Source organism: Microcaecilia unicolor, chromosome 12, assembly GCF_901765095.1.
Source record: "Microcaecilia unicolor chromosome 12, aMicUni1.1, whole genome shotgun sequence".
Classification (NCBI taxonomy): Eukaryota; Metazoa; Chordata; class Amphibia; order Gymnophiona; family Siphonopidae; genus Microcaecilia; species Microcaecilia unicolor.
Window position 1 is genome coordinate 43,410,785 of NC_044042.1, and position 121,593 is coordinate 43,532,377.

The following is a 121,593-nucleotide window of genomic DNA, read 5'->3' on the forward strand; positions in this document are numbered from 1 at the left end:
CACAGATCCAGCAGACTGCTAAAACCTTTCTTTTCTTTCTCTATAATAACACTAAAATCCATCTCTTCGTTTCTGAGCACACTACCAAAAGCCCAAATCTACATTCTTATCATCTCATGCTTAGATTACTGCAACTTGCTTCTCACAAGTCTCCCACTAAACCATCTCCCTCCCTTTCAATCTGTTAAAAATTCTGCTGCCCGACTTATATTCCACCAGTGTCATTATGTTCACATTAGCTTTCTCTTCAAGTGACTTCATTGGCTCCCTATCCATTTCCGCATATAGTTCAAACTCCTCTTACTGACTTACAAGTGCATTCACTCTGTAACTCCCCAGTACCTCTCCACTCATGATCTCTCCCTACATTCCTCCCTGAGAACTCCATTTATCGGGTAAATCTCTCTTATCTATATCCTTCTCCTCCACTGCTAACTCCAGACTCTGTTCCTCTTATTATGCTGCATCATATGCCTAGAATAGACTTCCTGAGTCAGTAAGTCAAGCTCCAGCTCTGGCTGTCTTCAAATCTAGGCTAAAAGCCCACTTTTTTGAGGCTGCTTTGCCTTCCTAAATCCTATTCACTTGTTTGTTTGTTTATTTATTTATTTATTGCATTTGTATCCCACATTTTCCCACCTTTTTACAGGCTCAATGTGGCTTACAATACATCATGAATGGTGGAAATATATTAGAAAATAAATAGACATTTAGTGCTACAAAAGAATCTTGAGTAACATGATAATGATAAGACATGATAGTAATATAACAAGCAAATATTATAAGACTGATCTGAGTATTTGTGGAGGAGTGGTGTATGTTCACATTTGTTGATCTTTGTGGTATGTCTTATTAAAGAGATGGGTCTTCAGTAGTTTGCGGAAGTTGGTTAGTTCGAAAATCAATTTTAAGTTGCGTGGTAGTGCGTTCCATAACTGTGTGCTCAAGTAGGTAAAGTTTGATGCATGTATTAGTTTATATTTTAGACCTTTGCAGTTGGGGAAGTGCAGATTAAGGAATGTGCGGGATGATCTTTTAGCATTACAGGGTGGTAAGTCTATCAGGTCTGACATGTAGGCTGGTGCTTCTCCACGAATGATTTTGTGAACTAGAGAGCATATTTTGAACGTGATGCGTTCTTTAAGTGGGAGCCAGTGTAGCTTTTCTCGTAGGAGCTTAGCGCTTTCATATTTTGTTTTACCGAATATAAGTCTGGCTGCAGTGTTCTGGGCTGTTTGAAGTACCAATGTCTGTTTTATCATTCCTACCACAATTTGTCTTGAATAGATTGTAAGTTCTGTCAAGCAGGGACTGTCTCTTACATGTTTAGTGTAGTGCTATAGAAATGATAAGAAGTAGCAGTAACAGTAAAGTACACACTAGAACAGTTGGAATGCCCAGGACCCGCCCAAGCCCCTCCCACATGAACATCCCTATTGCAGTTATGTGTTAGACAATTTATGTGCTTACTTTACAGAAAAGGGTCATAGCTTATACTCATAACTGTAAATTAGTACAAATTAATGTTTGTTAAGACCAATTATTAATAGCTATTCCCAGTTAAGCAATTACATTCCATGTGCAAGTGGTAATATTCTATAACTCTGCTCAGCATTTATAGAACTATGGGGTAAGAGTATCTGGAAACAGAGTCTACCAGCTGGATGAGGTCTGCACTCTGTTATCCCATGTTCCAGGAGGCAGGAAATGGGGTTTGACCAGGTTATGGTTTCTTGCGGGCACAAATGAAAAAGTGGCCATAATAATTTGCCAGAGATATGGGAACTGGATTAGTGTGAGGCTGGGTGATCAGCTGCAGGAGCTCATAACCTGATTCAGGTATTGCTTTCTCCAGAAACTCTTTGTGCAAAGGAAAAACAGAGAATTTGTTCTGGCCGACCGTGTAAACACTAGAACCTAGTACTCCCCCCGTTACTAAATACCCTCCTGGTTTCAGCAATGATGAGATATTTTTCAGAACACAACAGAAAGAGTCCTTGTCCGTGCAAGCAGCTTGCAAACACAGAAATGAGAGCAGGCAATCTGCTGCTGGCAGCACCAGGGGTTCCAGTGGGTTGCTCTTGGTGACATCACACTTGAGAACATGTTTGACTGTTGCTCTTACTTTGGCTTCCTTCTCAGTCCACTTATTCCTACGAAAGAAAAGAATCTTTATTCAAATCATCTTCATGCCAGATTAGGGAATTAATGCGAATAGCTGATGCAGGCAAATTGCAGGCAGACACTGGGTAAATAACAAAGATATCTTACTACAACTTTGCAATACAGGGAGTGGCCCTCATAATGTTGGCATTGAACCAAACTGCTGGTTTTTTGTGGTGCAGGAGGTTTGTACTGATGACTATCCATCTTATTTTCAAAGGAGATCGCCGACCATCATCCGACACAAATCGGGAGATGGCCGGCCATCTCCTGAAGCCAGCCAAATCGGTATAATCGAAAGCCGATTTTGGCTGCCCCAAACTGCAGTCCATCACGGGGATGAATAAAGTTCACAGGGGCGTGTCAGAGGTGTAGTGAAGGCGTGACTGGGGCATGTTTATTGGCCGAGGAGAGATGGTCGTCCTTGGCCGATAATGGAAAAAAGAAGGGTGTCCCTGGCTATTTCTTTTTACATTTTTTAGAAGTGCCCCCTAGGGTGCCCGGTTGGTGTCCTGGCATGTGAGGGGGACCAGTGCACTACAAATGCTGGCTCCTCCCATGACCAAATGCATTAGATTTGGCCGGGTTTGAGATGGCCAGCCTCGGATTCCATTATGGGCGAAAACCGAAGCTGGCCATCTCAAACCCGGCCATCTCTGACATTTGGGTGGCCCCAACCGTATTATCGAAACGAAAGATGGCTGGCCATCTCATTTCGAAAATACGGTCGGCCCATTTGGAGATGGGTGCCCTTAGAGATGGGCGTCCCCGATCAAAAATGCCCCTCAATATCTATCTAAAAAAAAACTTAGAGGGGCAACTGAGAGGGCAAAAACTGTACAACAGGCATGTATGCTGTTCAAACGTCCCATCCTGGACGCCCAGGCCAAACATATTCCGCAAATTAGAAAAGAAAGACGAAAGTCCAAGAGACAGCCGGCGTGGTTGAAAAGTGAGGTGAAGGAAGCTATTAGGGCTAAAAGAAACACCTTCAGAAAATGGAAGAAGGAACCGTCTGAAAATAACAAGAAGCAGCATAAGGAGTGTGAAAGCAAATGCAAGGCGCAGATAAAGAAGGCCAAAAGGGATTACGAAAAAAAGATAGCATTAGAGGCAAAAAAAACATAGTAAATTTTTTTTTCAATATATCAAAAGCAGGAAGCCGGAAAAAAAATCGGTTGGGCCGCTGTATGACTGAGGGGTAAAAGGGGCGATCAAGGAAGACAAAGATGTAGTGGAGAAATTAAATGAATTCTTTGCTTCGGTCTTCACCGAGGAAGATTTGGGTGGGATACCGGTGTCGGATATGGTATTTCAAGCGGACAAGTCAGAGAAACTTACTGAATTCACAGTAAACCTGGATGACGTAATGGGGCAATTCAGCAAACTGAAGAGTAGTAAATCTCCTGGACCGGATGGTAGTCATCCTAGAGTACTGATAGAATTGAAAAATGAGCTGGCAGAGCTACAGTTAGTGATATGCAACTTATCCTTAAAATCGAGCGTGGTACCGGAAAATTGGAGGGTGGCTAATGTAACGCCGATTTTTAAAAAAGGTTCAAGGGGAGATCTGGGAAATTATAGACCGGTGAGTCTGACGTCAGTGCCGTGGAAAATGGTAGAGGCTATTATGAAAAACAAAATTACAGAGCACATCCAAGGATATGGATTACTGAGACCAAGTCAGCACGGCTTTTGTGTAGGGGAAATCTTGCCTGACCAATTTACTTCAATTCTTTGAAGGAGTAAACAAACATGTGGACAAACGGGAGCCGGTTGATATTGTGTATCTGGATTTTCAAAAGGCGTTTGACAAGGTACCTCATGAAAGGCTACAGAGGAAATTGGAGGGTCATGGGATAGGAGGAAATGTCCTATTGTGGATTAAATACTGGTTGAAGGATAGGAAACAGAGAGTGGGGTTAAATGGGCAGTATTCACAATAGAGAAGGGTAGTTAGTGGGGTTCCTCAGGGGTTTGTGCTAGGACCGCTGCTTTTTAATATATCTATAAATGATTTAGAGATGGGAGTAACTAGCGACAGGATTGTGAACAATTACAGAAGGACCTTACGAGACTGGGCGGCTAAATGGCAGATGATGTTTAATGTGAACAAGTGCAAGGTGATGCATGTGGGAAAAAAGAACCCGAATTATAGCTACGTCATGCAAGGAGTTACGGACCAAGAAAGGGATCTGGGTGTCGTCGTTGATAATACACTGAAACCTTCTGCTCAGTGTGCTGCTGCGGCTAGGAAAGCGAATAGAATGTTGGGTATTACTAGGAAAGGTATGGAAAACAGGTGTGAGGATGTTATAATGCTGTTGTATCGCTCCATGGTGCAACCGCACCTTGAGTATTGTGTTCAATTCTGGTCGCCGCATCTCAAGAAAGATATAGTAGAACTGGAAAAGGTGCAGCGAAGGGCGACTAAAATGATAGCGGGGATGGGACGACTTCCCTATGAAGAAAGACTAAGGAGGCTAGGACTTTTCAGCCTGGAGAAGAGACGGCTGAGGGGAGACATGATAGAGGTATATAAAATAATGAGTGGAATGGAACAGGTGGATGTGAAGCGTCTGTTCACGCTTTCCAAAAATACTAGGACTAGGGGGCATGCGATGAAACTACAGTGTAGTAAATTTAAAGAAAATCGGAGAAACTCTTTCTTCACCCAACGCATAATTAAACTCTGGAATTCGTTGCTGGAGAATGTGGTGAAGGCGGTTAGCTTAGCAGAGTTTAAAAAGGGGTTAGATGGTTTCCTAAATGACAAGTCCATAAACCACTACTAAATGGACTTGGGAAAAATCCACAATTCCAGGAATAACATGTATAGAATGTTTGTACATTTGGGAAGCTTGCCAGGTGCCCTTGGCCTGCATTGGCCGCTGTCGTGGACAAGATGCTGGGCTCAATGAACCCTTGGTCTTTTTCCAGTGTGGCATTACTTATGTACTTATGTACATATGAAGAAAGGCTAAAGAGATTAGGGCTCTTCAGCTTGGAAAAGAGCTGAGGGGGAATATGATTGAAGTCTATAAAATCCTGAGTGGTGTTGAATGGGTAAAAGTAAATCGATTGTTCACTCTTTCAAAAAGTACAAAGACCAGAGGACACTCAATGAATTTGAATGGATATGCTTTTAAAACAAATAGGAGGAAATATTTGTTCACTCAAAGAATAGTTAAGCTCTGGAACTCACTGCTGGAGGATGTGGTAAGAGCAGTTAGCATATTTGGGTTTAAAAACAATTTGGACAAGTTCCTGGAGGAAAAGTCCATAGTCTGCTATTGAGATGGACAAGGGGGAAGCCACTGCTTGCTCTGGGATTGGTAGCATGGAATGTTGCTACTAATTGGGTTTTTGCCAGGTACTTGTGACCTGGATTGGCCACTGTTGGAAGCAGGATACTGGGCTAGATGGACCATTGGTCTGAGTAAGTATGGTTATTCTTATGTTCTTATGTCCTGAGTAACCATGGCTTTGGTCTTCTTAATAGTAAGAGCTACCTCATTCATTGAAACCCAATTCATAATAACCAAAAACTGTCAAATAGAAAAGCATGCTGTGGTCCATGTGTAGTATGCATAGATATATATTTACAAAATTATGCATAGAGGGGCATAATCGAACGGAAACGCCTATCTCCATGGGCGTTTATCTCCGAGAACGGGTCCGTGAAGGGGCGGGCCGAACCGTATTTTCGAAAAAATGGACGTTTTTGAGCTGGGTGTTTGTTTTTTTTAGCGATAATGGAAACTAAAAACGCCCAGCTCAAAAATGTCCTAATCCGAGCCATTTGGCCATGGGAGGGGCCAGGATTCGTAGTACACTGGCCCCCCTGATATGCCAGGACACCAACTGGGCACCCTACGTCAGTGCGGTGGACTTCAGAAAAAGCTCCCACATGCATAGCTCCCTTACCAAGGGTGCTGAACACCCAACCCCCCTCCTCCAAAACCCACAAATGTACAACACTACCATAGCTCTTAGGGGTGAAGGGGGCACCTTCATGTGGGTACAGTGGGTTTTGGAGGCCTCCCATTTACCAGCACAAGTGTTACAGGTGTGGGGGGGGGGGAGGGATGGGCCTGGGGCCACCTGGCTGAAGTGCACTGCGGTACCCACTAAAAGTGCTCCAGGGACCTGCATACACGCAGGCCTCTAGGACTGGTTGCTGCTGTATAAGTACATAAGTACATAAGTAGTGCCATACTGGGAAAGACCAAAGGTCCATCTAGCCCAGCATCCTGTCACCGACAGTGGCCAATCCAGGTCAAGGGCACCTGGCACGCTCCCCAAACGTAAAAACATTCCAGACAAGTTATACCTAAAAATGAGGAATTTTTCCAGTCCATTTAATAGCGGTCTATGGACTTGTCCTTTAGGAATCTATCTAACCCCTTTTTAAACTCCGTCAAGCTAACCGCCCGTACCACGTTCTCCGGCAATGAATTCTAGAGTCTAATTACATGTTGGGTGAAGAAAAATTTTCTCCGATTCGTTTTAAATTTACCACACTGTAGCTTCAACTCATGCCCTCTAGTCCTAGTATTTTTGGATAGCGTGAACAGTCGCTTCACATCCACCCGATCCATTCCACTCATTATTTTATACACTTCTATCATATCTCCCCTCAGCCGTCTCTTCTCCAAGCTGAAAAGCCCTAGCCTTCTCAGCCTCTCTTCATAGGAAAGTCGTCCCATCCCCACTATCATTTTCGTCGCCCTTCGCTGTACCTTTTCCAATTCTACTATATCTTTTTTGAGATACGGAGACCAGTACTGAACACAATACTCCTTGGCACACCAGTACTGAACACAATAACCTTGGCACACCAGTTGACACCTGAAGACTAATCTCTACGAAAACGTCCTTTATTGGAATAACCGCCTCTACTCACAGTTAACTGCAGATCAGAGGTTGTGCCCCACTGGCAACGAGTCTCCCTGGTATTGAGATGAGCAGTAGGTCAGAACTGGCAGAATGCTGTACAATGCCCTCATTCAGCCACATTCAAGGGAAGAACTAAGTTGTCTAACGTGGCTAACACAGGAAAGGGAACTAAAACTGGCTTACAAAAATGGCCACTACCGCATGGACTACAACAGGAAACACAACATGGCACACTCTGACCTAGTAGGCAGGGGGAAAAGCACCATGGGAGAAGAGCCTACCAACTACCAACATTGTGAGACTGTAACACAAGCTAATGAAATCACGGAGCCAATACCCTACACCCACCACAATGCAATGCTGATGTGACCCTGTACTGCACCCGAGAGCCACTTCTGACCCAGGGAAAGGCTGTGACAGGATCGAACACATTCTGCTGTCATGGAGTTGGGTACGGCATTTGAGGCTGGCATACAGGCTGGGAAAAAAGTTTTTAAAGTGGGTTTTTTTGGGTGGGAGGGGGTTAGTGACCACTGGGGGAGTCCGGGGAGGTCATCCCCGATTCCCTCCAGTGGTCATCTGGGCAGTTGGGGCACTTTTTGGGGACTTGTTCATGAAAAAAAAGGGTCCAAAAAAAGTGACCCAAAATCACGGTAAAAACGCCTTTTTGTTTTCGATTATCAGCTAAAGACGCCCATCTCTCCTCGGCTGATAACCACGCCCCAGTTCCGCCTCCACCACGCCTCCGACACGCCCCCGTCAACTTTATTCGTTTCCGTGATGGAGTGCAGTTGGAAACGCCCAAAATTGGCTTTTGATTATACCGATTTGGGCGCCTTTGCGAGACAAACGTCTATCTCCCGATTTAGGTCGCACTATAGACGTTTTTCTCTTTCGAAAATAAGCTGGATAGCCTCCCCAGTCCCTGTACTGGGAATCCTTATACTCAATCTGGGTAAAGCTATACCTGAACAGGTCATACAGAATGCATTAAAAAAATATCTATCTATCTATCTATCTATCTATCTATCTATCTATCTATCTATCTATCTATCTATCTATCTATCTATCTATCTATCTATCTATCTATCTATCGGAGGTGCAAATTTATATGTGCTTATTTCTAGCATTAAATACTGCTTCAAGTACAGAAGGGGTTTTTAAAATTGTTCTTGTACTGTGTGTTTCTCAGGATGCTAATGAATTGTGTTGCATATCTACATGTCTCCATACCTGTCGCCTTCCAGCTCACATGCAAGTTTCACCTCTGTACTCCAGTCAAATGCCCCTGGCTCCTCCTTCAGCCATGCCTCCAACTCCTGCCGATTTTGGTCTGAGTAATCAGTGGCAATGATTTCTCTGAAGGACTCACAGGCTGAGAGGAATGTGTAGATGGAGGCACCAGAGCCAATATCTATCAGGATGTCCCCCTGTACACCATCTGGTTTAGAAAAATTAAAATAGAAAGTTCTACAAAAGAGTTTTGAATCAAGGCCGCTGAAAGACTGAACCGGGCCTGGGGTGGGGCCACTGCCACCCCCCAAGTTGCCGATTGCTGCCACCCCCACATCGCTGTCACTGCTGCCCCCCCCCAATCGCTGCCACCCCCCCCCCCCCCATCACTGCTGCTGCTGCAATATCTTGGCTGGCAGGGATCCCAGGCCCCGCCAGCAGAGGACATCTTCTTCCTCCAGTGCTGACTGCCTGCCCCTGCAGCTGCTTTTCCTCAGGACATGCTCGGTTTCAGAAGAGCAGCGCTGGAGGAAGCTCCAGGTCCTCCCCTGCCTCCAAGGGGAGGCCTGACGCTGGAGTTTTCTCTCTCCTGCTTCTGTCAGTACGCGATCACTTGGGTCCCGTCAGAAGCAGGAGAGAGAGAGAGAGAGAGAGAGAGAGACTCTGGCACCAGGCCCCTCTTGGGGGCCCGGACCCAGGGAATTCCCCCCCCCCCCCCCGCCCCCCTCTCTTCAGTCTTCTTTTGAAAACATTCCCTAAAACTCACTGAGGATGTTATGGTTAGTTTTAGAGTGGTTTTGGACCTGTAGGCTATATGAAAGTTAGATTAAATTAGGCTGCACTTCATAGCTGTTCAAACTAGGTCTGAACTGTATTTTTAAAATAATTAAATTGTCAGCATTATTGATCCAAGTTGCTGTACCAAAGAGCACTACAATGTGGAGCTTGACTGTTACTCTAGGTGATATAATGGGACAGAAGAATCATGATGCATTAGGTGATCTGGGTACATCCAAGGACAAGACAACCTAAGCCCAATTATGCCTGCCCATGAAGGTGGTCAGAGGGTAGATCTGCAGAGACTCTGCTTTAACGGATCTATCAGAGAATGGGTTGTGTATGCTTAAACTGACTAGGTCTTTGCACCAATCCCCATGACTTAATCCACATTAAGCTGGACCAATCATGGAATGCTAAGCTCCATTACTTCCATTTTATCCTGTCAACAGTCAATGACAAGACATACCATTAATGACTAAGGAAGCAAATCCTATATAACATGGAATTTCCTGGGTATTAGCCAGAATAAGAGAGAGAGAGAGAGAGAGAGAGAGAGAGAGAGAGAGAGAGAGAGAAGTTTGGAGAGTGAGTGAGTTGGAGTATGTGAAAGAACATAATAACATAGTAACATTGTAATATAATAAGTGATGGCCAGGGGCGTAGCTACGGGTGGGCCTGATTGGGCCCAGGCCCACCCAATTTCAGCTCAGGCCCGCCCAAGCGTGCACACACTGCAGCAGAAACGGCACCCACTCTGGCTCAGCTGATCTCTCCAGACTCGCAGCGGCGAACTGGCAGGCGGCGGTAGTAAAAGCATAAAGTAGCCAGGCTCCTCGACTCCGTTCTTCGCTTCCCTGCCCTCTCTGCGTCCCGGCCACCCGCCCGAAAGGAAATGACATCAGAGGAATCCTCTGATGTCATTTCCTTTCGGGCGGGCGGCCGGGACGCAGAGAGGGCAGGGAAGCGAAGAACGGAGTCAAGGAGCCTGGCTGCTTTATGCTTTTACTACCACCAGTTCGCCGCTGCGACTAGAGATGGAGGGAAGGAACTGGAAGCCATTTAGAAAATCTCTGTCTACTCCCCCGCGCGGCCGTCGCCATTCACTCAAATCACAGCAAGCAAACCTGTGAGCTGCTGCCTGCATCCACGTTGTCGTTCTTTATTGTTGGTAAGCAGAGGGTGGTGAGCAGAGGGAAGGATGGGACTGGGAGGGGTGGGGAGCAGAGGGAAAGAGCAGAAGATGGATGGGACTGGGAGGGGTGGTGAGCAGAGGGAAGGAGCAGGAAATGGATGGGACTGGGAGGGGTGGTGAGCAGAGGGAAGGAGCAGGAAATAGATGGGACTGGGAGGGGTGGTGAGCAGAGGGAAGGAGCAGGAGATGGATGGGACTGGGAGGGTGGTGAGTACAGAGTATGGGGAATGGGGGACTAATGAAGTGGGTGAAAGATGGGGGAGGAATTTAGGAGACTGGGTAAGGGAGAGACAGAGGGGGGAATGGGAGTGCTGGAGAGGGAATGAGAGGGAGATGGTCAAAGGGGAGAGAGGAGCATCGATGGACATGGAGGGGAGGACAGGGCCCAGGGAGAGAGGAGAAATTGCTGGACATGGAAAGGAGGGCAGGGGAGAGAGGAGGGTTGCTGGACATGGGTGGACGGAGGGGAGGGCAGGGAGAGAATTGTTGGACATGGATGGAGGGGAAGGAAGGAAAGACAGGAAGGAGGTGCACATGGATGGAGGGTAGAAAGAAGAAATTCTGGACATGGATGTAGGGGAGGGAAGACAGAGGAAGGAGATGCACATTGATGGAGGGGAAGGGAGAGAGAAGAAATGCTGACATGGATGGAGGGGAGGGAAGAGAGAGGAAAGAGATGATATGAGGGAAAAGGAAGAGAGGAGGAAAAACTGCACATGGATGGGGAAAACAGGCAGAAGCTGGATCCACTGGACAGTCAAGTCTGCGGAGGACCCAGCTTTTACTTACAGATGTAGAGCAAGAAATGAAGAAGAAAGGAGGAAAATAAAGAAATAAATGGAAAGGAAGCCCTGGAAACAGAGTTAAGAGGACAGATAGCAGCAGAATCAGATACTGGGCCAGCATGATCAGAAAAATAAAGTCATCAGATAACAAAGGTAGAAAAAAAATCATTTTATTTTCATTATAGTGTTGGAATATGTCCACTTTGAGAATCAGGTGCTCAACATTAAACGTTTATATTTATTCACTTATTTGTGGCATTTTATCCCACATTAAACATGAATTAGATTGGAACCTGGGATCATTTTTTTTTTCCTGGAGAGAGTAATGCATTGCCTCCTCCCCCCCCCCAGGCTCTCTCCCCGGCTATAGCCAGCTCTGCAATTTGGAGGGGAGGTGGGGGGGGGGGGGGGGGCGCAGAGGTGGACCGGGGAGAGAGCCTGTTGTTAAACATTTACCAGCAAACCATGGTCTAGTGCCCACCCATCCAACCTGTTGGCCCACCCAAAAATTGACTTCTGGCTACGCCACTGAGTGATGGCAGATAGATTTGAATAGCCTGGAGTGGGCTTTTGGATGGTCTCCAACCCAGCAGAGGGACTAGAAAGATGTGCCATTGAGAACAATGTCTCACCAAAGGGGGGAGGAAGGATCTCTTCCTGCAAAGAGGTGATAAACTTCTATTCAAATTAAGCTAACATCAGAAATGTTGCTACAGTGAAATTCTGTTTTTAAATCAGGTTCTTTTTAGAGCAGTACTGGCCTAACAGCAGGTAGCATAATGTCTAAGTCCATTCAAGCAAACAGAGGATAAGTTAAAATAAATATGTGGTATTGACTCTGTGTGGAAACATCACACATAACATCTTGCTGAGATAAAGAGATAGCAAGTTTCTCATATTTCTTTAATCAGAACTTAATTAAATTTGTCAATTAATCTATATAACTATTAATTTGAGCTAAATAAAAGCCATATTTTAATTCCCCCCCAAAAGTTGAATTCACTGTGAACAACTCTTGCTTATATAAGTCTTAACATTAAGGGGGTATACAGGTACCGCCTAATAAGGTATAAACAAATCTTCTAACAATTAGTGGAAAATGCGGGCAACGAAAGATCAATTTTGAGAGGATCTGTTCTGTAAATAACCTTTTTTTAGTGCTGTAGCACTGGATGCAGGACAGCAAACAGAAAAGACGAAGCTGAACACACACACACACACACACACACACACACGAGATAAAGAGCACAATGTTATGGTTCAGTTTAAAACACAGTAAGTCTTAGAAGCAGGAAGTGAATTCTGTATACTAAAAACAGCACATTGCAGAATATTTTAAATCATTGGTTAGGAATTTTTATGTAGAATCATTCACAGATGGATGTGAATCATTGAGAGATGTAGGGAGGAAATAGGAACAATATTTATCCCCATAGGTGGTAGGTGGCCCAACTGTTTGGGGAGGCTAAAGGGGGTGGGGTTAGGGGTGGGGTCAGGGGTAGAGCTTAAATCCATAATTGTCTGATAACACGCAGAAAAAATAAATAAATAAAAATAAAAGTCACAATTAATACCTTTAATTAAATTTAGATATTAGATATGTATCATATGTCAAAGAATAAAGTGGTTGCTCAAAGCATATTCTAACCACAATCGCTCAACTGCAAAACACTATGCACAACTTTGTCCAAAAACACACTCAGAACCTTACTGTATCATAAATATTACACTGGGCAGACCTAATACACCAATATACCACCCATATGGAAAATGCAGACCGTCAACAAAATGAAACAAGGGATCATATCATCACAGTTCTCATGTAGAGCCACAAAACACCCTAATTCATGTTTAATGTGGGATAAAATGCCATAAATAAGTAAATAAATAAACTTTTAATGTTGAGCAGCTGATTCTCAAAGTGGACATATTCCAAACACTATAATGAAAATAAAATGATCTTTTCTACCTTTGTTGTCTGGTGACTTTTTCTGATCATGCTGGCCCAGTATCCGTTCTGCTGCTACCTGTCCTCAGTGCAGGTCAGGAAGTCATCCTCCTTAAATATCTCCCTGGCAACTCAGGACACCTCCAGCCAACCCCCCTGCTTTCCCAGCAGTAAGGTAAACCAATTTCTACAACTGCTAGAGGGCTTCACTGCAGCTCCTGCTGTGAGGATGGAGGTAAATCAACAATTTAATCCCCTCAGAGCAGCTGGACTCCACAGCTGATCCATTATGCTGCAGCAGGGGGCAGGCTTAGCCTCTCCAAGCCTCTTATACCGGGCGCCTATGTTTATCCCTCACTGGCAAGAAGGAAAGCTTGAAATCAGCTTGCTGGTTGGTTTTGACTGCCTTACACTCTATGAGTGAGCAGCTTAGGGGCCCTTTTACTAAGCCGCATAGAGGAGCATAATTGAACACGAACGCCCATCTCCATGGGCGTCTATGTCCGAGAACGGGTAAGTGAAGGGGCGGGGCAGACCGTATTTTCGAAAGAAATGGGCGCCCATCTTTTTTTTCGATAATACGGTTTGTGCTGGGCAAATACATCGGATTTGTGCGGATTTGAGCTGGGTGGTTTCGTTTTTCAACGATAATGGGAACCAAAAGCGCCCAGCTCAAAAACGAACAAATCCAAGGCATTGGGTTATGGAAGGGGCCAGGATTCATAGTGCACTGGTCCCCCTCACATGCCAGGACACCAACCGGGCACCCTAGGGGGCACTTGTAACAATTAAAAAAAAAGTAAAATACCTCCCAAGTCCATAGCTCCCTTCCTTTGGGTGCTGAGCCCCTCAAATCTCCCCCAAAACCCACTGCCCACAAATATACACCATTACCATAGCCCTTATAACTGAAGGGGGGCACCTACATGTGGGTACAGTGGGTTTTGGGAGCGGTTTGGAGGGCTCCCATTTACCACCACAAGTGGAACAGGTGGGGGGGGGGGATGGGCCTGGGTCCACCTGGCTGATGTCCACTGCACCCACTAACAACTGCTCCAGGGACCTGCATACTGCTGTGATGGAGCTGGGTATGACATTTGAGGCTGGCATACAGGTTGGAAAAAAAGTTGTTAAAGTTGTTTTTTTTTTAATGGAAGGGGGTTAGTGACCACTGGGGGAGTCAGGGGTGGTCATCCCCAATTCCTTCTTGTGGTCATCTGGGCAGTTGGGGCACTTTTTGGGGGCTTGTTCATGAGAAAAAAGGGTCCAGAAAAAGTGACCCAACTTCTCGCTAAAAACGCATTTCTTTTTTCCAATATCGGCCGAAGGCGCCCATCTCTCCTCGGCCGATAAACATGCCCCAGTCCCACCTTCACCATGCCTCCGACATGCTCCCGTCAACTCTGCCCGTTTTTGCGACAGATTGCAGTTGAAGATGCCCAAAATCGGCTTTCGATTATACCGATTTGGGCGCCTTTGTGTGATGGGCGCCCGTCTCCTGATTTGGGTCAAAATATGGGCGCCCATCACTTTCAAAAATAAGGCTGATAAGCATCTACGCGTGGTCAACGCATTCCAATTTGGAGCTACTGTCCGGCTACCGCGTGGCCCTTGCGGTAATTTCATTTTTGATGCGTGTCCTCTATGAACGTCCGCAAGTTATTTTTTTATTTTCTGATGTGCATAGCGGACACACATCAAGTGACTTTCTATGCTTGTAGGTCATTACTACCTGGTTAACGTGTGACACCTTACCGCTGTAAGTCAATGGCTGGCGGTAAGGTCTCAGACCCAAAATGGACGCGTGCCAATTTTGACTTTGCCACACGTCCGTTTTCGGCAAAAATTTTAAAAAAGCATTTTTTACAAGCGCTGAAAAATGAATTTGCGCGCACCCAAAACCCGCACCTACACTAGCGCAGGCCATTTTTAAGCACACCTTAGTAAAAGGACCCCATAGTAATTTGAAGCAATGTAAAGAGACATTGACTACTAGCATTCAAAAGCTGGCAGAGCTGATAGAGTTGTTACTCTGATGTTCTGTCTGGGAACCCAGAAAAATGATTTGGAAAGTAAATTAGAGACAATGATCAAGGCCTTTGTTACCTTTGAAGAAGAGAATACACACTTAAGACATAAAGCAAACAAGGTCCCTATTCTCTTAGAAGGATTTCTTTTTAATTAAAAGAGAATAATAGGCATTCCATTGAACATTTGACATTACTTAGGAATACTGGCAGAGGTGAAGTATCCACTGTTGATGGTCTCTGTGAGGAAGATGTTCATTCAGTTGCAGAATTGTGTGATTGGAATAAGCCGGGATGTATAGGCTTATAGAATGAATATGAATGCAGTGGCATTCCAGTTTCAATGCCAGAGGAGAAGGGTAGTGTAGGAACACTGACCCTTTCTGGTAAAAGTACAGAGTCTTTTACTTTGGTTACGGAATTCAAAAATGCATGGGACAAACACAAAGGAATCCTATTTAGAAGGAACGGATCCAAAGAAGTTTAGCAGAGATTAGGTGGCAACGCCGGTAATTAGGAAACAAAGCCAGTCCTGGGCAGACTTCTATGATCTGTGCTCTGATCGTGGCTAGACATATTCAGCTTCAAAAGTTGGAGAACAAGGCCAGTGTTGGACAAACTTCTATGGTCTTTGCCCTGATCTTGGCTGAATAGACTTGGAGGGTCTGGGGTGGAGCTTTTCAGGGGCTTTGATGACAACTTCAGAAATTTTAGAACAAGGACAGTGCTGGGCAGACTTCCACGGTCTATGCCCTGAAAATGGCAAGGACAAATTAAGATCAGGTATACACATATGAAGTATCACATACCTTATGTAATGAGTTTATCTTGTTGGGCAGACTGGATGGACCATACCGGTCTTTATCTGCCATCATCTACTATGTTACTATGTTCTTGTCCTCCCACAAAGGTAAGCAGGGATAGAAAGAATACCTCTGCTCACGCACAAGTAGGGAAAGGACCAAAGAGAGAATGCCTGGAGAATTCTTGAGAGGTTTGGGGAAGCTGAGAGAGAACAGGTGAAAAAGAGGAAAGGAACAGTGATTTCCCCTAGGGAGACTTGCCAGCTTATTTCCGAAAGAGAAGGATGCCCATCTTTTGACACAAATCGGGAGATGGGCGTTCTTCTCCCGCGGGCGCCCAAATCGGTATAATCGAAAGCTGATTTTGGGCGCCCCCAACTGCAGTCCATCGCGGGGACGAACAAAGTTCACGGGGGCGTGTTGGAGGCGTAGCAAAGGCGGGACTGGGGCGTGTTTATTGGCCGAGGAGAGATGGGCGTCCTCGGCCGATAATGGAAAAAAGAGGGGCGTCCCTGGCGAGAATTTGGTCCGTTTTATTTGGTCCCTTGTTTTTTAGGTCCAAGTCATAAAAAAGTGCCCGCATTGCCCAGAGGACCACCGGAGGGAATCAGGGATGACCTCCCCTGACTCCCCCAGTGGTCACTAACCCCCTCCCACCCTAAAAAAACAACTTTTAAAACTTTTTTTGCAAGCCTCTATGCCAGCCTCAAATGTCATTCTCAGGTCCATCGCAGCAGTATGCAGGTCCCTGGAGCAGTTTTACTGGGTGCAGTACACCTCAGGCAGGTGGACCCAGGCCCCCCTACCTGTTACACTTGTGGTGGAAAATGAGAGCCCTTCAAAACCCACCAGAAACCCACTGTACCCACATGTGGGTGCCCCCCTTCACCCCTTAGGGCTATGGTAGTGGTGTATAGTTGTGGATAGTGGGTTTCGGGGGACTCAGCACTGAAGGTAAGGGAGCTATGTACCTGGGAGCAATTTGTGAAGTCCACTGCAGTGCCCCCTAGGGTGCCCTGGCATGTGAGGGGGACCAGTGCACTACGAATCCTGGCCCCTCCCACGACCAAATGCCTTGGAGTTATTCATTTTTGAGATGGACGCCCTCGGTTTCCATTATGGCTGAAAACCGAGGGCGCCCATCTCTACAGCCAGCGATCTCATCATTTGACCCAAATGTTGAGATTTGGGCGCCCCCAACCGTATTATCGAAATGAAAGATGGATGCCCATCTCATTTCAAAAATACGATTGGCCCCGCCCCTTCGCAGTGCCGTCCTCGGAGAAGGGCGCCCTTAGAGATGGGCATCCCAGATTGAAAATGCCCCTCTTGATTGCAGAAGTGACGATGGTGAACTAGAGACCAAAGGTAACTATTTCCAGTGCTAAGTGTAGACAGAATGAAGGGAATCAAACAGAATCTGTCTTTGCTGATATGTTTCACAAGACAGATCTGAATGATATTGCAGTGATTTCAAAAGGCCTCCATATAGCAAGCTCAAGATAAATATGGATTTTGTGATTGTGTAAAAGAGTTCTTTTGCCTGCACGCAGCTAAATATACTGGGGCCAATATTCAGACCAAGGGAGGGAGTTGGGCTGCCTCCTGTGGTCAGCGCTGAGCAGTGGCGTAGCAAGGGCAGGGCGGTGGTCCACCCCGGGTGCATGCCGCTGGGGGGGGGGGGGGTGTAGGCTCTGCTGGTTCCCTGCTCCCTCTGCCCTGGAACATTCCTGTTCCGGGGCAAAGGGAGCAGGGAACCAGCGGAACCGACAACCCCCAGTGGTGTGCACAAGGCAGGCAAGAATGCACTCGGGGGGGGGGGAGGGGGACTTGGGTGATGCGCCGAGGGGGGGGGGTTGATGCGCCGAGGGGGGGTCATGCTGCACTCGGGGGGGGGGGGTGCACAATGGCGAACCACCCCAGGTGGCAGCCGCCTTCGCTACGCCACTGGTGCTGAGTCTGGATATTCAATGCTGGGCTGTTTCTGATGACCAGCATTGAATATCCAGTTTATTTTGGGCTGGTTTCAACTTGACAGGCTAAGTCAATATTCAGCACTGTCCAGTTGAGTTGGAACCAGCCAAAGATATATCTACTGTTGACGTGGCCACATTTGGCCACCAACCTTAGCCAGCGAAGCACTGAAAATCAGCGGATAGCCAGTTATATCACGTGGTATAACCAGCTATCTACTAAGCACAAACCAGAAATATTCAACAGGCGACAGCTGGCTATTTCCTGCTGAATATTGCTGGATAGCCGGCTAAATGCCATTTAACTGGCCAGGTGCCATACCTAGCCAGTTAAATGGTTTTGAATATCGGGTGAATTGTATATACGTATATTTTTTGCAGTTAGGAATGTAGGTTAATAATAGAATAGTTAATGTCTTTCAGGAAAATTATGTAACAAGAAAATGGACATTGCATCTCATTATTAAGCTAATATCCTAATGTGACTTGTGGTCATACATCGCAAGTCATGTTAGGGCCAAAAAGCATGGTACAATAACTCCAGCTAAAAGCTGTGGTTATTTTACTGACCAATCTGCGACCTGATGCTCCCGGGCTGCAGATCTGGGTCCCCCTCCAATGTCCGTATTCCTCCCCAGGCCTGCCCATTCCCCTTGTGCCTTCTGATAGCTTCTAATTGGTGGTCCAGGGAGGTCTGAGGGGAGGGTCATTCCAGGGGGTCTTCTGACCAGGGGTTTTCGGGCAGGAGCGATACCCAATTGCTCTTGCCCACTCTAGATACCATGTCCAATGACGCCTCTAGCAGAAGTCTTGTGGCATAGTAAAAGGACCCCATTATGATTTATTGGGGTTTAAATTTATTCCATACTTGTATGAACATAATACCAGGTAGAAGTCTATATCTATTAACTTATTTATAGCATTGCTTCAAATTTCAGTTTATAAGCAATATCTTTTTATTCTATTAAGACTGAATTTATTTTAATTAAAGTTTCTTTCTTTTAAAAGATGTCTTTTTTCATTTCTTTAGAAGAAGTGATAACACATTCAAGTGATTTTTCTTTTAATTTTAGAACAAAGGTAAACAGCAACAGACAGTTTTAAACATCGTGAGACATGCTTTGTGTTTTATTTATTTATTTATTATCTCATTTGTACCCCACAGTTTCCCAACAATGTCAGGCTCAATGTGGCTTACAGTGCACCACAGAGGCAAGTGCCAATGTAGCAAAATGAAACTAATACAGCAAATCTACAAGTGATAATGGGGAAGAATAGGAATGGATGGGGATAGAGGGCAAGCTGGTAGGGAAGGGAATATGTCCAAATGTCTTTAGTTTGGTGTGCGTCCAGCAGTGGAGTCGCTGGGAGAACCAGCAGGGTAGGCATTTCTGAATAACATGGTCTTCAGTGATTTCCGGAATGTTGGATGATCTGCAATGGTTCTGATGGACCTTGGTAAAGAGTTGTAAGTGATCTAACTGCCTTGCAAACTGGAATTTATTTAACAAATTGATAACATTGGCTAACTATTTCAGCCACATAAATTTCTCCACTAGAGAAGGTATTTTAGTATAGTAAAAAAATAAACTACAGATGAGTTGATGTGACCTTCATTATCCTTTCTGTAATTGGTTGTGAGTATGACACTTTATAAAGGATTCCATCATGACTTATTCCTGTTTTTTTAAATGCAGTTTATCATAGTCAATGTTTGTTATTTACTATACTTTCATCTTTAAGACTTCTATTTAAGGAATGTCCATATTCTTTGAGTATTTGAATTATGTATCCTTTCCTCATTCTAAGTTAAATACATTGTTGAACATACTGATCATTGTACACATGGCCCCAAATTCTATGTAGCGCAGTCTAAGTTGCGCGTTCAAAACTGTGCTTATTCTGTTTTGCACACGCAACTTAATTGGCTTAACAAGCCAATCAGTGCCGATAATTGCCACTTAACAGGAAATTATTGCCATTAAATGGCTGTAATTAGAATTTATGCGCACAACTTTCTAAGCATGGTCTATAAAGTGATGCAAGTAAATTCTAAGACACGGATCTGAAAAGGGGGCATGGACATGGGAGGGGCATGGACAGGTTGTGGGTGTTCCTAGAATTTATGTGCAGTGTTATAGAATTTGCCCGTTCTACCCGTAACCTAGGCATCAACATTTACTCCAGGTTTTAGTTGGCGTAAATGGCCGCAACTAAATACAGGCACATGAAATGGGTGGTGAACGTATTCTATAAACTATGCCTAAATCAGGGGCGTAGCCAGACTTCGGCAGGAGGGGGATCCAGAGCCCAAGGTGAGGGGGCACATTTTAGCCCCCCCAGGCGCCGCCGACCCCCCGCCATTGCCGACCCCGCCGCAGCCACTACCACCAACTTTGCCCCCCCCCTGCCGATGACCCTCTCAACCCCCCTCCCGCCGCCAACCCGACATCGCCTACCTTTGCTGGCGGGGGACCCCAACCCCCGCCAGCCAAGGTTCTCTTGTTCTCAGAAAAGGCTTCCTTTTCTAACGTCCTGCACGAAACGTACAGGACGTCAGAAACAGATGGAAGCCTTTTGCGAGAAGAAGTGGATCTCAGCTGATGGGGGTTGGGGTCCCCCGCCAGCAAAGGCAGGCGACGGCGACAGCGGGTTGACGGCGGGAGGGAGGTCGAGAGGGTCGTTGGCAGGGGGTCCAGGGCCAAATCTACGGGGGCCCAGGCCCCCCTGGCCCCATGTAGCTACGCACTGGCCTAAATGTAGGCGTATTCTATAAACTGCACATAATTTCAGGTGAAATTTATAGAATACGCCTAGGCGTATTATCTTCGGCACTGATTTTTTAGGCGTCATAAATAGAATCTAGTCCATGATGGGCTAGATTCTATATAGGTTGCCCAAAAGATTGCCATTGAAAAAGTGCTATTCTATAAGCCACGCTTAAGCATGGTTTATAGAATAGCTCTTATGCCCGGGAATCGTGCCTAACTTTATTTATTTAATTATTTATGGTTCATTTCTACCCCACATTTTCCCACAAATGCAGGCACAATGTGGCTTACATTAATTATAAAAGAAGAGAAGTACAATACATGAATTTTACAGAAGAATGAACCGAGCAAACCGATCAAATTGTTATTTAACCACGTGCATACAAAAAGGATTCATCAAAGACAATCAGCTTCTTTTCAGAGAAAGTTGTTTGTGACCCCTGAGGCAGGTGCTTTGGCACCGAAACACAGACCGTGTTGGGTCCTTGATATGAATATTCTGAATAAACTGCTCTTTGATATTATCTCCCTATTGGTTTGTACATTTGTCAGCCTCTACTTTTGCTGTTTTGTTTTGAAGAGACAGTGTAAGGCATAAGCAAAGATGGAACATACTATCCTAGTCTTCCCTTCCTCATTCCTTTCTTCATCATAACCATCCCCATTTCCTTATCTATCTTCATTACTCCTTCCCATGTTAATTAACATATACTTAAAGCATTCTATGATTATGTTACATTATAGTTCTTAATATTCTTCTTAATGAATCTAATAATTGTAATTCTGTTAGCTATGTAAGCCGCATTGTTCCTGCTTCTGTGGGAAAGTGCGGGGTACAAATGTAATAATAAATAAATAAATAAATAAATAAACATAGAGGTGTCCTTTTACCAAGCTGCGGGAAAAAGGGCCCTGCGCTAGCAGCGGGGGCCATTTTTCCCATGTGCCAGGGCCCTTTTTACTGCAGAGGGTAAAAGGATCCCAGGCACACATGGCCATGCTTTAAGAGAATTCTTACCGCATGGCCATGCGACTGCAGCCCTTACTGCCACCCACTTAGGCGGTGATAAGGGCTTCTGCACTAAGCCAGCGGTAACCGGTCAGAACGTGGTGATGCCCGATTACTGCCAGGTTATGCTGTACAAGCCATTTCTGGGGGGTTTCTTTTTCCCTCAGAATTGGCACACACTTGGCGTGGGACTACCGCCGGTGGCCGCATTGGCCAGGCGGTAGTCCTGACAGAGCGAGTGGTAAGCCCACGTTGGGCTTACAACCGCTCTGTAAAAGGGCCCCATAGATAGGTAAGAGAGTAAGAGGAGTTAGAAAATAAGGTGACTAACTTAAAGAAAGTTGCAGATGAGGTCAGAGAGATGATTAAATGTTATTTCAGCTAGGGTAGGAGTAGATAAATGTGTCATATGACTAATCTGGTACTAGGAGACATCCCTAGCTGAAAGTTCCTATAAGATCTGCTGGACGTAGAAACGTCCCTGAGTGTTTTCACCCATGTCAGGAGTTGCTAGAGGATGTATCAATTCAAATCCTGAATAAACTCTTCATTAGTAAAGTATTTTTCTAGGAAAAACTTCAATGCAGCCCAGAATATAGCTAAAAAACTAACATAAATTATTCTAACATCCTAATTTTCAAGTACAGCTTTTCACTTTAGTATTGCTCTGCCCTGGCCCAATGTCCATGTAAAAATGCCACCAGTACTGACATTTGCATTTAAAAATGAAACTGAGTGTGCACACATACACAAATATATATAGTTCCTTCGAGCAGGGACTGCCCTTCTTTATTAAACTGTACAGCACTGCGTAACCCTAGTAGCGCTCTAGAAATGTTAAGTAGTAGTAGTAGTAGTAGTAGTAGTAGAATCTTTAACTGAAACACTTCTAATCTTGCAAAGGTAAGAGATAGAACGACCCACCTGAGGTGAATGTTTTAAACAAATTCTTTAGGATGAACTGCAGGTAGCCATCAGAAAAGAAAAGCCCTATTCCATCACCATGGTATGCCTCCAGATAGTCCTTGGGATTAAAATGCTCCTGGTAATTTGTAGTGGTGTTGAAGTCTGATTCCATTTTGTCCTTTCAGAGTCTGTTGAAACGCTGTACCTCTGCTCTTCAGCCTGCCTCTCTTTATAATGAGAACATTTAAATATCCAGCAGCCCTTCCGCTACAGTTTAGTCAAATGTGGGGCATTCAGATAGCTTATGACACATGTCAACGTAAACATGGATTGCAGACATCTGACTTTAATTTGTGGGCTGTCAACTGGAGGCAGTGGCAAATCGTATACCTGTGTTGACTCTAAATCAAGGCCATTAATATGACTTTTCTTAGTTATAAAAATTTCCTAAAACCTTCCAATTCTCATTCATATGACATTCTGGTCCTGATTTTCTAACAGGATGCATATGTGGGTTCCAAAAGGGCCTCTGTTAATCCATTTTATACAGACAATGTAAGTGTTTATTAGCCTTTATAAAATTGGGTCCCAGATATTGTCCCTAGAAATGGCTATATGATACCATATGTTAGAACGTGTCATATGTACTTATCCACCGTGGAGGAATATTATAAAAAGGTCATATCTGTATAAATATGAAGAGAGAGAGAGAGAGAGAGAGAGAGTTGGAATGGGCAAATAGGGAGTCAGAGGTCAGATGCTAGACAAGGAGGGGAGAGAGTAGGGAAGGTGCTAAGACTTGAAGATGGGGCTGATGCTGGGGTTGGGGGCTAAAGCAGAGGATAAGCATAGGAAAAGGCAGGGGGCTGAAAATGGCAGATGCTGGGGATATGGGTGGGAGAAGAGGGCTAGGTTGGGAGAAGGGGACTAGGAAGAGGCAAGAAGGGAAATGATCTATGGGTGTCTCTAATGTTTAGCGCACCCACAATTTTTGCATGCGCTAAAAAAGTGAGCGCGCCTTAGTAAAAGATGCCCCAAATCCTAGGTGATGCAATTCACTCTTCCCTTGGCTCTAGCCACTGTTGTTTTAACAGCAAGTCAAGTCTACTTAAGCAAGATTGTCTTGAATGCAAGAAAAGATTCTCTTCTCAGCTAGAAAGGTCAAAGTTCATTGGTACATGGGGTCCTAGGCACCATAAATCTCCCAAGCTTGTGCCTGCAATGTTTTCTCTGGCTATACAAACAGTTTTTTTCAGAGAGGCTCAGAACATAGTTATTTTGATGGGGCACCAGTGCAGACGCACTAATCCGTCCTTGCAACTCCTCAGAGTACCTGTCTGATTACACATAGGACAGGAACAGTGTCTCTGAATAGCTGTTACTCCAAGTCTTCACTGTCCTGATCAGAAGTCCGAGTCCATCCAACCAGATGCGTAGTCAGGTTGAGGGGCAGGAGGAGCAGAGAATGGACTGCCGACGGCACTGGCGCATATTTTAAAAGCTACAGGTCGTGTGAAAAATCCATTTGGGGGAGCGGCTGCTCCCCTGGTGACCCACCTAGCTACATCTCTGCATCCAACCAACCTGCTCAGTGGTCCAGCTGCTTCCTTCTTCAGTGCACAATTGGTTCTAACTGGTACAGACACAGTGTTGCCTCCCAAGATTGACCCATGACTAGGAACCTCATTCATCTCAGGTCCACACAGTAAACAAAGACGGTATTCAGACAAGCAGTGTCCTTGATTGCACAGCACATAATCCATAAAAACAAGGCAAAGGAATTTTGAGAAACCATGACAGTATGGCTCAGGGCTCAGAGCATGGTTCAGAGCATAAGCTTATTTATTTATCCCACATTTTCCCACATATTTGCAGGCTCAATGTGGCTTACAAAGACCTGTTATGGCATCACCATTTCAGAGTACAAAAAATACAATTGGTGTTGCAAAGATAGCAAGGCTAACAAGTCGATCTAATCAAGCAATTATGGAGATAAGACAATCAGAATAAGAGAGGATGTGGTGATGTGTTGTGGATTAGTTATGAGTTCTCGTGGTAGGCTTTGTTGATTTTCAATGATTTGCGAAAGTTAGTTATTACGTTAATCGTTTTCAAGTGATTTGGCAGTGCATTCCACAACTGTGTGCTCATGTAGGAAAAGCTGGATGCATGTGTCAGTCTGTATTTCAATCCTTTGCAGTTGGGGAAATGTAGATTAAGAAATGTACGGGAAGATCTTTTAGCATTTCTGGGTGGAAGGTCCATGAGGTCAAGCATGTATGATGGGACGTCTCCGTGAATAATTTTATGAACAATCGTGCATATTTTGAACGCGATACGTTCTTTCAGTGGGAGCCAGTGTAATTTCTCTCTTAGGGGTTTTGCACTTTCACATTTTGTTTTTCCAAATATAAGTCTGGCTGCGGTATTTTGGGCAGTTTGCAGTTTTTTGATGATCTGTTCTTTACAGCCAGCGTAAAGTGCATTGCAGTAGTCCAGGTGACTTAGTACCATTGACTGTACCAAGTTTCGAAAAATGGCCCTTGGGAAGAAAGGTTTTATTCTTTTGAGTTTCCACATGGAGTGGAACATTTTCTTAGTTGTATTCTTCATGTGGTTTTCAAGTGTGAGAAATCGATCAATGGTAACTCCAAGAATTTTCAGAGTGTTTGAGACTGGGAGAGAAAAGTATGGAGTGGTTATGGTGGAAAATTTACTTGTGTTATGTTGTGAGGTGAATATAAGACATTGTGTTTTTTCTGCATTGAGTTTTAACTGAAATGCATCCGCCCAGGAGTGCAAGATTTGGAAGCTTTGGTTAATCTCGTTGATGATTTCCTTTAGATCGCGTTTGAACGGGATGTAGATTGTGACATCATCTGCATATATGTATGGATTGAGGTTTTGGTTGTCTAGAAGCTTGGCTAGGGGTATCATCATTAGGTTAAAGAAGGTAGGTGAAAGGGAGGATCCTTGGGGAACTCCACATTCAGGTGACCATGGGGCTGATGTTGCCGCTTTGGTTGTTACTTGGTATGATCTTGTTGTCAGGAATCCTCTAAATCAGTTAAGAACGTTGCCTCCAATTCCAAAGTATTCCAGGATGTGTAATAGTATTTCATGATTAACCATATCGAAGGCACTGGACATATCAAATTGCAAAAGAAGTATACTGTTGCCAGTTGCAATTATTTGTTTAAATTTATTCGTTAGAGTTACTATTACTGTTTCGCTCGAAATCCTGATTGAGATTCATGCAGAATTGAGTGTTTGTTTAGGTGGTTAGTGAGCTATTTTGTCACTGCGCCTTCCATGAGTTTGGTTATCAGCGGGATTGATGCTACTGGTCGATAGTTGGTTAGGTCACTTGCAGTTTTCTTTGCGTCTTTGGGTAAAGGCGTGAGTAAGATATTTCCTTTATCTTTTGGGAAGAGACCATTTTATAGCATGTAGTTCAGGTGCCTTGTGAGGTCTGTTATGAATTGTTGAGGGGCCAACCTTATAAGATTGCTAGGGTAGATGTCTAATTTGCATTGCAATTTGGCGTATCTTTTAAGAAATTGGGAGATGCTATCGATCAATAGTATGTCAAAGTTGGTCCATGATCGGTCTGCTGGATATTCCCCAGGTATTGGGTCTAGACATTCAAGGAGGTTTTCGTAATCATTTGAGTTGATGGGTATTATGAGTCGTAATTTTGTAATTTTTTTTTTAAAGTACTTCACCAGGCTGTTTGCTGATGGAGTGTCTGTGCTGTTAGAGGTGACCGGAGCAGTATTTAGTAATTTGTTTATGAGTTGGAAGAGTTTATGTGTGTCTTTGTAGTCTGGTCCAATTTTAGTTTTATAATATAGTCTTTTAGTCTGTCTGATGGTATATTTGTATTTTTTTTTGTAGTTGTTTCCAGTCATTGAGTGCGGAGTCATCTTTTTTCTTATTCCATGCTCTTTCTAATCTTCTGACTTGTGTATTTAATTCTTTCAATTCTTCATTAAACCATGGTATTGAGTTTTTTCTGTGTGAGGTTCTGGTTTGTTGTGGTGCTATTTTGTCTAGTATGGTTCTGCATCTGTTATCCCAATTATGAAGAAACTGGGGTGAGTCTGTAGGTGCTGACCATCCGTTGTTATAAAATTTTGCCAGAATATTAGCAGGTCTATTTTTCCTCTCGTGGTGTAGGCCTCAGGCCTACAAAGGTGACCTAGGAAACACTCCTACAAAGTAAGAGGGTCTTTTTACTAAGCCGTAGTAGTGTTTTTAGCTTGCGGTAGAAATCAGCTGGTGGTAAACGCTAAGATGCCCATTATATTCCTATGCAGGTTTACCATATGTCCTGTTTTATCCAGACATGTCCTTGTTTTGAGGACATGGCCGAGCATCCGGGTGGGTTTTGCCAGCCTGCCCATTTGTCCAGATTTGCGGACGAATGGGCAGGCTGGCAAGCGGATGGGCAGGTGGGCGTTCTATCCTCCCCTCTCTTCCTTTACTTTAGTGAAGTGACCTCTTTGGGGCGGGAAAGAGCCCTCTCTTTCCTGCCAGGCATGTGGCGCCGCTTCAAAATGGCTGCCGAGAGTTCAAGTGGCAGCCTTGCGAGACTACTGTAGAAGTCTTACAAGGTCACTGCTTGAACTCTTGGCAGCCATTTGGAATCAGTGCCAGGAGCAAAAGAAGTCTACAGTCATGCTGGGCAGGAAAGAAGGGGCTATTTCCTGCTCTGAAGAGGCCACTAGACCATTAGGGCCTACAATATGGTATAGGAGGGGAGGGGTAGTGAATTTAGTCATGTGGGTGGAGGGAGACTGAAAAATTGGGGAGGGGATATACATGGGGGAGAGAGTGGGAATCTGGCTTTCTTTGGGGGGTCAAAATCACAGGGGTGGGGTGGGATGTGACAGGGGGCAGGGTGGGGTGTCACAGTAAGGTGGGTCAGGGTGTCACAGGGGGTGGGGTGCTACAGGGGCGGGGCATGTGTCCTCTTTTTCCTTAGGGAAATTATCGTAACCCTATTCCATTAGGCATCTTGGCGTTTACTGCCAGCTGATTTCTACCATGAGCTAAAAATGCTACTGTGGCTTAAAGACCCCCTAACGGCATAAAGTTAGAACAGAAAACAGGATGTCTTAACTTTATGCTCTAAAGTTGTCACTGATCTGTATATTGGCTGGTGCCCGGTTAAATTCTGGTTGACCACTGATAGCCAGATATTCAATGGCAGGAGCTGCATGCCCTGGCATTGAATATTCGTGGCCCCTCCCAAACAACATCGCTGCTCAGCTCCGCTCTGCCCCGCCCCCCACTGGGCAGTACCCCCCAACATCCTCCCCAGCAGTAGCCCAATCCTAATCCCACCTCTCAGTAGGATAGGACCCTCCCCCAGGGCCTACCTGACCTCCCTGTTGGTCCAGCAGGGTGTCGGGGGCAGCAGCGAATTCCCCTCGCTCCTGCCCTTAGCAGCAGCTTCTTGAAAATGGCTGCCTCGACCTCTCACGGCAGTCTTGCGGTACTGCAAGTACAGTGAGAGGTCACGGAAGGGGAGATGCTGGTATGGATAGGACCTTGAGCTGCACTGTGGAAGAGGAGGGGTACATGGTTGAAGATTTGCCTAGGACAGGGTATCACTTATCTTTAGGCTGGCCCTGCTCTTATGCACTTATAGGGCACGTCTTCTTCCCCTTCAAATGTCTTCATCAAAACCCCTTTGTGAAAATTCCATTATGTTGATCAATATCCCGTTCATGACACATACAACACCAGCAATTCATTTAATTTAATTTAAGCACATATATATCTCTAGGCAAGCTATTTCTATGTCGTGAGCAACCATCATATGCAATTTAAAACCAAACAGGAGGTGTATTAGAGCATTGATTTTATCCAGGACTTTTTATAGCTTCACTTTCCTTCAGGCTGTTTTCTCTTCCCGGACATCCTATATTTTCATGATATACATGCTTACCCCCAGATAAGCTGTTGTCCCTGGGGCCATTTACCAAGCAGATCCAATGCCAGAGTCACAAGATCGGGTCTCAGAGAGGAGAGAATACAAACCTCTGCCATGAAGGAAGAGCTATGAAGGAATAGCATCCAGAGGGAGAGACAGTGCCATATTTTGTTTTGGAAATGACAGAGGTTTTCATTCTGTCCCTTTGTCTTCATTGGCCCCCCAAAAAGACAACAGATGTCAGGGCTTGAAGATTTGTTCCCTTTCATCATTGCACAAGTCCCATATTGTTCCCTAAAATAAGTTTTTTTAACATTGATTCGATGAAAGGAACATAAGTATATTTTGTGCAATGTAAAGGGATTATAAAAAAGTGGCCGGCAGTAAATTTAGTGTGTGGGATTTCCCTACGCTCTGACCACTTTTTAGTGTAGTTTTAAAATAGCTGAATTTCTATTTCTGCCATTAATGGCCATACACTAATTTTCGATTTAGCGGGTGGCCATTACCGACTGAGCCCTTACTGTCACATATTTAGAAGGTGGTAAGGGCTCGGTAATCGGGCAGCACATGGCAATGTGCTCACGCTACCCGATTACTGCTGGGCATGCCTACTCCTCGCCCCCTGTGCTAGAAAATAACATTTATTTTCTAGTGCGGGAAATGGTGCGCGACAAAAGCAGAACTATCGCAGAGTGCCAGGGTATGCCTAGCAGTAGCACTGTTTGCCGCTCACTACCCATGTGATAACCCTACCGCACCTTTGTTAAAGGGCCCCTTAGAATCCAAAAGCAGGAATTAGAGTTGAAAGCCTTTTTTTTTTTTTGTTTGCCTGGTGGTGGAGAGTGGGCTAGGGCTGGATTTCGATTAAAATCTTTAACTGTGATTAATTACGTAATTAAAGGTATGTTATCAAGTCGCATAAACCTCCATTGCCCAGTGTGACAAGGAGCTGCAGTGGGGAAAAAAAACAAATAAATAACATAGCCTATCACGATAATAAATTTTAATCAAAATGCAGCCCTGCAAACTCCAAAGAATAAAAAGTCATGAAAAATTATGAATTAAAGAATCTAAAATAGCATGCAGAAAAAAAATAGGGTACCAGCTTACTGTTAATGACATCACTGTGACATAAACTTTTGTCTGGGGAGCAATGTTGGAGGCCTATCACAAGGTCCATCCAATGCTGCAAACAATTACCAAACTCAAGGAAACGCAGCAGATAATTTGGGACAGCCTGCCACAAGGACCGATCGACAAGGCTGCTAAGAACTTCCCAAAGCGACTGAAGGCCTGTATTAAAACAATACAACCCATATATGGCAGATAAAATTGATATAACCTTGATGGTGAGTGAAGCTGAGGACTCTCCAAAGAAGGAGATGTTCCTCCACAAATGTGTGTTTAGGGAAGAAGGAGCCAGGTGTTTCATGCAATTTGTTTGATGTTGCAGGGATCACATGTAAGGGATAAGAGAATGGCCAACGAGCACAAAGTGTGCACATGTATTGGGACAGGAGAGGATGGTGGGAATAAAGAAAATAACTTTTTATGTATAATGAATAAAGCAGGAAATTCCATTTTAGGTACAAAAGTAAGAATAAGAGGAATCACATGTTTTAGAAGAAATGGAACTTATAACAGTATATAAGTACAGAATGAGAAAGCCATGCTCCATAGAGAACAATCACTTTTGTACTGACTTAGAGAAATACCAATAAAGATTTTGCTTGCTGCGTCTATCTAAGTATGATTGTCTCTCTTTTTTGAAGAGAAGGAGTGGGAGGTTGACCACAGATACCAAAGACTGGAGAGATGAACACTTTTAATCAAACATTTTCGTTTGATTAAAAGTGTTCATCTCTCCAGTCTTTGGTATCTGTGGTCAACCTCCCACTCCTTCTCTTCACACTTTTGTGTTTTCCATGGGGCGTTTGAGTTCTCCGCTTCAGGCGGATTCTTCTGTCTCTCTTTTTTATCAGCCAACAAGGCTGAAGTGTTTTCCCCTCCTAAGGGGCAAAGGATGGGATTACATGTCAGGTTGGACTGCTATTTCCTGAGTGCCTGCTAGTGCTTGGGGTGATAGGAATCCTACTAATTTCAGGATTAGGTTAGTGTGCATTATCTTAGTCTCCTGGGCAGGTACTTAAAATACTTTATCATCATTGTGGGGGATCTTGCATAATTCAGTATCTCTGATTACATTTAGCTTAGTGGGGTTTAAAAAAGGTTTGGTCAGCTTCCTAAAGGAAAAATCCATAGGCTATTATTAAAATGGACTTGGGGAAAATCCATTGTTTATTTCTGGGATAAGCAGCATAAAATGTTTTGTACTCTTTTGGGACCTTGCCAGGTATTTGTGACCTGGATTGGCCACTGTTAGAAACAGGATGCTGAGCTTGATGGACCTTTGGTCTGTCCCAGTATGGCAATACTTATGTACTTATATCAGTATTGTATAATAAACAGCTTTTCTATTTTTATAATAACATCTGAGCCTTGTGCCCTTTCCTCTTAGTGTGTATTTGGATTGTGAGAAAAGTGTATGATCTAATCCTCTAAATTTACCATTATAAGTCATATTTCTGCTTCTCACTCCTTGCCAGTCTTCTCCTGAGGTCTCCACAATATTAGTCTTCTTCCCCTCAAAATGCCTTCACCAAAAATCCTTTGTGAAAATTTGATAACGTTGATCAATATTTCCCGTCTGACACATACAACACCAACAATTAATTAATTTTTTTAAACTTTATTTTTATACAAGATTTGAATAATTAACAAGAAAAACTGGATATAGAAGTAATCCTAATAGAGCAATTATCAAAACTACAGTAGTAAGAAATTCACTCATAGCCCCCAACACTGGAGGTCCAACAGTAAATTACTGAGAAATAACAAAGACGTAATATATCAAAAAGAAAAGGCCTCAATGCTACCTGTAACAACTACCTGAAAGCAGCCACATTACTGTCTCTCACACAATGGGTTCTATCCCAAAGGGATGAAAACATGTTATCTACAAAAGATTTTAACTGCGCAGGATCATAGAAAATATAGGGCCCCTTTTACTAAGCTGCATAGGCGCCTACACTTGCCCAACGCACTTCAAAATGGACTTACCGTCCGACTACTGCAAGGCTCTTGCGGTAATTTCATTTTTGGCTCATGTCCGATACACACATCTGAAAAATATTTGTTATCTTCAGATGCACGTAGCGGACATGCACCAAGTGGCATCTGATGCACGTAGGTCCTTACCGCCCAAATTCTTTACCACTAGGCTGGTGGTAAGGTCAGAGACCCAAAATGGATGAGCGGCAATTGTGTTTTTGCCGCATGTCCATTTTAGAGAGAAAAAAAGGGCTTTTTTACAGGCCTGCTGAAAAATGATACTGCGCGTGCCCAAAACCTGTGCCTACACTATAGCAAGCCACTTTTCAGCACACCTTTGTAAAAGGACCCCATAATGTATAGTCTGGAGGAGTAGCCTAGTGGTTAATGCAGTGGACTTTGATCCTGGGGAACTGAGTTCAATTCCCACTGCAGCTCCTTGTGACTCTGGGCAAGTCATTTAACCCTCCATTGCCCCTGGTACAAAATAAGTACTTGAACATATGTAAACCACTTTGAATGTAGTTGCAAAATCCTCAGAAAGGCAGTATATCAAGTCCCATTTCCCTATTTGAGATTCTGCATGGAATGTTGCTACTATTGGAGATTCTAGATGGAATGTTAATGTTGCTATTCCACTAGCAACATTCCATGTAGAAGCCTGCCCTTGCAGATCAGCAACGTGGCCGCGCAGGCTTCTGTTTCTGTGAATCTGACATCCTGCGTGGCCGCATTGCTGATCTGCAAGGGAAGGCTTCTACGTGGAATGTTGCTAGTGGAGGAGTAGCCTAGTGTTTAGTGCAGTGGACTTTGATCCTGGGGGAACTGAGTTCAATTCCCACTGCAGCTCCTTGTGACTTTGGGCAAGTCACTTAATCCTCCATTGCCCCTGGTACAAAATAAGTACCTGAATATATGTAAACCGCTTTGAATGTAGTTGCAAAAACCTCAGAAAGGTGGTATATCAAGTCCTATTTCCCTTTCTCCCTTAAGTAAACATTTAGCAGGAGATTAAAATAAAAATGATCTATTAGCTTGAATAACACATTAGTGAAGAGCCAGAAATAGCTTCTGCCTTTCCTGGGTTTCCTTGCTCACATCTGGAAAACACCAATTGACCCTTTTACTAAGCCGCGGTAGGCCCACGATGCGCTAAATAAGCACTACTGTGGGATGTGCTGAGGTGTCCCATGGTCCTTTTCCATTTAGCGTGCACTAATCCCACTCTGGAAAATATTTGTTATTTTCTAGGGCAGGAGGCGTGTCTTGGGAGGAGAGTAGATGTGCCTGATCTAATCAGGTAGCACAGGCACATTACGGCACACTACCCAATTACCATGGGAAGCCCTTACTTCCTCCTAAATAGGAGGCAGCAAGGGCTAAGGCGGTAATGCCCACACGCTAATTTAGAAATTGAAATTCAGCCATTTTAGAGCAACGCTAAAAAGTGGCCAGAGTGCACAGGAAACCCAGGTGCTAAAACTACTGCCAGCCACTTTTTAGCACAGCTTAGTAAAAGGACCACCAAATCTTTTGACCCATAAACAATTTAACAGAATTTTTGAAAAACAAACGACACAAACAAAGTTGCCTTTCTAGTCACTAACTCCAAAGATGTTTCTAAAATACCAGTCACATTCAGGCTACCTGGTGAGACACAATTGTAAGTTCCAAACCCTCATATGGAATTGGGTTTGAAATCTCAGCAGTCTGTTGTTTCTTATATGGTAGGGAAAGGGAATGTGACTTGATATACCACCTTTCTGTGGTTTTTTGCAACTACATTCTAAGTGGTTTACGTGGAGGGGCATAATTGAATGAAAACGTCTATCTCTATGGGCGTTTATCTCCGAGAACGGGTCCGTGAAGGGGCGGACTGAACCGTATTTTCGAAAAAATTAACGTCCATGTTTTATTCGACAATTTGTGAGCTGGGCATTTTTGTTTTTCAGTGATAATGGAAAATGAAAGCGCCCAGCTCAAAAACGAATAAATCCAAGGCATTTGTTCGTGGGAGGGGCCAGGAGTCGTAGTGCACTGGTCCCCCTCACATGCCAGGACACCAACCGGGCACCCTAGGGGGCACTTTTACAAAAACAAAAAAAAAGGTAAAAGAGCTCCCAGGTGCATAGCACCCTTCCCTTGTGTGTTGAGCCCCCCAAATCCCCCTCAAAACCCACTGCCCACAAGTCTACACCATTACTATAGCCCTAAGGGGTGAAGGGGGGCACCTACATGTGGGTACAGTGGGTTTGGGGGGGTTGGCGACTAAGCATTAAGCAGCACAATTGTAACAGGTAGGGGGGGATGGGCCTGGGTCCACCTGCCTGAAGTCCACTGCACCCCCTAACAACTGCTCCAGGGACCTGCATACTGCTGCCAGGGAGGTGGGTATGACATTTGAGGGTGAAAATAAAAAGTTGTGAAACATCATTTTTTGTGGTGGGAGGGGGTTAGTGACCACTGGGGGAGTCAGGGGAGGTAATCCCTGATTCCCTCTGGTGGTAATCTGGTCATTTAGGGCACTTTTTGGGGCCTTATTCGTGAAAAAACAGGGTCCAGGAAAAGTGCCCTAAATTCTAGCTACAAACGCATACTTTTTTTCCATTATCGGCGAAAGGCGCCCATCTCTCCTCGGCCGATAACCACGCCCCAGTTCCACCTTCGCCACGCCTCCGACACGCCCCCGTCAACTTTGTACGCTTCCGCGATGGAGTGCAGTTGAAAACGTCCAAAATCGGCTTTCCATTATACCGATTTATTCGTTTTTGTGAGATAAACGTCTATCTCCCGATTTGGGTCGAAATCTAGGCGTTTTTCTTTTTCAGTTATAAGCTAGATAGTATATACAGGTACTTATTTGTACCTGGGGCAATGGAGTGTTATGTGACTTGCCTAGAGTCACAAGAAACTATAGTGAGAATCAAACCCAATTCCCCAGGATCAAGGTCTGCTGCATTAACCACTAGACTACTCCTCCACTCCAAGTAATAGTGTTTATTAATAGGTGGCAAGGTCTCTTGTGGAAGCTCCAATATTTCTTAAATCATTCTCTAGCTGACTGTATGCTGGTTTCTTGAGGAGAAACTAAAAGAGACTGAAGTTATCCAGATGAAAGCTCCACTCAACAAATAGAAAACTCTTTAAAATCATGCAATATCAGGATCTTGAATTTTCCTCCAGTGCTAGATTTACCCCATTCAGGGTTACCATATGACTCCAGAAAAAGGAGGACAGATTGAGCTAGTCTGGGTTTTGCTTCCATTGAAAGCAATGGAAGTAAAACCCAGACTGGTTCAATCTGTCCTCCTTTTTCTGGAGTTTCCAACAATTCCACCAGACTAAAAAATATATAACCCAGCTAAAGAACTTTTTTTGTTATTTTTAAATTGCAGTGCTCAATAGTGCTGTAGTGTCCTTTAGACCAAATGTCTCTGGATTGGAACTGCAGCAGTCTCACATCATAGCACACGCCATCCCTGCCTTCCGAATCTCACAGCATTAAACATTCCCTGCCTGGGAGGGGAGGAAACAAAGATATTATACTGATGACACTTATCTTAGCTGTTTGTGGTGGAGTGCTCAGTCTGCAGTGCCTCCATCCAGAGCTCCCGTGATTAGTGCATAGTGATTAAAACAACAGGTTCTCTGTCTTTATCCCCTTTTTCTGGAGCCATATGTTAACCCTAGGCAATTCTAATTTGTTTTGCTTGGGGAATTCAATTGGGATATCAGAACTACAAGTCACTGCATGCAATGTGGTAAACCCTGCCAGTGGGCTACCATAATCCTGGGAGACATGCAACCAATAACCCTGGGGCACTGCAATAATAAAGAAGGCTAGAATAGTAAGTTCAGTTTAAGTCTCGTTATGCCTTTGGGCAGCTTTATGATTTAGCACATTTTCAGCTGTAGTGCTATTTTGCCCCTGTCCCTGCCTTGGCTACAAAGTACATGAACACAGTGCAGGTACTTTGTGGCTGCTAAATGCACAGAGGCTGGGCCTCATTCAACAGAAAAGAGGTTCTGGAAGGAGAGTGAAAGGGGACAGACTCAGGTCTAATCTAAGGTAATGATGGTGAATTGATAGAACAGCCTTCCAACGGAAATGGTGGAGACAAGGAATGTGGCCGATTTCAAGAAAACAAATTTAATAAAAGTAAAGTATTAAAAAAAGAAGAGAGAATGCATAGGATAAGCACAGAGGATCTCTCAGAGAGAGGGAGACATTATAGAGTCTAAGCAGTCAGTTTGGATTTGGTGGGGGAGACTGATAGGCTGTTTTGTCTTTTTCTGTTATCAGGTTCTTTGTTTTATTTTCAAAGGGAAGCAATGCAGGTTTTTTTCCCCTTTGGAAATTTACATATGCATGTTGAGTTTTACTGTTTATTAAACTGATTGATTCTGTCTGTTATAGACTACTCATTGCATGTGCGGTAGATCAGCCTTTTCTGTATGTGTTTATTTTAACCATCTGTACTGCATTGTTGAATGGTGCCAGCGAATTTGAATTTTGATTTCAGATTTAATTAGTCACCTTTCCAAGTTCAAGGTGAGTTATAAGTTCAGGTGCACAGTAACCCTATTACTCTATAAACTTGAGTACACAATTGTAGGATGTTTAGCTGCCGTTATAGAATTCGCATTGGGCACATATCATCTCAGTACCTAACTTTAACCAAGCTTTTGAGAATTATTTCCTAAGGGGGTAATTCTGTATAGGGCGTTAAAAGTCACACACCAAAACAGTGAGCACTCAGCTAGTATTCTATAATTAATACACCTAAAGCATAAGGTGATAGAAATGCCTAAATATAGACGCAACTACGTACACTGTGTTTATGGAAGATGTACATAGGCATGCCTAAATATGACACCTTGCTCTCCTGATATTATTCAAGAAAATGCACAGTAGAATAGTAGGAATGTCCATGACCTGTCCATGCCCCTCCCACGTGGACACCCCTTCTACATGATACGTTAGACAATTTATAGAATAGGGCCATAACTTATGCTCAAAACTATAAATTACTGCCAATTGTTTTCTTTTACTTATTTATTTATTGCATTTGTATCCCACATTTTCCCACCTATTTGCAGGTTCAATGTGGCTTACAAAGAGACCTGTTATGGCATCACCATTCCAGGGTAACAGATACAATTGGTGTTACAACAAGATCAAGGATGAGAAAAAAGATCTAAGCGGACAATTATAGAAAGATGACTTTCCGAGTAAGGTGAAGTGGTGTAGTGTTATAATTAAGCTATGGCTTCTCGTTGTAGTCCTTGTTGAAGAGATGGCCTCTTCCCTGTTCTTGATTATTTATTTCCTTCTGCGTTCAGTTAATTATATTTTAATTAGAAATTATGGATTCCTTTTACCAAGCAGCGGTAAGCCCAACATGGGCTTCCCGTTCGCTATAAAGAAAGTACTGCTGTGCCACCGCAGCAGTTCAGCAGTAGTTCCCACCCCTAGTGCGCCATCATATCCAGTGCTACACAAATATATTTATTTTTGTAGCGCCGGTATGTACTCGGTGGTATCTTACTGCCATGTTAGTGTGGAAGCCCTTACCGCCACCTCAATGGGTGGCGGTAAGGGCTCTCCCCAAAATGGCCAATTCCTAAAAAAAAAAAAAGACCTACCTTTTACCCGTTACGGTAAAAGGGGGCCTTGATGCCCATCAAAAACACATGCTGACGCCAGTGCAGGCCCCCTTTTGCCGCAGCTTGGTAAAAGGGGCCCTATGTAAACAGGATTTTAATTATGATGTGCTATGCTTGCCTTCCCTTCTGTTTCTTATTTTGATGTTGTTTCATTTTTGTTTGGTCTGTTAGAATGAACGATCTGTTATTGATATCTTTGAATCATTTGGTGGCATAAAAAATGCTCAAATAAATAAATGTTTAAGGCCAATTATTGATAGCTAGTCCCAAATTAAGTGCCAATAACACAATTCAGTTGCACATGTAAGTAAGTGGTACTATTCTATAACTCCATGCAGCATTTATCGAAGTTGGAGGTGAGTCAACTGGTGGATGAGGTCTGCATTCTAGTTATCCTATGTTACAGGAGGCAGTAAATGGGTCTGACTAGGTTATGGCCGCTCTCTTGGAACTGACAATTCTCTCTAACTGATGTTTTTCAGCTTGCGGGCGAGAATGAAATAGTGCCCATAATAATCTGACTTAGTAATGGGATTAGTTATATTCTGAGTGATCTGCTGAAGGATCTCAAAACCTGACTGAGATATTGCTTTCTCCAGCAAATCCTTGTGCAAGGGCATATTGAAGAATGTTTTCCCACCAACTGTGTAAAAAGTAGAACCTAGTACTCCCCCCATTACTAAATACCCTCCTGGTTTGAGCAGTGATGACATATTTTCCATAGCAGAATAGACACCGTCTTCATCCTTGCAAGCAGCTTGCAAACACAGACTCGTGAGTAGGCAGTCTGCTGCAGGCAGCACCAGAGGTTCCAGTGGGTTTCTCTTGTTGACATCACACTTAAGAATGCGTTTGACAGTTCTTCTCACTTTGGCTTCCTTCTCAATCCACTTCTCCCTGTGAAGCAAAAGAATCTTTATTGAAATCATCTTGTCAGAGTAGGGGATTCATGAGAATAGCCGATGCAGTCAAATTGCAGGTGGGCACTGAGCAAATAACAATGTCTTACTACAACTCTGCAATACAGGGAGTGGCCCTGATAGTGTTGGCGTTGAACCAAACTGCTGGTCGGTGTGCTGGTAGGGGGGGGGGGGGGGGTTAGTACTGATGATGGCAATATCTGCTGTGAGTGTGCCCATAGTGATCTGTGATGCGCACGGATGGGGATATGGTGTATTATGGTGCTGGTGGTAGAAAAAACTTCAGACAGCCCAGAACACTGCTGCCAGATTGATATTCAATAAAACAAGATATGATAGCATTACATCTCTTCGTCGGATGCTACACTGGCTCCCAATTATGGACTGTATTACCTTCAAGCTTTGTACTCTGGTCCACAAAATAATCTATGGTGAAGCCCTGGGTTATATGATTGATTTACTTGATCTTCCAGCAAGGAACAGAAACAGATCATCTCGTAATTATATGAATCTTCATTATCCCAGTTGCATTGGTCTTAAATACAAAACCACCTATGCGTCTAATTTCTCCTACTTAGGAACGCAGATGTGGAATGCATTACCAAACTGTGTGAAAACACTGCATGATCATCAAGACTTTAGGCGCTTTTTAAAGACCTATCTGTTTTGTAAGGCCTACCCTACTGATGCTACTCAATAGACTCTACATTATATTGCTTCAAAGGACCATTTTATTCCTTATTATTTTGTACCTTATTTTACACATATACCCCTCCCTTATCTGACCCTATTCCTTATTGACTTGCAAGCCACATTGAGCCTGCTTGTGTGTGGGGAAACTGTGGGATACAAATGCTGTAAATAAATAAATAGTAAATTGTTAGTGAATGTGGTGTGGAGGTTTGAACTGCTGATTGTAGTATTTGTTCTGAATGTGCTGATTGTGGTTTGTTATGGTGATGGGGGTTTATACTGATGGCAGTAGTATGTTAAGAGGCTGGTGGAGGTTCTGATAGTGGCTTGTGGTGTTGATGAATGTAGTGTTTTAGGTGCTCTAGGTGAACCTTCAGCCTTGTACCACCTTCAATTTCTCTTTCAGGCTGCTAGAAGACCCTAAAATATTTATAATTAAACTGAACAATCTAATTATTCAACACCACCCAGAACAATCATTTAAAAATACATATAGGGGGTCTTTTACAAAGGTGCACTATTCATTTTTAGTGTGCACTAAAAACTAGTGTGCGCTAATATTTCTATTGGCATCCACATGGTTAGCACGAGCTAATTTTTAGCATGCGCTAAAAACGCTAGCACACCTTTGTAAAAGAGGCCCATAGTGAATAGACAGCCAATTTCATTAGAGTGTCCCTGCAGCATTTCTGTGCCTGAGCCCGCCTTCATGTGATATCTGACAGGGAATTTAATGCAAGTTCCACGTTAGGAGTCACGGACCAAGAAAGGAATCTAGGTATCGTCGTTGATGATACGTTGAAACCTTCTGCTCAGTGTGCTGCTGTGGCTAAGAAAGCAAATAGAATGTTAGGTATTATTAGGAAAGGAATGGAAAACAAAAATGAGGATGTTATAATGCCTTTATATCGCTCCATGGTGCGACCGCACTTCGAATATTGTGTTCAGTTCTGGTCGCTGCATCTCAAGAAAGATATAGTGGAATTAGAAAAGGTGCAGAGAAGGGCGACGAAAATGATAAAGGGGATGGGACGACTTCCCTATGAGGAAAGGCTAAAGCAGCTAGAGCTCTTCAGCTTGGAGAAAAGGCGGCTGAGGGGAGATATGATAGAGGTCTGTAAAATAATGAGTGGAGTTGAACGGGTAGATGTGAAGCGTCTGTTCACGCTTTTCAAAAATACTAGGACTAGGAGGCATGCAATGAAGCTACAATGTAGTAAATTTAAAACGAATCGGAGAAAATTTTTCTTCACTCAATGTGCAATTAAACTCTGGAATTAGTTGCGGTTAGCTTAGAGGAGTTTAAAAAAAGTTTGGACGGCTTCCTAAAGGAAAAGTCCATAGACCATTATTAAATGGACTTGGGGAAAATCCACTATTGCTGGGATAAGCAGTATAAAATGTTTTGTACTTTTTGGGGATCTTGCCAGGTATTTGTGATCTGGATTGGCCACTGTTGGAAACAGGATGCTGGGCTTATGAAGCGTTTTTGAGCCTGAGTCGGACCTCCTCGTCACATGATATCCATAAGATTGTTAACCCAGGAACTGTCTTTAATTCATCTGTTTTTTTTAAGACCCCTTATCTGTCATTCAGTGCAGGGGCTGGTGAGTGCCACTAAACCAGTGTTAAGCTTAGTCTTTGTTTCCGGCACCTATTCTTATGGCTACTTTGTAGAAATTATCTGCGGTAAACTATTTATTTGTTTCTTGGTTTTTGGGAACTGGTTATTTTTCTGATGATATCCATTCCTGTGCTGTAGGGCAATTGTCCTTTTTGTTCAAATGTTCAAAAGTGTTCTCCTCTGCAGGTTTATTCCCTTCCTCTACTAATTTAAAGCAGTTTTCTCCAGCTACCAACATCTCAGTTGGCCTCCTAAACTGCAGATCTTTACGATCCAAATCTTTTAAAATATGTGATCAAATCGAGAAAACTAGTTGTTCTTTGCTTTGTCTTAGAAATGGAGAGGAATCATATCTTTATAGTTGTCTTCCAGAAAAGTACATTCCTGTCACTGTTACTAGACAGTTTAAGCTTGGAAGTGCCCTTGCTATTCTTAATGCCAATAATCTGAAAGTTTTTTTTTAAATTCCTTTCCCTTTTTTATATCCTGAGTTATTAAGGTTAAAGTGCCCTCCCCATTACAAATTTTATTATTTTATTGTCCTCTTTCTTTTATGGCCGAGAAATGGGATTTGCGCTTACAGGCAATTGCTGAAGCTACAATTCTTTTTTCTAATCTTTTGATATTAGGAGATTTTAATATACATGTAGACGACCCTAAGAACCCTCAAGCTATGCAATTTTGGGATTTTCTGACTGATCTCAATCTATGTCAATGGGTAACTTTTTCCAACTAATTTTGAGCCCCTTTTACCAAGCTGTGGCAAAAAAAGGGCCTGTACTGGCATCGGCGCATGTTTTTGATGCTCGCAGAGGCCCCCTTTTACTGCAGTGGGTAAAAGGGTAGGTCTTTCTTTTCTGCAGGAAATGGCCATGACGCTTGAAGAGGCATATTTTCAAAGCACTTTGGGAGGCTAAGTGCTTTGAAAATGAGCTTGTTGGCCATTTCTGGGGGGGGGGGGGGGAGCCCTTAATGCCACCTATTAAGGTGGCGGTAAGAGCTCCCGTGCTAACCCGGTGGTAACTGGGTAGCACGCAATACTGCCCAATTACTGCCGGGTACATACCAGCGCTACAAAAACAAACAATTTAACTGGTCAGTGGCTGGTTAAATCACTTTGAATACAAGGACCTTGTGTTTCTATGGGGGCCCTTTTACTAAGCCGAATAGGTGCCTAGACGCGCCCAATGTGAGCAAATTCAGAACTCCCGCCTGGCAGTAATTTCACTTTTTATGCGTGCCCACTATGCACACGGGAAAATTTCCAGCGCGTGGCACTAACCAGGCAGTAATCAGCATTGTACGCGCACTGACAATTACTGCCCGGTTAACGCATGAGACCTTACCACTAAGTCAATGGGTGGCGGTAAGGTCTCAGGCCCCAAATGGACACTGGCCAATTTTCATTTTGCCGCATGCCCATTTTGGGCAAAAAAAAAGGTCTTTTTGCAGGTGCGCTGAAAAATGAACCTACAAGCGTCCAATACACGTATCTACACCAGCGCAGGTCACTTTTCAGCGCACCTTAGTTAAAGGACCCCATAGTCGGTTAAGGTATAGCTTAGCAGCAAAGCAAGCAGCAAAACATTTTGACTAGTGTTTATTAAAAGCTAGTTAAGGCATAGCTTAGTTCTGTTAAATGTGTAGATTTTTGAAACTGTTTCATGTTAGTCTTATTACTAGGTTTCAATTTGCTGTTTCCAAGTTTATTATGTTTGGTCATTTTACTATTATTTTGCTGTTAAAGTTGTAGGTTTTATGTTAAACTGTACCTGCTGTACACCACCTTGGGTGAATCTCATCATAAGAGGCCCCTTTTACAAAGTTGCGGTAAGTCCAACGCAGATTTACTGCTAGCTAAAAAGGAACTACCACCGGCTACCGCAGCAGCCCGGTGGTAGTTCCCACCCTCCAGCACACCAAAAATATATTTTTGTAGTGCCAGTGTGTACCCAGCAGTAATCGGACAGTGTCGCATGCTGCCCAGTTTCCTGCAGTTTAGTGTGGGAGCCCTTACCGCCACCTCAATGGGTGGCGGTAAGGCCTCCCCCCGAAATGGCCACGCGGCAAGTGCTTCACTTGCCGCGTGGCCATTTCCTTAAAAAAAGAAAGACCTACCTTTTACCTACTGCGGTAAAAGGGGGCCTCAGCACGTGTCAAAAAGATGTGCTGACACCAGCACAGGCCCTCTTTTGCTGCAGCTTGGTAGTTAATAAATCCCAATAAATAAATAATAAAATAAATAAACTGGGTTTAAGGTAAGAAATTCTCTCCTTTGAATGTTCAGCTGGAGAAGGCCCATCCTTGGTTTCACAGGATTTTGAAATCATGGCTGTATGTGAGAGTATTTGGTTTGGAGTACTACTACTACTATTACTACTATTTAACATTTCTAAAGCACTACTAGGGTTACGCAGCGCTGTACAATTTAACATAGAAGGACAGTCCCTGCTCAAAGAGCTTACAATCTAATGGACAAATGTACAGTCAGTCAAGTAGGGGCAGTCAAATTGGGGCAGTCTAGATTTCCTGAACGGTATAAAGGTTAGGTGCTGAAGGCAACATTGAAGAGGTGGGCTTTGAGCAAGGATTTGAAGATGGGTAGGGAGGGGGCTTGGCGTAGGGGCTCAGGAAGTTTATTCCAAGCATAGGGTGAGGCGAGGCAGAAAGGGCGGAGCCTGGAGTTGGCGGTGGTGGAGAAGGGTACTGAGAGGAGGGATTTGACCTATGAGCGGAGGTTACGGGTAGGAGTGTAAGGGGAGATGAGGATAGAGAGGTATTGAGGGGCTGCAGATTGCGTGCATTTGTAGGTTAGTAGGAGAAGCTTGAACTGTATGCGGTACCTGATCGGGAGCCAGTGAAGAGACTTGAGGAGAGGGGTGATATGAGCGTATCGGTCAAAGCGGAAGATAAGACGCGCTGCAGAGTTCTGAACGGATGGTTAAGTGGGAGGCCGGTGAGGAGTAGGTTGCAGTAGTCAAGGTGAGAGGTAATGAGAGAGTGGATGAGAGTTCGGGTGGTGTGCTCAGAGAGGAAGGGGCGAATTTTGCTGATGTTATAGAGGAAGAAGCGACAGGTCTTGGCTACCCTAGATACTAAGGTTGCCATGAATCGCTAAAGTTTTGGAACCACTGGCATTGATGCATATTTCAGTCCCTGTACTGGCAATGCTTCTATTCATAAGTACATAAGTATTGCCACACTGGGACAGACTAAAGGTCCATCAAGCCCAGCATCCTGTTTCCAACAGTGGCCAATCCAGGTCACAGATATCTGGCAAGATCCCAGAAAAGTTCAATACAGTTTATGATGCTTATCCCAGAAATAAGCAGTGGATTTTCCCAAGTCAATTTAATAATGGTCTATGGACTTTTCCTTTAGGAAGCCGTCCAAACCCTTTTTAAACCCCGCTAAGCTAAACACCTTTACCACATTCTCTGGCAACGAATTCCAGAGTTTAATTACACGTTGAGTGAAGAAACATTTTCTCTGATTCGTATTAAATTTACTACTTTGTAGCTTCATTGCATGCCCCCTAGTCCTAGTATTTTTGTATTTACTCAATCTGAGTAAAGCTATACCTGAACAGGCCATACAGAATGCACAAAACCTTATTCTTTGTATTGGAGGTGATAATTTATATGGGCTTATTTACAGCATAAAACACTGCTTCAGCTACAGAAAGGGCTTTTACAATTGTCCTTGTACTGTATATTTCTCAGGATATTAATGACTTGTGTTGCACATCTACATGTCCCCATACCTGTCGCCTTCCAGCTCACATACAAACTTCACCACTTCACTCCAGTCAAATGCCCCCGGTTCCTCCTTCAGCCACATCTCCAACTCCTGCCGATTTTGGTCCGTATAATCTGTGGCAATGACTTCTCTGAAGGACTCACAGGCTGAGAGAAACGTGTAGATGGAGGCACCAGAGCCAATGTCTATCAGGAGGTCTCCCTTTATATCACCTGGTGTAGAAAAATTAAAATACAAAGATGTGAAATAGAGCTCTGAATACATTCCCTAAAATCCCTTGAGGACAGAGACTTGAATTCTCTCTGTCTCTAAAATGGATCCTCTTTGCTTAGAAAATGAACAAGAAAGAGGCAGCCAGATGGATCATCCAATCTCTGCTGGGAATTCGTTGTCAACTGGCTCCAGATTCAACTAACAAGTTTGATGCAGTCCTGGATTTAGCCCATTGCATGCAGAGACTTGAAATATAAAATGATTGAAAATAACAAAAAGAAAGAAACACTAGATGAGTAACAATAAGAATAGAGGGGTCCTTTTACTAAGGTGAGCTGAAAAATGGCCTGCACTGGTGTAGACGTGTGTAGTGGACGTGTGCAGGTCCATTTTTCAGCACACCTGCAAAAAAGGCCTCTTTTTTTGGCCCAAAATAGACCATAACCCTCAGGCTCACTCTGCTGGTCTACTTCCATGTGATCCTTAGCAGGAAGTGTGGGGATAGCAAATGTGTTTTAGGGAAACGAAGGAACCATAAATGTTTACATTTTAGGTAATTTTGTAATGCTTTCAATTTACCAGAGTTGAACTTCTGATTTCCCAATTGTATTTCCTAAACAAAGTAAGGCCAGAGCAGCTCTATCATTAGGCAGTGAGATGGCCACCTCAGGTGGCATTTGTTTTAGGAGTGGGACAAGTATCCCCTAAAACAAAACTGCAGCGGTAACCTTGCTTTGCTTTCCAGCAGAGAAGGCTGTTTTTTTCCCCCCATCTCTACTTTAGCTTGTGAGCAAGGTTTCATTAGAGGGGAAGGGGTTGGAGGGGAAGAACCACCAAATGGAACTGAGAAGTGGCAGATGAAAAAGAAAAGAGCAGTGAAGGCCTTGGAACCCATGTATGCGTTCAGTATCTATTTGCTATGGACCCTCTGACACAGAAAGGTTGTGCCAGAGGGGGCAGCATCAGGTGACAGATGGTCAGAAACTAAATGATCTAATTATATTCGCATCTGGACAAGTGTCTATGCATGGGACTTCATTGGGGATAAAGGTCTGGCCCCTCGCCCTTTGGTCTGTCTTTGACTTCCGTATGGTCAATCACAATGTTCCATCTCCAATGTGAATATCAGTCATTTGTAGTCCAGACCTATCTGGTTACCAGCACAGAATATTAAGGCATTCATGGCCTGTCAGGTGTTACCCAAGTACCACCAATATTCAGCAGCTCTACCCAGATACTAGTCAGTTAACTTAGGTAGGAAGGGATGAGAGGGGAATTGCTAGATGTAGGGGAAGGGGATGGAAGGAGGGAGAGATATTTGACATAAAGGGAAAGAGGAAAGAGAGAGGAGATCAAAGACATAGAGGGAAGGTGTGCTGCCCCCATTTAAATGGGAGCAGATTATACTGTCTCTGCTTTTGAAGCACATTTGTGCTATGAACTACAAGTTCCTGTATCCTGTAGTTCTATGATTGGCACTTTCTGGGCACGTGTCAGTGACTCGCGGGCTTTCCTTATTATGTTGCCTTGTGTTCCAAGCATGCTGGATAAAGAGCTTTTTTCCCCCCTCCCATCATGTCTGTTTCTGTGAGAAAACAATATGTGTAAGAAAAAAAGCATGTCTTTGAGAGAAATCAGAAAGTGCTCCATGCTGTAACTGTATTCCTGCTGCTGGTGCTTTCAAGCCCCCTGTAATTCATGTTTTACAACAAAAGTATTTACAACATTACCAGCCAGCCAGTGGCTGAATTCCCCTGCCCCTTCCCTGTTCGAGTGGCTGGATAAAGTACAGACTCAGACGTGCAAAGGCAGACTCTAATTCCAGTACATTTTCATAGTAAGTGTTTATTTTTCCTGTGCCTTTGATTGAAAATTGGATCAAGAACTTGAGTCTTTACTGGTGATGTTAAATACTGAGTGTGGCAAATTGATGAATTTTCCAGCATATGAATTATAAGAATATTTTATGAAGTGCATTTCTCTAGTTTGGCCAGCAGGTGGCGCATGTTTATATTTTAAGCCGTTATGGAGAAAAGACTGTTCCTTCTTTAGTTTAACACAGAAAAGAGGTAACCTGCAGTAATGTGACCAGCTAATTTTAAAAACTATTCTGGGCTCTGATTGGCCCAGGAGCTCAAATTCAGCTAGGATGTACTGGCATTTTCTCCAGTCTTAGCCAGGGAGAAGAAAGAGAAAGATCTCTTTGCTGAGGCCCTGTGAACAGTTATATTTGATAACCTGTGAGCAGCTATATGTCTTGAACACTCCAGATACTATTTAGATAGTAAACAAATGTTTAGATAATGTTATAATTGATCTATATTTCAGTACCTGTTCTTTGCTGATTGCACCTTTTCTGCACATTGTTCTAATTTTTCATGACAATAAATATTTGTAGTTTTTTGCCTCTGCTTGTCTGGACTGACTACAAATCCTGGTGGTTTGAGTGTTGGGTCTGTGAGTGCTTTCTGGGAACTGTGGGACCACTGGGAGTGTGGCCACCAGTAACCTAGAAATCACTGGGGATAATTTGAGAGCTGGAGACTCGCCCAGAGATGGTTGTGACCCAATCGGTGGGAGGAGGATGCTAGTGTAGAGCACAAGCGGCAGGTGGACTTGAACTGTGTTGAGGATAGACCCTCTAAGTAGCTGCAGAGGTAGCCCCAGGTGGATAGCTAGGCGTTCTGTGACACTGAGTTTAACTGCATGTTAAGAACATTGTGATTGATGCATTCTGTTGGTGACAGAACAGGGGGGAATAGAAGAGAGGGTCGATGCTGGACATGGATGTAGGGAAGGGAAGAGAGGAGTGATGGACATGCATAGGGAAAAAAGAGAGGGAAGATGCTGGACACAGGTAGAGGAGAGATAGATTGAGAGGGGAAATGCTGGACATATCGGGGGAGGGAAATGGAAGGTGATAGATGCAGTAAAAGGAGGGAGCTTGAAGATCAGATGAGAGGGAAGGATAAAATCTGAATGGATAGAAACAGAAGAAAGCTGAAGTGCAAGTCAGAGATGAATGTAGAAGAGGAAGTGATGACAGGAGGAGGGAAACGAAATGGCAAATGGACAGGAAACTGTGGAAATCAAGTTTTGACAGCACACAAAGGAAAGCAGAACTAGAGACTGGGTCCAGAATGATTACAAAAATAAAATCAAAAGAGACCCTCAGCAATTCTTTAAATGCTGGCCGCTGGTGGTTAAATTAGATCTGGATATTCAGTGCTAACCCATATCTGGGTACTAGCACTGAGCATCTTTGTCTGGAGTGGCCACTGGGAATTGGGTGCCACTGATATTCAGTGGAAGTCTCTAGATAGATACCTGGTTAACTTAGGACACTGTTTTCAGATGCTTTCATTAGCAACAAATTTCTCTAGGAAAAACTTCAGTGCAGCCCAGAATCTCTGGCTGAATTGACACGTCTGCAAAGGTAAGAGATAGTACAACCCACCTGAGTTGAATGTCATATACAAATTCTTCAGGATAAACTTCATGTAGCCATCAGAAGAAAAAAGCCCTGATCCAGCACTATGGTATTCTTCCAGATAGGCCCTGGGGCTAAAATACTTCTGGTAATTGGTAGTGGGTGCAGGGTCTGATTCCATTCTGTCCTTTCTGAGTCTGGTGAAATTCTTCATTCCTCTGCTCTGCAGCCTGCCTCTATTTATAATGGGGAAAAATTAAAATATCCTTCAGCCCTTCAGTTATAGTTTAATAAAATTTGGGACATCCAGGTTTCTGAGAACACGTGCCAATGCAAGCATCTGCCTGGAGCCAGTAACAAGTCAGATGATTATGTTAGCTCTATCTCAAGGCCATTAATATGACTTTCCTTAGTGAAAATCTCCTAAATCTTTCCATTTAGTCCACATACAGATATTCTGGTCCTGATTTCATCACAGGATACCTATATATGAGAAGTTCAAAAAGGGCCTCAGTTAAGTCAATTTTATGAAGGCAATATACAGTGGTGGAAATAAGTATTTGATCCCTTGCTGATTTTGTAAGTTTGCCCACTGACAAAGACATGAGCAACCCATAATTGAAGGGTAGGTTATTGGTAACAGTGAGAGATAGCACATCACAAATTAAATCCGGAAAATCACATTGTGGAAAGTATATGAATTTATTTGCATTCTGCAGAGGGAAATAAGTATTTAATCCCTCTGGCAAACAAGACCTAATACTTGGTGGCAAAACCCTTGTTGGCAAGCACAGCGGTCAGACGTCTTCTGTAGTTGATGATGAGGTTTGCACACATGTCAGGAGGAATTTTGGTCCACTCCTCTTTGCAGATCATCTCTAAATCATTAAGAGTTCTGGGCTGTCGCTTGGCAACTCGCAGCTTCAGCTCCCTCCATAAGTTTTCAATGGGATTAAGGTCTGGTGACTGGCTAGGCCACTCCATGACCCTAATGTGCTTCTTCCTGAGCCACTCCTTTGTTGCCTTGGCTGTATGTTTTGGGTCATTGTCGTGCTGGAAGACCCAGCCATGACCCATTTTTAAGGCTCTGGCGGAGGGAAGGAGGTTGTCACTCAGAATTGTAGGGTACATGGCCCCATCCATTCTCCCATTGATGCGGTGAAGTAGTCCTGTGCCCTTAGCAGAGAAACACCCCCAAAACATAACATTTCCACCTCCATGCTTGACAGTGGGGACGGTGTTCTTTGGGTCATAGGCAGCATTTCTCTTCCTCCAAACACGGCGAGTTGAGTTCATGCCAAAGAGCTCAATTTTTGTCTCATCTGACCACAGCACCTTCTCCCAATCACTCTCGGCATCATCCAGGTGTTCACTGGCAAACTTCAGATGGGCCGTCACATGTGCCTTCCGGAGCAGGGGGACCTTGCGGGCACTGCAGGATTGCAATCCGTTATGTCGTAATGTGTTACCAATGGTTTTCGTGGTGACAGTGGTCCCAGCTGCCTTGAGATCATTGACAAGTTCCCCCCTTGTAGTTGTAGGCTGATTTCTAACCTTCCTCATGATCAAGGATACCCCACGAGGTGAGATTTTGCGTGGAGCCCCAGATCTTTGTCGATTGACAGTCATTTTGTACTTCTTCCATTTTCTTACTATGGCACCAACAGTTGTCTCCTTCTCGCCCAGCGTCTTACTGATGGTTTTGTAGCCCATTCCAGCCTTGTGCAGGTGTATGATCTTGTCCCTGACATCCTTAGACAGCTCCTTGCTCTTGGCCATTTTGTAGAGGTTAGAGTCTGACTGATTCACTGAGTCTGTGGACAGGTGTCTTTCATACAGGTGACCATTGCCGACAGCTGTCTGTCATGCAGGTAACGAGTTGATTTGGAGCATCTACCTGGCCTGTAGGGGCCAGATCTCTTACTGGTTGGTGGGGGATCAAATACTTATTTCCCTCTGCAGAATGCAAATAAATTCATATACTTTCCACAATGTGATTTTCCGGATTTAATTTGTGATGTGCTATCTCTCACTGTTACCAATAACCTACCCTTCAATTATGGGCTGCTCATGTCTTTGTCAGTGGGCAAACTTACAAAATCAGCAAGGGATCAAATACTTATTTCCACCACTGTAGGTGCCCATGAGCCTTTGTAGAATAGGCTCCTAAAATCAGCTCTAATAGCATGCAAATACAGTTGTACAATGTAGTCATGTACTTTATGAAATACACCTGTAATTCACAATTCCACCGCTGCTTCTCCCAATTATGCCCCTAGAAATGCCTATAGGATGACACTTGCAAGTATGTGCTTTCTTGTTGGCATGTGCATTTATCCATGCACTTACTATGGAGGAATATTATCAAAGGCCTTTTCCATGTGTAAAACAACCTTTACACATGGAAGGACCATTATATTTTATAATTACTCTTCACATGTATCTCATTGGTAGAAGCACAGACAAATGTCTGGAAATTTGCAGCATCCCAGTAGCTTAACTCTAATGAATGTATGCATCCTTTGTACTCTCTGTTTATTTTTGAAATTGTATTTATTCGTACTTATATCCCACAATTATCCAAAAATGAGTTTCAGTTCAATGCGGCTTACATTTAACAGTTGTTAGAGATTACATTGATTCAATTACATTTACTAGGTTGTATGATGCTGTGCTTTAGAGTGGTTGGCAAGGTAACTATTAGTGTGTATGGAACAGTCATTGGGTTTCTTGAGAAGATATGTCATTCCATTACTTAAATGAAAAGATGCGCTGCAGTTAGAGGTTGTGATGTGTATTGTTCAGAATGATTAGTGCATATTTTACTGGTAGAATTTCCTGAAGAGATAGGGTCTTTAGGTCTTTTCTGAACTGGAAGTAGTTTGTGATGCTTCTAATGACTATGGGAATTGAGTCCCACCATTTTGAGCCCAGGAAGCTAAATCTCGCCGTGTAGGTGGACTTGTATTGTATGTTTTCATTGACATTGTAATGTAGCATACTATCCAGCTTATTTTCGAAGAAGAAGGGCGCCCATCTTCCGACACAAATCGGGAGATGGGCTTCCTTCTCCTAAGGACGGCCAAATCAGTATAATCGAAAGCCGATTTTGGCCATCCTCAACTGCTTTCCGTCACAGGGATGGCCAAAGTTCAAGGGAGCGTGTCGGCACTGTACCGAAGGCGGGACGGGGGCATGGTTAAGAGATGGCCGTCCTTGGCCGATAATGGAAAAAAGAAGGATGGCCCTGACGAGCATTTGGCTAACTTTACTTGGTCCCTTTTTGTTCACGACCAAGCCTTGAAAAGGTGCCCAAACTGACCAGATGACCACCGGAGGGAATCGGGGATCACCTCCCCTTACTCCCCCAGTGGTCACCAACCCCCTCCCACCCAAAAAAAAAATTTAAAACATTTTTTGCCAGCCTCTATGCCAGCCTCAAATGTCATACCCAGCTCCATCACAGCACTATGCAGGTCCCTGGAGCAGTTTTTAGTGGGTACTGCAGTGCACTTCAGGCAGGCGGACCCAGGCCCATCCCCCCTAGCTGTTACACTTGTGGTGGTAAATTGGAGCCCTCTAAAACCCACCCAAAACCCACTGTACCCACATGTAGGTGCCCCCCTTTACCCTTTAAGGGCTATGGTACTGTTGTACAGTTGTGGGTAGTGGGTTTTGGGGGGGGTTGGGGGGCTCAGCACCCAAGATAAGGGAGCTATGCACCTGGGATCAATTTCTGAAGTCCACTGCAGTGCCCCCTAGGGTGCTCGGCTGGTGTCCTGGCATGTGAGGGGGGATCAGTGCACTAGGAATGCTGGCTCCTTCCAGGACCAAATGGCTTGGATTTGGTCATTTTTGAGATGGCTGGCCTCGGTTTCCATTATCGGCGAAAACCGAGGTCGGCTATCTCTAAGTCCGGCGATCTCAACATTTAGGTCGACCATCTCTAAAGGTTGACCTAAATTTTGAGATTTGGCTGTCCCCGACCGTATTATCGAAATGAAAGATGGCCGCCCATCTTGTTTCGATAATACGGTTTTCCCCACCCCTTCACCGGCCCGTCCTTACAGATGGGCGCCCTTAGAAATGGGCAGCTCCGTTCGATTATACCCCTCTATGTCATACTTTGTATTGTTGTTTGAATATTTTTACTGCTGTAATTGTCTATTGCTTTCTTGCTGAACACCGCCTTGAGTGAATTCCTTCAAAAATGCGGTAAATAAATCCTAATAAATATATAAACAAACAAATAAACAAATATATAAACAAATAACAAACAAACAAACATTCCACTTTATCTGAAGTGTAGAGATAGAATTCACAGTCTCTGGGTAGAGGAAAGTAATATACTGCAATCCAGTACATTATTGTATCCTTGAGAATCTAGAAAATGTCATCAAATTACCCCGCTCCTCAAAAAAGAACACTGACTCCCAGTCTGTCACAGAATCTCCTTTAAATTATTATCATTGGTACATAAAGGGGGGCATTTTCAAAATGACGTCTAAGTTGAACTTTGGACATTTTGCATTAAGCGCCCAAATTCCGAAGAGGAAATGTAGCCATTTTTGAAAAAACAAAACATCTACCTTTTTTTTTTTAAAGAAAAAGACCGTTTGTAACAAGGTTTTATGCTCTGTTGCCTTGATATTCAGCGCCATTTAACCAGCCAGAATGGCTGCTGACTGGTTAAATAGCGCTTAACCGGCTATCCGCCGATATTCAGCAGAGGATACCCGGCTATCCCCCATGTAATATCCTGGTTAGTGATTAGCATATAGCCAGTTATATCAGCCGATAAAACTGGCTATCCGCCAATTTTAAAAGCCAGTTTCGTGGTCATATTTGGCCACGTGAAAACCTAGTATATCTCTGGCCAGTTTAAAGATAACTGGCTAAGTCTGAATATCGACTTAGCTTGTTATCTTTAAACCGGCCAAAAGTAAACTAGATATTCAATGCCAGTCACTGGAAATGGCCCAGCGTGCCAACCGCAGGAATTAGCCTATCTAACTCCCGCGGTCTGAATGTCAGCCTATGTGCATGTATCTTTTCAGGCCACTTAAAAAAAAACATACAAGTGAAAAACATAGAAAATTAAGCCATTGGGATGTAGGATGGGCCAGCATTTTTAGCAGACTGGTCCCCTAGATATCCTAGGAGAAAAATGGGGCACTCTAGGGGGCACTGCTGTGGACTTCATATAAATGCTCCCAAGTACTCCCTTATCTTGCTCCCTTATCTTGTCTGCTGAGCCGTCCAAAACCCACTACCCCCAACTAGACACCACCACAATAGCCCTTATGCGTGAATGGGGCACTTCTATGTGGGTTCAATGGGTTTTTGGTGAGTTTTGGAGGTCTCACATTTTCCACCACAAGTGTAACAGATAGGAGGAGGTATGGGCCTGGGTCCCCCTGTCTACAGTGCATTGTACCCACCACTACACTACCCCAGGGACCTGCATGCTTCTCTAATGGACCTGGCTATAACATCTGAGACTGTCATTGAGGCTGGTGAGTACTATTTTTAATCACATTTTGGCAGGGAAGGCAGGGGGTCAGTGACCATTGTTGGGGTAAGGGGGTCATCCCTAAATCCCTCCAGTGGTCATCTGGTCATTTAGAGCACCTTTTTATGCCTTATTTGTTCTAAAACAGGTCTAGTCCAAAACATTGACGTTTTCGCCTTATACGTTTTCATTTTGTTCCATTATGGCTGTAAAACATCCAAGTGTTTGGAACTCCCTAAGCCCACCTTCAAAACACCCCGACATGCCCCCTTGTGATTTGGATGCACTGCAGATGAATTGCATAGATAGACGTCTGAAACAGGTTTCAAAAAAATACCGATTTAGACATTTTGAAAAGAATCTGTCCAAACGGTGCTTTATGACACTTTTGGGATGTTTTTCTCTTTCGAAAATGAGCCCCAAAGTATACTACTCAGGTGTCCCGCTTTATCTTTCTTGCTTCCTTATACCTTACTCTCCATCGAGAGCGCTTTGCTCTCCATTTGCTTTGACTTTATTCATACCCGAATCTTCAGTGTGTCTGGCCCCATACTCTGGAATGCCCTTCTTACTATGCTATGCTTAGAAACATCTTTTATAAAATTTAAATCTGGTCTAAAACCCTTCTTATTTAGTGATATCTACAACCCTTGATCTTAACATCTTCGTGTCCACCAGCTGGTCAGCTTAAGGCATTGCTGCTCTGTACTGTCTAATTCTCTGTCCTATAATATGATGGCCTTTATTTCTTCTGTATTATATATATCCTGTAAACCACTCTGAAGAGCATTCTAAAGGTGGTAGATCAAGTACCATTAAAGTTGAAACTTGTGCATCATTTCAGCTTTAGAGAACCTAATAGGTGGTAAACTCTTTTGGGAAGGGAAATCCTGAGCTAGGCATATCCTTCACAGTTTTTAAAATTGCCCCATACATTTCAAGGTTGATCTTTGTTTCATATACTGTTCATTTTCATTATATACAGTAGATATGCTTCAGGTCTGGAGAGGAGCACAGGAAGAGATAGGAAAGAGGAGAGGTGCTGGATCACATTGGAGAGGGGGGGGGAAGAGAGAAGAGAATGGAGTTATGCTGGACCACGTGATATAGAGGAAAGGAAAAAGAGATGCTGGGCTGTGGGGTGGGGGTGGAGATGCTGACCCATGGGGTGGGGGGGCAGGGAAGAGAAAGTAGATATGCAGGACCATGGGGCAAGGAGAGAGTGAAGAGAAAGGGAAGATCCTGGTTCATGGGGTGGAGGGAGAGGAAAGAGAAAGGGAATATGTTGAACATGAAAAAGAGTGGGAAACATGAAGAGAGAGAGAGAGAGAGAGAGAGAGAGGGGATGCTGGGACTAGGTGGACTAAGAAAATAGGGAGACAGACATCAGTTGCTAGGTAAGGAGGGGGAGGGAGAGGAGGGAAGGGGGCTATTATACACAATATGCAGATAGGGAGATTCCAGATTACTACTACTACTATCATTTCTAAAGCGCTACTAGACGTACGCAGCGCTGTACACTTGAACATGAAGAGACAGTCCCTGCTCGACAGAGCTTACAATCTATAGGGCTAGCTGTTCCCCTAGGCAGATTATGCACCTGTCTAGTGTGTCAAAATTTGTGACAAGGCAGCCTGACTCTGGAGCAGCACTTTATAGGTTCTGTGAGCCGGTGCAGAACCTTGCAGCGCAAGCTTATGCTTTAGTCTTGCTGCATCTGCCCCTCAGATTGGAAGTTTACATCAGAGGAGGTGGGACTCATCAGCACATGACTGCAGACCTCTGCTGCAAGGTCCTGTTCCTTCTCATAAAACTATAATGTTTGGCACCAGAAACAGGCTTTCATTATACTGTAGTAGAATAGCAGCGGTGTCAGGGCGAAGGGAAAAGGGAAGAAATGCTAGATGGGGGAACTGAGGAGGGATGGAAAAATTAGAAGCAAGACTGGGCAAGGTAGAGGGATAAGGAAGGAAAGACTTTCAAATTTCAGTTTATTTTGAATATACTGGGAATCACAAAAGAACATCTAACAGTTTATTTCACCAGTAGGGTAGGGGGGAAGCTGTATTAGGATGCAGCAGAACTAAACATAGACAACATGCAAAAGGAAAACATAAGAAGTACAATCCCTCCCTCATTTTATGAGTAATTGTAATAAGGGAAAGATACTGGGGCCAGAAAATTAGTCAGTCAGCTCACATATGCTCACATACAGTTAAAATTGTAAGAATGCCTGATGAAAAGATGAGTCTTGAGGACTCTTTTGAATCTTGAGAATGATGATTCAGTTCTGAGAGAAAAAAGGGTGGGGCCATTATACTAAAACAAGAGTTACAGATTGAATCCAGCCAGATATGGCGGTGTGATGGAACATTGAGAAGAAGTTGATTTGATGTTGTGGTTTATATAGTACAAGAAGATCAAACAAAAATGTTGGAATTCTAGACTGTAAGATCTGGTTGGTGATGGATGAATACTTATACATGATCTGAAAAACCACAGGTGGCTAGTATTCTGAGATAAGAAGAGGGGTGACATGATCATACTTTTTCTTATTAAATAGCAATGTAATGGCCATTTTCTGGACAGGGACAGAGAGGCGATGCTGGACAGGATGGATAGGGATGCAAAGGGAAGATGGATGTTGATCAAAGAGAGAGGAGACATGTCAAAAGCAATGAGAGTTAAGAAAAAGTAGAGAAAAGCAGAAAAAAGAAACTGGGACCAAAATATAAAAAAGTATTCTTTTTCTCTGACTTTATTAATTATATAATACATCAGCTTTGGGAAATGTGCATCTCTGATATCTTACATTTAAATTTCTATTACTACGACAGATTTCAGAATGTGTTTGCTTTGTAGCACCCCTTAGGTTTCAGCGCTGCTTCGTTTCACTACAATAACAAGTTTTTTTTTTTAATTAACAAGAAGTCTTTATTGAAAAAATGAAAGAGCCCTGTACAGCCATTGAAAATTACAACTGTATCATATATAAAATATCATTCTCCATATTTCACACAGAACAGTGTTCATCTTACAAGGTTCACTTCTAATGACAGCATATGTCTAGACTTCACTTTTTATTCCCATTTTCCCCCATAAGAAATATTCTTAATCTAAAGCAAAATATCAAACCAAAGCTAATTATAGAAAATAACCCACCCTTCTAACCCAGTACAGTACCCAGCAAGTAACACAATCACCTATAATCAGCAGTCAAATAGTCACAACAACCCCATTTATGATCCCAAACCCAAAGGGGCCCATATTCTTCCCCAGTTTGCCATTTGCTTACAATCCTTTGCTAATAATCTCTCTTTTCTGTGATATTTCCAAGCATAGTTTTCCACCTAATTAATGAAGGGCAGTTTCGCTGTTTCCAAGCTTGTGCAATGGTCAATCTGCCTGCACATAAACAATATTTCGCTAGGATCTTGCCCTCTTCTTTGAGTCCTAAGATATTTTTGTGAAATAGATACACTGCAGGGTCCCATGGTATATCCACTCCTACCCATTGTTGCATCCTCCCCTGGATAGCTTTCCAGAATGCTCCCACCTTTCTGCATGTCCACCATATGTGGCCCATGGTGCCCAATTGACCACAGTCTCTCCAGCATTTCTGGGATACTGTTTTAAACATATGGTGTAATCTTACTGGGGTCAGATACCAACGATATATTATTTTTGTAACATTTTCCTGAATATTTATCGCTGGAGAGATCTGTGTTGAGCCTCTTTCAAATCTCTGCCACTCTGCCTCTGTGTACTTTACTCCCAATTCTTTTTCCCACTGGTCTCAATGTCTAGAGTTCTGTGGAAGTTTATCTCTCAAGTATCCATATAGCAAGGAGATTAGACCTCTTGTTCCCTGTTCTCTTACACATAGCTCCTCTAAGAACGTGACCTCTCCAAACAGATTAGCTCTTATTCCTGGGGAGTGTAGAAAATGGATTAGTTGCGTGTATGCGTATTGATCCCTCCGGGAGAGGTTGTAGGTTTCAGCTAATTCTGAGAATGTGACAAATCTCTCTCCACTTAATAATTGTCCCCAAAGGTCAAGACCACTCCGTGCCCACTTAGTAAAGGTCGAGGGTTTACATCCCAGAGGAAAAGCTAAATTGTATGCTATAGGGGACAGCCTAGAGTTATACACTTTCCTTCTACGTTCCATCTTATCCCAACACGATAATGTGAAGCGAATTACAGGGCTCACCTCCATTCCCAACCGCTTATGTTTAGGTGTTAGACATAGCATATGTCCTAATTTTAATGAGCTACGAAGTAGATACTGTTCTGCCCTTATCCAAAGTTTATGAGAGGTCTCCTGGAACCATTCTACTGCCGCTTTGACTTGGGCTGCCCTGTGGTAGAACTCCAAGTGGGGGACTCCCAGACCTCCCTTAGATTTACAAGCCATATAGGTCACACTGGAGTGAATTCTCGGCTTATTACCTTTCCAGATAAACTTTGTTAATCGACTCTGTACATGCTGAAGCAAATGTTCATCTATTGGCAATGGAATTGATTGAAAGAGGTATAGTAGGCGTGGCAAAATGTTCATTTTTACTGTGGCTATCCTGCCAAATCAAGACAAGCCAAGAGGTTCCCATCTATCCAAATCTGCCTTAAGCTCAGTAACTAAAGGAGTATAATTCACCTCACTTAGGCGTTGCAGATTACTAATGAGAAGAACTCCTAGATATCGGATGCCATCGGTCACCCATTTCAATGGGAACAACTGCCGACATGCCTGATAAGTTTGCGCGTCCACACCTTGTGCCAATGCTTCCATCTTGGTGTAATTAATTTTGAAACCAGAGACCTTTCCGTAGGCATCTAAGGTTTGAAATAGCTTTGGAAGGGAGTCCAAAGGTGAAGTAACTGTCAATAGAACATCATCCGCAAATAGCGCTATCTTGGACTCCCATTCCCCTCCCTTCACTCCGGTGATTTCCGGGTCGTTTCTAATGACCCACGCCAGGGGCTCCATCACAATGGCAAACAAGAGAGGTGATAATGGACACCCCTGGCGCGTTCCTCTTTGTAAGTCAAAGAAGGGGGAAACCTGTCCATTGATCTTTAAGCATGCTTTAGGTCTAGTATAGAATTCTTCTATCCAACCCATAAATTTAGTGCCAAAACCAAGACGTTGCATTGTCTGATATAAAAAGGGCCAATGTACCCTATCAAATGCCTTTTTGGCGTCAATACTTAACAGGCAGTAGGGTAAATTTCTTTGCTTTGCAGCATACATAACATCAATTGTTCGCCTTATGTTGTCAGAGGCTTGTCTATTAGCAATGAATCCCACTTGATCTGGGTGAATAATAGATGGAAGAACTGTGGTTAACCTGGTGGCCAACACCTTTGCCAGTATACGCACATCCACGTTTAAGATCGAGATTGGCTGGTAGGAAGAACATTCGGTCACATCTTTTTTGGGCTTAGGGATTACGGCAATCCATGCCTCTCGCATAGTTTCTGGCATGCTTTCCCCAGTTCGTATAGAGTTTAACACCTCTGCTAACAGAGGTGCCAGGTATGGAGCAAACCTTTTATAAAATTCGCTTGTATACCCGTCTAGCCCAAGTGCTTTACCAGTTTTTAAAGATTTAATGGCATTGAGCACTTCCTTTGCCTCGATAGGAGCATCAAGCATTTCCCTGTGTTCTAGGGCGATACTTGGTAAACATAATTTCTCTAAATATGACCGAACTTCCCCCTCCTGTATCGAGCCATCCTTAGAGTACAATGCAGCATAATACTGGCTAAATCAGTTTCTAATCTCTTGTGACTGTCGGAGACTCTCTCCTTGTTGTCCCTTAATACAAAAGATGGTACGCTCTACCCGAAGCTTTCGCAGTTTAAGCGCTAGCTGCCTGCCAATCTTATTTTTCTTTGTATAATTATGAAGCTTTAACTTCTCATTAAGAAAGTCTAACTCCTGGCTTAGCAAGGCATCTAATTGTATCCTCTTAGCTTGTAAGGCTCGGTAGTGTTTGAGAGAGCCTGTACTTTTATGTTTTAGTTCCAGTTCCCTGATTTGGTTTCTCAACTGGGTCAGTTCGCTCTCTCTTTTCCGTTTAAGTCACCCTGCCACCGCCATGAAGTGGCCTCGGGACACTGCCTTGAGCGCATCCCAAACTACTGCTACTGGTGGGCCTGAATTCAAATTGAATGACAAATATTCCTCAAGTACTTTAGTATATTTACTGCACTCCTCTTCCTGTTTTAATATCGTGTTATTGAAAGACCAGGTACCCCCCCCCCTTCTCTCTGTCAGATGACTGTCCCACTGTAGCATACACAGGGCGTGGTCAGAGAGGGTAATATTTCCAATTTGTGCTCTCCCAATCTGAGTTCCCAACAGTTTATCTATAAGGATGTAATCTATTCGGGAATATGTCTGATGAACTTGAGAGTAAAAGGAGTAGTCACGTTCTCCGGGGTGGCTGTCCCTCCAGGAATCACAAAGCCCCACATCCTCCACAAAAGTGGCAAAGTGCTTGGCAATTATCTTATCATTCCTTGTGGGAGAGCCAGTTCGGTCCAGGTCTGGTTGCAATGTGGCATTGAAGTCGCCACCTAATATCACAGAACCTCCTATCACTTCCAACAATTTTCGCTTTAGTAACTGAAAGAAAGAGTGCTGTTCCGTGTTGGGGCCATAAATAGATCCAAACGTAACTTCCCTGTTTTCTATAGTACCTCTAATCAAAACATATCGCCCTTTTGGGTCCCGTTTCACCTGATAGACCTGCAGAGGGAGATTATTATGAAAAAGTAGGGCTACCCCTCTTTGTTTCTTGTTAGAGATATCAGATGCAAAATAGATTTTTGAATATTGGGGGTGTCTAAACAAAGTTTCATGGGCTCTCTTCAAGTGTGTTTCCTGTAGCATTATGACATGCAGTTTCAGTCTCATAAGTTCTTGCCACACTAATTGGCGCTTTCTCGGAGCATTAACACCCGTTACGTTAAGGGTTACAATATGTAAATTATGTGTCATTAGGGTTGTGTCGACCTAGACCAGGTCTTAAACATGGTCACTGTCTCTGAGTAATGTACTTACCATATCCCCCCTCCCTACCCCTCCCTTCCCCCCCTCCCTCCCAATATCTCCCTAGTGGCAAAGAAAGACAAGGGAAGATCCATAAATAGGAATCTCTCCTGTCTTTCAACCCCGGCCAAGACAGCAAACCCATCCACAACCCTTTGCCCCATCCCCCCGCAACATTCCTCTCTCTTATTTTACACAGATAATAACTATATCTTCCCCTTTTTATCTCCTATATTCACACATTGATGTATTTGCAAAACGCTACCAGTTATATTTGTTCACTCAGTCCCAGCAGAGTTCATGTGGCAGATTTAGATGCAGTCAGTCGGGATTTCTTTGCTTTATTGAAGACTTGCTGCCACTGCCGCACTTTGTCTCGTGTTGTTACGGTCGTTGTCGTGGGTGTAGGCTCTGTCTCCATATCCATCAGCCCCGCCGTTTGTAACCGTTGTCGAGCCATGTCTACAGTGCGGACCTTATGGAGTTGACCCGCTATGGTGAAGCACAGAGAAAACGGGAACGCCCATCGATATTTAATATTATGTTTTCCAAGGGCCTCCAAGATAGGTTTCATGTTTCGTCTTTGTTGTAGGGTATATGCTGAGAGGTCCTGGTATATAGTAACTATATTTTCTTGAAATTGTAAGTCCTTCTTCTGTCTAGATAGGGCAAGCACGTTTTCCTTTTCAGCATACTTCCAGAAACGCACAACAATATCTCGTGGCTTGTTGGCTACCAGTTTTCCCAGAGCCCTGTGGGCCCTCTCAATTTCAGGGAGCGCTGTTTCTGGGGTCGCTTCCATTAATTGTGCGCAGAGTTTGTTTATTATTTTTGGTATGTCTTCTTGCTCGCCCGCCTCCAGAATTCCCCGGAAGCGTAAGTTATTTCTTTGTCCCCGATTTTCAATGTCATCCATCTTGTATTGTAATTCCTCTAACTGAGTAGAAAATCCATCTTCTCGCTGTTTTACTTGCGTCAACAGTTCGTCCTGCTCATCAACTCGGCCTTCAAGCTCTTCCAGCCGGGCCCCGACTTCTTTTATCTCGCCTCTCAAATTGTCTATACTTTCAACAATTTCTGATTTCATATGAGCCAGGTCTTTTCGGAGATCTTTAAGTATTTTGGCAAACTGCGATTCTCGAGCGTTGCCCGCTTCATCTTCAGAACGCATCGACTCAGAGTCTGAAACATCCTCGTGCTGCGGAGAAGCATGGCGGCCGGATGTCTTGCTCACCCTTTGGCTACTCCTCGCACCGCTTTTGGGGTCCGATAATTTTGATTTCTGTGACATTTTGGCTTAAACAATTTGCCAGCAGTTATTTAACTTGCAAATGCTATCGTGTTCATCGCTCTGTGTCGCTATGTTAGCTATTTGAATGAGAGGAGTCCGGGAGCCTCAAGCTCAGGCTGCCATTGAGGGAGCTGACGTCACCGGAAGTCGCTTGATTTGTTGCTAGGTCTTAACCGTTTTACTCTCCCTGGCATCAACGTCTGTGAAGAAAAAGGCAATGCAGGCTCGCCTCCGGCTCCAGCTTCTCCCTACAATAACAAGTTTTGTTATTGGTCACAGCACCAGAGGTAAGATGGTTCCCCTGAAATGAAGCACATTTCCACCCTTGCTACTAAAAATAATCAACCAGTGTTGATATGTCAGAGTGAGAGTTACATCACCCTACAGGGATCAAACAATAAGTCACAACCTGATAAGGTAACAATATTTGGTTTTATTGCACAATTATTTCTAAACTAATAAAAGCTTTCCCAAAACTGTTGCATGAATAAAGTGCTTCAACAGTTAAAAACATATTTCTTAAATAGTTAAAAACATTTTTAAAACACAGCTTAAAAACATTAGCCAAGTTACTAAAGTGCAACTACAATTAAAAGTATTTCCTCCTGAAAATGTCATCTTCCCTTTAGATATAGATAAATTTATAACACCGAAGTGTAACCTGTAAACTTCTCAAGTGAATGTTCTTAGAAATGTATTTCTGTTTGAATAATTCCACTTTCTATCATCTTGAATCCCATATTGTGGACTTGAGTGGGGATTTCAATTTAATATTTTTTTTCTTTTTTTTTGATTTAGTTGTTACTTAAAATTGAATATATGATGTGAAATGTACCACTTTTCAAACAAGTTGAATACTTGATTACATGTATAAAATTGTTATAAATAAATAAAATAAAAATAAAAAAGTATTTCCTCTTTTTTTACAGATAATGTCTCAATTGGACAGGTAAGTTTACTCTTGTATCGCTAATTCAGTTTTTCTTCCTAAATTTAAATGATACAAATCAATGATACAAATCATCCCCAAACCACCCAAACACTCTTAAAACACTTCTCACACAACCGATCCAACATCCGCCCATCTAAATTCCTCTTTCACCTCAGCTTATGATCAACTGTATTTAAATCATGTACTGACTTTATCATAACCTTACTCTGTAAGCCACATTGAGCCTGCAAAAAGGTGGGATAATGTGGGGTATAAATGCAATAAATAAAATAAATAAATAAATAAATTGTACTTATTTCTGAGCCCTGAGTTTTTCTTTTAAGTTTCCCAAGTACTTAGATAAGTATTACAGTTTTACTTCCAATACTTTCTTAATGTTGCTCTTTCTCTAGTATTTGTAACTTGAATTCTCAGTTCTACCTCCCCTTTATAGGTGATCTTCCCTTAATTACTTCACCCCAGTAAGTATTTCCCAGTGTCTGTGTTCACTTAAAAGAAATGCATCAAAATGAATAAAACTCAAATCAGTGTGCACACCCTAAAAAGATCATAAACATCTTCACCGGCTCTGCTGTTTTCTTGTGTTGGGTACCGTTCAGCATTCAACCAGGAATCAGATAACATCTCTGTCTACTACTACTTATCATTTCTATAGCGCTACTAGACGTACGCAGCGCTGTACACTTGAACATGAAGAGACAGTCCCTGCTCGACAGAGCTTACAATCTAATTAGGACAAACAAGAGATAAGGGAATATTAAAGTGAGGATGATAATAAAAATGGTTCTGAATAAGTGAATAAGGGTTAGGAGTTAAAAGCAGCATCAAAAAGGTGGGCTTTTAGCTTAGATTTGAAGACAGCTAGAGATGGAGCTTGACGTACTGGCTCAGGAAGTCTATTCCAGGCATATGGTGCAGCAAGATAAAAGGAATGGAGTCTGGAGTTAGCGGTGGAGGAGAAGGGTGCAGATAAGAGAGATTTACTCAGTGAACGGAGTTCCCGGGGAGGAGTGTAGGGAGAGATGAGAGTGGAGAGGTACTGAGGAGCTGCAGAGTGAATGCACTTATAAGTCAATAAGAGGAGTTTGAACTGTATGCGGAAACGGATAGGGAGCCAGTGAAGTGACTTGAGGAGAGGGCTAATATGTCCAGGCCAGGAACCAGAAGACAGGGCAGGAACTCAGGAATGCCTACTGACCTCTCTTTAATAAAATCAATAAAACAAAACCTTATGCCTCCCTGATGTATGTTTTCTATAGTCAGTGTCTTCTTAGGCGGGGCAGGCCATGATAATTCAGGAAACCCTGTACTAAACTTCCCACAATTATATTGGCTCACTCAGTTTAATTGGCTCAGGCTCACTCTCTCTTTCAGCCCCATTCAAGCTCAACGGCAGTATTCATTTCCACCTCTAGGTCACAGTGCCTCACTGTACACAATTTGGCTTTGTGTCCAGGGACCCCCGCCAGCAAAGGTGTGAGGAGGCGAGGGGGTGCGAGGAGGCGATGGGGGTGCGAGGAGGCAAGGGGGGTGTGAGGAGGCACGAGGCGGTGGTGGGGGGAGGTGAGGCGAAGAGAAGCGAGGCGTGGCGGTGGTGGAGGCGGCGGGGCAGCACTAAAAAATGTGCCCCCAACCTCGTGCTCTGGTCCCCTTCCACCGTAAGGTCTGGCTACGCTCCTGTTTGCATCACAACCTCCTGTGCAGCACCTCAGTTCAGTCTCAATAAACAGACTGCACTTCACTCTGCTTTGCTTCTGCAGACTTCCAAAAATTAAGTTCCTCTTCAATGCCTCTTTCATGCAGCACTGGTTAAGTAGGATTCTATCTCTTTAATTGGAATCCTCTCCTCCCCAAAGTTCTAAAGCTGCTTCTGAAAGTTCTGAAGCAGCTTTACTTTTAAAACAGTAATCTCTATACCAAAATTCTAATTACTAAAAGTTTCTGAAAACTTAGATATTTCATCATAAACCTTTCCCTTTCACACCTTTATTCAGAGACTTGCCCCAAATTCAGTTTGAGAGAATTTATTCTTCTCTTGAGACCACTTTAATCATTTTAAACACTAAGATGGACTAAGAAGGAGTCAGCAGTCCAGCAGCGAGAGGGGTGCTAACCAGTCTTTTGCATTGAGTGTCACATGTATGATTATCTCCCAGTTGGTGAGATGTCATATGTGTGTGCCCGATGCAAAGAGCTCCTAGCTCTTAGAGAACACGTCCGTTCTCTGGAGGCTAGAATAGCAGACTTGGTGGAGCTGAGGGAGACAGAGAGGTACATAGAGGAGACCTGCAGGGATGTTGTAGAGAAGTTCCACCTCCAGTCTGGTAGCCAGGGCCGGTCCAACCCGGTAAGCGAGTTAAGCATGGCAGGGGGCCACCGACTTCTGGAGGGCGCCACCGCGCCATGCTTACCCTCGCCGCTTACCTCAGCTCCCGGACCCCGACAGCAGCCCAGCCTTTGGTTTTCTACTCCGGCACCCGCGTCGCCCTGGGGTCTTTAAATCTTTTATTTAAATTTACCTCCGACGTCGCAGCAGCTGAGCAGCGTCAGTGAAAGCGCTGCCGACGTCTCCAGCCTTCCCTTGGCGCTCGTTCGTTCCCTCAGTGTCCCACCCTCACAAGGAAATGGTGTCAGAAGAAGGCGGGACACTGAGGGAACGAACAAGCGGGAAGGGAAGGCTGGAGACGTCGGCAGCACTTTCACTGACGCTGCGCAGCTGCTGCCACAATGGAGGTAAATTTAAATTAAATACAAGAAACCAGAGAAGACTCAGAGGGCGGGCAAGTGGACATGGGAAGGCAGGGGAGAGAGGAGAATTGCTGGATGGAGGAGGGAAGGGCAGAGACGAGCATCAATGGACAAGGATGGACATGGATGGGAGGGCAGGGCCCAGGGAGAGAGTAGAAATTGCTGGACATGGAGGGGAGGGGAGAGAGGAGAATTGCTGGATATGGATGGAGGAGGGAAGGGCAGAGAGGGACAAGGATGGACATGGATGGGAGGCCAGGGCCCAGGGAGAGAGGAGAATTGCTGGATATGGATGGAGGAGGGAAGGGCAGAGAGGGACAAAGATGGACATGGATGGGAGGGCAGGGCCCAGGGAGAGAGGATAAATTGCTGGACATGGAGGTGAGGGGAGAGAGGAGAATTACCGGATATGGATGAATGGAGGGGGGCAGGGGAGATAGGAGCATCGATGGACATGGATGGGAGGGCAGAGGAGAGAGGAGAATTGCTGGATATAGATGGATGGAGGAGGGAAGGGCAGAGAGGAACATCGATGGACAAGGATGGACATGAATGGGAGGGCAGGGCCCAGGGAGAGAGGAGAAATTGCTGGACATGGAGGGGAGGACAGGGGAGAGAGAGAGGAGAATTGCTGGATATGGATGGATGGATAGATGGATGGAGGGCAGGGGAGTTGCTGGACATGGGCGGATGGAGGGGAGGGCAGGGGAGAGGAGAGTTGCTAGACATGGATGGAGGGGAGGGCAGTGGAGAGAGGAGGGTTGCTGGACATGGGTGGATGGAGGGAAGGGCAGGGAGAGAATTATTGGACATGGATGGAGGGGAGGGAAGGGAAGACAGAGGAAGGAGATGCACATGGATGGAGGGGAAGGGAGAGAGAAGAAATGCTGGACATGGATGGAGGGGAGGGAAGAGAGAGGAAGGACATGAGATGAGATGAGGGAAAAGGAAGAGAGGAGAAAAACTGCACATGGATGGAGAAAATAGGCAGAAGCTGGATCCACTGGACAGTCAAGTCTGCGGAGGACCCAGCTTTTACTTATGGATATAGAGAAAGGATTGAAGAAAGGAGGAAAGTAAAGAAATAAATGGAAAGGAAGCCCTGGAAACGGAGTTAAGAGGACAGATAGCAGCAGAATCAGATACTGGGCCAGCATGATCAGAAAAAGAAAGTCACCAGACAACAAAGGTAGAAAAAAAATCATTTTATTTTCATTTTAGTGTTTGGAATATGTCCACTTTGAGAATTTACATCTGCTATCTTATTTTGCAATGTATAGCAATTTGTTTCTTTCTGTTTTTCTGGTATTGTGCTGCATGCAGAGTCTAACTTTTTAGGATGTCAGGTTAATTTTTGAAGAAGTTGAAGAGGGGCTATCTCTGTTCTGCATGTGTGACTGCCAGGCCAAGTGTCTGAATAGGGATCTGTTTGTTAGATTCTGAGATTTTGCTAACACATTGTTTTTCAGAGTTGGCAAGACTGTCTGTTCTCATAATTCATGGTCTGTATGCTAATTTGGTTTGTGTCATTTTGAGTATAATGGAGCTATAACAGCTTACAGAAATTATTTATAATGAAAACAAAAAAAAAACCCCACAAATTATTTTTCTTCTACATTGGTGTAATATTTTCAGTGATGCCAAGGCTGGTAAAAAGGGTGTGATTACTGTAGGGGCGGAGCCATAGTGATCCTGCCCCTGGATGGGTAGGGGCGCTGACTAATAGGCTGCAGGAGGGCGCCAGAAACCCTAGGACCGGCCCAGCTGGTAGCCCTTGTGCTACCTTGGAGGAGGGAGGTCTCCTAGAAGGAGAGCATCACCCTGGTGAAGTAGGAAGTTCTCCTGTAGCCAGGACCTGCCCACCAGGGGATGTACTATCCTCTCACACCAAGGATATGTCTCTGAGTTTTGCTCGGGAGGGAAAGGTTAGGACAGCTGTTGTAGTTGGTGATTTGATCATTAGGCATATAGATAGCTGGGTGGCTGGTGGACGTGAGGATCGCCTGGTGACTTGCCTGCCTGGTGCGAAGGTAGTGGCCCTCACACGTCACCTAGATAGGATTTTAGATAGTGCTGGGCAGGAGTCGGCTGTCTTGGTACATGTGGGTACCAATGACTTAGGAAAATGTGGGAGAGGGGTTCTGGAAGCCAAATTTAGGCTCTTAGGTAGAAAGCTCAAATCCAGATCCTCTAGGGTAGCATTTTCTGAAATGCTGCCTGTTCCACGCGCAGGGCCCAAGAGACAGGCAGAGCTCCGGAGTCTCAATGCGTGGATGAGATGATGGTGCAGGGAGGAGGGTTTTAGATTTGTTAGGAACTGGGCAACATTCTGGGGAAGGGGGAGCCTATTCTGAAAGGATGGGCTCCACCTTAACCAGGGTGGGACCAGGCTGCTGGCGTAGGCATTTAAAAAGGAGATAGAGCAGCTTTTAAACTAGAAATGGGGGGAAGGCCGACAGTCGCTCAAAAGCGCATGGTTCGGGATAAGGTATCTTGCAAGGATACCCCACAAAAAGGGAAGATAGGGTTTCTGGATAGTGAGGTTGCACAACAGACCGTGGTAGGTCAGGTGCCCTGAAATACAACTAAAGATCAGACAAAGGGGAGCCGGTTGATATCGTGTATCTGGATTTTCAAAAGGCATTTGACAAGGTACCTCATGAAAGGCTACAGAGGAAATTGGAGGGTCATGGGATAGGAGGAAATGTCCTATTGTGGATTAAATACTGGTTGAAGGATGGGAAACAGAGAGTGGGGTTAAATGGGCAGTATTCACAATGGAGAAGGGTAGCTAGCAGATGACGTTTAATGTGACCAAGTGCAAGGTGATGCATGTGGGAAAAAAGAACCCAAATTATAGCTACGTCATGCAAGGTTCCACGTTAGGAGTTACGGACCAAGAAAGGGATCTGGATGTCGTCGTCTATAATACACTGAAACCTTTTGTTCAGTGTGCTGCTGCAGCTAGGAAAGCTAATAGAATGTTTGGTATTATTAGGAAAGGTATGGAAAACAGGTGTGAGGATGTTATAATGTTGTTGTATCACTCCACGGTGTGACCGCACCTTGAGTATTGTGTTCAATTCTGGTTGCCGCATCTCAAGAAAGATATAGTAGAATTGGAAAAGGTGCAGCGAAGGGCGACTAAAATGATAACGGGGATGGGACGACTTCCCTATGAAGAAAGAATAAGGAGGCTAGGGCTTTTCAGTTTGGAGAAGAGACAGCTGAGGGGAGACATGATAGAGGCATATAAAATAATGAGTGGAGTGGAACAGGTGAATGTGAAGCGTCTGTTCACACTTTCCAAAAATACTAGGACTAGGGGGCATGCGATGAAACTACAGTGTAGTAAATTTAAAACAAATCGGAGAAAATGTTTCTTCACCCAACGCATAATTAAACTCTGGAATTCGTTACCGGAGAACGTGGTGAAGGCAGTTAGTTTAGCAGAGTTTAAAAAGGGGTTAGATGGTTTCCTAAAGGACAAGTCCATAAACCACTACTAAATGGACTTGGGAAAAATCCACAATTCCAGGAATAACATGTATAGAATGTTTGTATGTTTGGGAAGCTTGCCAGGTGCCCTTGGCCTGGATTGGCTGCTGTCGTGGACAGGATGCTGGGCTCGATGGACCCTTGGTTTTTTCCTAGTGTGGCATTACTTATGTACTTATGTAAATTCCACAGATTTCTTTAAAAAACCCACCAGACTCAGGTTTTCCTGAGGTATCCTGGCTAATTCTGTCAAGTAATAAGCTCCCTTATCAATCTGAGCTTCATGAGCCAGCCAATTTTTTTTTTTTATCAGAAAGAATTTAAAAGCTTTCTGCCTACAAATAACTGGCTAACTTATCCCAGCCACTTAAACATTAAAACCTCCCAAATAAAATGTACTTTCATACAATTTCCCATTAAATAATTCAGGCACACATCTTACATACATCTAGCCTGTTTCCAACTGCCAAAATGTTTTCTACCAGCCAGTGACCTCACACCATTCCAGATCCAGGTTTCACCAGCACAAGATTCCATTTCCAGAATTCAAATAAAAACTCTCTCTGCACAGTCTTCATAACACACATACACAAACACACATTCATTCATTCCAACATTCATAAATACACAGCACTCAACTCAAGCAACCTCCGTACAACAGCCAGCCTAGCACCAGAATGTCCAGCCAGTCTGCAGTCAGCTAGCCAACAGCTTCCACAGCCAGCCTCACTTTAGATCCAGCCTGCACCTTCTAACATGCCCTAGAGAGCTGTAGTAAAGATCTGGGAACTTCTAAGAATTCAGCCGTGGGTAAACATGACTTCAAGGTAGCCTGTACTCTTTTCTTCTACTCTGTGCATTCTGTGCACACTCTCCAGCCTCTCCATCCCCCCCTTGTTCCTGGGTACTTCCAGTCAATCAGGGCTGTTTCTTCTGGCGTTTTTTTTCGTACTACTTGACATCCAGGCATTTTCCTGAGCTTTTCCTGGCCCCCACATTCTTACTGGACATGTGTGGGCCAATTAGAGCTCTTCCCTCCGGCGCTCTTCGTGCTCTTTACATCCTGGCAATTGTGCCTGCTCCACTGCTTCCCTTCCCCTCTTGGGGACCTTACTCCCACCTCCACGCATGTGCGCTGATTGCACATGTGCTGAAGATATGCCTCCCGTGGCCCCGGCACCCAGGACCACCACGGCACAAAAAAAATGCAGCCGCCAACTATCGTTGCCTGCCCCCCTCAGCACCAAGTCTGCCCTGTAGCCATTGAGCGGGTTCCCATAAACCCCGGAGCACTTCCCTTCTTGCTACGGGAGCACTTCCGGGTTTGCGGGCACCTGCGACTCCGCCCCTATGCTGGCTCCTGACAGCCCGGACCATACAAAAGCCCCGGGTAAGTGGCACTTTTAACTTCTTCTTTTTTTTTTTTTTAATATTGGACCTCTCACACTTCTTGCAGGGTTTGTCTACTGGAGCTCTGAAGGGATTCCTTCTCCACCCCCCACCTTCCTACTACCTTCGGAGAGAAGGTGTTATAGGGAGCCCATCTATTTTTCTGCCTGAGGCCCATTCAGTCCTAGCTATGCTAGTTTCTGTTCTGTTATATCCTGTATTTTGCAGGATGTACATATTTCCCTACAGATAGGCTTGGGGAACCTCACTGAGCAGAGCCCAGTCAATTGGGTGTAATAGTCAATACTTGAATAGTCAATACTTGAATAGTCAATACTTGAATCACAAGATTAGGTTTCATAGAGGACAGAATAAACCTCAGCCATGAAGGGAGAGCAGCAGCTGCTTTGCAGTGGGTGAGGCAGTGCCATATTTTGGTTTGGAAGTGATTGAGCTTTCTCATTCTGTCCCTTTGTCTTCATTACTCCTCAGAAATGACAACTGATGTCATCAGGGCTTGATGATTTGTCCCCCTTCATCATTGCACATGTCCCAAATTGTTACTTAAAAGAAGTTATTTTATATTGACTCAGTGAAAGGAACACAGGTTTATTTTGTCCAATATAAAGGTATTGCCTATAATCCAAAAGCAGGAATTACAGTTGTAACCCTTGTTTGCCAGGAAATGCCGCAAGGCTGTTGCTAGATGGAACCAGGTTGCCTTAGACCTTCTCTCAGCCAGGTCCCACCTTCACGGAAACAGGAAATTGCATCAGAGGAGAGTGGGACCTGGCTGAGAGAAGGCACGAAGCAGCCTGGTTTCCTCACCAATGCTGCCAGTGACTTGTGGAAACGATTTTAAGATACAGGATATGCAGGGCAGGTAGGAGAAGGGAGCTGGGGAGGGAACTGGGGACTTAAAGGAAAGGGGAATGGACAGATGTGAGAAGGGGGCTGAAAAGAGGGTGCAGGTTGGGGCTGGGACTGAAAAGAGAGGGCAGGTGAGTGAAAGGGTGTAGCGTTGAAATTGGGGCTCAAAAGCTAGGGCGGGTGTGAGAAGGGGGCTGGGGCTGGAACTAGGAAATTAAAAGAAGGGGGCAGGTGGAAGAAGAGGATTGGGTTGGAACTGGGGACTGAAAAGGGGGTGACAGGTGGCTGGGGCTTGGCAATGGTCCTGATTTAGGGACTAGTAGAAGCACAGATGCTAAGTCTCATTCATTAGGAGTGTTTCACACTCATTTGAAAGCATTCTCACTCTCACACTTTTTGAGCCTTATTTCTCACTGGTCAGAACTTCAGTAGCAGTGCACTAATCTTGATCACTGGAGAAACCTTAGAGAAGTAAGCCACATGCTCCAACCAGTAAGAAGAAATCCGAGCACACCTCCCTGCCTACTGTTTTCCCTTGCCCTGTCCTTTTCCCCTTTACCACAAGTACATGTACTCTGAAACCAATGCACATATTTTTAACTATGGGATGGAAGACAATTTTCAACTCTGGTCCCTGCCTGTGGCCCTGCCCATCTACTGGTCCTTCCGCCACCACTCCGTCTGCCCCTCCGTTTGCCTGTTCTAGTCCGTCTGCTCCAGCTTGTCCAGTCCTGCTGCTCCGCTATCTCCTGCTTCAACTTGTTCCAGTCCGGCTGCTCCGCTCTCTTTGGCTTCAGCCTGTCCGGTTCCCAGCTTGTTCTGGTCCTACTGCTCGGCTCTCAATTTGCCCAGCGTGTTCCAGTCCGGCTGCTCCGCTCTCTTCGGCTCCCAGTCTGGTTTCCAGCTTGTTCCGGTCCTGCTGCTCGGCTCTCCTCTGCTCCAGCGTGTTCCAGTCCGGCTGCTCCACTCTCTTTGGCTCCAGCCTGTCCGGTTCCCAGCTTGTTCCGGTCCTACTGCTTGGCTCTCCTCTGCTCCAGCTTGTTCCAGTCCATCTGGTCCAGCTTGTTCCAGCTTGTCCCAGCCCTGCTGCTCAGCTCTCCTCTGCTCCAGCTTATTCCAATCCATCTGCTCCAGCTTGTTCCAGTCCGCCTGATCCAGCTTGTCCCAGCTTGCTCCAGTCCTACTGATCAGCTCTCCTCTGCTCCAGCTTGTTTCAGTCCTGATCCGGCTTGTCCCTGCTTGCTCCAGTCCTGCTGCTCAGCTCTCCTCTGCTCCAGCTTGTTCCAGTCCATCTGCTCCAACTTGTCCCAGTCCGCCTGATCCAGCTTGCTCCAGTCCTGCTGCTCAGCTCTCCTCTGCTCCAGCCTGTTCCAGTCCATCTGCTCCAGCTTGTTCCAGTCCTCCTGATCCAGCTTGTTCCGGCTTGCTCCAGTCCTGCTGCTCACCTCTCCTCTGCTCCAGCCTGTTCCAATCCATCTACCCCAGCTTGTTCCAGTCCACTTGATCCAGCTTGTTCCAGTTGCTCCAGTCCTGCTGTTCAGCTCTCCTCTGCTCCAGCCTGTTCCAATCCATCTGCCCCAGCTTGTTCCAGTCCGCCTGATCCAGCTTGTTCCAGCTTGCTCTAGTCCTGCTGCTCAGTTCTCATCTGCTTCAGTCCTGCCGCTCAGCTTGCCTGCTTGTCAGCCTTTCAACTTGCCTGCTTGTCAGACAATGGTCAACTGCAGTCTTGAACTACCTTCAAGCCTGCACAACTACCTACCTGCCTCCGCCTACCGGCTTGCCAGCCCACCAACTTACTTACCTGCCATCAACCTGCCTGCCTCCCAGCCCATCAACCCGCCTGCCCCCCAGTCCATTAACCTACCTGCCTGCTTGCTCACCCATCAACCTACCTACCCACCTGCCAGCCCTTCTACCTACCTCCACACCTGCCAATCTCCCTGTCAAACCACCTGCCTACCCCCCAGCTCTTCTGTTCCAAGTTGTTGCATGCTGTCCTGCCTACCCCCCCCCAGCCCTTCTCTTCTGTTCCAAGATTTGTTGTTGCCTGCTGTTCCAGTTTTAAGCCTCCAGTCCTACTTTCCTGCTCTATCTGTTGCTTAACACCTCAGTCACTACATATGCACCCGTAAACACCTCAGTCACTACTCATGGCCCCCATACACATTCTTTTCCTTGCCCTGTCCCTTCCTAATCTTTTTCCCCTCCCCCTACCACTGTCTACAGCAGGAACTCACTGCCCATCCATGTCCTTTCCCGCCCTGCTCACTATTACAATACCCTACCCACCCCCGTCCCTCACCACCTCACCATCTCTCCTATCCCCCTCCTCCCTCCTAGCTCTCAACCTTCAACACTTCCTTCCTGCCATTAACCCATCCCCATTCCTCCTAAACACATCCCGTCTTCATCGCCTTCGTCGCTCTACCTCCCCCACCCTCCTCCGCACTCTCTTGCTCCTTCTCCTGCTATCCGCGGAAGACATCAATCCCAATCCAGGTCCCCCACACCTGTCCTCGTCCTATCCATGCAAACGATTCTGGGATGTCTCCAATCTCATCTCTATTCCCCTCCTCCCCCCCCTTCCCTCCCCTTCTCGTGTGCCCCGTGGAACGCCTGCTCGGTCTGCAACAAACTTTACTTCACCCATGATCTCTTCATCTCCCGTTCCCTTCAACTGCTCGCCCTAACTGAAACCTGGCTCACCCCTGACGACTCTGCCTCAGTCGTGGCCCTGTGCCATGGAGTTTATTTTTTCTCCCACACTCCCCGCCCAGTTGGCCGCGGAGGAGGAGTCGGGTTTCTACTTTTGCCTTTCTGTAGTTTCCAACCCTTCCTCCTACCGCAGTCTCACAGCTTCTCATCCTTTGAAGTTGACTCCATTGGTCTATTCTACCCGCTGCCACTCAGACTTGCAGTCATTTACCGCCCCCTGATAAGTCCCTCCCTTCCTTCCTTCCTTACCGACTTCGATGCCTGGCTCTCCGTTTTTCTTGAACCCTCATCTCCTTCCCTCATTCTTGGAGACTTTAACACTTGCACCATCCATCTCCCGTCCCACAAGGCATACTAATCCCCAGCCCTGGCTGACCCCTTGCATCCGATACCTTCGCTCCTGTGCCCGATCTGCTGAACACCTCTGGAGGAAATCTCTCACCCATACCGGCTTCATTCATTACAAATTCATGCTATCCTCCTTCCAGTCCTCCCTATTCCTTGCCAAACAGGACTATTACACCCAATTGACTAATTCTCTCGGCTCCAACCCTCGTCATCTCTTTGCTACCCTTAACTCCCTCCTCAAAGTGCCCTCCGCTCCCACCCCCCCTTACTCTCTCCTCAATCACTAGCTGACTACTTCCGTGACAAGGTGCAGAAGATCAACCTCAAATTCACTACCAAGCCACCTCCTCCTTTTCACCCTTTAACCCACTCCCTCAACCAACCAACCCAGGCCTCCTTCTCCTCTTTTCCTGATATCACCGAGGAGGAAACCGCCCACCTTCTTTCCTCCTCGAAATGCACCACCTGTTCCTCTGATCCTATCCCCACCAACTTACTAAACACTATCTCTCCTACTGTCACCCCCCCCCCCCATCCTCAACCTCTCTCTCTCCACTGCAACTGTCCCTGACACCTTCAAGCATTCTGTAGTCACACCACTTCTCAAAAAAACATCACTAGACCCTACCTGTCCTTCCAACTACCACCCCATCTCCCTACTACCGTTCCTCTCCAAGATACTTGAATGCGCCATTTACAGCCGCTGCCTTGACTTTCTTTCCTCTCATGCCATCCCCGATCCGCTACAATCCGGTTTTCACCCTCTACACTTGACAGAAACAGCACTCACTAAAGTCTGCAATGACCTGTTCCTTGCCAAATCCAAAGGTCACTACTCCATCCCATGAGTAGCCCGTGAGCTCTACCTGGTGGCTAACGGAGCCAACCACTGCGCTGAGCCTGTGACCGGCGCTGTATGGGAGTTTCAAGGTGTCAGGATTTGCCGAACCCACCGGACCTGCCACGAGGTAAGGCCGAATCGGGTGACCGACCAGGTCCTCCACCAACTTCCGACAAGTAGCCTGCGCAGTCGAACTGAACCCACAACCGCAGCTAAACGACTCAGCAGACTAACCGCCGCTCAACTCTAGCAGCATGTCCCACCGACAAGAGTCCCGATACCAAAACCCGATGGCAAAGTCAGAGCCGCTGATCACTTCCTACCCACCGACCACCAAGGCCTACTGCTAAATGCTCCCTCCGAATGAATGAAACACTCTACTTGCTCGACAACGCCTCAACATGCAAAAAAGACATCTGCGCTGCCTCCGGTAAATACTCCCTTTGAAGGAATTAATAAATATTGCCTATCAATACTACAGCATGCAAAAGACTTCTTGTAAATGCTCCTTGATTATTTAAATGCTGTACTCGCTTATTAACATTGCAACATAATGAAAGACTTCCCTCAAATGCTCCTAAACGATTCAAAGGATGCCTTACTTGCTCAGTCACACGGTATAAGTCTTCCTTAATGGCTTCTACAAGATCTAAATGCTGCACTCGCTCAGTAGCATTGTAAAAACCTACCTTTAAAAGCTCCTGTAAATGACTTGGAAACTGTGCTGCCGACCAATACTATAGCACACTGGACGCTCCTTTAAATGATCTCAATTGCTTTTTGTTAGCTTAATAACACTGTAGCAATCTGATTTAAATGCTGTGCATGCTTAATAACACTGTAGCAATTTGATGTAAATGCTCCGCTTGCTTAATAACATTGTAGCAGTTTGATTTAAATGCTGTGTTTACTTAATAACATTGTAGCAGACTGGTGAAAACAAAAATCTCCCTTTAAATGCTTTAAAACTTCCTTTAAATGTTGTAAATCGTTATGTTGCAAGCACTGTTTATAACCGTGGCAGCCTGGTAGACGCCTAAACACTGTTTATATCCTTGGCAGCCTAGTAGATGCCTAAACAATGTTTATATGCCTGGCAGCTTAATAGATGTTTAAACACTGTTTATATGTTTGGCAGCTATTAGTTGTGTAAACGCTTTATATGGAATGCAAAATGCTGTAAGACCTCTAATGCCTCTACCTACTTTGATCTAAGTGCACTGTTTGTAATGATTTAAATTCTGCTCGCTCTGTTCTGAATATAATGCTTATACTGACCTAGATTCTGCCTCACACGATTACTAAACCCTAACATTCTAAACACACAAATTAATGTGCACACTAACACTGATATGAACACCAGTAAAATACTCCTAACCATTTACTGCCTCACCCTACTCCAACATGCACCTACAACCCCAGACACAGACAATAACAGCCTCACAATTTACAAACCACAAACAAATCGCGAACACAACATGCATACCCAAAAAGACAAAGAAAACCATGAAAAACCTAACATCCTCGGACCCCAGCAAAGATTAGGAAACAAAGAACATTCAAAACCATCACATCAAGGAGAAAGAACAACACCAACGAATACAAATAGGTTACACCAATGCCAGATCAGTAGTCAAGAAAACCACAACACTGACCGACTGGATCACGGAAGACCACCTTGATTTCCTACTCATTAGCGAAACCTGGATCCATGATTCCAAAGATCCAATAATCTTAGAACTATGTCCACCAGGATACAAAATCACCCATTGGACCAGAGAAGGAAAAAGAGGAGGAGGCATAGCAATAATCTATAAATCACAATTCACAGTTACTACAACAGTAGAATCCATCCTACCCCAACTTGAAATAGCCTCAGTTAGAATTAACCACCCCAATCTACTTGTTCAACTAAACCTAATCATTTTCTACAGGCCCTCGGGCAATAGGCAAGTTTCACAAACACATTTTATGGACTTCATATCAAATACTTGCGTGTCCTCCCAGAACCTCCTCATAGCAGGGAACATTAACCTTCACCTTGAAGACACTAACATAAAGAACGTAAACGAATGCAAGGAATTCATCAACTATGGGAGCTCCACTGGCCTAACATGCAACCTACCCACAAAAAAGGACACATACTAGACATTATAACTCACACACTTTCATCAGAGCCCATCTTCACTATCACAGACACAAAATGGACAGCTACACCATGGTCAGACCACTACAAAGCACACATTTCCCTCTACTGGAAAAGAAAAGGGTCACAACGTAAACAAGAAAAAAGAACCTATACTACAAGAGGCAAAATAGACCCACTAATATTCTGGCAAGAACTATACACTGACGAATGGGCAGCTCCTACAAACTCACCCCAATTCCTACAAGAATGGGATAACAGATGCACAGCAATACTAGACAGTATAGCACCGCTCCAAACTAGATCCTCAAAAAGAAAAAACTCAATACCATGGTTTAACGACGAACTGAAAGCCTTAAAAACACAGGTCAGAAGACTGGAAAGAATATGGAGCAAGAAAAAGACGAACTCACTCTTAACGACTGGAAACAGTTGCAAAGAAAATACAAATGTAAAATCAGACAAACCAAAAGAATGTACTACAATACCGTAATAGGACCAAACTACAAGGATACACATAAGCTCTTCTCACTCGTGAACAAACTCCTAAACACTACAATGGTTACCTCTAACAACACAGACACCCCATCCGCAACCAACTTAGCGAAACATTTTAACGAAAAAATTATAAAACTCAGACGCATGATACCTTCGAATACCACCGACTATACAAGCATCCTTGAATGCCTTGATGCAAAACCTGGGGAATACCCAGTAGATCGTTCATGGACCAACTTCGACAAAATCTCAGTAGATGAACTCTCACAATGGCTTAAAAAATATGGCAAGTCTCAATGCAAACTAGACATTTGCCCTGTTAGCCTAATAAGAGCCGCCCCCAAACAATTCAAGAAAGACCTTATGGACCAAATAAACCACAGACTCCTAAACGGTTTATTCCCAACGAATAAAGGAAACATCCTACTCACTCATCTGCAAAAAGATGTTAAGAAAAGCACAATGGACCTAACTAATTATCGACCAGTTGCATCTATTCTGCTCATAACCAAAATAATGGAGGGCATAGTTACGAAACAATTCACTGATTATCTAACTAAGTACTCAATTCTACATGAGACACAATCAGGATTTCGATCAAATCACAGTACCGAAACTTTACTAGTGGCGGCAATGAACTCATTCAAAAAAACAATTGCTACTGGTAAGAACATACTCGTATTATAATTTGACATGTCAAGCGCCTTCGACATGTTTGATCATGGAATACTACTTCATATACTAGAATACTTCGGAGTCGGAGGCCCAGTCCTCAATTGGTTCGAGGGATTCCTCACCACCAGATCCTACCAAGTAATAACAGACGCCGAAAGATCACCTCCATGGATACCAGAATGCGGAGTTCCTCAAGGATCCCGCCTCTCACCAACCATCTTCAACCTAATGATGATACCTCTAGCCAAACTTTTAGCCGATCAAAACCTTAACCCTTACATATATGCAGATGATGTCACGATCTACATCCCGTTCAAACACAATCTAAACGAAATCAGCAACGAGATCAACCAAAGCTTCAGAACCATGCATAGCTGGGCAGATTCATTCCAGCTAAAACTCAACGCAGAAAAAACTCAATGCCTAGTACTCACTTCTCAATACAACACAAACAATTACTCCACTATAACCACACCATACTGCACCCTTCCTATATCAGAAAACCTGAAGATTCTTGGAGTTACCATCGACCGAAACCTCACTCTCGATACCCACGTGAAGAACACGACAAAAAAGATGTTCTACTCGATGTGGAAACTCAAAAGAGTTAAGCCTTTCTTCCCGAGAAACATTTTCCTACCTTGGTACAATCTATGGTAATTAGTCACCTGGATTACTGTAACACTCTGTACGCTGGCTGCAAAGAACAGACTATTAAGAAACTCCAAACAGCCCAAAATACCGCAGCCAGACTCATATTTGGAAAGACCAAATACGAAAGTGCGAGACCCTTAAGAGAGAAACTTCACTGGCTTCCACTCAAGGAACGTATCGAATTCAAGATCTGCATGATCGTACACAAGATCATTCACGCAGATGCCCCACTGTACATGTTTAACCTTGTGGACCTACCACCCAGAAATGCCAAGAGATCAGCCCGCAAATTCCTCAATCTAAACTTCCCCAGTTGTAAAGGACTTAAATATAAGCAGGCATACGCCACTACCTTCTCCTACAGAAGTACACAGATATGGAATGGGTTACCCCCAGCCCTAAAAACTATGGACAATCTAAGCAACTTTCGCAAATCTCTGAAGACACATCTCTTCAATAGAGCCTACAAAAAGAACCCTTAAAGACACAAATCACCTCCTAAACTATCCTATCTAACACCATCTTCTCTAATTCCTCATCCATCTTCTGCTTACTTTTGATTGTATCCAATATCCTGTCATGTCTTTGTCATAACAACACTCTGTAAGCCACATTGAGCCTGCAAATAGGTGGGAAAATGTGGGGTACAAATGCAATAAATAATAATAAATAATAATAATCCTCATCCTCCTCGACCTATCCGCCGCTTTTGACACTGTCAATCATAATTTACTTCTTGCTGCACTATCCTCATTTGGGTTCCAGGGCTCTGTCCTATCCTGGTTCTCCTCTTATCTCTCCCACCGTACCTTCAGAGTACATTCTCATGGATCCTCCTCCACCCCATCCCACTCTCTGTTGGAGTTCCTCAAGGATCTGTCCTTGGACCGCTTCTTTTTTCAATCTACACCTCTTCCCTGGGCTCGCTAATCTCATCTCATGGTTTCCAATATCATCTTTATGCTGACGACACCCAGCTTTATCTCTCCACACCAGACATCACTGCGGAATCCCAGGCCAAAGTATCAGCATGCTTATCCGACATTGCTGCCTGGATATCCAACCGCCACCTGAAACTGAACATGGCCAAGACCGAGCTCATTGTCTTTCCACCCAAACCCACTTCTCCTCTCCCTCCACTCTCTATTTCAGTCGACAACACCCTCATCCTCCCTGTCTCATCTGCCCGTAACCTCGGAGTCATCTTCGACTCCTCCCTCTCCTTCTCTGCCCATATCCAGCAGACAGCCAAGACCTGTCGCTTCTTTCTCTATAACATCAGCAAAATTCGTCCCTTCCTCTCCGAGCACACCACCCGAACTCTCATCCACTCTGTCATCACCTCTTGCCTTGACTACTGCAACCTACTGCTCACTGGCCTCCCACTTAACCATCTATCCCCCCCCCCTTCAATCCGTTCAGAAATCTGCTGCCCGTCTTATCTTCTGCCTAGACCGATATGCTCATATCACCCCTCTCCTTAAGTCACTTCACTGGCTTCCGATCAGGTACCGCATACAGTTCAAGCTTCTCTTACTAACCTACAAATGCACTCAATCTGCAGTCCCTCATTACCTCTCTACACTCATCTCCCCTTACGCTCCTCTGCTCACAGGACAAATCCCTCCTCTCAGTACCCTTCTCCACCACCGCCAACTCCAGGCTCCACCCTTTCTGCCTCGCCTCACCCTCTGCTTGGAATAAACTCCCTGAGCCCATACGCCAAGCCCCCTTCCTGCCCATCTTCAAATCCTTGCTCAAAGCCCACCTCTTCAATGTCGCTTTCGGCACCTAAACATTGTACCTCTATTCAGGAAATCCAGACTGCCCCCAACTTGATTGACTGCACTTTTTGTCCTTGTTGTCCTTTAGATTGTAAGCTCCTTTGAGCAGGGACTGTCCTCCTTTGTTAAATTGTACAGCGCTGCGTAACCCTTGTAGCGCTTTAGAAATGTTAAATAGTAGTAATAGTAGTAGTGCTCATTATTGCTTGTTAAGTGCTGTTATCAATGCTAATTAGTTTGTTAAGCCAATGAAGTTATTACGCCTGGATTTCGGCACGGCAGCTTTATTGTCCAGCAGATGATGTTGGACAATAGCAGTAGCTGTGCTATTTTGCCTCCCTCTCCCCAAGCTTTGGCCACAGAGTATATGGACACACTTACTTCAGATGTCTTGTGACTGCAAAATGCATAGGATCTAGACCTTGTTCAACAGAAAAGAGGCTTTAGAAGGAGGGTGAAAGGAGACCGTTTCAGGACTAATCTAATGAAATGTTTTTGTACAGAAAGGGTAATGGATGCAGAGAACAGCCTCCCAGTGGAAGTGGTAGAGAGAGAGGGAGGATTGTAGAGACCAGGCAGTCAGGGTGGACGAGGGGACTGAATAAGCCATTTTGTCTTTTTCTGCCATCATGTTCTATCTTTAAATTTTAAATTGAAATTTACACAATGTACGTTGTTTTTCACCCATAATGGAACAAAACAAAAACGTCCAGATCTTAGGAACATCCGAATCCTGCTCTTAACTCACCCCCGGCATGTCCCCTTGAGATTTGGGTTCACTGCAGATGAACTACACAGAAAAATATCTGGAAAATGGGTTTTGAAAATACCGATTTGGATGTTTTGGTGAGAAAAACATCCAAATGCTGCTCTATGCCACTTTTCAGATGGTTTTCCCTTTTGAAAATGAGCCTCTTACAGGCAATTTTTATAGACTATTTACTGTACTTGCTGTAGATCAGCCATATGCACTTATAGGACAGGGATGGGGGTCATATGAGTTTTCTTACCTGAAAAATGCCTTTAAATTTCAAGTTTAATAATAATTTACTATCCCGCCTAATGGCATAAGCTATCTAGGTGGCTTACAATCTAGACTAGGGGAAGATAGAGTATTTGACAGAGAAACACACTGTGGAGGAGTGGCCTAGTGGTTAGGGTGGTGGACTTTGCTCCTGGGGAACTGAGGAGCTGAGCTTGATTCCCACTTCAGGCACAGGCAGCTCCTTGTGACTCTGGGCAAGTCACTTAACCCTCCATTGCCCCAGGTACAAATAAGTACCTGTATATAATATGTAAGCCGCATTGAGCCTGCCATGAGTGGGAAAGCGCGGGGTACAAATGTAACAAAAAAATCCCCACAAAATGGGAAAAAGTAGGCAGAACTAAAAATTGCTGATAGAAAAGAGAGGGGAGGGTCAGCACAAGAGGATTGGTAAGCTAAATTCCAGGATTCTGCAAGTGGCTTGGTCTGGTCCTCCCGAAAGCGGGGGGATGTAGGAATCTAAGGTACCCCTGCATAAAAGGGCGGTAGGCTCTGTGCATGTGCAGCGCATGTCAGAACGAGACTACCGTCAGGCTAGCCCACCCCGTGGCGGTAACTTTGGATTTGGTGCTTGCCTCTACCACCTGGATAAATTATTTTTAAAATTTTCTATCGCACACGGCATTTCTGCTGTGCATGTAGTGCATGAGCCCTTACCGCTAGATCAGTGGGTGGCATTAAGGGCTCAAGCCGTAAGTAGGTGCTTGTTGGTTTCAATTTTACTGCAGCCCTTTTCCTGGCCCCTTAAAAAAAGCCCTTTTTCCCAGCGTGCGTCAAAAAGACGTGCTTGCCCTATATAGTAACATAGTAGATGACGGCAGAAAAAAGACCTGCACGGTCCATCCAGTCTGCCCGACAAGACAACTCATGTGTGCTACTTTTTGTGTATACCCTACTTTAATTTGTACCTGTGCTCTTCAGGGCACAGACCGTATAAGTCTGCCCAGCACTATCCCCGCCTCCCAACCACTAGCCCCGCCTCCCAACCACCGGCTCTGGCACAGACCGTATAAGTCTGCACAGCACTATCCCCACCTCCCACCACCGGCTCTGGCACAGACCGTATAAGTCTGCCCAGCACTATCCCCGCCTCCCAACCTCCAGCCCCGCCTCCCACTACCGGCTCTGCTATCCAATCTCAGTTAAGCTCCTGAGGATCCATTCCTTCTGAACAGGATTCCTTTATGTTTATCCCACGCATGTTTGAATTCCGTTACCGTTTTCATCTCCACCACCCCCCGGGGGAGGGCATTCCAAGCATCCACCACTCTCTCCGTGAAGAAATACTTCCTGACATTTTTCTTGAGTCTGCCCCCCTTCAATCTCATTTCATGTCCTCTCATTCTACCGCCTTCGTATCTCCGGAAAAGGTTCGTTTGCGGATTAATACCTTTCAAATATTTGAACGTCTGTATCATATCACCCCTGTTTCTCCTTTCCTCCAGAGTATACATGTTCAGGTCAGCAAGTCTCTCCTCATACGTCTTGTAACGCAAATTCCATACCATTCTCGTAGCTTTTCTTTGCACCGCTTGGATTCTTTTTACATCCTTAGCAAGATACGGCCTCCAAAACTGAACACAATACTCCAGATGGGGCCTCACCAATGACTTATACAGGGGCATCAACACTCCCTTTCTTCTGCTGGTCACACCTCTCTCTATACAGCCCAACAACCTTCTAGATACAGCCACCACCTTGTCACACTGTTTCATCGTCTTCAAATCCTCAGATACTATCACCCCAAGTACTTTTGCCACTTTTTGCTTCACCGTTGTAAAAGTGCCCCTAAGAGTAAGCATCTTGAAATAAAAAAGTTTTAAGCTCAGCCTTTAATTGTGCCTTTGGTAATATTGAACACTATCCCCTATCTGACAAAACACTAGCAATTAATTTAATTCAATTTAATTTAAAATAAATATATCTCATAATTTGAGGAAAGCCGTTCTATGTTGTGATGAATCCACATATTCAATTAAAAATCAAACAGGAGGTGGCATAGAGCACTGATTTTCTTTTCCAGGACTTTCATGAATGTTTTCTCTTCTAGTACATCCTGTACTGTTCAGAATGTGCATGCTTACTCCCACTTAGGCTGCCACTCCTGAGGCCATTTACTGAGTAGAGCCAACTCCTCCTAAATCACAAGATCATGTCTCTGAGAGAAGAGAATAAACCTTTGCTGTCTGGTCATTTTATTTTTCTAATTGTGTTGGTCCCAGTCTCTGATTTCTGCCTTCTCCTGTCTTCTCTTAACTCTCTTGCCAGGGTCTCCTTTGTCCATTTGGCATTTCTTTTCTAGGTCCACAATCCACCTTCTCTGTGTTGTTATTTGCCCTGTCCAGTTATTTTCCCATGTCTCTATCCCTATCATCCAGCCCTATTGAACATCTCCTCTCACTGTGTCCCTAACCTTGCCCTGCCCAGCATGATCTTTCTGTGAACCTATCCCCCCTCACATGTCCAGCATCACTTCTCTGTGTCTCTATGCACCTCTCTTGCCCACGGGCATAGGCGGTCGGTGGTCCAACTGTTTGGGGAGGCTAAAGGGGGCGGGGTTAGGGGTGGGGCCAGGGGTAGAGCTTAAATCCATAATTGTCTGATAACACACAGAAAAAAAAAAAAATAAAAGTCACAATTAATACCTTTTATTAAATTTAGATATTAGATATGTATCATATGTCAAAGAATAAAGTAGTTGCTCAAAGCATATTCTAAGCACAATCGCTCAACTGCAAAACACCATGCACAACTTTGTGCAAAAACACACTCAGAACCTTACTGTACCATAAATATTACACTGGGCAGAACCTAATACACCAATATACCACCCATACGGAAAATGCAGACCATCAACAATATGAAACAAGGGATCATATCATCACAATTGTCATGTAGAGCCACAAAACACCCTAATTCATGTTTAATGTGGGATAAAATGCCATAAATAAGTAAATAAATATAAACTTTTAATGTTGAGCAGCTGATTCTCAAAGTGGACATAGTCCAAACACTATAATGAAAATAAAATGATCTTTTCTACCTTTGTTGTCTGGTTGTCCGATTCTGCTGCTATCTGTTCTCAGTGCAGGTCAGGAAGTCATCCTCGTTAAATATCTCCCTGGCAACCCAGCCAACCCCCCCTCCCCCTGCTCTCCCAGCAGTAAGGTAAACAAACCATAAACCAATTTCTACAGTTGGTTACACAAGGCTAGAGGGCTTTCTCTGCAGCTCCTGATGTGAGGATGGAGGTAAATCAACAATTTAAACCTCTCAGAGCACAGCAGGGGAGGCTTAGCCTGTCCAAGCCTCTTATACCGGGCGCCTATGCCCACGGGCCAGTCTCTCTTCCTTCCCTTGGTCTTCCTCCTCCTCCCAACTAGCGTCTCTCCCTTTGTTTCTTCACTCCTGACATCCCCCACCTCCCACCAGTATCTCTCCCTCTCTTTCCCCTCTGTCCTGTCTCACTCCCCAGGGGTCCAGCAAGTGTTCCTCTCTCTTCCCTCCCTCCTGTTCTGTCTCCCTCCTTAGGGGTCCAGTATCTCTTCCTCCTCCCCTTCCCCTCCCCCACCAGTCCTGGCATCTCCTCCTTTCTCCTCCCTCTCGGCCTTTCTTTCCCCTACTCCCGTGGTCCAGCATCTCTCACTTTCTTCACTCCCGTGGTCCTTCAAACTTGTTTGTGACCAGTAGTATTGCAGAGATGTTGGTGCTTCTGTCTAGCACAGGGCCTTTCTTCTGCCCCATCCTGCCTCCTCTGCCACTACTTCCAATTTCTAAGGGAGAGATGCAGCAGAAGAAAGTCCTCATGCCAGAAGGAAGCAGCAGCATCTCTGCAGCGCTACCATTAACAAACAAGCTTGCACTGGAGGATGACAGGGGCAGACAGTGAGAGATGCTGAGCCTCGGGAGTTGGGGATGGAAAGGTTGAAGAGAGAGATGTCAAACCATCAGTGGGGAGCCGGGAGCCAATGCGTGAGATCTGTGTGCTTAAGTGTTGTGAGTGAGCTGGAGATGGGACTCAAATGCACGTGACTTGGCATGTCTGCTCTTGAAATGTGGTAAATATATGCGTGAACTTCCACAGCTGCACAAAAAAAGCAACAAGGAGACAAGTAGGCAGACGATCTGCAAGATCCAATATGGTGCTAACAAAGAGTAGATGAAATAAAGAAAAGTCCGTAAAATTATTTATTCAACACAACAGTCAATAAATATCTGAAATCCCAACATGGCGTGTTTGTTGATAATATATAAAAACACATCCTATATAATAAAACGCACCTCCAACATTCTGAAGCTGACTGCATGGCTGAGGCATTCCTGCTCTCTGTATCCATCTCCTGAATTGACATCACGTACTTCCAGGTTTGTCACAAGCAGAAGTGACCAACCACACGAGGTTTCTCGGCTTCAGAATGTTGGCAGTGCATTCTACTAAATAGGATTGGTCAGTTACTTGAAGCACATCCAGAGCTCAGCGTCCTGCACAGTAACGCTCAGACACCAGAGAGAGAGGGAGGGGGGGCCTGACACCAGAGGGGGGGGGGGAGGTATCTCTGTCACACACACACTCTCTCTCTCTCTCTCTCTCACAATCAATGTCTTTCTCTCTCACTCTCACACACTGTCTCTCACACGCTCTATGTCTCACACTGTATCACATTCACTCTCTATGTGTCACACAGTCACTCATACACTCTCTTGGTCTCATACACTCAGTCTCACAGAGAGTCTGTGTCTCACACACACTCTCTCTCTCTCTCTCTCACAGACACACTCACACCCAGACTCACTCTCTCTCTCTCTCTCTCTCTCTCTCACACACACACACTCGCACATTCACTCTCTTTCACACACACAGTCACTCTCACATACACTCTCTCAAACATACACACTCTGAGGAAAACCTTGCTAGTGCCCGTTTCATTTGTGTCAGAAACGGGCCCTTTTTTTTACTAGTATTAGTATAAATCATAAAAACTCAATCCAACCAAAATCATATGCAAATTAAAAAATGAAAATCATGATACTTAAGTCATAATATTATAAAAATAAATATGCAAATAATTAACTGTTAGAAATTAATGTTAACAAACTCATAACAATGTTGTAAGGGAAATAATGTTTTAATTAGTACGTGATTTTGGTTGGCTTGAGTTTTTATGATTTATACTAATATGTGTTTTTATTTGTCAACAGTTCTTTTATGTCCCTGACATAGCTCCAGCTGTGTTGGGCTTTAGGTATTTATTGAGGGTGTCTTTTACTAAGGCACACTCACGTTTTTAGTGCACGCTACAATTGTGGGCGTCCTGAACATTAGAGACACCCATAGGAATACATTGGCATTTCTAACGTTTAGCACGCCCACAATTTTAACCAGGGCTTTTTTTGAGGGGGTACTTGGGGGTACTGAGTCCCGGCACCTTTTCCATCTGCTAAAATTGACCCATGGGCCCCAAGTTTTAATGAAAGAGCTCAGACTCTACACACCGATTCTGCCTTGTCATAGATTCTGTGAATGGTTGCAGGCTATTGTGGGGTGGATCCCTCAGAGGTCACCCCACCCCTAAAGGATGGCCTGGCATTTGAGTACTGGCACCTTTTTCGCTAGAAAAAAATACTCTGATTTTAACGCACACCAAAAACATGAGCCCATCTTAGAAAAAGACCCTCTGAATGTTGTAGTGAATAAATTATTTTATGGACTTTTCTTTGTTTGATCTGCTAAAAAAGAAGCAATTCTATGGGTGTTTTCATGATATCATGTGATTTTTTTGTAGTTCAAGAAAGGAAACTGTTTATATGGTGCATTAATAAAGAGGGCTACCACCATATGTTTAATTTAAGTTCTATTATGCCTTTGGGCAGCTTTATTATCCAATATGTAATTTTCACCTATAGCTGGACTATTTTGTGTCTCCCCTCCCACCCCCCACCCCCATTTTATTGGTCACGAAGTACATAAACATATGTAGAATGGGCACTTTGTGGCTGATAAATGTACAGGAGGTGAGTCTTATTCATCAGAAAAGGGGCTGTGGAAGGAGCATGATGGGACCAGCTTAGGACTAACCTAAGGACATGTTTCTGTATAGAAAGGGCCTCCCAGTGAAAGTGGTGGAGCCGAGACCAGGCAGAGTGAATTTGGATGGGGGGGGGGGGGGGGGGGGGAAACGACTGTCATCATGTTCTATGTTTAAATTTCAAAGGAAATTTACATAATGTATGTGAGTTCTAATGCAGTTTATTAATCATTAAACTGACAGTCTGTTTATAGACTACTTGCTGTATTTGCTGTAGATCAGCCATATGCACTTATAGGACAAGGAGAGGGGGGGGGGGGGGGGGGGGAGGGTCATATGAGTCTTCTTCATCTTTTTCACCAAAAATCCTTTGAGAAAATTTTATAATGTTGATAAATGTCCCCTAGCTGATAAAACACTAGCAATTCATTTAATTTATATCTCATATTTCTGGCAAACCATTCTATGTGGTGCAATTTAAAATCAAATAGGAGATGGTTTAGAGCATTGATTATATCTGGGTCTTTTTAAAGTGCCACTTTCCCTCACAGCACTGAAACAGCTCTTGTTTCTATGATCAATGATATTATTTGTTTTCTTGATTGTGGGAAGTGCTGTTCTGAATGGGCTGTGTCGGCATAACTGTACCGGCAGCTGCTAGCGCGGCTTTGTAAAAGGGGTTAAAATTCAAAAAAAGAGAAAGGTGGAAAAGAGCTACAATTTTGTGATAGGACAGAAAGCATGCTTACAAGGGCCTAGAAAACATCCGAACCACAGTATAGAAAAGAAGGAGAACACAATTAAAATCAATAAGTAATTATTTCACAAGGAAGCCACTACCCAAGTATGCTAGCTATCACAGATTCAGTTCTAATAGTGTGCCAGTGAAGTTGCACAATGTACCTGTGTATTCACATATTTGATTGAGTTTTGCCACTCAGAAGTCTAAGCCTAAGTGTTAGGCTTCCTATTAGGTTCCTATTTCCTGCCTCTAGTTGTGACGCCGGGCATTTCAATATTGGATTAATATTGTCACAAGACCCCTGACGCACTGAAACCCATGTCGGGTCATTGATGTACAAGACTGATCTATGCTGGGGAATAAAAGGACTTGTCCCATTCTTGAAGGCCATTGGTACTTTTGTTGTCTTTCTGATTGTGTTCTGTGCTTTGAACCCCCTCTGTATTGTTCAATAAAATACATATGCACATTGCAATTCTACCCCTGCTCCTCCAAAATTATGCCCCTAGGAACGCCTATATGATACTGTATGTAAGTATGTCAATATACCAAATCTCTCTATACTAGGTTTGCTTCTTTAAGATTACTGAGGGCGGTATGTCTGTTTTTTGATGAGCAAGTACTCCATTCGTTTTTGCACTCGCTTTTAATGTTGCGATTAGATTATAGTAATGTGGTCTATAAGGGTATTTCCTGTAGTTTAGTAAAGCATTTGTGAACAGTACAGAATGCTGGAATTTGGTTGCTGGGTAGATTATCTATGAGAGATCACATCACTTACCTTTATATCAAATCACTGGCTTCCAATAGAGTTTCACTGTATGTTTAAAGTAATGATGATGGTACATAGGGTACTTGCTACAGGAAAGCCGGGGTATTTGGCAGAGCTGTTATACTCTTATAATCCTCCCAGATTGTCATTATCTCAGGATCGGTTGTTATTGATAATTCTTCCTCATTCATCCACTCGACTTCTACTAGGGAAGGTGGTTTTTTTTTTTGTATTCCCCTTATTTGTGGAATCAGTTGCCATTGTATCTTTGAGAAGAAAGATCTTATCAATTATGTAAAACTAGACTTAATTTTTTTTATACATTTTTGAGGAGCTGAATCCTGTCCATCCCTGGGTTGGATGGCCTGCAGAAGATTGTCTTTGGAATGTTTGAATGTTGGATGTTTGTTCTTGGGATGAGATGCTTTACTATTTGATATGGCGTTCCTTTCTATTTGGATTTTATAGAAACTCTGACTTGTTCACAAAAAGGGTGGTCTATCTAATTGTTTTAAACTATAAGGTTTAATTGTTAATGAAGAGTCCTAGGTACACAGTGCAATGAAGTTTATCAACCCTTCCATTGTCACGCTTTTGCTGTGGGTTACTCCCTGAATGTTTCTGCTTCCTATTGTTACCCCTAATCCCTAGTTTAAAGGCCTAGAAACATACTGTCTGAATTTCTGAACTGCTATGGATTTACAGTCTGCCTCACTGACACAGACTACCCAATAATTACTGTGGATTCTTTTGGATTCGTATCAAGTAAATTAGACCTTTATTAGAGGAGCTAAATTCTACAATGATTAAGATATATACAATGATTAACTGTATACACACAATGATTAGCTAAACAATCATTACATCACTGGTCTTTACATCTAAGCAATGCCAAGAGTTCTTAGACCAGGAAAAGAAGCAATAATACAACTTCTAATCAACAATACAGACCCCGAGTGCACTGGTTGGTCCAGACAGGGTTGAAAAACAATCTTTAAAATTCACTTCCATTACAATTTCTCCCCAAAGATCTTTTTTCCTTCCACAGAAAGATGTAGTCCATCATTACAGTACAGTATTTTGTTTTTCCATATATTGTCCCATCCTCCTACATATCTAAAACCTTCTTCTTGACACCTGGCTTTGAGCCTTTTATTGAACTTGCAGGTGTCTCATACCTTTTTCTGTTCCTGGAGAGAGCCCCAGAAGAAAATAGAATGGCATTTGAACCTGAGTCCTTTGGTTTATAGTCTATTGCACTAACCACTAAGCTGGACCTCTATTCTCCATGGCCATAATACCTGTAGCTGACATAGAACCTGGTTTTCTTTTCCAGTTCATTTTCAGGGGAGAGGGAGGGGGACCGCAACCATTGAGGGATTAAGGAGGGTGCCATGCCTTAATTCCTACTGTGGCCAGCTGCTCACGTTTTTGCAACTTGGATGTGACTGAAACAGGTCTAGATTAAAATGTCCCTTTCAAAAATCACTGTTGGACATACTACTTTTGGGCTGTCTTGCTATTTGGATGAAGTGTAGCATAAAACGTTTAAATTCTGACTTTCCAAAATCAGGATGTGGACATTTTTAGCAGATGGATGTTTTTTTAAAGGTATTTTGAGGCGTCCATCTGCTTTGAAAATGAGCACCATGGTGTTACATGGTAATTCACTTTCAAAAATTATACTCTCTATTGGCTAGATTACCACTGTTGTTTCCTAAATCCAAGAATGAATTTATTCTATTCCTAAATCAGATAATGGAATCTCTAGGAAGTGTCGTTTGATCTCCTTAACATAATCTGCCTTGCTCATAATGACAAGAGCTCCTCCTTTATCCACTTGTTTGATGACTATAACGTCTCAGTGTTTCAACAGCAGTTTTTTTTAGTCTTAGACAGATTATAGAATATTTTCTTCTTGCCGTGTTCTAATTTCTGTAGATCTTTTTAACACTGGATTCTCATGTCTGTATAGCTGGATTTGGAGCTCCCAGTGCAATCCACCTACTGTCACATTTAACAGTAATTCAAGCACGATGAGCAGGACACACTGTTCTGTCCTCTGACAGCCTTGCATTAGTTTATAGTGTGACCCTAAAATGTGTTTAATGCTTTTACTGTTATTCTCACTTCTAGGGATTTTTACTGCTGCTGTCCTCACTGCAAAGATATATGAGCAATAATAATGTAGTCTCACATGTAACGCAGCCACAACTGCCTGTCTGTATAAGGACTTTTACTATTGGTCTATCCTGCTGTAATGACTTCTTCTCTTTCTCAGCCAAGCTTGGCTCCTTTTTCTACCTGCTATCATTTCCTGGTCATTCTTACTATCTCTGTCCTGAGAGGTCATCCAGGTATGACCTTTCTCTCCAATCGAGGGCTGCACCCTTGACCACCCCTGCTACTTGATGGCAGGCTCTGTCCCTATTGATCCCTTTACCTCCTCCTCCCTGGGCCTGTGTGAGCCCCTTCTTGGCCTCTCTTTCTCCATGAGGCATTCTCTATCTTGCTTCAGACAGCACTTGTCCTGCTAAGCTCCCTGCAATGAACTCGGTTTTTACCTTGTACTTATCTCCCTAATAAGATATTGCACTTTCCAGCTCTGAGCTACTTCTACCCGTTTAACTATTTTCCCCACCTCTGCAATAAAGCTGCCTTTCTTCAGATTTCTACTTCCAACCACTGATACAGCTCTCAGAATTACGGAGTCTCAGTGCCTTGGGGCAACACATCTGACTGTGAGTAAATTATCTATATTTATTTAATAAAGGAAACTTCAGAAAATAAATAGGCTCTAAGATATCTTTACAGATAACAAGTCTTAAGAGGCTTGACACACACATCGTGTATGATGTCATTGGAATGCATACGCAATGTGTGGAATGCACATGACTGTGCTTTTTAGTGATTTCCCGCTGATTTTCATGTTTCTGATGCATTTTTAAAGTGATTTTGATGACAGATGACTGAACGTCATTTTAAAGGTATTGCTCTTTTTTTGGCTATTGTTTTGTTTTTTTTATAATCGGGCTGTCTGCAGTGACTTTTAAGAGCACAGGATAGACTTCCTGTTTGAATTGTCTCTCTTTTAAATTATTCAGGGCCCCTTTTACCAAGCTGTGGGAAAAGATGGCCGGCGTTGGTGTGTGTTTTACACACACACCGAGGCCCCCTTTTACCTCAACTGGTAAAAGGGAAGTCTTGCTTTCCTACAGGAAATGGCCGTGCGGCAAGTAAAGCACTTGCTGTGTGGCCATTTCAGGGGGAGCCCTTACCACCACCCATTGAGGTGGCGGTAAGGGCTCCCGCATTAACCTGGCAGTAACTGGGCAGCACACGGCACCGCCTGATTACTGCGGGGAACACTCTGGTGCTACAGAAATAAATAAATTTTTGTAGTGCTGGAAATGATGAAGTGCTAGGGCTCATTTATGTGGGGAGCCAATTATCTTTGCCCAAATCTTGCTTTGCCCTATGATTTTATTTCATCTACTGCTGTGCACTTTAGCAATCTGGTGGCTAATCATAGCCTTATTGCTCTTAACAAAATTCTTCATGGAGCCTGCCAGGCCTGGCAATGCCTGGTCTCTCCTTTCCCTTTCTGGGATCCCATGGTAACAGGAATGGAGTTACCATATTTGCAGAAATAAAAAGGAGGACACAAAAAATTAAAAGGTTGTTATCTTTGCTGAAGATATATTTAATCATTGCAAATGTGTAAATGACTTTTAGTTAATGAACACACATCATTAACATACAGTACAGAAGTAGAAAATCTACTTTTCAAAATCTTTTGGATATGTGTTTGACTGAGTCCGAGCCCAAGCGTACTTATCAGAAAAGCAGATATCCCGCCACAACTTTGGCTGGCTTCTGCGATACATGTGAAAGTCTTTGCAAGACCTATACTTAAAGTTGTGCTGTATGAACAAAATTCCTTTGACAGATTCAATCAGCAGGGAAACAGAGAGGAGATCAGCAATGCCTTTCTCTCTCTTTAGCGCCCCCATGTGTCCAGACTGATTCATAGGCCAGAAATGGTTTCTCTCATTATGTGGGTAGGCTCGTAACAAAAAAAAAGGATAATTTCCTAAAAATTAAAAAAACCTGGAGGACATGTGGTAACCCTAAACAGGAATAGGGTTACCAACTAGATCCAGATTCATCTGACAGGGTTGATCCAGTCCTGGTCTTACTTCATTGCATGGGGGGACTTGTAGCCTTGCCTTTCTTAGGGAATCCAATGGGGAAATCAGAACCACAAGTCCCTGCATGCAATGGGGTAAGCCTAGGACTGGATCAACCCTGTCGGATGACTCTGGATCTAGTTGGTAACCCTACACAGGAAGCTCCCAAAAGGAAAGGTGAGGAGGGGGAAGGGATGTTGGGCCTGGCCAGGCTCCATGCTGTATGCACTGTGATATCATCTCCCAATTGTTGCAGCTCTCTTCCCTCCGACTTCTTTGCTATAATTCACTTGCTGGAAGATTCAGACCTGGCATTTTAGCCTCTTGTTTAATCTTGTTGCTAATCAGTGAGGTCAGAGGACAGATTTTTTTTTTTACCTATGCTGGATTCCTCCTTTTTTATTTATTTTTTGTACATACATTTATTTTGAAATCAAAGGTTCTAGAAGTAATAATCTCTTGCGTGGGTTCCAAGAGTAATGAAAGGGCACATTTTCAAAGGCATTTACCCAGGTTAATAAGTAATATTCTGAGTAAAATCATCTGAGTGAAAATTGCCCTCTTTTAACGTGGCAAAAGCATGTGTGAGCTTCCACAGCTGCATGAAAAAGAAAGGATCCAATGGGCATATTCAGGCTGCTGGAGAGAAATGGCACAATTTAAAAAAAAAATTGATTTATCAATTTATACACAAAAAAATAAGAAGAAAGAAAAACATTTATTACTTGAGTAGTGTTGTTAACTGCCTTCAGATTTGCCCAACATGGTTAATGCAGTCCTGGGTTTCTCCCGTTGCATGCAAGTAGTTTTGCTTTTCTTGGGGAATTCAATTGGGATATAAGAACTACAAGTCATTGCATGCAATGTGGGAAACCCAGGACTGGATCAACCTTGTCAGTGAATCTGGAGCCTGCTGACAATCCTAATCTTGGGAAATGTGCAACCAATAACCCTGGGGCGCTGCCGTAATAAAGCGGGCCAGAACAATAAGTTCAATTTAAGTCTCGTTATGCCTTTGGATAGCTTTATCATCCAGTACATTGTTATCAGCTGTAGATGTGCTATTTTCCTCCACCCCACCCCCCTCACCTTGACCACTGAGTACATGAATGCATTTATGCCCAGATGTTCAAAACTCCAGCGCTGATCAGAACAGCACCGGAGAAATACCGCCCGATCAGCAAATATAAGCACAGTCATAGCACTGAGCATGAGGGACAACTGAGATGCATTGGGTGGGGCTTAAGACATTTTGAGGAGGCACCCAGCAGGAGGAGAGAGTCCTAGTCCCTCCTCCTTTCTTCAAGGTAGGAGGAGGTGGGGGGGGCACTGCTAGACTATCAGGCCTTGCCCTTGGGGGGCTTTGGGGTCCTGGCCAGGGGTCCCACTGGTCCACCAAGGTGTTATTTATTTTGGGGGGCTGTTACATCTTTGGGGAGTTGGGGGGGGCCTGGGGACCACCAGATCACCAGGCCCTCACGTCTTTTGGAAGTGGGGGGAGTGATTACCGACCCTTCTTAGTCTCTTCATTCCTCTACAATGCCTTGGCAAACCCTAACGCCAGCTCTGAGCTGGTATAGGGTTTGCTGTGGGAGGAGCACATTGTTTGGCGCACTGCCCGCTGAGCATTGGGGAGGAATAGGGAATTAGCTCATGCTTGATGTGGTATCCTTCGGTGCACTCACTATTCTCCGTGGTGGGGGCTTTCGAGCCTTGTGCGCCTGCAAACGCGGGTGCTAGTTCGGCGCTAATGGCCTCTAGCACCTGTGTTTGCATCTGAGCATTGGGGCCTTAGTGCAGTTACTTTGTGTCTGCTAAATGCAAAGGAGCTGGGCCTTGTTCATCAGAAAAGAGGCTGAGGTCTATAAAATATGGATTGGAGTGGAACGGGTAGGCATAAATCTCTTGTTTACTCTTTCCAAAAGTACAAGGACTAGGGGGCATTCAATAAAGCTGCTAAATAGTAAATTTAAAACAAATTGGAGAAAATATTTCTTTACTCAACATGTAATTAAAGTCTTGAATTTGATGCCAGAGAATGTAGTAAAAGCAGTTAGCTTAGCAGGGTTTAAAAAAGGTTTGGATAGAGGGGCATAATTGAAAGGGGCGCCAAAGTTTTCCTGAGGACGTCCTTGCAGGACGTCCCGGCGAAGGGGCGGGGAAATCCATATTATCGAAACAAGATGGGCATCCATCTTTCGTTTTGATAATACAGTCAGGGCACCCAAATCGCGAAATTTAGGTCAACCTTAGAGATGGTCGTCCCTGATTTTTGGCGATAATGGAAACCGAGGACGCCCATCTCAGAAACGACGAAATCCAAGCCATTTGCTCGTGGGAGGAGCCAGCATTCGTAGTACACTGGTCCCCCTCACATACCAGGACACCAACCGGACACCTTAGGGGGCACTGCAGTGGACTTCATAAAATGCTCCCAGAAACATAGCTCCTTTACCTTGTCTGCTGAGCCCCCCAACCCCCCCCCCCCAAAACCCACTACCCACAACTGTACACCACTACCATAGCCCTAAGGTGTGAAGGGGGGCACCTAGATGTGGGTACAGTGGGTTTCTGGTGGGTTTTGAAGGGCTCACATTTACCATCACAAGTGTAATAGGTAGGGGGGATGGGCCTGGGTCCGCCTGCCTGAAGTACACTGCACTCACTAAAACTGCTCTAGGGACCTGCATACTGCTGTCATGGAGCTGGGTATGACATTTGAAGCTGGCAAAAAATATTTAAAAAGTTTTTTTTTTAGGGTAGGAGGGGGTTGGTGACCACTGGGGGAGTAAGGGAAGGTCATCCCCGATTCCCTCTGGTGGTCATCTGGTTAGTTCGGGCATCTTTTTGAGGCTTGGTGGTAACAAAAAATGGACCAAGTAAAGTTGCCCAAGTGCTCGTCAGGGACGCCCTTCTTTTTTCCATTATCGGTCGAGGACGCCCATGTGTTAGGCACGCCTTATTCCCACCTTCGCTACGCTTCCGACACGCCCCCACGATGGAAAGCAGTTGAGGATGACCAAAATCAGCTTTCGATTATGCTGATTTGGGTGACCTTGGGAGAAGGACGCTCATCTCCCGATTTGTGTCGAAAGATGGGCGCCCTTCCCTTTCGAAAATAAGCCTGATAATTTCCTTAAAAAAAAAGTCCATAAGCCATTATTAAAACAGGAAAATCCAACGATTATTTCTAGGATAAGCAGTATAAAATCTGTTTTAATCTTTTGGAATATTTTCAGGTACTTGTGGCCTGGATTGGCCACTGTTGGAAACAGGATGCTGGGCTTGATAGACATTTGGTCTGTTCCAGTGTGGCAACACATATGTTGTTATGTTAGGCTTTGAGAGGTGGGTGAAAGGGGACTGACTGTCTTAGGAGATGTTTCTGTACAGAAAGGGTGGTGGATGCACAGAACAACCTCCCAGTGGAAGTGGTGGAGACAAGGATTGTGTCTGAATTCAAGAAAGCAAATTTAATAAAAGTAAAGTATTAAAAAAGTGAGAATGCATAGAATAAGCACAGAGGATCTCTCAGAGGTTGTTTTGTCTTTTTCTGCCATTAGGTTCTTCATTTTCCTGATAATTAAACTGATTTTGTCTGTTTAAAACTACTTACTGTACTTGATTTAGATCAGACATTTCTGTGTTGTTTTTTTTAAAAAGCACTGTTGAATGGTGCCAGTAAATTTCGATTTATTTTTCAGATTTAATTAATCCCCTTTCCAAAGTTCAGGTACACACAGTGAGAATTCAAGGCAAAGGTACACAGTAAGGGACAATTGTATATAAGGGCTAAAAGTTAGATGCCCAAAAAGTGAGCACTAAGCTAGGGGGCGTGGATCCAGGAGAGGCAAGGGCTTGTCAAGGGCGCATTGAGCACTTATACACATAGGATGCTAACAGTTATGTGCTCAATTGCGTACAATTAGGTCCAAGCATCTACATCAGCCATGAAGCCGGCATAGGTTGCCCACACCTAAAGTTAGATGCACAACTATGGACGTACACTAGGGGCTCCTTTTACTAAGCTTACCGCTCACTATTTAGGAAGTACCGCCGGGCTACCACAGCAGCCCGGTGGTACTTCCCACCCCTACCGCCCTGCCATTTCCGGCGCCACAAAAATTTGTAGCGCCAGAATTTGTAGCGCTAGATAGTACCCAGCGGTAATTGTGCAGTGCTGTGCGCTGCCCGGTTATTGCTGGGTTAGCGTGGGAGTCTGTCCACCACTCAATGGGTGGCGGTAAGGACTCCCCCCTAGAAATGGCTGTGCGGCAAGTGCTCGTAATGCCAACGCAGGCCCCCTTTTGCCGCAGCTTGGTAACAGGGGGCCTAGTATTCTGTAATGGCAGTTACGTGCACCTAACTTTAGGCAAGCTTTTGAGAATTACCCCTTAAGGTCGGTATTCTATAAAGGTTATGCTCCTAAATTAGAAGTATAATCAATTTGGAGCCTAGAATATGCCTAAATTTGGCACTGCTTGCTTCATATTATTCAATAAAATACATGCTAGAACAGTTGGAATGCCCATGCCCTGCCCATGCCCCTCTTACATGAGTGCCCCTTTTGCAGTTACGCATTTGACAATTTATGTGCATACTTTTTAAAATAGGGTCACAACTTTTGATTGTAACTGTAAATTAGTAACAATTAATGCATGTTAAGAACAATTATTGATAGCTAGTTCCAATTAAGTGCCAATAAAGCAATTAAGTTCCACATATAAGTGGTAATATTCTATAACTCTGCACAGTATATTAGAGAACTATGGGGTAAGAGTCTCTGGAAACAGATTCTACCCACTGGGTGTCCCATGTTCCAGGAGGCAGGAAATAAGGTCTGACCAGATTATGGTTTCTCTCTTGGAACTGACAACGAACTCTAACTGGTGTTAGTTTGCTTGCGAGCAACAATGAAATAGTGCCCATAATAATCTGACAGGTGAACTGCCTTAGAATGATTCTGAGTGTGCAGCTGCAGGATCTCAAAACCTGATTCAGGTAATGCTTTCTTCAGCAATTTCTTGTCCACGGATAAAACATAGAATTTTTTCTGGCCGACTGTGTAAAACTTTGAAGCTAATACTCCCACCATTACTAAATACCCTCCTGGCTTCAGCAATGACGAGAGATTTTTCAGAGCACAAGAAAAAGTGTCCTCGTCCTTGCAAGCAGCTTGCAAGCACAGACATGTGAGTAGGCAGTCTGCTGCAGGCAGCACCAGAGGTTCCAGCGGGTTGCTCTTGGTGACATCGCACTTGAGAATGCGTTTGACTGTTCTTCTCACTTTGGCTTCCTTTTCAGTCCACTTCTCCCTGTGAAGCAAAAGAATCTTTATTAAAATCATCTTCATGACAGCGTAGGGGATTAATGAGAATAGCTGATAAAAGCAAATTGTAGGCGGGCACCAAGCAAGTACTAAAGATGTGATGCTGGTGGGAGTAGTAATAGTGTTTTGTGGTGATGGGGTTTATGCTGATGGCAGTGGTATGTTAAGGTGCTGGTGGGGGTGCACCCTTTTAAATTCATTTTCAGACTCCTAGAAGACCCTGAAATATTTAAAATTAGTCTCAATCATCCTAATTATTCAACACTACCTATCCCAGAACAATCATAAAAAAATACATATAGTGATTGGACATCATACTTTAAAATATTAACCTTATATTTATATTAGGGCTGCATTTCAATTACTACTTTTAATCGCAATTAATCAGGCGACTAAAAATTTTAATTGTGCAATTAAAGGCGGTGCATAACCAGCTGTCCATGGTGGGGGGAACACAGGAATGTGGGGGGTCAGGCGTTTCCTCTCCCCACTCCCTCCACCCCTCACAAGCCTTTGCTGGTGGGAATGCTGAAGTCCCGCAAGTCGAAGAAATCCACTGGCAAAGCATCCCCCTTCCTCCTTGTGCTGCCTCAGGGGCAAGGATTTCAGTAGGGTGTCTCCAGCAGCCAAAGCTGGCTCTCCCTGAGTATGCTCAGTTCATGCATGAGCTGAGCATTCTTGGGGAGTGTAAGCATTGGTGACTGGAGACACCCCACTGACTTCCTTGCTCCTGTGGCAGCACAAGGAGGAAGGGGGCCACTTTGGCAGTGGATTTCTTTGACTGGCGGGGCAGTAGCCAGGAAACAAATACCAGTTGGAAAGGGGAGTGGGAGGCAAGAGGTGCTGAATGGAGAGAATGGGGAGGAAATGATAGCATAGAGATGCTGGATGGAAGAGGGGTACAGAGTGAGAGAGATGAGTGGAAAGATGGTGAGAGAAAGAGGGGACATGGAAAAAGGCTGGAGACAGAGAGAGACGTTGCTGGGGAGAAGGATGGGGAGAAAGCAGGGACCCTGGCTGGCCATATGGAGTAAGAGGGGAGATACTGGATGAAAGGAGGGAGATAAAGAGGGAAGGATGGGAGCAGAAAGAGGAAAGACACTGGAAAGATGGGTAGGGTGAGAAAAAGGAGAGACACTGGAAGGTTGGGGAGAGAGAGAGGGGGGATGTGATGAATGGAAAAAGGTAGAGGCACACATTGGGTGGAAGGAAGGGGATACAGAGAGAGAGACACTGGGTGGAAGGATTGGGAGAGAGGATAGATGTTAGATGGAAGGATGAGGTGAGAAGGAGGGAAGACATTGGATGGAGGGATGGGGAGAGAAAGAGGGAAGACATTGGATAGAAGGATGGGGAAAGAAAGAGGAAAGATGTTGGATGGAAGGATAAGGAGAGAAAGAGGGAAGATGCTGGATAGAAGGATAGGGAGAGAAAGAGGGGAGATGGATAGAAGAATGCAGAGAGAAAGGAAGAGACATTGGAAGGATGGGGAGGAGAGGGGATATGCTGAATGGAAAAGGGTAGAGAGATAAACACTGGATATAAGGAAGGGAGAGAGAGAGAGGGAAAGACTTGATGGAAGGATTTGGATAGAGGGTAGATGTATGGAAAGATGGGGAGAGAAAGAGGGAAGATGCTGGATGGAAGGGTAGGGAAAGAAAGAGGAGACAATGAATGGAAGGATGCAGAGAGAAAGAGGGGAGTCACAAAGGATGGGGGAGAAAGAGAGGCACTGCTAAGGGGGAGAGGATAGAGTTAGTGAAAGACTGGAGAATAAAAGGAAGGGGCCTAGGGAGAACAAGGATAAGGAAAAGATAAAAAGCCATTGGTAGATGAAGTAAAAAGAGTGGATAGTAAGAATGAATTAAATCTGGACAAAGAGGCAGAAAAGTAAATTGAAGAAAAATGAGAGAAAAATATGACAAATGGACAGGAAACCCTGGCAAGAGAGTTAAGAGAAGACGAAGGAAAGCAGAATCAAGAGACTGGGACCAACAGAATTAGAAAAAGTAAATGGCCAGACAATAAAGGTACAGAAAATAATTGTATTTTTAATTTAGGATAAAGTAATGTGGTAACTGTGTTAATAAAGGTTAATACATGCAAATAAAACACAGGTCAGAAGAAGATACTATAACAGGACTTGACCTGACCTGAAGCAGGAGGTTTTGGCTTCTGAAAGCTAATAGGAAAATGTATTAGATTAGTCCAATAAAAAGATATCATCTTATTTTCCATTTTCAAGTGCCTGAACAACATATGCAGGAGGGCCGGCATCAGTGGCTGAAGCACGCTGCCAACTGCTGCACTGCTCAAATAGCACAGTATGGGGCTCATGCAGTGGACCTCTTCAGCTAGTGGGGCTTGGGCAGCTCTGCCAGTGACTCAACCAGTGCCACAATTTTGGAGTGGGTTGATACTCAAAGTGGTGGGGCCAAGGCAGTGGTGTGCTGGTAAATTTTTAACAACAGGCTCTCTACCCGGTCCACCTCGGCGCCCCCCCATCCACCACTGCGCCCCCCCATCCACCTCTGCGCCCCCCGTCCACCACTGCGCCCCCATCCACCTCTACGCCCCCCCAAAATTGCAGAGCTGGCTATAGCCGGGGGGGGGGGGGGGGGGGGGGAGGCAATGCATTACTCTCTCCAGGAAAAAAAAATTAAATGATCCCAGGTTCCAATCTAATTCATGTTTAATATGGGATAAAATGGCATAAATAAGTAAATAAATATAAACTTTTAACGTTCAGCACCTGATTCTCAAAGTGGACATATTCCAAACACTATAATGAAAATAAAATTATTTTTTTCTACCTTTGTTGTCTGGTGACTTTGTTTCTCTGATCATGCTGGTCCTGTATCTGATTCTGCTGCTCTCTATCTGTTCCCTTGACTCCATTTCCAGGGCTTCCTTTCCATTTATTTATTTTCTTTCCTCCTTTCTTCTTCATTTCTGGTCCTTCGCAGACTTGACTGTACAGTGGATCCAGCTTCTGCCTATTTTCTCCATCCATGTGCAGTTTCTCTCCTCACTTCCTTTTCCCTAATCTAATCTCCTTCCTCTATCTTCCCTCCATGTCCAGCATTTCTTCTCTCTTCCTTTCCTGCCCTCCATCCATGTCCAGAATTTCTCTTGCCCTCCCCTCCATCCATGTCCTGAAACTCTCCTCTCTCTCCCCTGTCCCCCTCTATCCATCCATACCCAGCAATTCTCTTCTCTCCCCTGCCCCCTACCCATCCATGCCCAGCAATTGTCTTCTCTCCTCTACCATCCTCTATCCATCCATGCCCAGCAATTGTTTTCTCTCCCCTGCCCCCCTCTACCCAAATGGCTTGCATTTGGTCGTTTCTGAGATGGACGTCCTTGGTTTCAAAAATCACCGAAAATCAGAAACGTCCATGTCTAGGGACGACCAAATCTAGTGACAACCAAATTTAAGGATTTGGATGTCCCTGACAGTATTTTCGAAATGAAAGATGGATGGCCATCTTGTTTTGAAAATACGGGTTTCCCCGCCCCTGGCCGGGATGTTTTGCGAAGAAGTCCAAATCAAAACTTGGACGTCCTTTTCAAAAATGCCCCTCCAAATCAACATTCCCATATTAATTTAGAGGGTTTATGCATGTTAGAGTGCTTTAGAGGGGTATTTTCAAAAGAAACATCCAAATTGTGATTTGGATGTCCTTGCAAAACGGCGTAATTTTGCATTATGCACATGGAAGACACCTGCTAAAAAAATCTTTTTTTTTCACTAAAGTGTCAAGTCTGGTGGGGGGGGGGGGCAGAGAGTGGGCATTTCTGTGCTAATTATTTAGTGTGTCTGCATTCCCATGCGTTAACTGATTAGCGTATGATTAGCCCGTGAACTCTTACATGTGGCGGTAAGGGCTTATATGCTAATCTTTTTTAATGGCCACACACTAATCGTAAAATTAGCGCATGGTCATTAATTTGGAAAATAGAAAATCGATCTTTTTCCGGCTGTGGTTGAAATGGCCTTCGTGCATGGGAGCGACCCGCATAATGGTGCGCTAAGGCCTCTTTTTAATGCAGAAGTAAAATGACCCTGTCCTTTATGTACATATTGGAGGTGCAAATTTGTATGCGCTTATTTCCAGCATAAAACACTGCTTCAAATGCAGAAAATCTTTGAAAATTGTCCTCTTACAGTGTGTTCCTCAGGATATTCATGACTTGTGATCCACATCTAAATGCCCCTCATACCTGTCACCTTCCAGCTCACATGCAAGCTTCACCACTTCACTCCAGTCAAACGCCCCCGGCTCCTCCTTCAGCCATGACTCCAACTCCTTCCGATTTTGGTCCGCGTAATCAGTGGCAATAATTTCTTTGAAGGATTCACAGGCTGAAAGGAACTGGTAGACGGTGGGACCGGAACCAATGTCTATCAGGAGGTCTCCTTTTACATCACCTGGTGTAGAAAAATTAAAATACAAAACTCTGGAACAGAGTTCTGAATAAATTCCCTAAAATCCCTTGAGTATTTATAACAGAGGAAACCCCCTGATATATTTTAGCTGTGATCAGATTAATTAGACCCCATTGCAACCTATCCCTTTCTACTCCTCAGAAGATGAAACATCTTTATCAGCCATAAATTTTTTGAATTATACTGGATCAAAACATACATATTTTAAAACTTGATCGGTGATCATGCAATGTCAGGAAAGCACAGAGAAAAAGTTCCCACTTGACAAAAACCTTTGCCTTTAGTGTGGAAAAAAAAATGATCTCTTGCCTTATTGGCAAGGGACACATCTGGATAAACAAGTATGTTTTCGCCACAAAACTACAAATCCTTATACCTAAAATAAATTCAATACAGCAACTTTATCCTTCTCATTAATGAAGGAGACCAGCATAGTGGACCGGGGACAATCTGCTCAGTTCAACTTTCCAAAAAAGCTGTTGAATGTACACTAGGAGAAACAACCAAAGCCTCAGGCTCACTCTGCTGGTCTACTTCCATCTGATCTTTAGTAGAATGTCTGGGGATAGCAAATGTGTGTTTGGGAAATTCAGAAACATTTTAGGGAATTTTCTAATGCTTCCATTTTATGGGAGTTGAAGTTTTGATTTCCCAACTGTATTCTCTCAGGTGCCCTTACCGCATGCTAACTTGGAATTACCGCTGGACCAACGCGGCTGCCGTCAAGATTTATGGCTTGAGGGCACGCCATTCCTGGTGCGCTGGAAAAAATTTTGTTTTATAGTTTGGCGCTATCCCAGCAGTAATTACGCATTGCCGTGCACTGCCCAGTTGCCACTGGGTTACTGTGGGAGCCCTTATCGCCACCTCAATGGGTGGCAGTATGTGCTCCCTGCCGCATGGCCATGTGATAAGAGTTATCTTACCACATGGCCTTATTTTTTAGGGGCTTTTTACTCACTGCGGTAAAAAGGACCTTGGCAAGTGGGGAAAAATGGCCCCCGCTGCTACCGCAGGGCCCTTTTTCCCACAACTTAGTAAAAGGACCCCTAAATAAAGTAAACAAAAAAAGGGTGGGAATGACCAATGTGATAGTCCAAATTAAAAGCACAAGTCTTTAATTTACTTATACACTAGTGCTTGCTTGAAGACAATGCATCAATGAAATACAACAAACTTTTGCTTGAAAGTGGACTCAACACAATCTGTGTTTTGGCCTATGCCTTCATCAGGGGTCCAATATCTCTACAAAGGTTCATGCTGCCATATTGCCACAATCCCGCCCTCCCCACCCCCCGTGTTCTAAGGAATTTAAATCACAGTGGAATGCTTAATATAGAATAAATAGCAATAGTGCTCTTAAAATATGTAAGGATGCGTATATATATGGTGCAGACCTCAAGAACAAAACCAAAAGGATTATGTATTAATGAGTTGGTTTGTCAGGATTATATAGTACTAATCTCACTAGAACCCTAATGGTAAAAAAGACATTGCAATACAACAAAAGTTCCATAAATTAGCCTGCATGTGGCTGCACACAGGAAAAGAATATAAACATACAGTGGTCTAGCGAAACTACATTATATAAAATTGTTTCAAATAAAGTGAGGGAATCATATACAAGGCACTATCACAATTGAAAATGCTGGATAAAAACATTTAAAATATCACGATTTTAAAGGGGCAGGAACATAAAAGATAAAAATGAAAGAAAAAATACCAAAAAAACATTAAACATATTTTTTACCTTCTGAAAAGATTTAAAAAAAAAACTCCTTAATTTTGGGAAAACTGCAATTGGGGAATCTTGCCAGTAAAAAATGGGATGCGTGCCAAAAATGGCCACATAACCCCACATGGGGTCAAAATTTCAAAATTGCTATAAATGTGACAAATGCATAAAGGAAGCTTTGCTTTAAAAAAATAAATAAATAAAAGAGGTGATGGTCCAGTGAGCAGAGACAGGGATCGGTATTTTTTTATATTAGAGTTCCAGGCTACATAATTTAGTTGATATAACCAGGAACTAAATAGTTTTTGTTTTTTCTTCTGCCAACGTGCTGAGTGAGGGGACCATACCCTGCTCCCTGAACAAAGTTCTGAGAGGATCCTGCCCTGCTCCCTGAACAAAGTTCTGAGAGGATCCTGCCTTCTGGTAGGTGCCTTGGGTCTTTTCCTTAATGTCAAGCAGCAGACTGCCGTGAAAAGTCCCTGAGTAAGGCTACAACTTCTTGCATGTAATGGTGTAAACCCAGGACTGGAACAGCCTTATATGATTAATCTGGTGCTAAGTGACATTCCTAGCTGAAGGTTCCTATAGTGCTGGACATAAAAACCTCCCTGAGCTTTTCATCCATTCAAGAGTTGGCAGGAGATGTCTTCGTTATCAAAGAATTTCTCTAGGAAAAACTTCAGTGCAGTCCAGAATCTCTGAGGTGCCCTTTTACAAAGCAGCGGTAAGCCTACCACGGGCTTACCGCATGGCAATCTAGAACTACCACCGGCCCAATGCAGGTCCACCCCCAGTGTGCACCATTTCCGGTTTTAGGGAAAATAGGTCCCTATTTTTTACCTCAGCAGTTACCCAGCAGTAATCAGGCGCCCGGTTAGTGTGGGAGCCCTTACCGCTACCTCAGTGGATGGCGGTAAGTGCTCCACCCTGCATGGCCACACAGTAAGTGCATGGCCATTTCGTTTTTAGGCCTTTTTACCTGCTGTGGTAAAAAGGGCCTCAGCGTGCAGCAAAAATGGCCACTGCAGCTAGTCAGGGCCCCTTTAACCACAGCTTATTAAGAAGGGTTACCATATGGCTCCGCATTACACTTCTATGGTGTTCCTATTTTTCACCTGCTTATGTTGTGTTGTATGTTGTTCCAGAAAAAGGAGGACAGATTGAGCCAGTCTTGGTTTTCCTTGCATTGCTTTCAATGGAAGCAAAACTTGGACTGGATCAATGTCTTCTCCTTTTTCTGGAGCCATATGGTGACCCTATTAAAAGGGCCCCTAACTGAATTGACACTTGCAAATCTTGCAAAGGTAAAAGATAGCACCACCCACCTGAGGTGAATGTTTTACACAAATTCTTCAGTATAAATTGCATGTAGCCATCGAAAAAGAAATGCCCTGATCCACCAGCATAGTATGTTTCCATATACAGCTTGGGATCAAAATGCGCCTGGTACATTTCAGAGGTGGTGAAGTCCGGTTCCATTCTGTCCTTTCAGAATCAGGTGAAACTTTTCATTCCTCTGCTCTGCAGTCTGCCTTTATTTATACTGAGAAATGTTAAATATCTAACAGCCCTTTGGTTATAGTTTAATCAAATTTATGGGTTATTCCAAGACATCTGCCAATCCAAACGTAGATTAGAGATGTCTGACTTTTAATTTGTGGATTCTGAATTGGAGGTAGTGACAAGTTAGATGTCTGTTTTGAATCAGGACATTAATCTGACTTTCTTTAGTAAAGAAGTTCGAAAACTTTCCATTTCCCAGTAATACAGACACGGTGGTCCTGATTTTATCACAGGATGCCTATGTGAGAATTTATATGTCTCTGTACCTTTATAAAATAGACTACCAGAATCAACTCTTAACATGCAAATGCAGTTGCACAATGTGTGCATGTAGTCATCCTATATAATAATTCTCACCTCCAACGTTCTGACTTGCTGCCTGGGACCGTGGCTCATTCCGAGTTGGTCTGCTAGGCTCCGTAGATCAGGCTGACATCACCGTAGCCATTATGATGTCAACTTCAGAACCCGGGGGGAAAAACATGCCTCACAGCTGATCCATGTCCAGAGGAGGGTCGCTGGACATGGGTGGCTGGAGGGGGGGGGGGCAGGGGAGAGAGGAGGGTCGCTGGACATGGGCGGCTGCAGGGGGTCGCTGGACATGGGTGGCAGGAGGGGGGCAGGGGATTGGAGAGAGGAGGGTCGCTGGACATGGGTGGCAGGAGGGGGGCAGGGAGAGAGGAGGCTCGCTGGACATGGGTGGCTGCAGTGGGCGCAGGGGGAGAGGAGGGTCGCTGGACATGGGTGGCTGCAGGGGAGGTCGCTGGGCATGGGTGGCTGCAGGGGAGCTGAGGAAAACCTTGCTAGCGCCTGTTTCATTTGTGTCAGAAACGGGCCTTTTTTACTAGTATATGTTATAAAATACACCTGTTAAAACTCACAGCCAGAGAGTTGAACTAGATAGCCGCAGCAGTGAACTATACCTACCATGGACCCTGATGAAGTTCACAAAACTTTGGCCATAGTGGCTGTGGATAGTGGGAAGACGCTGTGCATCCTGACAAGATAATCTATTTGTATTTAATGTATGGACTTTAAAAGTTAGATAGTTTATGGAGGTTTTTTGCCAATGATGACAGCAAGTTCTCCTTGAAATCAATGGCTGTGTGCCTAAAAGAACGGAGTCTGTTGAGGCTTTTTTCTCCAAGTTTCTGACAATTTCTTGACAATTGAGTGTTGTATAATTGTGAAGCTAAGGACTTTTTTACAGTAATGTTCATGAGAACAGGATTTGCTTGTTGTCTTTATAAAATACACCACATCACAACTCCTCTGCTCTACCCAAATTATGCCTCTAGAAATACCTATGTAAGTATGTGTCATCCTGTTGGCATGTGTACTTATCCACATATGTACTGTGGAGGAATATTATCAAAGGCCTTTTCATGTGTAAAACAATCTTTACATATGGAAAAACTGTTATAAAGTTATCCTTCACATGTGTCTAATTGGTAGAAGCACAGATGTCCTGGAAATTTGCAGTATCCCAGTATCTTTCTTTTTTTAAATTTTCAAACATTCTGCTATACCCAGAGCTTTTCTCCTAGCAAAAGAGGTGCCGTTACTCAAATGCCAGGCCACCCTTCAGGGGTGGGGTGATCACTGAGGGACCCATCTCACAATAGCCAGGCCCCCTCCAACTAGTCACAGAATCTATGACAAGGCAGAATTGGTATGTAGAGCCTGAGCTCTTTCACTAAAACCTGGAGACCATGGGTCAATTTTAGCAGGCAATGGAAAAGGTGCCAGTACTCAGTACCCCCAAGTACCCCCTCAAAAACGCCCTGGCTATACCTGAGTTCTAGAGAGAGAATTCACAGCCTCCAGGTAGAGAAAAGCAATAGACCGCAACCCAGTGAATCCTTGTGTATCATTTCAGCTTTAGAGTATCTAATAGATAGTAAGTTCTATTGGGAAGGGAAATCCTGAGCTAGGCATATCCTCCACAGTTTTAAAATTGTCCCCATACTTTTAAAAGTTGATCTTTCTTTCATATGCTGTACATTTGCATAATACAGATATACTTCAGGTCTGGAGAGGGGCACAAGGAGGGATGGGAAAGAGGAGAGATGTTGGATCACATTGAAGGGGGGCTAAAGAAGCGAGCAGATATGCTGGATTATGGTGAGGTGGAAGTGGGGGAGAGGGAAGAGATGCTGAACCACGTGGTAGAGAGGAAAGGCAAGAGAAAGGAGAGGTACTGGACCATAGGGTGAGGGTGGAGATACTGGCCCATGGGATGGGGGGACAGGGAAGAGAAAAGAGATATGCAGGACCATGAGGCAAGGAGAGAGGGAAGAGAAAGGGAAGATCCTGGTCCATAGGGTGGAAGAAGAGGAAAGAGAAAGGGAATATGTTGGACATGAGGAAGAGTAGGAAATATGGAGGGAAATAGAAAGAGAGTAAATGCTGGAACAGGTGGAGTGGGAAAATAGGGAGACAGAGGTCAGATGCTAGACAAGGAGGGGGAAGAGGAAGTAAAGGGGTTAAGTCTGATGCTGTAGTTGGGGGCTAAAGCAGGGGTTTAGTTTAATACACTTGAAAATAAAGACTAAAGAGTTGGCGTTCCTGAAATACACCAAAACTCAAGAAGCCGAACACAGAGAGGAATACCGGAGGAAACTGAAGGAAGCCAAGAGAGAGATACGACTGGCAAAAGCGCAAGCGGAAGAAAAAATGGCTAGAAATGTAAGGAGGGGTGACAAAAATTTCTTCAGGTATATTAGTGAAAGGAGGAAGACAAATAAGGGAATTGTGAGACTGAAAGACACTGCGAACCGCTATGTAGATAATGATGAAGAAAAAGCAAATTTGCTAAATAGATACTTTTGTTCTGTATTCACAGAAGAAAATCCTGGAGAAGGACCGCGATGGACTGGCAAAAGTGCAAATGAAAATGCAGTAGATATAGCACCGTTCACGGAAGAGAGTGTGTATAAACCACTTGAAAAGCTAAAGGTGGACAAAGCCATGGGACCGGACGGGATCCACCCCAGGATATTAAAGGAGCTCAGAGAGGTTCTGCCGGGTCCTCTTAAAGATTTGTTTACTAAATCATTGGAAACGGGAGAGGTTCTGTGGGATTGGAGAACGGCGGATGTGGTCCCTCTTCACAAAAGTGGTGATAGGGAAGAAGCTGGAAACTACAGGCCGGTAAGCCTCACTTCGATTATTGGAAAAGTAATGGAAGCAATGCTGAAGGAAAGGATAGTGAATTTCCTGGAAGCCAATAAGTTGCAAGATCCGAGACAACATGGTTTTACCAAAGGCAGTGCCGTAGCGAGGGTGTCTGACACTGCACACCCCCCCCCCCCCGGGTGCAGGGCACGGCGCCCCCCCTCCGGAGCGCCCCCCCCGAAACGCATCCTACCTTTCAGCGGGGGGGCAGGTGGAAGGGCCGATCCGCCCCCAGTCCACGTCACTGGGAGCTGCGTCGGCTCTGCTGCTTCCCTGCTTTTTCTGCCCCGGAACAGGAAGTAACCAGCGAGCCAACACCCCCCCCAGCGCGTGCACCCGGGGCGGACCGCCCCACCGCCCCCCTTCCTACACCACTGACCAAAGGGAAATCGTGCCAAATGAATCTCATTGAATTCTTTGACTGGGTGACTGGAGAATTAAATCAGGGATGTGATATAGACGTAATCTACCTAGATTTCAGCAAGGCTTTTGACACGGTTCCCCACAGGAGGCTCTTTAACAAATTGGACAGCCTGAAGATAGGACCCGAAGTGGTGAACTGGATTAGGAACTGGTTGACGGACAGACACAGAGGATGGTGGTAAATGGAATTCACTCGGATGAGGGAAAGGTGAGTAGTGGAGTGCCTCAGGGATCGGTGCTGGGACCGATTCTGTTCAATATATTTGTGAGTGACATTGCTGAAGGGTTAGAAGGTAAAGTTTGCCTTTTTGCGGATGATACTAAGATTTGTAACAGAGTGGACACCAGGGAGGGAGTGGAAAACATGAAAAAGGATCTGTGGAAGCTAGAAGAATGGTCTAAGGTTTGGCAATTAAATTCAATGCGAAGAAATGCAAAGTGATGCACTTAGGGAGTAGAAATCCATGGGAGACGTATGTGTTAGGCGGGGAGAGTCTGATAGGTACCGACGGGTAGAGGGATCTTGAAGTGATAGTATCTGAGGATCTGAAGGCGACGAAACAGTGTGACAAAGCAGTGGCCGTAAGTAGAAGGTTGCTAGGCTGTATAGAGAGGTGAGTGACCAGCAGAAGAAAAGAGGTTTTAATGCCCCTGTACAAGTCGTTGGTGAGGCCCCACCTGGAGTACTGTGTTCAGTTCTGGAGGTCATATCTTGCTAAGGATGTAAAAAGTATTGAAGCGGTGCAAAGAAAAGCTACTAGGATGGTATGGGATTTGCGTTACAAGACGTATGAGGAGAGACTTGCTGACCTGAACATGTATACCCTGGAGGAAAGGAGAAACAGGAGTGATATGATATAGATGTTCAAATATCTGAAAGGTATTAATCCGCAAATGAACCTTTTCCGGAGATGGGAAGGCGGTAGAACTAGAGGGCATGATACGAGATTGAAGGGGGGCAGACTCAAGAAAAATGTCAGGAAGTATTTTTTCACGGAGAGAGTGGTGGATGCTTGAAATGCTCTCCCGCGGGAGGTGGTGGAGAAGAAAACGGTAACGGAATTCAAACATGCGTGGGATAAACATAAAGGAATCCTGTTCCGAGGGAATGGATCCTCAGAAGCTTAGCTGAGATTAGGTGGCAGAGCCGGTGGTGGGAGGCGGGGCTGGTGGTTGGGAGGCGAGGATATTGCTGGGCAGACTTATACGGTCTGTGCCAGAGCCGGTGGTTGGGAGGCAGGGATAGTGTTGGGCAGACTTATATGGTCTGTGCCAGTGGTGTGCTGGAGCAGGCTCTCACAGGCTCGCAAGAGCCGGTTGTTAAGTTTTTAAGAAATTTGGGAGCCGGTTGTTAAAGTAGGGACCTCCATGGCTACTTTAACAACTGGCTCCCAAAATGTGGGCTTGGGCCCCTGCTGAATTCTCTTTTACTTTGCTGGTGGGGATGCTGAGCCCTGCCAGCCAAGTAAATAGACTACTGCTGCTCCCCGCTCCTTGTTTCCAGCTCTGGGCAGCAGGCTGGGACTTCTCGAGCATGTGAGAGAAGTTCCAGCATGCTGCTCAGAGCAAGATGTTGGGAGTGGTGGCAGTCCATTTATTGGCTGCCAGCAAAGGTATGCCTAGCGTGCCTGCACGAAGGAATTTAGGAGAGAGGGCAAATGTTGCCCCCCCCCCCCCCCCGGCCACCCCTGGCCCTTCCAACTGCAGAGCTGGCTATGTCTGGAGAAAGAGCCTGTTGTTAAAAATTTACCAGCACACCCCTGGTCTGTGCCCTGAAAATGACAGATACAAATCAAGGTAAGGTATACACAAAAAGTAGAACATATGAGTTTATCTTGTTGGGCAGACTGGATGGACCGTGCAGGTCTTTTTCTGCCGTCATCTACTATATTACTATGTTACTATAATATACCACCCTTCTAAATGAATAATCAGAGTGGTTTACAATAAAATAATAAGGATCAGAAAAGGTAGAGGTCAGATGCTGGGGATATGGTTGGGAAAAGGAGCTAGGAAGGGAGAAAGGGACTAGGGACAAGGTGAGTAAAGAAATTATCTAGAAAGTAGGTGACAGAAGTAAGTGGAAAGAGATTTCTCTAATTTTTTCTAAATGTACTACATAGTAACAGGTGAGAAGGAGGGGTGAAATTTGAATTTGCAGAGAGCAGTGGAATTGCGTTCCAGGCTGTCCCCCCACAAATCAAGGGATTTATTAACTGTCTAAATTCAACCAAGGTGGTGAACAGTAAGAATAAGCTTAGCCTTCCGAGGGAAATCCTGGTCCTGCCCTGGTTCCAACTAATAAATAATAGTGTGCTCCCCTCTTGTCCAACTATCCCAGGCATAATGGCAGCAAGGGCGTAGCTATGGGCGGGCCTGGGTGGACCCAGGCCCACCCAATCTCTGCTCTGGCCCACCCAGTTTTCAGATCCTCCAATCCAAACGTGCAGGACGTCAGACTCACAGAAACAGAAGCCTGCGTGGCTGATCTGCAAGGGCAGGCTTCTACATGGAATGTTGCTAGTGGAATAGCAACATTCCATGTAGAATCTCAGATAGTAGCAACATTCCATCTAGAATCTCCAATAGTAGCAACATTCCATGTAGAATCTCAAATAGGGAAAGGGAAATGGGACTTGATATACCGCCTTTCTGTGGTATTTTGCAACTACATTCAAAGCGGTTTACATATATACAGGTACTTATTTTGTACCTGGGGCAATGGAGGGCTAAGTGACTTGCCCACAGTCAAGGGAAAAATCTACCTCCTTCGTGGCTCAGCCAGGCAGTCTACTCCACACTGTGCCTATGTGTGCTAGCACTGAGCTCGGACCCAGAATCCCTGCTCCCTGGACTCAGCTGGAGAAGTTATTGGGCCCTAATCAGCCTTCAGTGTACAGCCCCAGATCTCAGTACCCCCTTCATTCCCCAGAGCCACAAACAGGCACAGGAGCCAGCACAGTCTATATACTCAAAACCAGGTAAAAATAAAGGTTTTGTGTGTAATGCTGGTGGGCTTCTGGGTGGGGGTAGGCTCTTGGCTGCCTAGGGGGAAAAAAAGGAATATTATTATATTTGATGTTGGTAGGTTTCTGGGTGGGGATGAGGGTGCCCAGGGTTAAGATAAATAATAGAAAACAAGTTTTGTATATAATCTTGGTGGGTTTCTCGGTAATGATAGGCTCAGTGATGATGGTGGGTTTCTGGGTGGAGGTGAGGGTACCAAGGATTAAAATAATAATAATAACAAAATTTTGTATTTAATACTGGTGGGTTTCTGGGCTGGGATGGGCTCAGTGGTTGTATATTTCATGTTGGTGGGTTTTCGGGTGGGTTTGGTCTCTGCAGTGCCTAGTTAAAAAAAAAAAAAAAAAAGATTGCTCCTTTCTAAGGAGAAGGGGGTGAAAGGAACACTGTCAGGACCACCAGGAACTTGGACTGGTGACTGTCAGTTTCACAAGGGAGAGAAAGCAGTAGAGCCAGAGGAAGGAAAAATAAGTCTTCAAAGGTATTGTGTAATCCTGTCCCTTGCCCCTGGGGAGGGGAAAACACTTCAGCCCTAGAGGCTGGAATAAGAGAGACAATCAGACTTAGATATAGGCGCAATCAGTAAAAATCTTTATTGGTATCTCACTAAGCCAATACAAAATAATTGTTCTCTCTGGAGCAGATTATCACCCAGTAGCCAGATGCACAGACTGAATAACAAAACTGCTCATCAAAAACTTTCCTAGCCATCACATATAGACTGTTGTGATTTCTCCTAAACTAACTTATGATCATATATGGATCTTCCTGTTTCCTTCTATCACACAATATAGTAATATACAAAAAATGGCAATTTCCTGTATACTATCATCCTCTCCTACTTGTGTTCACATGCACACTTTGTGGCAATTGGGTAATTCCTTATCAGTAATGCATGCTCATAGCATGCCAAAACCATATAGCAAGCTAGTATGAAACACCTGGAGGGGCATAATTGAACGAAAACGTCTATCTCCATGGGAGTTTATCTCCGAAACCAGGTCCGTGAAGGGGCGGACCGAACCGTATGTTTGAAAAAAAATAGACGTCCATGTTTTATTCAACAATTTGTGAGCTGGGCGTTTTTGTTTTTCAGTGATAATGGAAAATGAAAGCGCCCAGCTCAAAAACGAATAAATCCAAGGCATTTGTTCGTGGGAGGGGCCAGGATTCGTAGTGCACTGGTCCCCCTCACATGCCAGGACACCAACCGGCACCCTAGGGGGCACTTTTACAAAAACAAAAAAAAGGTAAAAGAGCTCCCAGGTGCACAGCACCCTTTCCTTGTGTGTTGAGCCCCCCAAATCCCCCTCAAAACCCACTGCCCACAAGTCTACACCATTACTATAGCCCTAAGTGGTGAAGGGGGGGCACCTACATGTAGGTACAGTGGGTTTGGGGGGGTTGACGACTAAGCATTAAGCAGCATAATTGTAACAGGTAGGGGGGGATGGGCCTGGGTCCACCTGCCTGAAGTCCACTGCACCCCCTAACAACTGCTCCAGGGACCTGCATACTGCTGCCAGGGAGGTGGGTATGACATTTGAGGGTGAAAATAAAAAGTTGTGAAACATCATTTTTTGTGGTGGGAGGGGGTTAGTGACCACTGGGGGAGTCAGGGGAGGTCATCCCCGATTCCCTCTGGGGGTAATCTGGTCATTTAGGGCACTTTTTGGGCCTTATTCGTGGAAAAAACAGGGTCCAGGAAAAGTGCCCTAAATTCTAGCTACAAACGCATACTTTTTTTCCATTATCGGCGAAAGGCGTCCATCTCTCCTCGGCCGATAACCACGCCCCAGTTCCACCTTCACCACGCCTCCGACACGCCCCCGTCAACTTTGTACGCTTCCGCGATGGAGTGCAGTTGAAAACGTCCAAAATCGGCTTTCCATTATACCGATTTATTCGTTTTTGTGAGATAAACGTCTATCTCCCGATATGGGTCGAAATCTAGGCGTTTTTCTCTTTCAATTATAAGGTGGCTGGTGTCCTTGTTGTCTGAACACATATTTACATTGGAATATCTTGGAGTCACAGGGTCCTCAGTCTCTCATCACCACCAAGGTTATATCCAATTGTATCTGCCATATATGGGCCACGTGGCCTCAGTTCCTCCTAAGTGTCACCTTGACATGTAACATGTACTTTCCATTTACTGAGAAAGCACTGTAGCTTACATGCAACTGCAGGAAGAAACTAAAAATATGCTGAAGACAGCAAACTAGAAAATCTGAGGGCTAGCAGGGCCATATTACAGGCCTAGTATAGGAAGGAATATACAGTATATTTACCTGCTTGATGAATATAGCTTAATAAGGCATATATATTTATTATAAAGCAAAGTTGAAGGATATGTGCCAAACTGTGGTAATTTTATTTTGGCAGCATCATAAGGGAGAGAAAGCAGAAGACTTCAAAGGTATTTACCTGTTTTATGAATACAGCTTAATGAGGGATTTACATTTATTATAAAGCAAACTTTGAAGGACATATGCCAATGCTGTAATTATATTGCAGGATCCTGTCATATGTGTTGAGATGTTTACCATTATAGTAGACATTTTCTGGTCAAGTTTAAGATATGGGATAATGTAACTACATTTAAAAAAAAAATGTTTTTTTCCACTAAATATGTATGTGATTTATATTGACGCAGGATACAGTTGGACAGACTACTTAGAAATCCATTATCAAGTGCATTCTAAGACGTTATTTTGTAGTAACCCAAGAAACACTATTCATACCTAAGTAACTAGTGCCCACTCATATTAGCTCTGGGCCCACCCAAAATGTCAGGTCTGGCTACGCCACTGAATGGCAGCCAATTAGACCACCTCAAAGTGAGGGTCACACACATATTGCAGTTTGACATTTTGTGTGAAATAAGTTGTGAACCTCAGTTTGCTTGTCTTTGTACTTTGATTAATACAAGAAAAAATACATTTCTGTGTCTTTATCTCCAAGCATTGCACTACATGCAGAATATGACTTCTTGAAGGTTTCAGTTCAGTTTTTCTACACATATTGTTATTTCTGTTTGTGGTTCTTTGTTATCTATTTATTGAAAGTCTGCCTTGTGTTTTGGGTGTGTGACTAAGGTAACATGGAGGGGCATAATCGAACGGCGCCGGCCATCTATATGGGCAGCCATCTATTTGGCCGGCGCCGTAAAGAGCGGTCCCGAACCATATTATTGAAAAAGATGGGCGGCCATCTTTCATTTCGATAATACGGTTGGGTCCAGCCAAATGCCTTGGATTTGCCTGGGTTAGAGATGGCCGGCATCAGTTTTTGGCGATAATGGAAACCGAAGCCGACCATCTCAACCCTGGCCAAATCCAAGGCATTTGGTTGTGGGAGGGGCCAGCATTTGTAGTGCACTGGTCCCCCTGACATGCCAAGACACCAACCGGGCACCTTAGGGGGCACTGCAGTGGACTTCAGAAATTGCTTCCGGGTGCATAGCTCCCTTAACTTGGGTGCTGAGTGCCCCAACCCCCCCCCCAAAACCCACTCCCCACAACTGTACACCACTACCATAGCCCTTATGGGTGAAGGGGGGCACCTAGATGTGGGTACACTGGGTTTCAGGTGGGTTTTGGAGGGCTCCCATTTACCACCACAAGTGTAACAGATGGGGGGAAGGGGGATGGGCCTGGGTCCGCCTGCCTGAAATGCACTGCAGTACCCCCTAAAACTGTTCCAGGGACCTGCATACTGCTGTCATGGAGCTGGGTATGACATTTGAGGCTGGCATACAGGCTGGCAAAAATGTGTTGTTTTTTTTTTTTAGGGTGGGAGGGGGTTGGTGACCACTGGGGGAGTACGGGGAGGTCATCCCCAGTTCCCTCCGGTGGTCATCTAGGGCACCTTTTGTGGCTTGGTCCTAAAAATAAATGGACCAAGTAAAGTCGGCCAAATGCTCGTCAGAGCCGGCCTTTTTTTTCCATTATTGGCCGAGGGTGGCCATGTGTTAAGCACGCCCCCGTGTGGCCTTCGCTATACCTCCAACATACCCCTTTACACTTTAGCCACCCCTGCGATGGACTGCAGTTGAGGCCGGCCAAAATCGGCTTTCAATTATGCTGATTTCGCCGGCCTTGAGAGGTGGGCGGCCATCTCCCGATTTGTGTCGGAAGATGGCAGCCCTTCTCTTTCGAAAAAAAGCAGGATGGACAGGCCGAACTACCTTTGAGACCTGCACAATTTAGCCTAGAATCCCCAGGGAATTTCCTGTTATACTAGATTTTCAAAGGGGGTCCGTCTCAGTCTCATCTGGTTATTTATATGTAAACTGTGGTGGCAGGTTGATTACAAAATAAATGGTGTATCGGATGGAGCCTCCTTCCAACTCTCCACTTTGTTTACTCTTTGCCCTGTGCGTTTCTGTCCTTCAAACCCTTGCTTTTAATTTAATTCAATTTATAACATATATGTCCTATATTTCAAAGCAAGCCATGTGACCAACCATCATATGCAATTTAAAATCAAACAGGAGGAGGTTTAGAGTATTGATTTTATCTGGGACACTTCACAGCTCCATTTTTTCTCCTTGCTGTTTTCTTTTCTAGTACATCCTGTATTTTGCAGGATATACTGTACATATTTTCCTACCCATACACTATTTCATTTAGGGCCATTTACTGAACAGAGCCAACACCTGAGTCACAAGATCGGGTCTTAGAGAGGAAAGAATAAACCTGGACTATGTAGGAAGAGCAGAAGACAGAGGGAGAGGCAACTATTTTGCACAGGGAGAGGCAGTGCCGTGTCTTGGTTTGGAAGTGACTGAGGTTTTCTTTCTGCTTTTTGCACACTGTATGTAACACTTAGGTGCCCATTTACCTGGCATAAGTAAGCATGCCCGACTTTAGGTCTGCCAATGTGAGATTATGCTATTGTTCTATAATGGAAACTGGATGCCCAGATGCCAGTTATAGAATTGCCCCATAGTGTTAAGTTTCAGATGTTTCCTCAGTCTGGATCCAACTTCCATTCGATTCTTTTGCGACCAGAATAAAGCGACATCATACACAGAAGCATTTCAAAAATGTTATTATATTATGAATGTTACAGAAACAGTTAGGAAATTAAGTTAATATACGTTAATAACTAAAAGGAATAACGGAATTTTCTCAACCACATTCCTACCTGCAAGAAAAAAATTAGGAAGAACTCTGCATTATTTCTGTTAAAGGTTCCCCTAGGAAACTTCAATCAAATCAGTCTTCCTTCAGTGTGGTTTCACCTGATGATGCGATAATTTTTTTTTTGTTACATTTGTACCCCACGCTTTCCCACTCATGGCAGGCTCAATGTGGCAATGGAGGGTTAAGTGACTTGCCCAGAGTCACAAGGAGCTGCTTGTGCCTGAAGTGGGAATTGAACTCAGTTCCCCAGGACCAAAGTCCACCACCCTAACCACTAGGCTACTCCTCCAGACACAACAGCAAAAACTCTGAAGGAAACTCAAAGCCTTTCAAGAGATATTTCTTTAACATCTCTTGACTTGAAATTTATCTAGTTCTATGAAAGTTCGAGAACTGCAAGTTTTCAACACTTCTTGTCATTTTCCACACTCTCCAGCCTACAGGGTGAACTCTATAATTAAGGTAGCACTGGTGACCAACTAGACTGTCACTTTATTCCTGCAGTCTAGAGCATAAGAGAGACACTCCTCCAATAATTTATCTTAACTACCAAAATTTGGGACAGTTTCAACAGAAAATCTGCACAATTGCCATCAAGCAATGGGGACACAGTGACCTCCATCCTAGTGTTCATTCTCCAAAGTTCCACATTAGACACTTTCAGGTAATTCTATAAAGCGGCCACTAACATTTACATTTATAGCCATTTGTTCTTCCGCTTGCGCTTTTGCCAGACATATCTCTCTTTTCACTTCTTTCAGTTTCATCCGGTATTCCTCTCCGTGTTCCTCTTCTGAGTTTTTCTGTATTTTTTAAAGAGTTGGTGTTCGTGAAATACAGAAAAACTCAAGAAGAGGAACACGGAGAGGAATACCGGATGAAACTGAAAGAAGCCAAGAGAAAGATACATCTGGCAAAAGTGCAAGCGGAAGAACAAATGGCTAGAAATGTAAAGAGGGGCGACAAAAATTTCTTCAGGTGTATTAGTGAAAGGAGGAAGACTAAAAATGGAATTGTGAGACTGAAAGATGCCTAGAACAGACTTCCTGAGCCATTACGTCAAGCTCCATCCCTGGCCGCCTCCAAATCCGGGCTAAAGGCCTACCTGTTTGATGCTGCTTTTAATTCCTAACTTGTCACCTGCTCGTAACCTTTATCTTGTCTTCCTCTCTTCAATAGTCCCTTTTCCCTATGTGTCCTATCTGTCTGTCCTACCCTTATCCCTTATTTGTCCTGTCTATCTGTCCTGATTTAGATTGTAAGCTCTTTTGAGCAGGGATTGTCTTTTCTTCATGTTCAATTGTGAAGTGCTACGTACGACTGGTAGCGCTATAGAAATGATTAGTAGTAGTAGTAGTAATGATGAAGGAAAAGCAAATTTGCTAAACAAATACTTTTGTTCTGTTTTCACTGAAGAAAATCCTGGAGAAGGACCATGATTGATTGGCAAAAGTACATATGAGAATGGAGCAGATAGCGCACCATTCACGGAAGCAAATGTGTACAAACAACTTGAAAATCTAAAGGTGGACAAAGCCATTGGACCGGACAGGATCCACCCCAAGATATTGAGGGAGCTCAGACAGGTTCTGGCAGGTCCTCTTAAAGATTTGTTTAATAAATCCTTGGAGAAGGGAGAGGTTCCATGGGATTGGAGAACAGCGGATGTGGTCCCTCTTCACAAAAGTGATGATAGGGAAGAAGCTGGAAACTACAGGCCGGTAAGCCTCACTTCAGTTATTGGAAAAGTAATGAAAGCGATGCTGAAGGAAAGGATAGTGAATTTCCTGGAAGCCAATAAGTTGCAAGATCCGAGACAACATGGTTTTGCCAAAGGTAAATCATGCCAAAAAGAATCTCATTGAATTCTTTGACTGGGTGACCGGAGAATTGAATCAGGAACGTGCTATAGGTGTAATCTACTTAGATTTCAGCAAAGCTTTTGACATGGTTCCCCACAGGAGGCTCTTGAATAAACTTAACAGGCTGAAGATAGGACCCGACGTGGTGAACTGGATTAGGAACTGGTTGATTGACAGATGCCAGAGGGTGATGGTAAATGGAATTCGCTCGGATGAGGGAAAGGTGAGTAGTGGAGTGCCTCGGGGATCGGTGCTGGGGTCAATTCTATTCAATATATTTGTGAGTGACATTGCCGAAGGGTTAGAAGGTAAAGTTTGCCTTTTTGCGGATGACACCAAGATTTGTAACAGAGTGGACACCCGGGAGGGAGTGGAAAACATGAAAAAATATTTGCAGAAGCTAGAAGAATGGTCTTATGTTTGGCAATTAAAATTCAATGCAAAGAAATGCAAAGTGATGCACTTAGGGAGTAGAAATCCACGGGAGACGTATGTGTTAGGAGGTGAGAGTCTGATATGTACAGACGTGGAGAGGGATCTTGGGGTGATAGTATCTGAGGATCTGAAGGTGATGAAACAGTGTGAAAAGGTGGTGGCCATAGCCAGAAGGTTGCTAGGCTGTATAGACAGAGGTGTGAACAGCAGAAGAAAGGAGGTGTTGATGCCCCTGTACAAGTCGTTGGTGAGGCCCCACCTGGAGTATTGTGTTCAGTTTTAGAGGCTGTATCTTGCTAAGGATGTAAAAAAAATTGAAGCAGTGAAAAGAAAAGCTACAAAAATGGTATGGGATTTGCATTACAAAAAGTATGAGAGACTTGCTGACCTGAACATGTATACCCTGGAGGAAAGGAGAAACAGGGGGTGATATGATACAGACGTTCAAAAATTTGAAAGGTATTAATCCGCAAACGAACCTGTTGCGGAGACGGGAAGGCGGTAAAACTAGAGGACATGAAATGAGGTTGAAGGGGGCAGACTCAAGAAAAATGTCAGGAAGTATTTTTTCACGGAGAGAGTGGTGGATACTTGGAATGCCCTCCTGCGGGAGGTGGTGGAGATGAAAATGGTAATGGAATTCAAAAATGCGTGGAATAAACATAAAGGAATCCTGTTCAGAAGGAATGGATCCTCAGAAGCTTAGCGTAGATTGGGTGGCAGCACCGGTGGTTGGGAGGCGGGCTTAGTGATTGGGAGGCAGGGCTAGTACTGGGCAGACTTCTACGGTCTGTGCCCTGAAAATGGTAGATACAAATCAAGGTCAGGTATACATA

General features: G+C 44.2%; 3 protein-coding genes and 1 long non-coding RNA gene across 4 annotated transcripts; 1 reads left to right on the top strand and 3 right to left on the bottom strand.

The window, feature by feature from the left end:
- Positions 1–1,289: 1,289 nt before the first annotated feature.
- On the bottom strand, positions 1,290–22,686 carry LOC115481732 (nicotinamide N-methyltransferase-like). The gene is made up of 3 exons (XM_030221082.1): positions 22,508–22,686; positions 8,296–8,503; positions 1,290–2,153 (listed from the first exon to the last, which is right to left on the bottom strand). The coding sequence occupies exons 1-3, from the start codon at positions 22,659–22,661 to the stop codon at positions 1,724–1,726; spliced, it is 792 nt and encodes a 263-aa protein (XP_030076942.1). The 5' UTR covers positions 22,662–22,686; the 3' UTR covers positions 1,290–1,723.
- An 11,852-nt stretch (positions 22,687–34,538) lies between these two features.
- Positions 34,539–95,535, top strand: LOC115481772. Its single transcript, XR_003944000.1, has 4 exons — positions 34,539–34,749; positions 37,991–37,996; positions 89,307–89,312; positions 94,413–95,535. It is a non-coding gene; the product is annotated as an uncharacterized LOC115481772 (long non-coding RNA).
- LOC115481768 (nicotinamide N-methyltransferase-like) lies at positions 37,222–48,079 on the bottom strand. Its single transcript, XM_030221149.1, has 3 exons — positions 47,878–48,079; positions 44,212–44,419; positions 37,222–38,108 (listed from the first exon to the last, which is right to left on the bottom strand). The coding sequence occupies exons 1-3, from the start codon at positions 48,062–48,064 to the stop codon at positions 37,676–37,678; spliced, it is 828 nt and encodes a 275-aa protein (XP_030077009.1). The 5' UTR covers positions 48,065–48,079; the 3' UTR covers positions 37,222–37,675.
- A 2,429-nt stretch (positions 95,536–97,964) lies between the features above and the next one.
- LOC115481770 (nicotinamide N-methyltransferase-like) lies at positions 97,965–106,652 on the bottom strand. Its single transcript, XM_030221151.1, has 3 exons — positions 106,446–106,652; positions 103,160–103,367; positions 97,965–98,921 (listed from the first exon to the last, which is right to left on the bottom strand). The coding sequence occupies exons 1-3, from the start codon at positions 106,597–106,599 to the stop codon at positions 98,489–98,491; spliced, it is 795 nt and encodes a 264-aa protein (XP_030077011.1). The 5' UTR covers positions 106,600–106,652; the 3' UTR covers positions 97,965–98,488.
- Between the last annotated feature and the right edge of the window lie 14,941 nt (positions 106,653–121,593).

What these genes read in the sequence shown, in the direction of transcription:
- LOC115481770 (XM_030221151.1), bottom strand. Translation starts at nt 106,599, where the DNA reads ATGGAACCGGACTTCACCACCTCTGAAATGTACCAGGCGCATTTTGAT. An exon ending in GTGTAAAACATTCACCTCAG is followed by an intron (nt 103,368 to 106,445) that starts GTGGGTGGTGCT and finishes TTTCTACACCAG; the next exon opens with GTGATGTAAAAGGAGACCTC. An exon ending in TGTGAGCTGGAAGGTGACAG is followed by an intron (nt 98,922 to 103,159) that starts GTATGAGGGGCA and finishes TTTGCTTCACAG; the next exon opens with GGAGAAGTGGACTGAAAAGG.
- LOC115481732 (XM_030221082.1), bottom strand. Translation starts at nt 22,661, where the DNA reads ATGGAATCAGACTTCAACACCACTACAAATTACCAGGAGCATTTTAAT. An exon ending in GTTTAAAACATTCACCTCAG is followed by an intron (nt 8,504 to 22,507) that starts GTGGGTCGTTCT and finishes TTTCTAAACCAG; the next exon opens with ATGGTGTACAGGGGGACATC. An exon ending in TGTGAGCTGGAAGGCGACAG is followed by an intron (nt 2,154 to 8,295) that starts GTATGGAGACAT and finishes TTTCTTTCGTAG; the next exon opens with GAATAAGTGGACTGAGAAGG.
- LOC115481768 (XM_030221149.1), bottom strand. Translation starts at nt 48,064, where the DNA reads ATGAAGAATTTCACCAGACTCAGAAAGGACAGAATGGAATCAGACCCT. An exon ending in GTATATGACATTCAACTCAG is followed by an intron (nt 44,420 to 47,877) that starts GTGGGTTGTACT and finishes TTTCTACACCAG; the next exon opens with GTGATATAAAGGGAGACCTC. An exon ending in TGTGAGCTGGAAGGCGACAG is followed by an intron (nt 38,109 to 44,211) that starts GTATGGGGACAT and finishes TTTGCTTCACAG; the next exon opens with GGAGAAGTGGATTGAGAAGG.